The sequence below is a fragment of the Cavia porcellus genome, unplaced genomic scaffold, assembly GCF_034190915.1.
Source record: "Cavia porcellus strain 051 isolate PalLab524CR breed Dunkin Hartley unplaced genomic scaffold, mCavPor4.1 scaffold_28, whole genome shotgun sequence".
Taxonomy (NCBI): Eukaryota; Metazoa; Chordata; class Mammalia; order Rodentia; family Caviidae; genus Cavia; species Cavia porcellus.
Window position 1 is genome coordinate 9,142,725 of NW_026947511.1, and position 123,613 is coordinate 9,266,337.

Genomic DNA, 123,613 nt, shown 5'->3' on the forward strand with positions numbered 1-123,613 from the left:
GTATGTATTTTACCATAATGGATCATTTTCATCATCCATGCACCCATAAACTGATGACTCGCTTTTGACTTCACCCAAAACTTGCAAATCTGGCTTTTCATCAGAAAAATCAAAAGAAAATTATTTATTTGTTTATCTATTTATTTTTTAACAAATCCTGTAGTGACGTGGGTCTCCTGGACCGTCTGTGATACTCAGGTAAACATACATAAAACCAGCTGGATGGAGAACAGCATGGGTAAAAATTCCATTTTGCCACTCTTGCACTAGTGTACACAGCATACCCTTCCTCACACTAACTGGGTAAACAGATAGATTCCTTTCTGCGTCCTTCAGGGAAAGACATTCACAGGTACAGCAGGCTACTATCATGCTAAAGTGTAAATTTACAGCAGAAAAGTCAGGGATGGGGCCACTGGGCCGGCCCAGTGTTGCATTCCCATGAAAAGAAAGGGGAACTTCAGTTTCTGTGCTGTGAAATAGGATTGAATGGCAGGTACCCTTTTTGACAGCTATCCCTGAAAGAGTCCTATTCCTTCCCAAGATCTTGTTTTTGACCCTTTGGAGAAAAGTTCTTTTTGAGCACACCAGACCTGCTCTGTTTGCAGAGGTCAGGGCAGTGCGGGCTGCTCCTGGGACGAGTCCAGCAGTCCCTCCGAAGCGGCTCGGTGGGCAGCCGGCCTGCTGCGTTACATAACGGCGAGGCGTCCTGCCTGCCGGAGCCCCTCACCCAGCCGAACCCCAGCAGTGGCGCGAGAATCCCGCGGATAAGTGCCCTCGGACTGCAGGGCAGCGTCCCTTGTGGACCTGGCGGGACCGAGCTAGCCCCGGCTTTCCCAGACAAGCAGCTGGACGGTCCCACGCCGCCGTCCTGCCCTGCGCTTCCCGGCGGCCCAGGCCGAGCTCGCCGGCGCCTCCCGCCGTTGCTCCCGCCCCTCGGCAGCGCGGACCTCCGCGCCCGGGCCAGAGGAGGGGCCGGCGGGGACGCGGCTCCCGGAGTCCGGGGACATGTCTGCGCGCCTCCGCCAGCAGGGCTGCCGCGGTCCCGGCGAGGTGAGGACTGCGGGCCGGGCCGGGGGGCGGGGGCGGACGAGCCTCGCGCGGGGGTCCGGCTGGGCCGAGGCTCGGTGCGGGCTGCGGAGCCCGAGAGCTGGGTCCCCTGCAGCCGTCTGGGGTGCAGGCTTGCCGGGAGCCCAGCGTGCGATGCCGGAGCCCGGGCTGGGAAACTCTGGGCTCGCGCTCTTCCCGCGCTCCAACTTGCTTAAGCGGAGGGCGCGGTGGCTGGTGGACGCTGTCACCCTTTGAGGCCGGACCGGGGCTTAGATCTGGGCTTGGAGTGGCGCAGGACCTGGAGGTTCGCGGCTCCCTCTGCGCGTCCAATCCGTGCCTGTTCCGGGACCCTCACCGGGCCACCCGGCAAGCTTGCTGGTTTAGGAGAGACAGGTGCCCACTCTGTTGTGTCCACTGCAGTCGTTTTGGGGCAGGTGGCAAGAGAAGAGCTGTTCTGATCTCGGGTCCTGTGGTTACCAAATGCAGGTTTCCAGATTTTTCTTGGATTCCGTTGCATTTTAAATGACAGTAATATTTATTCCTCCAGTGTGATCTATTATAAACACACCAGCATTCACGGTTTTTAATGGATTAAATTTAATATCAATATTACATCTTGCCACTATGAAAAGCAGTGAAAACTTTATTGCAAACTCACCACACAGCGTTCTAAATCAAACACTTCCATTTTAAAGGACTTCTAATTAGTTTCCTCTCAATGATTCTTAGTTGAGAACTGGTCATTCCCAGGGCCTGCTAGCTTGGCCCAGAAAAAAAAAAAAAAATCTGCAGGCTTGCTAAATTCAGAAACACACTGTCTCTCCAGGTATCCAAGCCGCCTGATTTTTAAAATCGTCAGCTGCCCCTCTGCCTAATGTGTCTAGTGGCCAAAGACATGCAGGACAAGGGCTAATAATATTGGTGCCTCTAAAGTGTTGAACCTGTGTCTGCTGCAGAGAGGAAGAATGGGAAAAGAATATTGAGTGACTGGCCTTGATCACCTACAATTACAGTATCTTAGCCACAAAAAGTATTTTAGAGACTGATAGCCACCAGATTCAGACCCGGTTCAGGGATCCAGGCCTTCTCATTCCCACGTAGGTCAGTGTACATAGCATTCTGAACAAAAATCGTTTGACCAAAGTCACTTAGTCATAATTTTCTTGTCTTTGTTTGTTTGCTTGTTTGATTTTGTTCTGAGACAAGGTCTTACTGTGTAGTGCAGGCTGGCCTTGAACTTGCATATGTAGTCCAGGCTGGCCTCAAACTCTCAGAGATCCTCCTGCCTCAGCTTTCAGAGTGCTGGAATTACAGGCATGCGCCACCATGCCCAGCCATCTTTTTATAACTGAGGGACTTCTGAAATAGATGAGACAGGTCAATTTAGTGAAATTCCCTTTGTAGTATAACTAAAAATTAGCAATCCTTATTTACATGTGGCCTTAGAGCTGGCTTGAGAAACATGGCCTATTGGAGCACCATTCATTTGTGTTTATCACTTCAGCTGTCATAGAAGTCATGGCTTGCAATTAACACTGACTTGCATTGCACTACACTGCATATTTTAAAAATTTAATTCAATTTAACATATATTAATTGAGTATCTCCTAATGTTGAGTGCTTTGCTGTGTATTTTAGATGTGTCAGTGAACAAAACAAAGATTTTTGATCTGTAAAGCTCCAGTTACAGTTATTTCTGACAGTTTTCCAGGTCTTTGTTAGGCAGACAGAAGAGACTGTCAGTTTCTCCTAAAGAATGAAAATAAACAGAAATGTTCCAGTCTGTTTTGTTTCTGATTCTATGAATTGGTTGCTCCTACAGTCATGGGAAACCAACAAATGAAATACACAGATGAAGTTGCTTTGAGTTTTATGAACCTTCTATGGTATGAATAATAGTTCCCACCTTTGTTTAAAGTATGTTTTTTTTGGAATCCATTTCCTTTATTGCAACAACATCACTGTGGTGATTTAAACTTTAATGAAGCATGGAATGATTAGTTTTTTCAAAAGTGTCAGGCTGCTGTGTTAATACTGGAGCCTGTAAGATGTAGCTAGTCTTTTACTTATGAAGATAGTGTTGTTTTTATTTTACTCACTTTATACTCCCCTCACCCCACTCTCCTTCATAATCGTGGGGTACGGAGGGGTTGTGACTTATTGGTGCACCTGTCTCCTTGGTAGTTCTTTCTTTAAATCAGAAATTCCAGTTTTAAGCACTGCCTGATTCTCTCAATTGCATTTTCCTCAAAACAGCATGATTTGCAAGTTCAGGCATGTTTGTTGTTTTTAACAAAGACTTATCAAAATGAACTTGGCAGTTTTTGGTTGAATACAGCTAAATAACATTTCAGTGGTTTTTTCTTTTTTATTGTTGCTGTTGTTGTTTTCATTTTTATTTATATATCCTTTATCTACCCAATTGCTTTACTTTTAAGAATCAAAAAATTAAAATCTGCTTTCTTAGGAGTACATTTTTAGTATATCTAAAAACTCATCCATTCAAGTGGTATAATTTAATAAAAAAAAACCATATTCACAGTTGAAGAGATAGAGAGATTTCATTATGTAGACCCTGTCTCTGTTTTCAAATTGTTTGCTATCAAAGGACATCTGAAAGTGTTATTATCTAACTGTGTCCTATTTAAATGTGTTCTCTGCTCAGCACATAGAAAAAACCTCACAATTTCTGAAGACTGCTAAGCACCCAGGTAGTTAATGATTTTCTTCATTTGTTAACCTCTTTGGCCCATCAGATTCGCATCCCTTTCTTTTTTCTTGATGATAAAGTGAGGTCCTCTAGCCAAGTAGGAAGTTTTATGTCAAGTATTTAACACACTATGTCATTAATTGGTTGATTTAATAAACATTTCCTGCTTTTCCATGGTTTGTGTAAAGGCGATACTTTGAGCCCCTCTTTTCCGTGCGAATGGTAATAGAGGCTATAAAGAGACAGAAGGAGCTTGCACCCAGACGTAAGAGAAACCATTTCTCTCCCTTTTCTTCTTTACCTTTCTCTTCTTTATCCTTCCCTTTTGAGGTTTTGTTTGTATTAGCCAAGCTGTATCACAGAACTACATCCCCGTCTGCTCTTGCTTCTTTTTGAGAACTGATGGAAGGTTTCCTTTTAGGAGCCTGTTGAGGCTGTGTTGGGTTGTATAACAGACAATCACTTCTGGACCTGTTAATACTGAGGTAGTAGAGTGCTGGCTAACAAGAAAGCAGCTCACTGAGCTAACCAATGTTCTTGTTCCCCCATGGAATACATACTGAGCACAGAGATCATTGTAGCAGTAGCTATCATGTAATAAATTGCTATATTTTGTTCTTTCTGGCTTCAGTGCACATTTGCTGTGGTGTTTGGTTCTGGTCTTGATACTGTAATTTTGCAATTTAATTAAATATCATATAACCAATTTAATGTGAGTGCCAACACAGAATGCTATTTCTATGAAAACTAAGTTGATTTCCATATGGGCCCACAATACTATAATGAAATACTTCAGACGATTACCTTGTAAAGAGAAAAAATTTATTTTGGCTCAAGGCTTTGGCGATTCCAGTTCAAGACTAAGCAGACCCATTGCTTTGTGTCTGTGTAGCAGTGATGAGAATGCGTGGCTGAAAACATTCACTGCATGGCTGGGGAGTAAAAACAGACAGAAGGAGGATGTGTGGGGTCTCACAGCTCCCTTAAAAGTGTGACCCTAGTTACCCAGGGTCACAGGGTACAAGTGTGTACCACCACACCTGGCGTGGACACTTGTGTTTTAACACATGGAACTTTAGAGAGAAATTCAATACTAAATTATGGCAAGCAGCCATTAAAATAAGACATGTTTATGAACGAGCTACCAATTTAATGAAATTGATGAACCTTGAAAATATAAGGTGAAAAAAGTTAGATACACAGGATCACATATAAGAAGTATGATTCCACTAACTTGAGATGTTCAGGAGAAGCAAATCCAGAGACAATTTGAGTGCTGGTCTCCAGGAGATGAGATGGGGGAGCAAGGAGTGACTGATAACGGTGCAGAGCTGCTTTTCGGGATGATGGCCATGTTCTGGAATTAGGTCATGGTGATGGCTGCAGAATATTGTGAATATACTAAAAGTCACTCAAGACTTGCTCTTCTTTAGAATTGATTACATCAGTGAAGTTTGTTACATGATTTTATCTCAATTTATAAAAAAAGAATGCAAAGCTTAAAAGAGCAACATGAACAAATAATTTACTACTTAGATGTAGAATAGACAGATATAACGTGTTGTAAAAATACAGCAAAAACATCTGAGTGTTTTTTGCACTAAGGTATTTTACATGCTTCTTAAATACCCTGGCCCACTTCAAATACAAGCAAGCAACATGAGCATGGTTTAGCCAAAAAGTACAACACAGAACTCAATATCCAAAGATTGGTGAATGCATTTATACTTATTTATGTGACTAGTGGGGATATAAAATTTTTGAAGTATATTGTGTCAATTTTTTGAGTCTGTTCCTAGTGACTTTTAATTGCTGCTGTTGAGAAACCCCCCCCCCCATTAAGTGTTTCAGTTTCTGAGCGCTCCTAACATGTCTTGAAAATAGATTATCTTTTTACTGGGATAAAATTCTTATTTATGAGCCTCTTATAAATATGGAATTAATGATTTAAGATTATACTTTTCGAGTTTCTAAATCATCATAAAAATTAGCCATCCTTTCCCCCCAAGCTCTGTGTTGTGACTGCTTCATTCATGTATCTTACTGGAGTAGCTAAATAAAATGTTAGCTATACTAAAACTTTAAATTCATCATCCAGAACATTTATAGACTATAATTTTTCAAAATACTCCTGAGAACAATTCATCATTTTATGGTTTATTTGACATATTACAAACTAAGACCATAATTACTTATTTGAGGGGCAGCTAGTATTATTTTTGTAACTCTGCTATGTTTGATGAAATACTTTCCATGAAAATGAGCTCATATTTATCTATTGAAACCAGCTGTATTTCCTGAAATAGCAATTTCAGCTCTCTGAATCTGTTACTGCAAAACAACCATATGATGACCCATGAAAGAACAATCCAAGAAACAAAAATGGGTACTCACATCAAGTAAAATCTCCTCTGAGGAAAAAAGTTGCTTCTTCAGTCTGATATGGGTCAGTGAGAGAACAACAAAACTATATTAATTTTCATAATTAGGTTATTATGTATAGGATTAATTGAAGTTCACAGGTATAACTGATATCAAAAAGATATGGGTTGTTCAGAATGATACCCGACAATTTTATAGCAATAAATCAATCAATTCAGGACTTTTTATCAATGGTTCTCAACATTGGCTACACATTAAAATCATCCAAGGAAGAAAAAAAAGAATACTAATACCAAGGTCTTATGCTAAAACATTCCATTTCACCAGCTACTTGAAAACATGAATTTGAGCCCAACCTGGTCACCTGAGTGACTCAGAGAGTTCTTGTCACAAAATGAAAAATAAAAAAGGCTGATGATACATCTCAGTGTAAAGTCTGTGGGTTCAGTTCCCCCGCATTGTGGTAGATACTGGAAAGAAAAGAAAAAGAAAAAAGAAAATTAAAGAAAAGATCTAATTCAGTAGGTCTGGGATAGGGTTAGGGCATCTATTATTTTTAAAGTTCCTTTGTAAAGTATATATGAAGCCAGGTTTAAGAACTATAAATTTATAAAACACTCCATAAGTTTGGACGCATTTAGAAAACAATGTTGAAGCGAATATTTGTAATAGTATCTTTTTAATGTGTTTGCTGAGAATAATTTAATCATCCCTTCCTCCTCTTCATTTTTATATTTTGTTTATTTTGGGTTTGATTTGTTTTTTTAGGTATTTGTCTATACAGTACTCATTTAGTGTATGGAAAGTTTTCTCCAATGGTTGAATGAAGTTTCACTGATTTTATTCCCTATAAAGTTCATTAAGCTTTTTGTATGTCAGAACAATCAAAGCAACCGTATTAATTAATCTGCTTTGTATAGCAATAACAAAATACCTGGAAATAAGTACTTTGTAAAAAGAAGAGTTTTTTATAATTTTAAAACAAAGCAAAAAAAAAGACAGAAAACAATGGTCCAGGATTTCAAATCAACATAGGAGAAGATTAACAGTGGTTACTATATTGTGTATTGTTATCTTCAAAATAGATGCTCAGATTACAAGATACAGGAATAAAAAATGATTGACCAATGAAAGCACAAACCATTCTTTTGAAGAACTAACAGGGATTAGTGCTATGATTATCTTGCATATATAATCTATTCCCTTCTTTCTTTTCTCTTTCCCCCCATCCCAGTTGTTCTTTCCTTTTGAGTAATTTCTTCCTCTTTCACTTTCACAAAATCTATTACACATTTTGGGTCTTATTTATTCTTTCAATTTTTTACACTAAGGAGACTATGATGTTTACACATGTGAGTCTGATTTATTTCACTTACGAGTAGTGTCTCAAGTTGCATCCATTTATCTACAGAAGCCTTGAGCTTGTCCTTCATAGCTGAGTAGAGCTCCATTATATAAAAAGATCATACTTTTTAATCCATTCATCAATTGATGCATAAAAGGTTGTTTTCAGGATTAAGATATTACTAAATGTGCTGCTATAAACGTAGATGTGCAAATATAGCTGTAGTATGATGTTTTTAATTCTTGAGGGAAGATGCCCAGAAAGAGAATAGCTGGATTGAATGGGACCTCCAATCCTAGTTTTTTGAGTAATTTCCAAAGTAATTTTTATAATGCTTGCACAAGTCTACACTCCCACCAGTAGTGGAGAAAGTTTCCTCTCCCCCTCCCCCCGCCCCTCGAGCATTTGTTATTGGTTGATTTCTTGATGAGAGCCATTCTTTTTTTTTTTTAATTTTATTTAAAAGGAAAAAGAGAAAAACACAAAATATAACAAAGTGGTGTAAGGATATACATAATACAGAACTACAAAAAACAACAACAACAAAAACAACAAAAAACCAGTAAGAAATCACCTGTTAATAGATTACATATTATCATCTTAGAAATAGTTGCTCAAATCACAGTATCGAAGAATACAAAGTGGACATTCAAACAGAGAGACTGCAAACAGCTGTGTTCAATGATCCAAAAACATTACTATAGGCAGCTATTTAACACCCCTAAACACATTTGCTGTTATATCCGTTAGAGCTCTTTTTTTTTTCCCCTCTCTTTTTTACAACAAAATTTAAACATTTTGGATTTTATTACTCCTTAGTTCTTATTACTTTTTGGGGGGGGGAGAGAATAAAGTCAAATATGGTAAAACAAAGCTGTCAGTCAAAACCAAGGATAGACATAGCACATGATGTAAAACAGAGTACAAGGTTATCAACAGTGGTTATCAACAATGTGTCCTGTTTCCTTAAAAAGAATTGTCTATCTCACTAGATATTATAAAGTTGAACAAAACAGTAGAGAACAAGACCAATAAAACTTAGGCATTGTAAACATTACAGGGCTTCCAAAGGAGACAATAGTCAAGCCAGAATGGGCTTCTTAGTGAATCTTATTGCCTTCAAAGTAGTTGCCTATACCCGATGAGAGCCATTCTTTCTGGAGTGAAATGGAATGTCTGTTGTTTTCATTTGCATTGCTCGAATGATCCGTGATGGTGAATATTTTTTCATATATTTATTTGCCATTTGTATTTCTTTATCTGAGAAGTGCATATTCATCTCAGCTGCCCATTTTTGGATTGGATCTTTGAATTTGAGGCGTCTGATTTTTTTCAATTCTTTATATGTTCTGGATATTGTCTGAGGGACAGTTGGCTAAAATGTTTTTCCCATTCTGTGGGTTGTCTTTTCACTCTGCTGGTGATTTCTTTTGATGTGCAAATTGTTTTAATTAGATGAGATCCCAGGTGCTGATTCTTTGAAACACTTCCCATGCAGTTTGAGTTTTGTTCATGATCTCTCTGCCTGCCCCATGTCTTAAAGATTTCTACCTCCCTTTTCTTCCAGTAGATTTAGTGTTTCTGTTTTAATATTTAGGTATTTGATCCATTTTGACTTTATTTTAGTGCACGGTGATAGACACGGGTCTAGTTTTAGTCTTTGGTATGCGGAAAGCCAGTTTTACCAGCACCACTTATTAAAGAGGCTGTCTTTCTTTCATATTTTGCCCCTTTGTAAAAGAGAAGATGACTGAATGTTTGTAGTTGTGTCTGCTTGTTCTACTCTGTCCCACTGATCCTCAGGTCTGTTTTTTGCCACTATCATACTGATTTTTTTTGTTTGTTTGTTTGTTTTTCCTTTTTATCCCGACCAGGGATCGAACTCACGACTGCCTGCTTGCAAGGCAGGCACTTATGCCACTGAGCTAAATCCCCAACCCCTTATCATATTGATTTTTATCATTGTACCTTTGTAATACAATTTCAAGTCAGGGGGGCTGGGGATTTAGCTCAACGGCATAAGTGCCTGACTTGCAAGCAGGCAGTCGTGAGTTCAATCCCTGGTCGGGATAAAAAGGAAAAAGACAAAAAAAAAAAAAAAAAACCACAAAAAATTTCAAGTCAGGGTTGGTGATGCCCCTTGCCTCGCCTTTGTTGCCCAACATTGCCTTTTCTATTATAGGTCTTCTGTTTCCAAATAAATTTTAGGAATGTTTTCTCTAGATCTGTGAGATATGTTAAAGATATTTCAATTGGGATTGCATTAAATCTGTATAACTTTTGCGAGCGTGGCCATTTTCACAATGCTGGTTCTTCCTATCCTTGAGCAAGGAATATCTTTTCATTTTCTGATATCTAAGAGGAGAGATTTATTTATCTCACAGATTTGGAAACTAAATGGTCAAGATCAGGCAGCAGCATGTGTTCGGCCTCTGGTAAGCCACCCCCTCCCCACTGGGGGTTCCACTGAATCTTAGTTGATGGCCTCATGGTGGGAGCCTAGACAGGAGTGAGAGCGCTTATGGAGAGACTGCTAGAGAAAGATTCAGAGGTCTTCTTTGACAACAAAGGGTTTCCTTGCCCCTGGGACTCACTCTGGTGGAGAAAATGTGAGGAAGTGATTGACATAGAACCTAAAAAAGATTGACTACTAGTAGTGGGCTACTTAGAACTGAATTTACATTTGATATTTTTTCTTATTTTATTTTTAATACTGACAAACATTCTTAGTGTTGTCAACTAACTTTCCCAAGGCATGTTTTATTTATTAGTTTTTGTATTAAAAAGTGGCATCTTTGTGGATGTTAATTGGTACTTTTTGAACCGTGTTTTTGCAAATTTATGGGTGTTTCAAGGAGCCCTTTCAGAGCTATTTCAGTATGTGGGGGCAACGAGTAGAGAGAGAGGAGGTGTCCACTCTCCAGGTTAGGGCTTTTTACTGTTGGTCCCTATGCAATGTGAGCATGTCTGCTATTCTTGATTTTGCATGTTGGTTTCCAAGTAAGACTTAATCTGAATGAAGGATTTCTTGGTTAAAATAAGTTTGTCATATGTGGCCACATGTTTTTTAAGTTTCTCCTCTTCTCCTGCTGAGTCTGGTTTATGTCTTTGCAACTGCTAATGGTTTCTAGCTACTGTGGTGTATCTGTGCTGAAAAAGCACAGGGAACTTTGGCCTTATTAGCTCTATAATTTGGTACTTGTGGGGAGAACAAGCCAAGTGAGCGGGGAGATGTTGGAAGCAAGAAATATAGATTGAGAATAAGCAGAGACTCAAGTTATACATCTTCTGTAGAAGGTTTACAGAGAGAGGCAAACTGGGTCCAAGAGAAAATTCTGGGGAACAGATATGCTGGGTCAGTTACGCTGCTCTGTATTCACCTTGACACAATGTATTGCTAGCTAGTCAGTGAGGTTCACTTTCCATATTTTAATTGTGTATTTTCCCATATGAGCTTGTGCACCGTGAGAAGAGTTGGAGCACAAGTGTTCGTGGGTGAGACAGGTGGCGGCTGGGGTTAGGGCAAAGTGTAGAGGGGCTTAGTAGACTGTCCATCCTGCATATATCTTTAGAGTCTCTTCTATATGCATATTGAGAGTATAAAGTTTAATGAGTACCTAGTGAATTTAGCAATTCAGGCAGCTATTATAATTTTTTAACATAAAATGATTTATGAAGAAATACTGTGGTTTCTGGATTTTCAAAATCCAGACCCTAATCTGGTGTCTCAGTTCTCCCTTGTGGAGGTGGAACGGAGTCTGCTGGTCCTGGCTGTGTCATCCTGAGTGCCTGGGGCTAAGTTTCCTTTCCACCTGGACCTATCACCTACTGAATTTTGCTGATCCAGTCCACACCCTCAGTGCTAACCAACTGTTTGCCAGTTTAAGTCATGCAGATCACAGGCAACAATTTATTAACTTAATTTAAAAACTCATTAACACTCTCAGAAAAAGCCAAAGTTCTCAGATAAAGAATAAATAAATGCACATAAATAAAGTGCCTATTTGCAGTATTTCCCTTGTAGGTAGGGCGTTACTTAATAGTTGCTTAGTAGTCAGTGATTAAGTCCTCCACATTTAAAAATTTTTTTTATTTCTTTAGACTTATTTCTCTATCTTCTCCACTCAAAAACAGGACATAAAGGTCAGACAACCTCATCTTCTAATTTTATTAAAGATGATAGTTTCACTAAAATTACAAATGATGCTGAGTAGCAGATGATCACAGATTTTCCTCTCACACTTTTCCTGGCATATTCTGCTTTCTTTCTAAAATCTTAATTGACTTAGTTGGCTGTAAGTACAGGCTGTATTAAGGTAATGTGCCAGCTTACTTTTAATGGTTTTAAGCAGAAGATGAAAGATTAGATTAGATGAAAATGGACTTATTGACCTGTAAAACTTCTAATAAAAAATGCCTTGGTTAAAAAATGGTAACAAGGGGCTGGAGATTTAGCTCAGCGGCATAAGTGCCTGCCTTGCAAGCAGGCAGTCATGAGTTCGATCCCCGGTACGGATAAAAAGGAAAAAGAAAAAAAAAAATGGTAACAAAACTCAATGAATTTATCTCTGCACCAAGCAAATGTTTACAGAGAGTCCTCACTGTCTCCTTACTTAGAGGCTTTTCACCTCGCAGGGAGGACATATTTGTGTACAAAAATCACTACAGTAATGGGAGACCCCTAAGTGAGTACTTGTGAAACGAGTTCAGATACAGAGATATTTATGGCTCGTATGGCTGCCTAGGTTTGTTAAACCACTAAAGACATGTGGCGATTCATAATGACATTCTGGGTAGTGGGTGTAAGATGTACAAAGGCACTGAGGTGGAGCGATGCATTGTGGTTGAAAGTACTCCTGGTTCTCCGTGGTGGTGCCACAGAGCTGACAGGAGGGGATGTAGCAGAGATCCGGCATAGGCAGGATGGCAAACCATTTAGAGACCAAGTGCCCCCATTGCAACCTTAACCCCATTTATTTATTGCACAGTGCTGGTGATGCAATTAAACCTAAATGTTGAGATTTTTAACTAAGAAAAAGCAACCCTATATTAACATCTTTTGTTTTAAAAGAAAAATACAATTATAAAGCTTTCAGTCATACAAACAACTTTTTATTGAAAGGAAAAAGTCTGCATTTGGCCTGCTTTTGCACAATTAGTGTGATCTTTGCTGTTGTATGCCTGCTAATAATTGTCAAACCTCAGCTCACACTTTTGTTAGTTTGAGAGCAATACATGCAGCACTCAGGTCATCTGTTAGTCTGTGTCTTTGATCAGATTTGATATAATTTAGAGCTGAAAACAGCTGCCCACAAGCATAGGACAACCGAAACAAAGTGAGAAAAGCAATGCCAAGTGTTTTCACTGATTTAAAATTACTTGGCAGAGGATTCCATGCTTTAAGGATTTCACTTTCAGAACGGCCAATTACGTTCTCCTTTGTTTTCCATTCACACTCTGTCTTCTCCTGTGCTGCATGCAGGTCATAGAACTTGTTTCTCCAGGTAGAGCTCTCTTGAAATTCCAATGGCTCCCTTTTCAGATTTCCAAAATCTACCCTGTATAGGCAGGAATGTTCAAGTTCTCAAAATTTGATTTTATCTGGAAAAATCAGAAAACAGAGTTGTCTCCATTTTGTGGAACTATAAAAATCTGTTACTAAAATTTTTCTTTGTGATTGCTACAATACTAGAAAATTCTTTGTAGGTTTCCTGATGACTTGTGGGATTGTCCACAAATGTTGTAGAATATTCTAAATGCATTTTAGGATTTAGAAAAATATTTCAACTACCCGCTTTAAGTTTCGGGGTGACTTGGTTTGTGTGCTAACAGAAAGAGCTCTGCATGCTTACTGTAGCACACGTGCCATAGCTTTGCCACCACTGGGCTAGAGCATTTAGCTTCTTGTGCATTTTGCAAGGGACTTTCATTTTTGCTTTGGTAACTTTGGGTGAAGAGTTGGGTGTCAATGGGGTTTGATGATAAAATTAGCTTTTATTCCAAACAACCTGGAATGAAGCTTGACGAAAGGCTCCAGAGGGCAACTAGTGAAGTGATACAGTTGGGAAATATGGTTAATAGATTATAGTAAGACTGGTTTTTATATTTGTATTCTTGGTGCTGGGTGCCCAGTTATGGCAGGTGGTAGAGATTTCTGGCAGGAAGTTTGATGTTCTGGGTAAGAAAGTCACAATATGAACACGAACTGCTAGTGGGGTCACTTGAAATCACATGTCTGGATATAATTATATAGGGGAGAGTGAAAGAGTTATACAGTGTGTCAAAGAAATAACAGGAGAATGTGACAGAACTTTGCTCGGGGCATATCTTGGTCATCGCACCTTTGGTTTTTACACCGTAATTATGCAGCTGTGGGTTGGCCTTTTTCCTGGGGCCAACTGTGAAGTCAGGAACTGTCTTATTCATGTCAGCATCACTGTACAAATTCTGAGCACTGTTCTAAGTCCATGTCATGTCTGTCATAGTGTACAAATGGTGCATGCAAGTCATAGAATTTGTCATGACATTTGAGTGGCACTTCAACTATTCCTGTTTAATTGACCCCAGCAGCCAGCATGGAACTTACTATAATTTCAATATGGTTTGCTTCCTCAGCAGCACGTGCTGAAATTTAATCCCCATTATGATATCTAAAGAGGTGGGAACATACGAGAGTGTTGGGGTGACTTGGACTCTCCCTTCATGAATAGATTAATCTCTTCAAGCAATTAATAAGTTAACAACTGAATGGTTATCTTAAGAGTTGATCTCCTAAAAGCAGCCTTTTGAGTGGGTCTCTTCCATGTTTCCTGTCTCCTACCACACAATGCTCTGTACTCTCAGAACTCCTAACTAGAAGGCCATTGCTAGATGTAGCCCCTTGAGGTTGAGCTGGAACTGTGAATCCAAATAAACCTGCTTTCTTTATAACTTATTCAGTGTTACTAGCAACAGAAAATTAACTTAGACAGTATCTGCAATGTGGTGTTTGTCAAAAAAATGACACCATATATCCTGAATGGGCAGATAAAGAGTCTAGCACAAGAAATTAAGGAGCAGGGTTTTGCAGGGAAGAAGGATAAATAGGAGAGACTTCCGTCATGGAAATTGTCCCCAAATCATGAAAGACAGAGGTGAACAGTGCTACAAGATGGCCAAGCAATGAAGGATGGCAGAGTAACTGCTGGAAATGAGGTGCCAAAAACCAGACTGGGTAGTTTGTGAGGGAGACAGAGGCCAGACTGCGTTCCACTACAGTGCAAGGGAGAAGAGGGTGATGAGAGAGTGTAGACAGGTCCTTAGGAGGTGGAATCTGTCAGAAGAAGGTAACTGGTTATACCCGGGAAGGATGATGAAACCCTGGGGACTTTTCCTCCGGGTTCTTTTCCTTCTGTTCCCATCTCATGTCCCTCCCATTCTCCCTCTGCTTTAAGGAAACATTTGAAGAAGTGTACAGGCTAAGGAGAGCCCTTGAAAAAGTCTTATTCAAGATGTAGAAAAGAGTAGTGCACACTTGTAATCTGAGTACTCTTGGGAGGCTGAGGCATGAAAATTACAAATTCAAGCCCGCTTTGGGTAACAGTGTTTTAGCAAGACCCACATCCAGATGTGGAGTTCTGTCTCAGAATAAGAAAAATAAAAATAAAAATAAAAAGGGCTAGGAATACAGCTCAGTATGAAAGGCTTAAGTTCAATTCTCAATACTCTGAAAACAAAAAAGAAAGGAAGACGTCGTAATTGAAGAGAGAACTTATTTTATAATATTTTATAAAGCCTTGAGACAGGAGAAAAGAGGTAAGGATGGGTATGAAGGTGAGTAAATGAGACGAATAAGAGGAAGGAAAGGAAATGGAAGAAAATCTCAAAGAACTCAAGTCTCTCTACAAAATACTAACTAACACGTTTTGACCACTTTCTATGTTCTGAGCATTCTTAAAATTATTTTACATGTGTAACTCACTACATTCCTGTGACAACCCTGTAAAGAAAAAATTACTATCCTAGTGAAAAACTGAAATGACTGAAACACAGAGAGGTTAAGCAGTTCTCCTGAAGCGAACAGCTACTAAGTGGTAGAATCAGGACACCAAGCTGGTGCCATCCTTCTGTCACACTGACAATGTTGTGCTCATGGAATACTGAAGTACAGCACACTGCTGCTGGATCATGTCCAGCAATGAGTAACCTACAAGGTTGGCAGATTTCTCTGAGCAAAATCTACCTTACCAGTTATGACTGTGGAAATACTGAGATCTTTGGATTGCTGCAGAAGGTTTGGTAGCTTGGGTTGACCGTGCCAGCAGTAGAACAAGTGAAGGATAAATCATGAGATCTGGCTTCTTGGGAGAAGAAAAAGGGAGAGAGCCAGCTAAAAGGATGGGAATCAGGGCAGCAGTAAGACATTTGAGGCACAAGAAGGTTGAAAGGCAAGTGTAATGGAAGTTCAAGAGTTGGAGATTTGTAGAAGAGAGAAAGTCGGGATTAGAGAAGGACCCTTAATTCTCACAAAAATCCTAGATTTCACAAGTGAGGGCTGGTGCACAATACAATCAGTGGGTGTTGAGGTTTGGGGCATGCGTGGCAGTAATGGATTGTGGGTAAATCATATGAAACATGAAGATGTCAGAGGTGAGCCTGTGATTGTGGAAATGATGGACAGATACTCACTGAGAATCTAAATTTTAGCAAGCCTCTACCCTAATGGGTTTAGTTATAGGGAAAGATACAAAAGGTGAGCTGGTATTTAACATACAAAAAAGTACTTAATGGCCTCAGTAAAACACTTCAAGGAACCATTAAATCACTTACATTTTGCACTGTAGTTTTTAAAAAAAGAACTTGAAATATGAGTTGGCAAAGCAGCACATTCAACAGGTAACTTTGAATGCTTTAGCCGAATCACCTTTATTAATTAGGAGGAAAAAACTATGTCCTTTGGCAAAATCTCCTCTTTATTCCACCATGACTGTTTCTTTCCTTCTGATAACTTGCAAGATAGCAAGCTATGGAAAGAGAGAGGCAGCTGAAGACAGTCGGACTTCCAGATGGGGTTAGAGATCATGGGAGAGGAACTGGAAGCCAGTAAAACTCAGTGTGGAGCCCTCTGCCTCTGTAGTTAGCTGTGTGATTGGAAACCAGCAAATAGGTACGGCCTTTGTAACTGTACATACGATTATCTGCTCTCTTCTGCCCATGTAGCATTTGAAGAAATCAGAATTAGATCTCATGTGAACTTAGACAGGCCTGCATCTGAAGATATGGAGCTACCACATAGGAATAGAATATGTACCCTAGATCTGACACATCATGGCATGGACAGAAAATGCATCAGATGTGTTGTCTGGAAATGTAAGAGCAGAAGCTTCAACTTGAATGGGTTTCTAGGATAAGGAAAATAATTTCTTTACAGAGCAGGCAGTCTAGAAGCAGAATGTCTAGACTCTGCCTTTGCTTCTCTCTGATTTTCTTTCCTCCCTTCTGCCATATGTTGATGTCATTCTTAACTGGACTCTCCTCGTGGCTGAAAGATGACTATGACAGTTGGAAGGGTCATATTAAGATGGGAAACATCAAGTGGATGGAGAGAGGTCACATGTTCATGTCTCCTTGGCAGTGAGGAGACCTTTGCTAGAAGATCACAGAGACTTGTAAAGAATTCAGGTCTTAGAGAAAGGAGTAAAGGGTATCTCCTTTCCCTACCTCCGCCCAAGCCTACAGCTTGCATTTCAAACAATTTGATGTGTGTGCCTCCAGCCCCTTTACCAACACATTTAGATCACCTAAGCAAGCCACTATACCTCCCTTTTAGACAGGAAGAACAAATGTTGGAGGCAGGAGTATCTTGTCTGCTCCAGGGACTTCCTTCCTGAATGAGGTTTATGGCATGCAGCCCTCTGGGCACCAGCATACCCCAAATTTAGCACCAAGAGAGGAGAGCCAGAGGACCTGGTAGACCCCCTTTTCAGGGAAGGAGAGCTATTTGTGCCTTCTAATATTTTTCCTGCTCTGCTTTTACTTTCTAACCAGAGACCAAGGCCAATAAAGAGATTTTTGGAGAGATCCAGGACTGCCTCGCTGTCATCTCTGTTTGCCCCAAAGTCTGTCCTTGTTTGTACCCAGTTACTCTTGCATAAGAGAAGTGAAGGTGCCCTGATTCTGCGGGTCTATTATTTGAGTCACTTGGAGCAAGTTACGTCAATGGTTAGAAGTCGAGTCTTGGTTTTCTCCAACCTTAAGGTGCATTTGTTTTTCCTTATCGTATTAAGGTTTCTGAAATAAGGTGTGAGTGGCATTAAGTATATATCTCCTAAGAGGATAATTTTTAAAAATTAATTTCTCCTTTTGTTTTTTGGAAAGTTGTTAGTAAGCCAGTGAAGTAACTTTGCAAGTTAGAACTGTGGGAATGTGATAATCAGTTTCCTGAGGTATCATTTGGACCGTGGAGATTGCATGATAGCCTGATCTGTGAACTGTAAAAGTGCTGTAGAAATACAAGAGGTCTGAAAACTGTCAGCTGTCTGATCACATCTTAAAGATGCAAACAAAGGAACTTCTTGACCTAAAAAGTTATGAGAATCTTCCACAGAGTTGTAATCTGAGTTGTGTGAATGTGTTTTCCTTTTCTCCTTCTGTCTTTCTCCCCTTTCCACACCCCTCGGTTTTTTTCTGTGCTAGGGATCAAACCCAGGGCCAGGCCCATGTAGGCAAGTGCTCTACCACTGAGATACACCTCGGACCCTGGGAATGTACATTTCTCTTCTGTTTCCCACCCTGTAAGACTCAGTAAGCTATTTTCACTTCAAATGAAACAAGCAAACAAACAAATATAGTTCATAAACACTGAAAGGGTTTTGTTTTGTCTTTTTGGTACAGGGTCTTGCCATGAAGTTCAAGTGGCCTTGAGCTCACTGTGTAGCCCAGGCTGGTCTCAAACTTAAAAGAATCTTCCTACCTCGGCCTCCCAAGTGCTGGGATTACAGGCATGTGTCACCACACCTGGCATTGGAAGTTTTTGAATTAAGCCTCGGCAAGATTTGTTTTCTTCTTGTAATTCAGTGGATTTTTGACCCTTGCTGGAATTATCAGGATAGTCCCAAAGCTCTTATTTTTTTTCCCAAAGCTCTTATTAACCTAAACACAATGTCAATGAAAATGAATTGGAATGTTCCATGGTAGCTGGGCTAATGCCATTTTGTTTCTGGTCACCATTTTGCCTCCTGAGCTCTCCTGTCTATCCCTCCCAATTTTCATTCTGTTGAGACCTGCAACCCCAGGAGAACTTTCTCCAGGTGACCTCTTTTCAAAAACCCCTTTTCTGACTAAGGTTGTACCTAGTCCTTACCTACACCACCAACATTTGGACCAAGGTGATGGTCTCGTTTTTTCCTCAGACCTAGAAATGAGCCTCTGTATAATGTTTAACCACCGTATCCTAAGGGCTGACATTCTGAACTCTGTGTTGGGTGTCTGCCACTGATGAATAAAACTTGCTTGCTTCTGTGCTCTTTGAGTGTCTCTTGTGATTTTGCTACATCAGAGAAAGGAGGTGTTGCAAGTAAAGTTGAGCACTAGGATGTCATTGGGTACCCACAGTATGCCAAGCAACACGGATGGATCCAAATCAATTATTCAGATACCTCATTTCTGTCTAAGCAGGGTCCAAGGAAGATAGCGAAAGGAACAAAGTCTAGGACTGCCTAAAAATTCTCTCTCAGCTAATTCCAGTGATTTGTCCTAATTACAAGTCTGAAGAAATTCAGAATCTGGAAGGAAATTTGGTAAGCAAAGGATGCTAATCAAATAACCCCATGGAAACAAAATCACAGAGAGATTGTTTATATTCTCCTGACAAATCTCATCAGCTGTGTAGTGTTCATTTGCAGGTTAATGTTCTATCACAGCTACAAAGTCAGGAGTCTCCAGAGGCTTAAGCATGAGGTAGCTGAGTCCCAGTGTCATTGGAAAGGGGACTGCACCCAATGGGGACCATGTCAAGGCTCTGTCACCTGTCAGTGGGTATTTTGCTTCTGTCCTTAGTTCTGGGGTTCACCAGCAGAGAGGACTACAGTCTCCGCCCTTCTGGAGTTAATATTCTCATTGCTACTGCTTTAAACAAAAATTAAGCCAGAATTATCTCTATTGTCTTAAAAATAATTACAATAAACTTATCTTTAGAAAAAGACTGAATGCATCAGACATACTGGTATGTTCCTGGGAATAAATTGACCAGATTTTGATTTTGTTAGTGTTTAGATCTTTTTCACATAGAGAATACTTCTGGATAAACATGTTTACTATAATTGTAAGTAGAGATAGTTTATTTTTAACATTCTGTTTGGTCTTAGTTTTCCAAATAACCATAATTATAAAATGTTATTGGTTGTACAGGGCACCACCTGGTTTATTTAATTCTAGTTTTACTGTTCAAATGAAAATAAGACTTCATCATAAAAATTTCCATTTCTCCTGTTGTGGTACTGACTGTGAAAATTACATCACTCATTGAAATTGCTACCAAACCCCTAACAGATACCTTTATATCTCTATAACTTCCAATGGTCACTGTTAGGTCCAAATATCTGAGTAATTGTTTGTTTCCTGAAACTTGTATATTTAAGCCTTAACTGCTTTCAAAAGTCAAAATTGCAAAAAATTTCATTCCAGGATCTTATTTAGCTTTACTTATGTGAGTCTAGAATCAGGCAATACCTCATTTCATGAAATGGAATATTTATTCTGATAAACCAAGCAGTGGAGGTTGGTTTTAGACAGAAAAATGTCAAAGAAAGTAGAAAAAGAACACAACGTAGATTGGTCCTTGCTATGACTTGTGTATAGCTTCCCTCCGCCGGCCCACGAAGTCCTACATGGAGCTTTCCAGAGGTGGCTGGATCTGCACTGTGTTAATCTGGGGTTAAGTGTGTGATGATTGGAGCAAAGGTGTGTAATTACTGAGTTAGTCCACTGAGTGGTTTGGCATAGCTCTGGGTGTGGATAATGGGGAGAACCACCCCGAGTGTGAGTACACCCCCACCCTAAAGATGTGTAGCCTGGATAAAACAGAAGAGACAGAAAGACGGACGCTGCTGTCCTTGCTTGCTGCTGCTGCTGCCTTCCGCCCGCCATGAACTGTTTCTCCTCTCTGATGTGCCTCTGCCATGCCAGCCCATTATAGACTGAAAACTGTAAACTATGAGTCAAAAATAAGCATTGCCTCCCTTTACTTTGAGGGTCAGTTATTTTGTCTCAGCAACAAGAAAAGTAAGTCAGACATTTTGAAGTTACTGTTGTAAAGGTTAAAGCTGAGAGGACTTGTTTATCACCGCAGCTAACATTGGCTTGTTTGAGGATTTGCCTGCCTTCTCTCAATTTCTTGGAAAGTCAGATAAACAGCTTTTGGCTTGATGGCGGAACTTTAGTGTGAGCGACTCCATTGGTTTGCTTTGTTGGGCCTAGTGCAGAAGCTCAGTTCAAGTCAATGACCTCTTACAAAATTTATTTAGCTCTGCCAATAGGATGATATTAGAAATATTTACACCACCATGAGGGCAGTGGGAGGTGACTAGGATTATGAGAGGCCATAAAGGTCACATTTCCAAATGAGATTAGTACAAGAACAAGAAAGACGTGTCTCTCCACTGAGCAAGTGCATGCACAAAGCACACTAAAGTAGGGTAGTTCCAAAAGCTTACTTTAGAACTTCCATCTAGCTACACAGTTCTGTGTCGCGTGGTTCCTCCAGGGTGACCTGGGTGATTTCTAGTGTGTCCTGGTCCAGTCAGCTCCCTTCTGAGTGCTCAGGGCCTCTTGTATTTTCAGTATTGTCTTGAGTGACACTCAGTTAGAAAACTAACTTTTCTTCCTCCATAGTTCATTTCAAAGCATACCGGCATTTTTACAAATGTCAAATCTTCACCATTAGGCATTATATTTGTTACTGATTAGTAGTACATTGCAGATTTAAGAGGTTGATAAACATTTTTAATGGTGAGAAAATGTGACCAGATTTTTTTCACTTAGAATAATGTCTTCAGTTTCACTTACATGGTAGCATGTACCACCCTTCCTCTTAAGGCTGCATAATCTTCCATTATGTAGCCAAATGTAACACATTTTATTTATCTATTTATCTCTCAATGGAACTTCGGGATGTTTCCACTTTTTTGACATTATGAATAATATCATCACAAATATAGCTATACAGATATCTGTTTGAACCCTAGCTTTTGATTATTTTGGGTATATACTTGAAGGAAAGTTGCTAAATCATACAATAATTCTTTTTCATAATCTGAGGGACAACTATAGGATTTTATAATACTGCCAGCAATGAAAAAAGCCTTAGACTTCTCCACATCCTGGCCAGCACTTGTTGTTTTCTAAGTTTTTTTCTTTTCTTTTCTTTTTTTTCTGTACCAGGAATCAGACTCAGGATCTTGTGTTTGCCAAGCAGGCGCTATACCACTGAGCCCTATTTTCTGAGTTTTTGTAATGGTCAGTATAATGTACATGAAGTCAAACTTGTTTTAAAAGTAGTAGTCTTCTCCGAAGTATTTCCTCCAAATAAAAATAGTGCATATTTGGGTGAAAAAATAAAGATGATTTTTATTGTCCTTTTTTTTTGGTACGGGGAATCAAACTCATGACCTTTTGCTTGCCAGGCAGGTGTTTAGGCCATTGAGCTAAATCCCTGCCCCCCCTTTCTTTCTCTGTGTGTGTGTGTGTACATGTGCACATGTGCATTTTATCTGCCAAGTTTATTTCATAGAGCACACATTTACACAGAGCTTTAACAGTGTTTCAACACACACCATAGGTTCAGAAAAACATCAGAACCTCAGTTTTTTAATGTGATTGTCTCTACCTTCTATGTGAAAGCTAGTGTATAAAAAGTTTTGAAACTTAAGGCAACCTGCCCTAATCTATAACAAAGATAAGTACTTGAAGTAGCAAAAAACAAAAGATTAGAAAGAATAGTTGTCTCCTTTTACGAATCCAGGACTGGTAGCCAAAAGGAGTAATTGGTTTACTTCAAATTCTGTGATTCAACACCATGAAACTCATTAGTGTTAGGACAAGGAACTCGCATTCAAGTTTCATGGAATCATATATCTGGTGTGTGTGTGTGTGTGTGTGTGTGTGTGTGTGTGTAAGTGTACTTACGTGTGTGCACATGCGTGTGCTTCTCATGGGGACTGGAGAGTGAGGCTGCCCCCGTCCTGCCTTGCAGCTCGTGCCAAGAGGACATCACGATCTTTTTGCTCCACTGCCTCTTTTTTCTGTCTGAAGTGTGTGTAACACACACAATGCAAAGTATCCAAAACCCAGAGTCCAGGTGCTTCGCTTTGGAGGTTAGCAGCACCTCCTGTTTGCTCTGGCTGTGCAGCCTGCACATGGACTTCATGCTTCTCGATCTGGGACGGACACCCCAGCCCTATTCGGTGTGCTAAGGTCATCCTCGGGCGCTGCAGCTGCAGGGCTTGCCTCTGCTCGCTGAAGCAGAACCAGGGCCTCTAGCAGTGAATCAGTCTTCAGAAACACAGTCAGGTTCCAGCATGTGCCCTTCGAATGCCCTGGCCTGCCTGCCTCCCTATCTCGTTTTTAGCACAAGAAAATCTCCTGTTAGGGTTTGTCCACTCGCTGAGGTCTGGGCTGGTCACCTTAATTAATTACAACTGGAAGGGGAGGGTATTTTCTTCCTATTTTGTAAATTTGTAGTCTATAATTTTCCACAGAATTTTAATGCTTATAACATTTGTCTTAGCTTTAATATCAGTTAATAGTCCATATGTACCAATTTATAAAAGGTAGAAGAAATCTTTTTATGGAGCCATTATTACTTTTGTAAAAATAAAGGGTACTCAGCTTATAATAATGCATTTTACATTTTTCTTTGTTTAGGTACTGGAGACTGAAAGCTTAGAAAGTGTGTAGTGTGTGTGTGCGTGTGTGTGTGTGTGTGTGTGTGTGTGTGTTAGAAAACTTGATGAACCAGGAAACAGGTAAGGAGGAAAGACACAAGTTAAGACCTCTTTAATAAATCCTTGAGAGATTCTCCATGTAAGACTGACTGCTTCAGTCAGTTATCAGAGACCTTCAGTGCAGATGTTTTTTTTTTTTTTTTGTTTTGACATGATGATGCTGGCTGCTTGACTGGAGGGCCAAGATTTTGAAGAGAGAGGAAAGAAAACTGTTAGCACTGTCCGCACTTGAGCTGTTAGGACTCAGGCTGGTTGTGTGCAGATATGGGGAACAGCAGTGAAACCCTGTGACTCACTAGGGAGCCTGTCATTGTGGAAGGAGTTGAAGCTGTGATGAATTGTGCACTGGGTAATTCCATTTACTAATCACTTCACAGCTGAGTAAGACACTGCCTTTTCTTTTTTTCTAAACATTGCTTCTCCAGGTTTTGTGTCCTAGCAATAGGGACACTGAACTGTGCAGAAGGCATAAAGAATTCAGTAGAAATTGTAGTTTGGGTTTTGATCTTTTTTCAGGCTAAGACTGTTTGACTTTTATGATGCTTGGCAGTGGCAGCAGGCCGCAGCTCTGATTCAGCCATAAAGGGTAGAAAATCCCTAGTCCACAGTGGACTGTGCCACCTGAGTTTGGAGGATATTTTATGTTGTAGTTTTGCACCTCATTATGTCTGCCTTGTGTGTACATGGTGTATTACATGCTTAGTTATAAAATAGACTTTTTGCTACCTGATTTTTCCCAATTATAGGTAGCATAAGTGTTCTGAGTATGTTGCAGATAGTCTGGGCTAAGCAATCATGTGTACTAGGTTTTTGACTCAATATTTTCTTTCACACCGACCCCTTACCTCCTTTCCAGTGCTGGGGGTCACATTCAGGGCCTCATGCATGTTGGGTGAGCACTGTATCACTGAGCTATATTTCTAATCCCTGACTTCTATTTTAAACTTTGGGTGAGGTTATTCAGAGGTGTGTAGACTCATTGTAAGTAAAGAAGTGCCCCACACTCTGAACATGGCCACCTCTGTTCACCCACCTGATCCCATGGTCGTCTTCAGGTCATTACCTGTAACTTATCTATTCATGTTTCCTCTATTTAGGTACAATTGTTTTTTCAGTTCTAAACACTGTTTCTTAAGAAATTTATTTTTATTAGTACATGTTTGTAGCACATAACGATTTCGTTCTCAGTGGTGAACAGTGGATCTTAATTGGAGATCCTCAGGCTTCATGTCTTACTGGATTTTCTATTCCCACAGTGTGAAATCACTTTACATTTCATCTGTTTCATCATGGTGTGTGTCTACATGGTGAATGGAAAGAGCCTTCACGAGAGATGTCTTTGGTAGATTAACAAGATTTTGTAGGGGCATGTTATAATTCTTACTGGTATTGGAATGGAACCTACTGATTTCTTTTGGCAAAGTGAGTCATGTCCTACTTTTTTTCAAGTAAAACAGGACTGCACCTATGTAATTATGCTAATCAAGGACCTGCCATTTAAGTGAGATGCATTTAGTATAAAGGGAAAATAATGCAAAAAAAGAAAAGATAGAAACCAGTTACATGAGGCAAAAATGTTTTGAGTTTATTTATTTGTTTATTTAGTCTTTTTGAGACAGGGTCTTGCTATGCAGTTCAGGCTGGCCTTGAGCTCACTTTGTAGCCCAGGCTGGTCTCAAACTTGCAATGATCCATCTGTCTCAGCCTTCCGAGTGCTGGGATTGCAGGTGTGCACCACCACACCTAGCTTATAATTTAATATGATTTATTAGATGCAAAGAAAGCACTGTGTTATCTCCATTGTTTCCTGTTGTGTTTTAATGATGTGGATCTGCTTTCAAGAACATTGATGGGACAGAGATGAGTTAAGTTCTCGTCTGTGTGACATAGTGCTTGTTTTCAGTCAGGAACCATCTGATCCTGACCTCAGCTTTAACGTTCACTGTGGTTCCTCATCTTTTCAGTCTTTGGTGATGAGACAAAAGACAACAAACTGCTAGCTTCTTTGGACAGATGGAGGCCTAGAAGGTATGAAGTCCAGAAATTCTTGATCCTTTGCCAGCTGAATATTTATAAGTATCACGAGGCCTCAGCCCATGGAAGCCAATATGATTTGGCAGCTGGAACCTTAAATGCATGTCCCTTAAGGAAGTGGTATTGATTTTAGTAAAGTATGGCCCATGTGTGGTCAAGATGACTGATATGTACTTGCTTCTGTGATCCTAAGGAACCAAGGTACTTGACACATTTTTGATAGATCTCGACTATGTGTTTCTAAAGTGCTGCAAACTTCTAGCCAAGCTGCTGAGTTCTGCTCAGGATCATTACCTATCAGCTGGTGAATGCAGGAGGCTCTAATTGCCAGTTCTATCAGGAGTGTTTGCATGAGCCTTGTTTTTGACTGAATTCCAGCAACAGATGGTCATCATGGCATATATTACCTACATTCCCCTGAGACAGGAGTTTAGGTTATTGTGAACCTGGGTAGTATGAAAAGCCAACCTAGATAAATGAAAAGCAACACAGTAACATTCAAGTTGTCTTCAATTCATTTTAACTTTCAAGAAACATTTATGAGGAACGCTTTTGTATGTTAGGAATATTCTAGGTGCTTGGAATCCCACAGAAAATAAGATAGACAAAAATCCCTCGTTTAGGGGTTTTATATTTTCATAGTGAAGACAGATAATACATGAATAATGAGACAACTTGAATAATGGGAACTGTAGCATCAAATAAATTTTTAAAAGCCTAATTTAACAAAAGTTAGTATGGAACTTGGGACAGAGGCATCATGAAATAGTTATGGTGGGAAGAGAGCTTAGAGACATTTGAGCTGAGATCTGATTGACAGGAAGGAGCCAGCTATGTGCAGACTAGGGGAGAATGTGCCAGGCAGGAAAGAGCATGTGCAAAAGGGCTGAGGCGGTTTGAGTTTGGCATTTTCTGAGACCAGCAGGAGGGCCTGGGAAGCTGGCCCCTTATGTCCCATGGGAAGAGTGATAGGAAGTAATGTTTGAAGACTTGAAGCCAGTCAGATCCTGTATCGCATTGTGGGCCGTAGAATGTGAGATGTTCTCAGGGAAATATGGAAAGCATTCGAGAGTTTTAAGTAGGGAGTGATGTGGTCTGATGAATAGTGCTGTAAATTACTACACATTATATCTGTGGTCCAATTAAAAAACCCTCCAGAATGTGTCACTATACTTGTGAGAATATTATTGGGTTTATAATAGGCTACACATTTAATTTTGTAGAAAATACCAAGAGCACTTGCCTAGCTTTCGTGAAACTCCTGGTTCACCCCCAGTATTGTCCCTCCAAAAAAAAGCTTAACAAAACTCCTTTCCATCAGCTTTACTTTTTAGTCCCATCCTACATTTGCTGACTTTGGAATTTCTTTAGAAGTTCTGTTCCTCCATTCCTGGGTCTTTTGGAGGTTCTGTAAGTTAGTTTGCTGGTTATCATCTATCTCCTTTATCTGTTGGATTAGATTTTTAGCATTCTCTGTTTTGCTAATTCAGATATCATCTATTCATTTATTTGTTAGCTTCCAAAGCTTGGTTAACATCTTTTGTCTACTGTCATCTTTTCTCTCTTTTTAAAAAATTCATTGTGGCTTATTTCTTTTTATTTCTTTACTATCCATGGGATTTTATGGGGAAGCAGAGATAAACATGTGTAAGTCTGCTTTATTAAGTTAGAAACTGAATGTATCACAAGGTATCTAAGTAATTCTTCCCTAATGGAAACTCATTCTAATGTTATGCAGTTACAAATAATTCTCATGTACTCTTATGCAAACATATCTAAGCATTATATGACAAATTTCTCAACATGGAACCCTTGGGTCAGAAACGAAGTATGTTTAAAACTTTTGATGGCTATTACCAACACTTAAATTTGAACTAATTAATATTCATATCAACATTGTATATGAGGTAGAACACATTTTTGTTAGTGTACTAGCCACATGTCTTCAGTGATGCTGGACAAAAGATTTATTTGATTGATTTAAAACACTTCCTCTACTGATAATCTTTGTTGATTTTCATACTAGATAACTGAAAAATGGTACTAAGCACTATTATATTGTAGTTCTCCAAGAAAAAATGTAACATGTAAGTAACTAACAGTATAGCAACAGAAATGTAACCAATATAATTACATAGATTTGTCTTTTTACTTTGTTCTTGTCGCTTAGAATTCTTCAGTTTCATAGGCTACCAAAATTTTCAGCATTAGAGGAACCGTGATTTTATTATAATCTGCTTTTACTAGATTACTTTAGTGGGAACTTTCATTTTCTGCTTTATGTTTATACACTCATTCTCTAGATCACCTTGTTTCTGATATGACTGCTGGCCTTTCTGGTTATCTGAGTGTTTGTGTTAAAAGGACAAAAACACATTTTCTTAGACCCATGAAATACTAGAAAAATAACTATGTGAGATGGAGAGCCTGCTAAAGAACTGGAAAAATCTGAGACTGGGAATTTGACAGTTTAGAGTTTACATTAGCTCAGCTACGTATTACTGCTGATGTTGGGTGACCATATAAGCTTTGAGCCTTTTTTTGGGGAGGGGCTATGGGGGATCGAACTCATGACCTGGCACTTGCCAGGCAGATGCTTATACCACTGTGCCAAATCCCTGGCCCCTGAGCCATATCTTTAAGGTAAGAGTAATAAGGCCTTTAAAATAGTTGCATCTTTGATGTGTAAACTACAGAAATCAAACAGTATAACAAAAATAAAAAAGCAAATTCATTTATTCACTTAACAGAGAACCTCAAGGACGAAATTTACCTAGCATATATTTAAACTATCAAGTGTATATATTTATAATTAATACTTTAAATAAGTGCATATATTTAAACAATATCAAGAATGTATAATTCTATCTCTCACCTAATCTTTCCTGGGTTGACTTGGTGAAGACACAAATGGCCACCAGCAGCCCAGTGCTTGAATTCTGTGACTTGGGAACTTCATGCAAAGCAGGAACATCTTCTCAGGCATCCCCAAAAGTGTCCAGGGCTGAGTCTTATCTCATCTGGTGTGGTTCATACATCTCTCAGAGCCATTGTCTGTAATTGTCCAGTCCTCTCCAGGAGAAATGGGTTCAAGGTAAACAAAAATGGGTGAGTTGCCCACAGTAAAAGTGAGGTGCTGTTGTCCAGAGGAAAGGGCCTGGGTGCTGGGCAGAGAAAGGCAAGAAGTAACTCCTGATTTTTTCAGCTTGCCTCTCTTGACTGGGCCAGGGCTGAAATACACATTTGTAAGTATAAACTCATGGTGCTATACAACAAATGTATGTTTGTTCTTTCTTTTTATTATGTGGATCCTTCATTATGACTGAGTAAAATAGGTTTCCCCAAATAAATTATTTACAGTTAATCTTTGCAGTTCCTTTTGGGCATGAATGAATCATCCCAATTCTTATTTCTAAAACTTCTCTTATAATATGTAATGTAAAGGAAATTTTCGAGGAAAGATAATAGTAACTTTTAGAAAATAATATATATTATTGTGTTTATCCAGTCTTGTTTAACATGCCTTGGCCAATGAAATCATGATAGATTATCATACCTTGATGTGTACAGTGATAGCCAGTTAAGATATGCATAACTTTAGAACATTGTGTGTATCACACCATAAACAAAAGAAACCAGCAGAATGACCTGGATAGCTCTTCAGGGTCTGAGAGCATCTTCCAAGTATTCCTTCGTCCTCTGGGCAGCCTATTTTGATATTATATATAACTTTTCTTGCATCTAATAATGTTTAAACTGGTGCTACCTTTGGAAGTAACTTTCGTAATGTTAAGGATCTCTTGTAAAAGCGAAACTCCCTTTTCCATGTGTAATGTATCAGGAAAGCTTCATTTGCAGAGGGTAACAAACTGCACCTTTGTGGTCTACTTTTCATGTGAAGTGTGTTAAGAAGGGAGTAACTTCCCCTGTCTCTTTAGGAAAACAGAGCTTCCTGCTCTTTCAGGTAACAGACAGCTCTGTTTCCACTTCCAACATGTCCTGAATTTAGCAATTTGATTATGTAACCTAAGCAAATCGTGCACACAGAATCTCATATCAGCTCTTCACTTCTCCCCCAGCAGGGCCCCTGTGAAGCTGGCTGTTGGTAGGGGGACAGCAAAGCAAGGTCCTTCCCTCTTTCCAGCCTGCATTAATTTTTAAAAACTCCTTTAGGGCTGACTTAGTTGGAGCAGGGATTAGGAAAACAGAACATACTCTTCCTTAGTGTGTATACTTGTTGACTTTCTCTCTATTGGGTAATTTCAAGTTTTGCTTTGCTGCTTGGGACCCTTCTTTGCTTATCCCTTGTAGGCAAAACGCTGTGAGGACTGTAGTATATCTCTTTTGGGTGATTTCAACTGCATCAGCTCCTCGTTGCTTGGTGTGTTACGGTCTCCGTTGGAAAACTGTTCCCTCTTCAGGAGGCTGGTATGGACTGAATGACTCCAGGAAGGTCTTACCAACAAGGCCTGGACATGGACCATGGGATTCTTCACAGATGCTGTGAGGGATGAGGAGGGAGAGCAGGGAACATGTGTTATATGAAGTGAAATCTATAATTGGTCTTCATCCCCTAAAACACTTGGAGTCTCCTACAGACTAAGAGGGACGAGAACACATTTTTCTGTAACAGAAAGTGTGTTCCTAAGTCCTTGTTAGCGTTCTTACAGGCACAGAATTAATTCAGAAAGGAAAGGAACGTTCTGTGGGAGCTGGAGGACTTTGCTGCCAAGCTCCACTGTGACAGTTTTGACTCTTCTGGAATTCTTAGGTCTTTCTTGATTTTTTAAATGACAGCATTGCTGATGGTCTGGATGGGGAAAATATATTTTTTGTGTATATTTCTCCTTGATAATGATTAGCATTACATTGACTTTTTTGATTATAGAAGGACATTTGAAGCCAGCCTAGGCAATATAGTAGGAAGACAGTGCTCAAAAGAAAGAAAAATTACGTAGAGCATGAAATATGTATTACATATACCTATATATCTGTAGATATATGTTATTATTCACTTAAAAGTAGCCACTTTAAGGATTTTTTTAGGTCAAGATATCATTGATCACAATTTTTTGAGTATTTTACTTTATTTTATATTTTTTTGCAGTGATGGGCCAGACCCAGGGGCCTCATATGTGTTAGGCAGTGTTCTACCACTTAACTATACCTCTGACTCCATGAGGCTCAATCTTCTTAAAACAATATTAAACCTTTACCATAGGTTGATACATTGTGTCAACTTGAGAAGTTTAGAAGTTTAACTGAGAGACTCAGCAGGGAGCCAGGGTTCTCACTGTGTAAATACCTTCATCTTGTGCAAAGGAGGGCAAGGAGATTTTGTGAGTGCACAACCACAAGGGAACGGGGCTGTGTACAGTATAAGGAGGAGAAGAGGCTTGCTTTCTCCTTTTTTTTCTGGCTGCTACCCTGAAATGTTGCCCCAAGGCCATGCCACACTTCTTTGGAGCCAGTTGATTATTGACTGAAACCTCCAAAAACTGTAAGATAAGAAAAGCTTCTCTTCCCTAATTTTGGGAGTCAGGTATTTTGCCTTAGCAACTAGAGAAAAATAACCAAGACACATAGTCTTCCAGATAGCCTTAGTAAATAGCCATTCTCTGAGAAGTTGAATGTGATTTTTGGGAAACAAACTAACCAGTAATCACTGGGAACTGAATCTGATGGATAATATTGATTATCATATTAGGCAAAGCTTTTGAGGTCAGAATAGTATGTCTATAAAATGTTTTTCATGTTTAATTCCACTTTTGATAGTGGGTTTTAAAAACAATTTAAGAGTAATCTCAAACAACAGTAATGCTATTAAACTGTGCCCATATCTCTAGAGATTACTGTTTGAAAGTAAAAAGTACAGAAAGTATAAAAAGAAAATGCTCAAATGCTCTTCCTTTCCTCACAAAGCTGTCTTTCCTGAGGCAGTACCATAGCTACCCCCGGCTTGTCACACAAGTCCTTCAACTTATGTTGATAATTGTGCAGAACAATACTCTCAGCCAGATCTCAGTATCTTTGTGTATACTTTATCTCACTTCACTATGAGCTCTCTCTGTCCCAAATAACACCAATCCCTTTTAAAGGTATGTGTAGCTTTGTGCAGTGACATTAGCATAGCCAATGAGATTTATCCAAGTTGTGATTATTGCTAATTGAAAACTTTTCCCAATACTCTGTCATGACGACTTGAAATAAGTCGGCATTGGCAATTTTTAACAGTTTCTTTGGAGACTGAGAGAAATAAAAATAAAGTGTGAGTGTTTTCCTTTGGGAAGCCTCCAAAATTACTCAAAGAGCATCTGTCTATAGGCTTCTAAGCCATCATTTGGTGGGAAACTGTCGCCATTGTTGGTTTCTTGCTGCTATTATCCCAGGCACAGTTAATGTTGTCACCCTACATATTAAAGCCTCACAGAGCCTCTTACAGTAATAGCCTATCAATCTGTGGATGAGGGAGTGTGGTTCCTAAGTTCTTAACAGCATTTCTGCAGGTACAGAATTAATTCATGACATTCTTCCATGGGACTGTGGCCTGGGCTGCCAAGCTCCAGTGACAGTGAAGAGTTCACTGTCAGATCCTCTTTCAGCCGTGGTGCATGTGACTCTCTTAGCACTGGTCCACAAATATGTGCTTAAAAAATTGTAGCTGCTGATATGGTGCAATCACTTTATAGTATTAAAGCGTTGGCTTTTTTTTCCAGTCAAATCATTTCAGACGTTTTCTTTAAACACCCAGTTAATCACTCAGATGTTATTTCACCTTAAAAGAGCCTTTTTACTTTGTCACAAGATGGTCAGTTCATCCAGAGGAATCTGACCTTTTGTGTAGCCTCTTAGGAACCCATGGCTTCCTTCCCAGTCACTTGCAAAAGGATTCCCCGCGGTGAGCCACCAGCCTTTTGAAGACATCCATTGGTGGGGAAGGGGTACATGGCTCATCCTGTAGTTTCAGATTTCATTCATGAATGTTTTTCGATTTTAGGAATTGAGTCAATTCACAGAACCACGGAACAGTAGATACAGCTATGTTCTGAAACATGGTTCATCTACTGTTTGCTCATCTGTGCCCTGTTAACTATGAGTGCAATGTGTTCCTCAAAGAATCACAGTTATTTTTATTACAAAATGAATGTGAGGAGAAAAAAAATAAAGTACCAGGGAGGTCCTGGCTCTATACTATTTCTTTCTTTGTATCCTTTATTTTTAGATTTATTTCTATCACATGTCGGTCACATAATTTACTTATGAATTTGACTCCTGTATTTTTCTTTTTCACTTTATTTTTACTTAGCATTACATAACAGGTGTGCTGCCTAGTACACTGTACAACCTTCTTTCAGAGGGCATTTTTTCCATCATTTAGAAAAATGACCCTTTAACAAGTATTTGCCACACCCTTTCTTAAAATGGTAATGATCACCTCCAGAGATGCACCTTTTTTATCCAATTACATTGATGTGCATGGTGGGCACCGCTTTTTCAATAGTGATCTGTGGACATAGGCCATGGCCACTTTGGAGAAAAGCAAGCATGCGTCCATGATGATGAATCCAGAGAACCATATCTTGGCATGGTTACCTAGCTGGAAACTCAGCTCTGGTCCCCTTAAAGGCTTCATTCATCCTCATTCTAAATTTAATGATGGTTATATGAACCCTAAATCTCCTTTTCTGACTGAGGTAAGGAGGGAATCCATTTCTCAGTCTTTGCATATCCCCCTCCCTCCTTCTTTTCTTACTAAAAATGTAAGTAAGTAACTCACAGGAGCTTTTAGCATATAACCCATATCTTAAGAGTGAGGCATTGAGTTTGCTGCCCACCAGCCTTGTAAGACATGAGTCAATTCCAGAGTACAGAGTTGGGAACTCATTTGTTCCTGACCTAAGAACTAGTAACTGACTAGTAACTATTTTGGCTGATTGCCCTGATTCTGGAGTCGTTTGCTTCTGCTTTGGTTTATTTCACATTTTGTAAAATGATGCTTAAGTAAAAATACTTTTTTTTTTGGCTGGGTTCCTGTTTTTTCTTAATTTTAAAGAGAATAAAACAAAACAATCTAGTGAAAGTGTTTTTCTCAGTAAGCATATTTGCTCATCGGGCATTCTTTGCCCTGACTTATTTTTTCCTGTTACTTAGACTGTTCTTCGTCTTTCTGTTTCTACACATCGTTCTTAAAAGCATCCTCATCAAAAGTTTTTATAGATCACGTGAAGAGACAGGGCACTGCACAGAGATGGTTTGCCTGGGAAGCCTGTACTCCTGAAGGTTCTCTCCTTCTGTCTTTTCAAAGAGTAAGTTAATCTTGAACACCCACAGATATGCAAGTTGGAATTACAATAGAATATTCTGATGAATCTTTTAAAAACATTTCTACTTAAACACCACGGTAGCCATTGATGATTTCCTGTCATTTTGATTCAAAAGCCAGAAATACTTTTATTCTTGGTTTTGACTGGTTTTAGTCTGTTTTCAATTATTTGATCCCAATATATATGAAGATATGGACAACTATTTTGAAGAAAACAAGAGACATTATGGTAGCCATTATTGATTTCCTAGTGTCTGTTTTGAAAGCCCTTAAGGGCTTTCCTGTTACTTAGACTGTTCATCTTTCTGTTCATCTTTCTGACTTAGACTGTTCATCTTTCTGTTTCTTCACATCCTTCTCGGACTATGTGTGTTGACTCTGCTTGCATTCTCATCCTGGCCTCCTGAAGTGCTCCCCCAACCCCGCGTCAACTATTTGTGGCTGTCAGCAACACAAATGCAGTAAGCTGATGGTAGGAAAAGGGTAAATTTTGTGGAATTATTCATGAATAGGAAGAACACAGTCCCTGAAATACCTCCGAAGGTCTAGGTAAGAAAAGGCTGGTAGATAGTATAGCAGCTGGAGCTGGGACCTGGGGAGCCACTGGAATCAGTAAAGTCACCCTTCATTCCGTCCTTTCTTTAGGTGTCATGTGGTTTCTTGCTATGGATCTGTATCAGAGTTTCTTGAATGTCACTGTTGCCATTTTTGACCAGATATTTCTTTTCCTTTTCAAGATGTCCTGTGCATTGTAGGATACTTAGCAGCCTCCCTGGCCTCTGCTCATGAGCTGGCAGTAATATATCCCACAAGAAAAGGGGTCTCTAGACTTTGTTAAATGTCCTTAGAGGAAGTGAGTTTCCTTGGTTGGTTGGAAACTAGTGGTACATATAAAACTGCTTTATTCTCCTGTTCTTGGTTACTCTGTGTGTATGGGAGAAAATGGCTTCCAGCCCTGTCTCACCTCTCCACTCTTGGTTAAGTGTTCCATTTCCCAATTCCAACTCCAAAGACAGGATCACAGGATTTGATTGTCTCTGGGTTAGTTCCTTGGGAAGAGGTATCGACTCTGTTCCCTCATGAAGCACAAACATGGTGTCAAATCCTCTCCTCCAGAGCAGTAATCATCCTGTGGAGCTCATTTTTCCCTGCAACTCAGTTTATTCTCTGGTAAACACCTGTAGTGGTTGGTTGATTGATTGTATCAACTTGAGACACTTAGAAGCTTAACTAAATGGGTTTAGTAACTCTATATCCTAGAAGACCCACCCTGGGCTGACTCATCACTTGGAGGTATAAAAGGGAGGTATAAAAAGGAGGAAGGATGAATGCATTGCATTCTTTGGAGAAGCTCCAGTCTTTGCCTTTGGTTTGGAGCTTGTCTCCTGGCTTCCAGTGTAGAATCTTCGGCTTTCCAGCATAGATTCTTCAGCCTTCTATTGTAGAGCCTTCAGCCTTCTGTCGCAGACCCATCAGCCTGCTGGTGTGGACTTGCACGAGACTCTAGGGTGAACTCCAGACCTTGGATTGAATCCTTCGGCCTCCAGCATGTAGCCACCCTCTGCACGCTTCCTCATCCGACTCTGTTGCTGACGGGAGTAAGCCAATCTTGCCATTTCTTATATATTGTATGTCTCATGTTAATCTGTTTTCTCTATAAAACCCTAATACAACACCTATTATTTCTAATTAATCTAAAATTGTCTGGGAAAAAAACATTTAAAGAAGCATTTGCTTCTTATTCAGATTATGTTGTGCCAGAAACCAGTAGAGCTGTGGAATTGGTACAGAACTGTGGTTGAAAGCACAGGCTTTGGAGCCAGGCTGCCTGGTTTTGCTCTCACTGGATCGTGTGTTGACTGTGGTGTGGGAAGATTATCTGATCCCTTTTCCTAGCTTTTTCATCTCATCTGTAAAATCTGACAGCAATGGTAACACCAGTAATAGTAACAGTTTACACTGTGCATAACTTACCATATGTGCCAGGCATTGACTAGTAAAAGTTTGAAACTTTTACTAGAAATCTATAGGACTAGGGTTTTTGCTTTGGTAGGTAGAGCAGCATTTGTCATCCTCTGTTAGGGTCTGAGTAAATACCTTGTAGTCAAGAACCAATGAGTCTACAATAAAGCATAAAAATATTCTACTAAAAGAGAAACATACAATCTCTAAGTAGTTTCGGTCTTGATACTAAACGAATACAGGCCTATGTATAGAAATATGGTTTTAAAGTTTCTTGAAATTGAACACTTGCATATTTATCTGTATTTTACAGGTGAGGACAACATGCTCAGTGAACTTATTTGACCAAGATTACACAGTTAAAAGTGCAGAAGCTGGGGTCTAAATGCAGGCACTTTGATGTCACAGGCCACACTCTTGGACACAATGATACTTCACTCATGAGGGTTTCTGGGAGAACTAACTGAGCTCACATGAGTAGAAAGTATGAAAAGCAGGGCAGAGAACCTCGTGAATGCTATTTTAGCATTAATTATTATCACGATTTTCTGCATCCTAAGCAGTTACTGTGATTTATAATTCTAAGGGTTGATGGTGCAGTGATGCATTCAGTTCACTAAAGCAGCGCTCCCAACATCTCTAGGGGAGGCTCACCGCAGTGTCATCATCTTTCTAAGCCACGTGGGAGTTAATCATGTAGCTGTGACAGGCTCTAATGACTCTGGGCTGTGACCAATGGGGCTCTGCCCAGCTTCCCCTGGAGTTGAGAGCACATGTTGTGGACTGAATATTTGTGTCCCCCAAGTTCATATGTTAAGTTTTAACTCTCAATGTGAAACGGAGGCTCTAAGGAAGTAAATAAAGTTAAACACACTCATAAATATGGTCCCTGAATTGATAGAATTAGTATCCTTATCTTAGCTTGTTTTCTGTTGCCAAAAACCTCAATATTCTCTCTAATCAAGTCACTGTTTGATCTAGTATCTGGTAAAAGTTTAATTTAGTGAAGATTTTTTTTGTTGCTTTTGTTTTTGTAGTGCTGGGGTTCAGACCCAGGGCTTTGTATAGGCAAGCACTCTACCCCTGAGCTACACCCCCATGTTTCAGTTAACCAATTTTGAGTACTTATTACTTGCTACTGCACTAAGCACCACAAGTGTGTAATCACTTTTTAATTTAGAAAACTATCGAAAGGAACAAATGAAGATGGAAAATGTATCTGCTGTTATTATTAGTAAGAAATAAATATTTATTAATATATGAACATTTTAATATAGGTCAGATGATTTTCCATGTATTTTGCCAATTAATTATAATTATAGCCCTGTTAAGAAGGAACCATTAAACTGCATGTACATGGCAGCAGAAGTTTAGAAAACTGATTGTTAAGTTAAAGTCATATAGCTGGTAACGGAGTGGAGTTTCCAAGGTGGACATGTCTGATCCCATGCCACAGGGGCCATTCCATGTGCTTAGAAGTGTAATACAGTATTTGTATTTATAGCAGTTTCAAAGTCCTCAAAAGCAGCTTTCTAACTGAGGGGGATGAACTCTTAAAATTAAAGTGGAGTGTTCTCTCAGAGGAATGTGAGTTTCTTTTTAAAAATTTTTCAGAGCCACATTATATTACTATTTATAGCTGCATAATGGCCTAAGGGTCTCTTGTAAACCTTTCTCAGAGAAATGCCTTTTCAGAACATTTTCTCACCCAGCACCCAGAAGTTGTGTAAATGCCTCTACATGAAGTCTTTGAGTAGGGAATAGTGACAAATTCCTGGGCAGGGAAGAGACTGATCAGTTTTTTGCAGTTCATGAACTTCGATTCCATCAGACAATTTTTCTCCCACACTATTCTGATACAAAAAATTCTAACAGTTATAGGATATTAAAATTTTAGATTCTTTGTCCCTTCTGTCAGACTCAAGGAGACTACATGTAACAATATCAACAGTATTATTAATAACTAACGTATATCTGAACACATGTTGTGGGCAGCCCGGTCCGGTGCTTTGTGATAGGGCTACCTCATTTAAGTTTTCACGAGTTTATGAGGTAGGAATTGGGGCTTGGCAGGATCAATAAGAACATTTGCTTTTCCCTAAGCTTGTAACCAATTTAAAGGTAAGACACCTGTCAAATAGATGAAGATTAAAATGCTAATTTAAATGCTAATAATACTGACAATTAGGAAATGAGGTGTAGAATTACCAACAAAATAGGGATGCGATACTTGGCCCATGTAAAAGATAGACTCCCCTAGGTTGCAGTTGATGGCAGCCTTTAAACAACCACTAATCCCTCTGGAAGAAGCAATTGCTGAGAGGACAAGTACTATATTTACAGGCAGATCTAGCAGGAAACAAAAAGGAGAGAAAGATTAATGTGAGGATGTGCATGTGCTTCTGCCAGTGAATCAGATCTTCTTGAGGAAAGGAAAAAGGTGGAGAAATCAGCTCTGCTGCAGTATTTCCCACACAGCATCATAGGAAAGGAAGTCTCTGTCCCCAGCTGTAAGTACCTAATCTACAGATTAGGAAACTGATGCACTGAAATACTAAATAAACGAGCTCACTAGTGTAGAGAAATACAAATACAAATAAGGTCACTGTGTAAGTCTGTGGTAGAGTCTAGATTTAATAAAGCAGGCTAGAACACATGTAGGCAATAGAAAATTTAGAAAGGAAGACAGATGCAAGAGGAATTCAAGGAAATGATGAGGGCCGGGGATTTAGCTCAGCTGTATAGCACCTGCTTGGCAAGCATGAGGTTATGAGTTTGATCCCCAGTAGAAAAATAAAAATAAAAAATAAAAAATGAGAGTTGGAATTTCTTGTTATGGGATTTGGAAAGCTATCAGAATGACTCAATGTTTTCTAATATCTCTAGCTCAATCTAATAAAAATATTTCCAAGCATGAATAGTCATTTTTGGACATGTGAATTCCAAGTACTCTATAGTCTAATGAAAATTTGAATCTGTAATTGGGGAGAATGATCAGAAGTAGAGATTATGATTTTAGACTTACTTATTCAGAGGTGATAGCTGGCTGAAGTGTTTGAGTCTGAGCACAGAAAGTGGAGAGCTGTTACAGAATGAGTTACACTAATGAGTTTTTGAAATGTTGGGAGATGTAGTCAGGAGTTGTGAGAACACTTAGAATCAGGACACAGAATTTATAACATTATTTTATGATGGTCACCCAGAGTTAACACAAGAAAATGCAGGAAATCTATCCACAACACCAAAGACATAGAATATTTAGCCAAGGGCCTGAATCCCACAGCAATGTCCCGCATGAGTCCAGATAAAGACCCACAGCTCATGACAGTGCCTCCCACAAGTTCAGCTGGAGATCTAGAGCCCACAAGAAGGACTCAATGCCAGTATCTTTCATGGATCCGTGCTGGGAAGGCCCAAAGGTCAGCAGTGGAAGCTAGGAAGTCTATGCCAGCAGAGTGAAGGAGTTGTGCTGGTAGGTTGAAGGTTCTACACTGGAGCCGATAAGTCATGCTTATAATAAAGACCAGGGCTGCCCTGAAAAGCACCACAGCCATCATCAGCAACATGAAGGTCCAGAGCTTCTCCAATGATAAGCACAGACAAGTACATGCCAGAAAGCCAGCATGATGAGTTTATCCTGGAGATTAAGCGGCACACATCTTCCCCTCCAGAGCCAGGAAATGATGCTCAATGTAAGGACCAGAGCTCCCCCAAAGTGAACTACAGCCACTCTCACCAACAAAGTCCTGAGCTCTTCTGATGACAGTGGTTGAACTCACATTGGGGAAGCTAGTCATGACGAGCTCCTCCAGGAGACCCAACAGCTCAAACAGCAACACTTAGAGAAACCCACAACACCTAGCTTCTCCTTTTCCATGTCTCTTTTATGCTGGTAACTTTCCTCAGGTGGAACATCTACACTCAGCACTATGCTGATTTAATTCAGCTGTCGTTAAGTTGACCACCCGTTTTTAATCCATAACAGGAGGCCCAAGTTTGTAACCTTCAGAGACTGGATCTAGTTTAAAGACAAGGTCTAGCATGGCTCACGACTTGCCCATGGTCCTAGTCAGTGCTGACAAATCTGTGGATGACATTGGTGTGCAGGTACTCCCATTAGCCCTCCTAGGTTCACTGGTCATCCCATTTCTACCTTTTCATTGCTCAGGGAAGCTGGATTCCCACTTTGTGCAGCACCCTTTCGCCTTACCCCCAGGACTCTAAAATAAGATGTGTGATGTTAGCTGGTGCGTTATTTCCTTGGCCCTTATGCCTTGGATCCTCTCACCTGGTTGCCTCCTTTAACCACAACTTCATTTAGAGCAACTCTCCAGGGTTCTCCCAAATGCTTTCTCCACTTGCTTTCTTGCCTAGCTAGGATATTACTATCCCCCATGGGCTTCAGATCCCTTTATAACAAATTAGCTCTGCTTGTACCTTTGTCTCTGTTGAAGTCTCTGCTGTTTCCTAGTTCCTACTGGACCTTGAATAATAACTACTATTGCTGACTAATGGCATAGTTTAAAATGTGTAGATTGTGTTGTCCGTATGCAAAAATGTTGGGGACTAGTTCCAAAGCCTTTGTTAAGTGTTCTTCAGATTTCTGTATCTCAAACTAAAAGGAGGTAGAATGAGTTAGTCATAACAGTTAAATAAAACTATCAAGACAGAAACAAGAATGACCACTCACATTCTAAAAGAATTTTTGTAAAATCATTTCTAAATCCTTCCTCATGGATGAAATTCAGGTTCTCAGTCTTGTAAAAAGAGTACACTACATTCTCAGCCTTGATAGCACCTTGTCCTTTGTGTGACCTGCTGTGGCTCAAGCAGTGAGCAGAGTCTACAGAATGCAAAAATAAACATCCCTAGGGGTTGTGGAATTTGATGGCCTGTGTAATGTGGGGCAGGAAGTGGGCTGTGTGCCAGGCTCTGCAGGTGAGCCTTCCTGCATCCCACACTTGTTTTTTAGCCACTCTGCAAAAGCAAGAAGCCAGGGCAAACCTGCCAGTAGAGTTTGACCTGGGGTTCTTGGTTTGGCTTGGTCTGGACTCAGGGTCTGGATATGCCCCTGTGATCCAAGTTCAGTGTCTTCAGTAGGAGCTGTGTGATCCCCATGCTGGGTAAGCTGGTCACAGTGGAAAAAAAGGACAAGGAAAAGATAGATGCTTTATTGCTCTCATTCCTCAAGCTTTTTGTACTCTCCCCCTTTGATTCGAGACAATGTTCAGAACCAGGGAGGTGGGGAAGTTCATTCACAAAGTATTTACTGAGTACCTATTCTTGGAAGAGAATGAGATGCTGAGAGAAAGCCATGCGTGGAACTCTGGGGATTCCCTGCTCGTGGGGAGTGGAAGCTTTCAGTGCAGATAGAGTCTCTTCTGCTGACACTCTATTTCCCACACTAGTTCTCCGTAGTGCTTCATGATGGGCTAAACTCTAGCCAACAGAAACGGTTGTCTCATTGTCCATCTGTTCCCAGCCCTAATTCACCAGCGTGGCAGAGCACAGTTATGAGCACAGGATGAGGACAGTGTGAAAGAGTCAGGCTGCACTGTTCTCAATAATAGATTTTCTGTCGACTAGCAGGACTCTGTGAAATGGGTCTCAAACCCCAGGATCTCCACAAAGCCAAGAATTCTCAGATATAACATAATTTGACACAATAATTGCATATTCTCTAAAAGTGCAAGCTTAAAAAGTTCTACAAGGCTACTGAGTTAGATCCAAAAATTTAATCATTGAACCACATAAATATTGAACATCAATTTCATAGGAGGTATTGTGCTGGGTGCTGAGATACTTGGTGGTACGTTATATATCATTATCTCAAAGAGAGCTGCATGTCAGGCCTGTGGTTTACTTTATATGTAATTTCAAGTAAGAGAAGCCGAACTCTGTTACTGCAGAAAATGGTGATTGGGAGAAAGTTTCTGGTTCTGAACTGCACTGTCAACAAATCAGCATTTTTCTGATGTTGTCTGGAATCCCCGGCGTTGTGGATCAGCAGCTGAAAGGGAGGGAAAAATTTTGGTTTTTACTCTTCTGTGAACTAGGTTATGTACTTGTTCATTCTTTTCTGTAGACTAAATACCATATAAATCACTTTGCTGTTTATTCTGGGTTTTATGTAAAGTATTCCTGTGCTCAAAATATCACATACAGTGTAGAAATATGCTTGCAGGTTCCTTAGCAAAGGTCAGCTTTTCAGTTTAGTGTGCAAAGGTCCCTGACCGACATCCAAAAATCTCTAGTTGAAGTCAATAATTATTTACTCCCCTGCTAACAGGGTCTGTTTGAGGACTGAGCAGAAAGAAGAAGAAAGGAAAAGGAAAAGAATCATTAGTCTTTCTTTACCTAAGAACAATATTTCATTTCATAACCCATGTGCAATGTCATTGAGTAACAAAAATAAATAAATCCATACACAGTTGAAGGCATTCCTAAGACTCAGAAACACAAAAGTGACCAAAAACAATTTAGTGTTTGAGCCAGAGGTTTTGTAAAGCGGAGGAGAGAAAGGGATTTTTATAATTTCCTTTCATTTCAATCCTTTTTGGAATCTGAATTTGCCCCCAGGATAGAAATTTGTAAAGCTACCAGTTGGAATACTTTGCTATGCTGCCATAAAAGTTTTACAGACAAGTATTGAAGTTCTCTCAAAGCACACTTTGAAAACTGCCCTTTAATATTCTTTGGTATATATGGCCCCTCTGTGTTTTCTAGTCACAGGCCAAGGTGTTCAATGGCATCTTGAATCTTGCATTAAGATTCAACTCTTAGTAAGAAGGTGTAATAAACAACATAAGTGACTGGAGGCAAGTTACCTTTGTCTGTGACAACACTTAGCAAATATATGACAAGCACTGTTCTGGGTGCTGGAAACCCAGTCTAGAGAACACAGGAGCTATAACTTCTTCCATGAAGTACTTCAGAGGCCAGTAGAGAGAAAAGAGTATGCAGTCTTTAAAAGCACAAACTTTGAAGAAAAACTGAGTCATGGTGCGGCTTATTTCATGGCTGAGTCATGGTGCAGCTTATTTCATCTGTAAAATGAGGGTTATAAAATTCTCTTATGCAGGTTAAATGGAAATATATATACTACAGTTTATATCTAATGTCCCTCCAGTGCCTCATGTGCTCGTAGGTGGGGTTTGGGGAAGTGATTGGGTCACGGGAGCATTGGTACTCATTGATGGATTGGGCCAATGATGAATTGTAGCTAAATGTGACATTGGGAGGTGATCTGGTTGGAGCAGATGTCACCTGGAAGGATATATTCTCCTCCTCTTTTAATCACCCTCTGCTTCCCGCTGCCATGCCCTGAGGTGTTTCTCTTCTCTGCTGTGCCATCCTGTTTTGAAACCAGCCAACTATGAAGTGAAACCTTTGCAAACTGTGACCCAAAGTAAATCTGTCCTTTCTTAGACTGTGGGTGTTGGGTATTTTGTCGAAGCAATGAAGAAGCTAAGACATGCCCTGTAATGGTTTGGATCTGATACATCATCTAAAAGCTCTAATTGGAGGCCTGGTCCCCAGTAAAGCAGTATTCAAAGGTGAGATTTAAAGGGGTGACTGGATCTTGAGGGCTCTCCATCAGTAGATACATTTATGGCTTTATGGTGGAAACTTGAGGTGAGGCCTCATTGGAAGAAGTAGGTGACTGAGGGATATTCTGAAGGGTGTTTTGTTCCTAAACTTTATTCCTGGCTACTGTGCTTTTCTGTGTGCTTACTGCCAAGATGCTCAGAGCCCAGACACAGCGGAGTCAAGTGACCCTGGACTCAAATCTCTGAAGCCATGAGGTAAAGTAATCTTACCTTCTTTTAAATTGTTTTTCTCAGGTATTTTGTCAAAGCAACAGGAGGCTGACTAACACATGCCCCTAAATGATAATATAGGGGCATAATATAGGTGATAATATTATTTTGTGGCTTTTTCTCTGGCTCATAGGTTGAATCCTTGAGTCTTCAGAGACGGCAAATACTTCCATATGAGATGCCATGCTCCAGTGTGCTACACTTAGAAACAAGTGGATGATGTTAAGCACTCTTTATCTTCTGGCTATAATAGCTGACTTGATTGCTTTATGTCTAAAGACATAAAGATTGCTTTAGTCATTTTCAAGTTACTGAGTGCCATTTTCAAGTTACTGACTGCTATTCATGTTTTTGTTTCTTACGACTTCAGTTGGTTTTCCCTAGCAAGGCAGAACTGACTTCATTCATTTATTAGTTCATACTTGTCATTAAGGTCTTATCTGCATTACACTGTGTGTGGTATGGGTGTGTGTTTTGCAGTTTGGGAGTGGTGAGGACAATGGAGGAAAAAGAGATGCCCGAAGATGGTTTCTGTCCTGTAGGGTTGAACAGTCTAGTGGTAGACAGACAGGTGAGGGGACAACAACTGTGTGCACTTGCTGGCATGTGCAGAGTGACAGCAGGATACTTGTTTTGAGGGATGGAGGCAATCTGAAACAAGAGCGATAGATACATTAGGTTGAGAAGCCAAGAAGGGAGGAATTTGAACGTGAAACAAACAGCATGCAAAAAATATAAAATTTGACTTTTTCAGCGAATAGCAGGAAATTTGATAGCATGGTGGGAGTGGACAAGATGAGCTGAGTTTGAGGTTGATACTTGGCAAAGAAATGGTCATATATCTGGATTGCACATGGCTTTTGCTGAGAACTCTGAAGAGCAGGCAGTCCTTAGCGGCACAGAGCATAGGTGAGGACACTGAATTTCTGTGGTTAGAAATATGTCCCTGCTTCCTTCCTGCTGCAGATACAGGACTGAGTGCCTACATGGAAGACCTCCAGAAGGGATGCCTGTGTGCTGCAAATGGGAGGCCCTGCAAGCAGACCATCTCCCTGTGGCGATGACAGTACAGTCCATGTGAAAATATTATAATTTATTTTTTGCAGTAATAAATCTAAACTCCTTCATAAGCCTCCATTTTAATTGAAGTTCATTTTGCCATTTGTGCCCTACCTGAGAACCACTGTCTCTTAATTGTGAGGATTTTTTCCGGTGTTTTTTTTTTTTCCAGCAGCTTTAGAGTTTTTGCTGTTTATGTTTATATCTGCTACCTATTCTACTTTTTGTCTATGGTGTCATATAAGACTCAAGATTCATTTCCCCATATGAATTAATGTATAAGCCTCTATCTGGATTCTACTCTGCTGAACTAATTTGCAAATAACTAATTGTCTTGATTGCTTTTATTTTAGATGAAGTATTGAAATCACTTAAAGTAAGTCCTCCACCTTTATTCTTTCTTTTAAAATTTATTTTGACTTTTCTAGGCCCTTTGAATTCTCATATACATTTCAAATTCATTTTTGATTTTTCCATTTTCTATTAAAAAGAGACTACTGGAATTCTGGTTAAGATTTTATTGAAACTGTCAACTTGGGTTGATGTGCCATTTTTCACACCTTTTAATCCATGAATCTGGTCTGCCTCTGACTCTCTGTCCCTCTGTCTCTTTGTGTTTTCTCTCTCTACCTGTTAGAGCTTTTAAATTTCTCTCAGGACGAGGCATGTGTGACCGCACACACCTGTAATTCCCCTACTTGAGAGTCTGAGGCAGTAGGATTGCTGCAAATTCAAGGCCACTGTTTGCTTCATAGTGTGTGCTCAACCAACCTGAACTAGCTTTTTTTTTTTTTAATCTTTTTCGTTTTTACCGGTACCGGGGATTGAACTCACGACTGCCTTCTTGCAAGGCAGGCACTTATGCCGCTGAGCTAAATCCCCAGCCCCCAGCCTGAACTAGTTAAAAAGACTCTGTCTCAAAGCAAACAAAATACCTTGTAAATTTCCTCTCAGCACTGCTTTGTTTAGCCTAGATGTAATGATACATTATGTTAAATTTATTCTGAGTTTGTCATATTTTGAATTACTGGAATTTTAAGATTCCTATTGGTACATCACGTGGTAGCTCATGCCTATACTTACAACTCTGTGGGGCTTGAAGGCCAGCCTAGGTAAGTAAGGCCTTCTCTCAGGATGAAATAGGGGCTGGGGTTGTGGCTCAGTGGCAGAATGTTTGCTTAGCATGTGGTGCCCTGACCCTGGGTTCAAACCCCAATACCACACAAGCACACAGAATCTAGTTTCTAATGTTATCAAAGTATATAGAAGTACAATTGACTATAAAAGAAAAACTCTTAAACTCTAATCTATGACAGGTTCTGGTTTTCAAAATAAACCATTAAGAAATGAATAGATGAACCACAGAATGGGAGAAAATATTTGCAATACATATAGTTACAAAGATTTATATCTATAATCTATAAAGATTTGTTATACTTCAATAACAAAAAGACAGAGAATCTAGCAAATATGGGCACAGTATTTGAATAGATACTTCATAATGTATTTATGAATAATTAATAATTCTGTAGGTGGTTAACACTATTAGCTATCAGGAAAGTACACACTAAAACTGCAATTAGATACCATCATCCAGTCACTCAAATGGCTGAATTTAAACACACTGTCAATGATACCAAGTATTGTTGAGGCTGAGGAACAATTGGAACATTATTACCAGGTATATCACCCAATCACTTTAAAAAACAGCTTAGTAACATCTTCTGAAGTTAAAGATACACTTTCCATGTGATTCAACAAGTGCATTCCTAGATGTTTACTCAGGAAAATAAAACATGTCTACAAAAGATCTTGTACCCAAATGTTCACAGAATGTTTATTCCTAATGGTGAAAAACTGGAAACAATCTTATGTCCATCAACAGATAAATGAGTGAATAAATTGTATCATAACCATGAAACAGACTACTACTCAACCACAGAAAAGAGTCAACTAAAAATTCGTATAACAAAGCAGAGGAATCTGAACACATCATGAGGAGCTAGAGGCCTAGCTCAGGGTGGAATGTGAGTGTCTGCCTCCTGTGGGTGAGGCCGTGGGCACAACCCCTAGAGCGTGTGCACACACACAGTCACGAGAAAAGCAAAGCAAAACAGCTCATGGAGTGTGATCCCATGTTTGTGGAATTCTTGAGAGGAAGAAGTAATCTATTTTGGAAGAAAACATCAATGATAGCCAGATGCTGGGTGAATATTGGCTACCGTGGAACATGAATGAGAGTTCTGAGGTGATGACAGTGTTCTGTGTCTTGATCATAGTCCCCATGATATGAGTGTGTATGTTTTTCAAGTGTATTGAAATATAGACTTAGAACAAGTATATCTTATGTAAATGATCCTTCAATTTTAAAAGTTTCTATCTTTACAAGTTACATCTTTCTTAGCTCAGTTTTTTGGCATATTTTTAAGCCATGTCCATGGTCATTTTTCTTGTAAGGGATCGTTTCTCCCCTTCTTTGGTTTATCTCTAATGTGTCCAGTTTAGGGGGCAATGCATGTGTCCTCATGGTGACAATGGATGAAGTAGTAATTGTACAAGTCCCTGGTTTTTCTCTAAGGTTTTGACAGCCCTGAATGAATTTTCTGGAGTATTGGTCAAGCCTGCTGGTCTCCTGAGCCTTATTAGAAAGGGAAACTCATATTGCTGGTGCCTGGCTTCTGTCCTCATTATGTACTGTGCCAAATTGCCTTCTGCTGGTGGAATCTCTGGTTCACACTCTAGGAACAGGGCTGAGAGAAATCTCCAGGCTTTCTTCTTACAGCTCCAAAAGATCAGCTGCCATTTCCACTTAGCGTACTTGTCATAGAATCACCCTTCTCTCTGCAACAGCCCTGGGTGTTATCTCTTCTTTCCCTTCTGTGTCTCCACCGAGAACATGGAGAATGTGGACCACTGCTGTGTTGCGTGGGAGGTGAGGGCCAGTAGGCCCTGCCACTGGCTTTCTCTCTGCCTGGACCTGATGTCTGATGAAGCTGTGTCTTCCCGTTGTAACCCATGATCTCCTAGTGTACCTTTCTCCTCACTCTAGGTCGCTGAGGGGAGCTCACTCCTTTGTGCCACTTGGCTGTGTCTAGCCAAGACTCAGGGAGAAAAACTCTTGTCTCTGAGAAATTATGTGCTCATCACTCCTTTAAAACAGCAGTGCCTAACATTTGGCACCACTGGTTTTGTGGAAGACAGTTTTCCACAAATTGGGAGTGTATAAGGGGCGTACTTTAAGGATTAGATTGTCGTAAGGAATGGAACGTGGGCCTCTCAGATGTGCAGGTCACAGTGGGGTTTGGATTCCTATGAGAATGTGAGGCCACCATAGACTTGACTAGGTAGAGCTTGGGGGGAGCATTTTTGGTGGCTTGCTGACCAACTCACCTCCTGCTTTACAGCCTCTCTTAACAGGCCACTGATTGTGAAGTCTGCCTAGAGGGTTGGGGACCCCTGCTTTAAAACACTTTCCCTTTCCTCCCTGGGTGGGCTTCCGTTTCCCCTTTCTGTGTGATGGGAGCTTTCCCTGGTTCTTCTTCCCCAAATGTATTTATCCTGTGAGGGAACTGTCCTCTCATTTCCTACATCAGTGAGCTCCTTAATTTAGCTTCAGTGACAGAAGAAATGGAGAGAGCTAGTTTACCAGAAAAAGGACACCACACCAGAGGCTACTTCAAAAATACTACCTGTAGTACAGGAAACTTCTAGAAATTTGGGGGTAGGGCTCAACTTCCATGATTCTTGAATAATAAAAAATAAAGTCAATTAAAATTACTGATTTATATAGTAGGAAACACACTTAGTAGCAGAGACATCAGTAATCCTCTGCTCTGCTTTTATAAATTAGGAAATAGTGGTGGAGCGGAAGTGATTCATGTAGGATCATGCCATGAAATAAGGAGTGATTATAATATATGATGAATATTTAAATTAAAAATTTTAATACAAAAAATATGCATTGCCACTAGTTCCTCTCAATTCCTTCCCCTTGCTTCCATCACACTTACCCCATGCTTGTTACCACACGCTGAAGCACTTCCTGAAGTCCTCCTTTGGGTCCTGAGAATGTGTGATCAAAAAGAAAAACCATGAATGCTGCTGCCAAGCGCCATCAGATGGAAGGATGGGCCTGTAAAAACACTGCTCCGTGAGTTCGGGCTCTCCCAAAGCCCAGGGGACCAGAAAGGTAGACATTCTGAATTGATTTAGGACTAAGCCCTCCAGAGCGCAATTATGAATGGGGCCTTCCAGGACTACTTTAGAAAGTAACATGAATGATGGTTAAGTGTGGCCACGACAAGCAAAAGTACTTTGCAGGAGACTAACAGCACTGTGTCTGTTACTGTAATAATTCTTCTGAATGTAAAGACTACATTTTTATCACTCCTTATAGTCATACTTGGACCCAGCTGTTGATTTGCCACTCTTAATGTGGCTTCAAACTAATTTATGAAGGAGAAGGACTGTGAGAAGTTAAGGCCCTGGGAGCAGGAAGGAAAGATCAGGGGAAGCCAGAGTTGGAGCTTTCCACAGCAGGCAGGCCAGTGCTACTCTTCCCTTCTACCGAGGTGTTTTCTGGCTGATGTAAGAAATGTGTAAATTTTCTACTGATAAGCAGTATCACCTCATGAACCATCACTGAGGGTGACCTTAAAAAATTACCCTACAAATGTGATGTTTTATGGGAAAGTTACTGTCAAGAATTCTTTGCAAGTGATCTTTTAACACAAGGAGGATACAGTGAAATTGAGAGTACCACTGAACTTGCACTGTAGGAGACAGTCTTAAAAGGACACATTTTTTTTTCTGAAGCCAGAATGCAACTGCATTTTAGTTGTTGGTATCAAAATACAATAAGTTGGAGACTAGTTAGTAGAATGAAGAATTGCCTGTTGGTAAACGCTTTCTTTGCTTATCATTATATGTATATAAGTAGGGATAACAGTTATAGGTATAAATAATAAAAATAAACTGTACTGTTGTATTTGTCTAATGTCAGACAGGTTAACTATTTACAAGATTCTCAGTTTAATGTTCTGGGGGATGGTAGGCTACCGCAAAGTCACTAGCAATCTAGGTTTCTCATGCCTAACTTGCACATTTCTACTGCAGGCTTATAAATCTAATAAACCATCCATTATGACCGAAACTCACATCCACTATTTTGTGAGCAGCAGTTAACAGAAATGCCAGTAATATTTTGAAATCTCAAAGGCAGATGAATAGGTGTGTCACCTAAAGTCAGAGTTACTTACCCCTAGGTATTCAGATACAGTATGGTCAGGGGACTCTCTCCATTTCTCTGAGCTTCAGTTTCACCATTGTGAAAGGGCAGAAGTAACCTTTACTTCTGAAATTTATGAAGATTAAAATAATCCATGAGTAATGGTGAATAGTTCTTGCATACAAATGTTTCAAAGAGAGCTTTTCCCCATCCTGGAGTCCTGTGTGGATGTGCTTTGTTCTGTCCTGTACCCAGGTTGATTCTGACTTATAATAGACCTTTGTTCATTATACTGTCACTACACCAATATTGCATTTATTACTTATAGTTTAATTCAGGTTTATGCACTTGTATTTTTTGAGATTTTCTCATAAATCTATTAGAGTGGGAACACTAAAGAGAGAATGCTCAGCTAAAACAAATGAAAAAGGAATCATCTGAGTTTAGCAGAAGCAAAGTGAAAATTACTGATAGTATTTTCAAAAGTAATGAACTGTATTTGTTCAAGGCTTGTTGCTTAGTATGCTCTTCCTGAAAAACCACCTGATTTTCAACGTGCATTATTAATAGATGATACAGTTGTTTTAAGTCCTGGAGAAACCATACAAAAGAGATTTTTGTGTTCACAATTGTACTACAGGAGTAGACCTGGAATATCTTTCACAGAAAAAAACTATGTAGCAATATTTAATATAGTTTGGAGATGAATAATAACTTAATAAACTAAAATATTGAATAGTCTTTATAGTTTTCTCGACAGTTACCAGTGTACAGGAGCTTCTTCACAAGATATGCATATCTTCAATCTTCTTGCTTTAATATTGTGTTATGTTTTACTTATTAGAATATTATCTTCTGGTTATAAAGGGCTAAATACTATTTATTTAATGTGTCATAATGGTAGAACTATGCATTCTGTTGCATTTATTTAAGGGATCACAGTTCTCTAAACACTGCCCATTTGGGTGAGCCTTTAGGTTGTTACTATACTATAATTATCCATGATATAGCTATTATTTTTTTTCTACAGTGTTTGGCTTCTGTTAAATTATTTTTTAAGGATCATTTTGCAGAAATGGGATTGTATTCAGTGAATGTGAATAACTTTCTAGTTTTAAATTTTAACCACTCACATTATATTATTATGATATTTTGGCATAATATGCTCCCCTCTACCTGACGGAAAATAAAGTATCAAATCCAGTAATGAACTGAAGCCTCCAAAACTGTGAGCCAAAGTAAATATTTTTCTCTTTATAAATTGAATACCTCTGGTATTTGTTGCAGAAACAGAAAGCTGACTAACAGTGGTTGGAGGCAGTAACTCACATGTGAGATCTGATAAGGGTTGATGTAAATAATTCCTGAGGAGAGGGACAGATTGTTCAGCCTAGGTTTCCACCTAGGATTCTGGTAAGAGATTGCACTCTTCAGCAAAAAATCAAAACAAAATAACAAATTCCAGAACAAAAGCATCAGATAAGAAACTAAGGAAATATTTGGAATCATGTCTAAACACCCTAGAACAGGAGCCCACAAACTTTCTCTGTCAAAGTGCAGGTAATAAATATTTCAGGCTTTGTGGGCAACATGCTCTTTGTTTCAAGTATTCAAGCTACCAAGGACAAATGAAAAGAATGTAGCTGTGTTTCAGTGGAATTTTATTAACCAAAAGAGGCAGTGTCCATATTTTACCTGAGGGGTGTAGCTTGCCTATCCCAACCCTAAAAGGTGAATTACATTGCTGAAAATGTAGCAAGCTAGTTAATTTGAGAGCTCACAATCGATGTTTACATTCTTTATCAGTTTTCTGTCTTTAATTAATATTTCTTAGAAATATTTACTGTATACACTTTAAGTTACCTTGAGGTTGCATCAGTATGCACACAATTGTTTAATAACTGATTGTCTTGAGAGATATAAAAGCTTTGATGTATAGTTTGCCAGTTTATGGTTTCTATAGTGTAAGTGCATCTACTATGGCCACCAGTATAACTGAACAACCAAGAGAAATGGCAAGCATTTGGAGCTGGCCTTAGCACACTGTTGTCAGAGGATCTGTTTGGCTTACTTTGGGAGAAGGAATTAAGATGTCCTGTCCCTATAATGAACATAAACATTATGCACCACAAATATATGCTAATAAATAAAAATATTTAAAAATAAAGTAAAAAAAGGAAGTCATAAAGTAGTATCATTAAAAGCAAACAAACGTCTCTAACAGGTTAGAAAGTGAGGCTCCAGGTTGGCTGATTAGTAGATCAATGAAGTCACTAAGCTCCTAGGTTCTTTTCATTGTCTATCATGCAGTCTTCAGCTCGCTGACTTTGTTCTCAGGCAAGCCTCCTTCATGTGACCAATGAGATACTGTCCTTTTAGATATAATGTCCAGATCTGAAATGTCTACAAGAAGAAGAGAGGCTAGCTTTTTCCTGAAAGATATCTCCTCATAGCTCATTGGATAGAGTTCCTTCACATCCCATCCCTCACCACTCCCTGACAAAGGATAGGAGGGAACAATCACAGCCCGTTCCTTAAAGCAGTGTCCACTGGAAAGAGATGATAGGCACCTCACTGAAACCAGCGGAGGACGTGTGAAATCTGCTGCAAGAAGCAGTATATCTGTAAGTATGGAATCTTTTTAAATTTGAGGGAATAGAGTAGTAGACTGCTAAAACTGCTTATTCATAACATAAAGATATGTGTTCGAGGGACCAATCCTGAGGCGCCAGGGTGGCGGTGACTCCTTTGGGAGACTGGGCTTACTCTGAAATTAGAGATACTTCTACAACCAAGAAGTCAGTAATCTATGTACTTTTTTTTTTTATGGACATGTTTTTTAGGAAATAGAAATAGTACCGTTTAAAGTCGCATTAGCTGTATCAGCAATTCATGTCATCTGTTGAGTGAGAATTTGTGTAAGATTTGACAACAATATTTATGAATTTATACCACATAATGAGGAAATGTGGTGGCAGGTGGTGTATGACATTCATTAGAAGTGGCCTTGCCATCACACGAAGGTTCATATACCATTTTAGTGGCTGACCAGTATTAATAATAGTTGAGCACACTACTTAATTTTTCTAGCCAAAGCTACTTTCCCTATAAAACAGGGTAATACTACCTACATTCAACAGTTGTTTTGAGGTTAAATGAGATACTCTCTTTAATGTCACTTAATGGCAGGTTGGCCTGTGGAAAGTTCTCTATAAATGGTATCTCTATATTGTTGTTTGAACTATGCTTCCAAATCAGCGTTTTGACTATTTTTCAGTGCCTAGGCCAGTGATAATGATGTTATAATGTCCAATAATAACATTTTTACGAAACTTTTTTATCAGCATATGTTTGTATTACAGAATAATTACATTCATTATGGGAAATAGGTACATGTACATAACAGCTCAATTCTTTTTAAAATGTTTTCGTTGTCACTATCAGATTTATTTATTTTATATGAGTTTATCAAGATAATTATCATAAGCACAGATTAAAAACCAGGCTAACTGAACAAAACATAAACCACATAAAACAGTTTTATTAAAGCAATGTGCAATTTTAGATACATTGACTATTCTGGATTATAAATTTTTTTCTAACTTTTTTCCTGCTGCCTTTTTTTCACTTTATATATTGGGTTTTTCATGTAAAAGAAACTGTAAGGTGTTTAAGCTTGTATGTTTGATTTACTTCACTTAACATTGTGATCTTAAAGTCTGCCCATTTTCCTACAGTAATAATTTTTATTTTATCAACTAATATCTAGCATTTATATCAATACTGGTTTTCCAGTACTTGTGATGAATTTGTAATCTTCAGTTGTCTGCTGCTTCCTTTGTCCCCAAGTCTGAGGATGGCTGATAAGATGAGGAGCGAGATCACAGCTTGATAGAGCGTGGGGATCACTGTTGCCGTGTTACCCTCGCTGATATTTCCTCTCTGAACCGATAGGCACCCAGGTCCAGAGCTTCAATCTTGTAAAATCTACTGCAAGTCATTTTCTTAAGAGAACTCTATTCCTAAACACACAGCTCATTAGTTAGTTTGGTTTACCTGCAAGTTACACAGTATATGGTAGCAATAGTATATGTTCACCAAATAGTACACATTTTGTTGTACTTCAAATGATATTTAATTTCATTAGTGTTCAGATTTCTTCTGGTAATCCTTATAAAATTGTATCAACAACTGGACTATTGTCTAGAAGAAAAAGTATTAACCAAAACTCTTATTTTGCCCCTTAAAAATGAGTCATTAACTGTAAGTAGGAAGGCTATTTAACATACTGAGGAATACCTTAAGAAACAATTTATCTTGCAATTTCTAGGGCACCAGAATCAAGTCCTAATATCGCACGGTCGTTGGCTGACAGCCTCACACACCTGGAATCTGTGTTAGCTAGACTGCTTTACCTGGAGGGGCAACCAAGGAAGGAACTGCTTCTAACCTCACTTGAGATATAGGAGAAAAAAAAGCCCCTTGAGTTTACCTTTTTTTTTTTTTTTCTTTTTTCCTACTTTTAAAAGAATTCATGTTTTCAAAACATACTAAATATATTCATTGGTGGGGAACTGGTACAAGTACATGCTAGGCCTTGATACTTTTTTTCCTTGTCGATTAGGGGCTGCGCTTGGTTCCCAAAGGCTGCCCACAGTCCTCTGGCCCTCGGCGTGGGCAGCGTGCACCGTGACTCTTTCCTTAAGCCCCATGGGAGAGTGCGAGAAGCAGGACTGTGTCTCAATAACTTGATGTGATCATGGGAGTCGTGGCCTATCACTTGTGCTGTTTTGTTGGTTAGAATCAAGGCACAGGTCACACCCACATTTGGATACAAATAGTCATATTAATAGGACACTAATGATCAATTCTAGCCAAGTTAAAAATCTATCTTTGGACATAACAATAAAATATAAATATGCCCATATGTTTGGTTTTAGATGGCCAGTAACCTGTGTGCCAGGTAGCATTCTATGCCAGTCTTGAATGCTAACAGGAAGACACGAGCAGCAGACTTGTCCAGGATCATAACTTGCTGTTGGAATAACTTGGAAAAGAAGAAACAAATAAAAACCATGGCAAAAGTAAATAGAGCTGGGCCCGCCTCCCCACCGGATGGAGGCTGGGGCTGGATGATCGTGGCTGGCTGTTTCCTTGTTACCATCTGCACCCGGGCCGTCACCAGGTAGGTGGGACTTTCTTCTTGATTTGTTAAGATGATCTGGCTTCTCCTGTTTTGTGAAAAAGTGTGTGTGTGTGTGTAACTTTGGTTTTTGTTATTAATTTATTGATACATTTTAGGTATACATAATGACTACATTTACTGTAGGGAATTTGTACCTGTACACAATGTAACTGAATTCCTCCCCCCCCATTCCCCTTCCCTCCCTTCAATCTCTTTTTCTCTCCTTATTTACAAAAGCTTTGTTTCCATTTTCCCTGTTTTCTCATCATTTTTTTTTCTTTTCTCTTCCTTCCTTTCCTCCAAGCCCCTCCCCAGTTCCCCTTTCCATTTAAACTTATCGTATGGGTTTTTGTCCTTGGATTTGATAATATGCTGTTATATTAATTGATTTGTATATGTTGAACCATGCCTGCATCCCTGGAATGAATCCTACTTGGTTATGGTATATAGTCTTCTTGATGATTTGCTGTATTGTTTGCTAGTAACTTCTTGAGGATTTTTGCATCTATGTCCAGTAAGGAGATTGCCCTGTAGTTCTCTTTCTTGGTTGGGTCCTTTTTTCTTTTCTTTTTTTTATCAGGGTAATGCTTTCTTCAGGAATGATCTTGAGAATATTACTTCTCTTTCAATTTCATTAGAGACTTTGAGAAATACTGGTATTAAGTCTTCTCTAAATTTCTTGCAGAATTCAGCAGAGAATCTGGCAGATCCTGGACTTTCTTTTGTTGTTAATTTTTTTTTTTTCTAGTAATGGGGATGAATTCAGGACCTCACTTGCCAGGCAGGTGTTTACACTGCTAAGCAAATCCCTGGCTCTGCTGGCAGATTTTTAATTACACTTTCAATTTCATTAAGAAATATTAGTTTATTTAGAACTATTATATCTTGATTCAGCTTTGGTAATTCTTTATATCTAAGAACCTATCCATTCTACATTTTCCATCCTTCTAGAATATAATTCTCAAAGTGAATAATGATGATCTTCTGGATTTCTGCAGCATCTATTGTGACTTCACTGTTTTAATTCCTAACTGCATGGGTTTATTTTTCAATTTAAAACTTTTAAGAACCAACTATTTGATTCATTGCTTTTTTGTATTGCTTTTGTAGTCTGAATTGCATAATTTCTGTTTTGATCTTAATAAGTTCCTCCCTTGTATGAGCTTTGAACTTGAGTCGATCTTTTTTTAGAAGCTTGAGTTTCAACATTAAGTAGTTTATTTGCGTTTGCTCTGTTTTCCTGATATGGGTATTTACTGCTGTAAATTTTCCTCAATGGCCTGCTTTCATTGTGCCCCATAAAGTGTGGTATGTTGTATTGGCATTATTGTTTAATTGTAGAAACTGTCTAATTTCCACTTTAATTTCATGTATTATCCATTGATTGTTCAGTACAGTGTTAATTTCCATGTGTTTATGAAGTTCTTTTGGTTTCTTTTACCACAAATTTCCAATTTCATTGCATTATGTCTGATAATATGCGTGAGATAATTTCAATTCCTTTTCATTTACTTAAGCATGTCCTATGAACTAGCATATGATATATTTTGGAAAATGTCTCATGCAGCTCAGAAGAATGTGTATTCTAATGTTATGGGGTGGAACACTGTAGACATGTACTAAATCCATTTGTTCACAAGTTTGGTTCAGTTCTAATATTTTGTTGTTGATTTTTTTGTCTAATTGATCTATGTATTTGTGACAGGGAGTTACTGAGGTCCCCCATTAAAATTGCATTAGTGCTTATTTGATTTTCCATGTCCATTAATATTTGTTTTATATAGTTGGGTGCACTGGTATTTGGTGCACATATATTTACAATTGTTATGTCTTCCTCTTTTTTATATTATTCTTTTTACAGGAGTTTTGTTTTCCATCCTTTGACTTTCAGTGTATGAATTTCTTTTTGAATTAAATTTGTTTCTTGCATGGAGCATATTGTTGGGTCTTGCTTCTTGATCCATCTTGTCACTCTGTTTCTTTTGATGGGTGAATTGAGACCATTAACATTGATGATTATAATTGATATGTACTGACTTACCCTTGTCATGGTATTTTCCCATTGTTGGATTCTCTTCTTTTTTCCCCCCTCTCTTATTTAATTGTTTGCCTTGCCTAGTGGATTCATCCTACCAGGGTTCATGGAGTTGAAAGCTTTATTGTCTCTTCCTACAATGTCCTCCAGAATGGCTATTTTTGTATTCACAAATTTCCTCAGGTGTTCTTTGTCATGGAAGTATCTTATTTCTCCATCAATTCTGAAAGATAGTTTTGTGGGGTCCACCAATCTGGTTGGAGGTTGTTTTCCATAAGGTTTGAAATACTTCACTCCAAGCTCTTCTTGACTTATGTTGAGAAGTCACCCATGATTCTGATGGGCTTTCTTTTACAGGTAATTTGTTTCTTTTCCCTAACAGCTTTTAATATTATAGTCTTGTGCTGAATTTCTGGAATCTTGCCTATTATATGCCTTGTTGTAGTTTTTTTGATTATGGCTAATTGGAATTTTATATGCCTTACTTATCTGATATCAAAGTCTGTTTTCCTGCCAGAGAATTTTCTGCAATGATGTCTGTGTACACATTTTTATGTCATTTACATTATCCCTTGCTTTTTCATGAACTCTAATCAATCTTATGTTATACTTATCTGCATCACCTAGCAGCTGCTGCATTGTTTTTGTGTGATTTCTTACTATTTTTAAGAAACCTTTTTTTGTGATTGTTAACTGTCATCCTATCTTCTGTATCTAAGACCCATCCTCATATTGGCTCATTCTGCTGCATGAACTTTCAATTGGAATTTTTAATCTCCTGGATATTTTTGAATCTGTTTTATGGATTCCATTTCTTTCCTATGTTAGGCATTCATGCTTCAGATCTTTCACCAAATCTAAGGGAGGATCTTTTTCTGCTGCTCATCACTATGTCATCTTCCCAGAAGTCTTGTTTATTTCCTTTGACTATTCAGATACCTTTTCCTTTGCAAATTCTGATACTTAAGTAGTAGTTTCTACTAATATCAGCTATGTGTTCAGATGTTTAGGAATGGTATTTTTAGACCAAATGTAGTGGCTATTCCAGCCATTTGCTTTTATATGCAAAGTTCTAGAAGATGTAAAAGAATATGATATACATTACTTTTTATCCTCCATTTCCTCTATCATTAACATGAGATATTTGAACCTATCACATATGGAATAAGTGGGAACTATACCAATTTGTTCATTAGAGGAAAAAATTCTTCCACGGTATTTTCTGTAGATAATTGAGGATTTGTATCAGTGAGACTAATTTACTGATGGTCTTTCATGCTCATCAGTATGCTGTGTGACTTGTCTTGTTTGGCAGGATATCAATTCTCAATTTTCTTTCAATAACCTTTGGGATAGTCAACAGATCCTATGATTACTACCAGGGGCTAAAAGTTTTTAAATTGTGGATTTAAGTTTCAATGTCAGTTTAAGTAAAATCAATTCTGTTATTTTAAGAACACAAAAGTAACAATTCCTGTTTTTATTAGTATGTTTGATATACATAATATTTACATTCATTTTGGACAATTAGTAATACAAATATAGTATTTCGATCATTTTAACCTCTTTCCCTAGCACTTCCATTTCTCTGTTTCCTTAGATCCATTTCTGCATCTCTAAAATGTCTACGTCTTTATTTTGTTTTATTTATTTATTTTTTGTTTTTTGAGACAGGTCTCGCTATGCAGTTCAGGCTGGCTTTCAGCTCACTTTGTAGCCCAGGTTGGTCTCAAACTTGCAGTGGTCCTCCTGTCTCAGCCTCCTGAGTGTTGGGATTACAGGCATGTGCTACCATGTTTGGCTTTACCTCTTTATTGCTTACCAACTTTTTTTTTCTCTTTAAATTATTATATTTTGGGATGTTCATATAAGAAAAATCTATTTAATTATGTGTGTGATTTATTTCACTTAACATTATAGTCTCAACATTAATCCATTTTTCTCTAAATTACTGTTGTTCTTTGTGGCTGAGTAATATTACATTGTGTCTTGATTGATGGACATCTAGGCTGTTTCATACTTCTGATTATCTCCTACTTAACACTTGACTGGATATGACTAATCTAGTCAGTTAAGAAAGCTAGTAAGCAGAAAACAAAGCAAGATTTTAAAATCATCACAAGTGGGCTGGAGATTTAGCTCAGCACTATAAGCACCTGCCTGGCAAGCGTGAGGTTATGAGTTTAATCCCCATACCAAAATAAATAAAATAAAATAATCACAAGATACAAACATAGGCACACTGACATTAAGTTCTCCAAAAGAAAATATTATGTTCCCTAAAATATCTGATTATCTGGGACATTTTTCCCCTAGATCTTCTGTTTTCTTCTTACATCTCAAGCTGCTGCATCTGCCTCTTGCTGATTCTTTCTCTCAGCCTGTATCACACTGAGCCTCTTTACCTCTTACTTTCTCTCCTTCTAGTCACATGCTCCCATGGAAGCTCTGCCACCCCATCTTCCCCTTCTTGTTCACATTCAGAGTTCTTGAAGCTGTTTTTCAACTATTTTTGCTTCCTTATATTTCAGTCACTTCCTCTGCCCATCCTAATCCTTCCTTCACCTGTTTCTTCCCTCCTTACATGATATTTATGAGCGCCTGTTAGTTAACAAGTACTATGCTAGACCTCTGAGATTCAGTGTGAAATAAGACAGATATCCTGCCACAAAGGTGCAGTCTAGTGCAGAGGGAGTTGCCACACAGTGTGGCTGATATCCATCTTGTAGTAGGAATGCTTCAATCCCAGTCTTAGGTTCTCGAGGGGAATTAGGGACAACTTCCTAGAGAAATGGACTTTTGGGGCTGAGACTAAAATAAAGAAGATTGCTGAGAGAACAACTTGGAACAGGTGAAAAATTAAAAGTGAAAAAATCATTGGTGGAGTGTTTCAAGAAGTAGAAAGCTCACTTCTACTGTGTGTAGAAGGTCCTGAAGGCAGCTGAATTCAGAAAGACCACCAGTAAGGAGACTTGGGGCTACAGTCCAGGGAAAAGGTGTGGCATGAATTGTGGTTGATAAGGGGGATGGGGATATGTGGAGGAATACAAGAGCTGTCTTATATGAGGCCGAATAAGTAGAAGCTGGTGATTGACTCAACTCATGGCATTTAATCAGCAGGTTTTGGTTTCCAGGAGATAGTTGACAATGTGTGGAATATTCTTCAGCGATGCTGCTAAACATCCGATAATGAACAGGATAATCTCTGCAACAAAGAATATTCTAACCCAGAATGTTAGAAGTGCTTCTTCTGAGAAACCTTGAGCTAAGGATAACTAAACTATTTAGATAGTAATGCTATGTCTAAGCCATCTTTATTTATTTAACTGAACATCTGGTGGTTAGGAGAAAATAATAGACTTTTTTTCAGAGTACTGTAATTTTCAATGTATAGATCTTTTATGTCTTTTATTAGATTGATTCTGAAGTATTTCACTTTTTGGATGCTGTTGTGCAGGGTGTGGTTTCCCTAATTTCTCTCTCAGTGAGTTTTTGTGTACAGGAATGCTATTGATTTTTTGAGTGCTGACTTTATATCCAGCTTTTCTACTGAATTTGATAATTAATTCTAGAACTCATTCAGTGGAGTTTTTGGGGTCTTCTATGTAAGTGTCATGTAATCTGTAAATAATGATAGCTTAACTTCTTTCTTTCCTATCCTTTTTCCTTTTATTTCTCATTTAATTGCTGTAGCTAGTATTTTCAGAACTATATTGAATAGGAGTGGTGATAGTGGACACCTTTGTCTGGTTCCTTATTTTAGATTGCAAGCTTGCAGTTTTCGTCCATTTAGTATCATATTGGCTATTGGTTTGTCATAGATGGCTTTTATTAGATTGAGACAAAGACTATGCATTCCAGTTTTCACTGTAGGGCTCTTATTGTGAATGAGTGTTGGACTCTGTCAAAAGCTTTTTTCTGCATCTAATGGGATGATTGTGTAATTTTTGTCTTTGACTCTGTTGATATGGTGTATTATGTTTATTGACTTGCATATATTCAACCATCCCTGCATTCCTGGGATGACTCTCACTTGGTCATGGTATGTAATCTTGAAGATTTCCTCTACTCTGTTTGCTAGTATCTTATGGAGGATCTTTGCATCTATGTTCATTGAGGTGATTGGCCTATAGTTTTCTTTTTTGATTAAGTCTTTCTCTGATTTTAGTATCAAAATAATATTGGCCTCTAGGAATGAGTTAGGGGGAACTGCTTCTCTTTCAATTTCATTAAAGAGTTGAGGAGCATTGGCATTAAGCACTCTCTAAATTTCTTATAGAGTTCAACTGTAGTCCATCAGAACCTGGGCTTTTTTTTGTTGGTAAATTTTTAATTACATTTCCAATTTAATTAACTTGTACTGGGTTATTCAATATTTTTATGTTGTCTTGATTCAGCTTTGGTAATTCATGTTTCTTTGAATCTGTCCATTTCTTCTGTGTTTTCTATTCTATGAGAGTACAGATTTTCAAAGTAGGTATTGATCTTCTGAATTTCCACAAGATCTGTAGTGATTTCACCATCTTTACTACTTATCACATGAATTTGAGTATTTTCTTTCCTTTTTTTGGTAACGTTGTCTAGGGGTTATCAACTTTATTTATTCTTTCAAAAACCCCACACTTTGATTCACTAATTCTCTGTTTTTTTTGTTTTGATTTGGTTTGGCTTTTTGGTCTCAATTGCATCAGTTTCTGTTCTTATCCTTGTAATTTACTCCTTTGTATGAGCTTTGGACTTCACTTGGGTTTTTTGTTTGTTTGTTTCTAAAATCTTGAGTTGCAGCATTTGGTTTATTTGTACTCATTTTGTTCTCCTGTTTTGAGATTCAGTATTATAAATTTCCCTCTTAAGACTGCTTTCATTGCATCCTACAAGCTCTAATAAGTTGTTTGATTGCACATGTTGTTTGATTTCTTCTTTAATTTTGTCTGTGACTTGTTGGTTATTCAGGAGGTTGTTATTTTTCATGTGTTTATGGATTTTTTGCTGTTTCTTTTTCTATTAATTTCCAGTTTTATTACATTATGGTCAATTAATATGCATGGATAATTTCAATTCCTTTGAATTTACTTAATGAAGCATGTTTTATGGGTTAGTATATGGTCTATTTTAGAGAATGTCCCATGTGCAGCTGAGTATAATCTATATTCTGATGCTGTTGGGTGGAACATTCTATAAACACTGAGTCCATTTGTTCATAAGTTTGGTTCAGTTCTGTTATTTTTTTGCTGATGCTTATATTTAGTTGATCTATCTCTTTGTGGCAATATTAAATTCTTCATTACAATTGTGTTAATGGTTATTTGATTTTTCATGTTATTAATATTTATCTTACATAGTTGGGTGCTCCTGTATTAGGTGCATATATATTTACAATTGTTATCTCTTCCTCTTGAAGTTTTCCCCTAACAAGTGTATAGTGACCTTCTTTATCTCTTTTGATCATTCTTGGCTTGAAGTTTACATTGTCTGCAAACAGAACGGCTACCCCTGCTTTTTTTTCTGAGTTCCTTGTTGCATGTAGTATTGTTTCCCATCCTTTGGCTTTTAGTCTTTGAATTTATTTTAAGTTAAAGGTGTTTTCTGTGTATAGCATAATGTTGGAGCTTGTTCCTTGATCCATTCTGCCAGTCTGTTTCTTGTGATTGGTGAATTGAGGCCATCCACATGTACAGTAATAACTGACACATATTGGCTTATCTTTGTCATGTTATTTTCCTGCTCTTAGTTCACTTGCATTTCCTCTCTGTTTAATTTCTTTAACTGCTTGTTGGTTTCTTTCTGTTGTTCTTGGAATTGTCATTTTTATCTCTGTCTATCTTTCAGTATCCTTTGTAGCATTAATGTGATTGTCATGAATTTCTTGTCTTGTTAGTGGAAGTATCTTATTTCTCCAATAATTTTGAAAGGTGGTTTTGCAAGGTACATCAATCTAGGTTGGAAGTTGTTTTCTTTCTGAGCTTGAAATACTTCATTGCAAGATATTCTTATTTTTGGGGGTTTGTGTTGAGAAATCTGCCATGATTCTGATGATCTTTCCTTTGTAGGTGATCTGTTTATTTTCTGTAACAGGTTTTGCTATTTTGTTCTTGTGCTGAATTTCTGATCTTGATTGTTATATGCCTGGACATAGATTTATTTTGGTTATGGATAACTGGAGTTCTATATGCTTCACTTATCTGTGTGTCAGATTCTTTTCCCATGCCTGAAAAACTTTCTTCTAGTAAATATTTCTTCTGCAAATATTTTTATATCATTTGTGTTGATTCCTACTTTTTTATCAACACCAATTATTCTTTTTCTTTGTGTCATGTTGTAGATGTTGAATTATTTCCTGATCTTTTGCTATTTTTAGGAAAATCTTTCCTTTCATGATTTCTAGTCACAAGCCTGTCTTCAAGGTTTGAAAAATCTGTCCTCAGTTTCATTCAAACAGCTTTGCCAGTTTTCACTGGAATTTTTAATATCCTGAATATCTGTTTGAATCTGTTTAATGCTTACCATTTCTTTCCTGTGTTGACTGTTCAATATTTCCAACATCTTCCTAGCATCGTGAACATTTTTACATTTACCTCTCCTCTAAATTTTCTGAGACATTCCTTTATAAATGTTGACAGTTCTTTTTTTTATCTGAGAACATTTCTGATCTTATTTTCTCTGTAGCCTCATGGATTTATTTTTTAATTTAGTTGCTATTATTTCCCAGAAATTTCAGGTGTGTGTCTTCCAATTTTCTTCTATATCAATATCTCATGGACTTCTTCTGAGTTGGTTGGAGGTCTGAAATTATATTTTGCTTTTTCATCTTGTCATTTTCTATTTCAAAAAATTTTATTTGGTTTTCTATGACGATCCTTTTGGGTTTTTGTAGTATATAACTATATCACTTGTATCAAGGATTCTCTAGGAAATGTCTGTTCTTCAGGGATGTTTTCTGTCTGCAGGAGATTCTTGGTTTGTGTCTAAGATCCTACCTCAGCTGGGCATAATGGCATACGCGTGTAATTCTAGCACTCAGGAGGCTAAGGCAGGAGGATTGTTGCAAGTTCAAGGCCAGCCTGGGCTACAAAGTGAATTCAAAGCCAGCTCAAACTGCATTGCAAGACCCTGTCTCAAAAAAGAAATTCTGCCTTCCCAATTAGTTAATAGTGGGGTGTTGGTTCAGTCACTGGTCCTTTGTTGTAGGGTTGTGGTAAGGTGATTACCCTAGAGTTTCCCAGTATTGTTATAGAAGGGAGAACAACTGATTACAATGGATATGACATCCTAGGTAGAGTAGTAAAATTCGCAATAGCAGTATCATTAAGCACAGTTTAGAAACTAACACACTGTGGTAATTACTGGTTTTGTACTGTAGACCATAGGAGGAGAATCTATAAGTATATAACAGAATCAACTGTAAATGAGTATTTGCGTGCAAAGTGTTTCCCCTTAGGAATTTTACCCTGAGGAAAGTGTATAAAACAGAGATAACTGGAAAGGCTATAGAAGGCAGGCTGGTGCACAAAGAATGATTGTGCAAGGTTTAGAAAACTAGATGAGGGGATAGAAAAGAAAGAATGAAATATTATTTGAGGAATTATCTGTACTTGGTCTCTGGGTTTGGGGGATGGGATTAGTCTTCTGTGGTTGGATATCTCCCCAGCCATTTAGAAAAGAGAGGAAAACAGAAAGAAAGAAAGAAAGAAAGAAAGAAAGAAAGAAAGAAAGAAAGAAAGAAAGAAAGAAAAAGAAAGAAAAAAAGAAAAGAAAAGAAGAAAGAGAGAAAAGGTAAAGAAGAAAAGATGAAAACATTGAGAGAAAGGGGCCAGTTACCAAGTTCTGGATCCGTCCTGAGTCGATTGCCAGTCCTGTGGAGGCCTCCGTCACCCTTTGGCTTGTATTAGTATTGTTGCTTCAGATTTTTTCACACTGCTGGTCTTGACTGTGAGTCCTGTGTGTATTAGTTGGGATCCTTCTGTGTCGCTGTCATTCCTTCTGGTCTCTGGACCTCAGTGGTGGCAGTAGCAAGGGGAGGGACGTTTCCCCTCTAGCACTGTTCACCTGGGTTCCTGCAGTGGCAGCAAGGCTGTGGGAGGGGTCTCTGTCCTTTGGTGTGGGCCACCTGGGTTCCCACAGTGACAGAGAGCTATCTTGCAAATTTGTTTCCAGATCTGTAGATACTGCTCAGCCGCATCATTTTTAATATTAGTATAAAGCTTTCCATTTTATTAACATTCTATAATTTAACAAATCCTTTATAGTTTGGTTAGTTACAATTCACAGCTCAGTTGCAATTCTCAGTAGATAGTTTTCTGGACTATATCCTTTTATGTGTAACTATTATTATCATCAACATCATATGAGTGTGACTTTTGTATAAATCCCAGGAGTGGAATTGTTTGTTTTTATAAATTGTCCTTTATTTTTCAAATCATAAGTTGTACAAACACCATTTAGAAGTTAGAACTATATTAACAGAATCCGAGGATGTGTAACAAACCATGTTTTTGACTTGCTGTGTTTTCCGTCAGTCCTTCTCTAGAGCAGTGAGTGGTCTTTGTGCCTTTCTGGCTTCAGCAGCCCCTCTTGTGAATCTTCTGAATGATTCAGACTGCCAGCTTCTGATTTCCCACGTATTGTGACCCAGTAATTAGAACTCTTAGACAGTGTGCAGCTGATTGAATAAAACTTTTAACTTCTGTTTCAGTTCACCTTTTGTATACAATATCTGCATTGTGTTTTTCAGATGTATCTCAATATTTTTTGTGGAGTTCCAGACATACTTTGGTCAGGATTATGCACAAACTGCGTGGATTCATTCCATTGTAGATTGTGTGACCATGCTCTGTGGTGAGTATTACAAGGATGGATGGTTATTGACTGTTCTTGAACTGTACCTGGCTATGACCTTTGCCAAGATCAAATAGCTTTCATTCTCATTTTTTTTAAATTAGCTAACACTATATGAAAAGATCAATCTACATAAAAATATAAATATTTATAAAAAGAAAAGAGCCAAACTTAACCAGTCTTAGAATTGATGATCTTTGCTGATGCTGGATCAAAGAGGTCATTAATGTACTGAAAAGGACATATACCACTTAGTTTTTCCTGATTTGGGGGGAGCCATAATATATGCTTGGTTCTGTCTTCCAAATGCTAATACTTCCTCATCCTCCAGTTACATAAACAATTGGATAGCACCAGGTTCCCTTTCTGTAGACTCTCGTTAAATGCCATCAGTATCATATCGCACCTCTAGTCTTAGATTCCCAGAGGATTCAAAATTTGGCTCATGGGTTTCATCTCTTCAAGCATAAATACTTGGAGAAGCATTGGGGGAGAATAAGATTGTATAATCAAGAGCTAAATATATTCACTGTAACTACATTTCCATCTAAAAATCTCAAAGTTGCTCTTTAGGGGACGGAATCAATGCTGCATCTATGTAGTAGAAGATGACAAACTCTGAGTGTTTTTTTTTTTTTTTTATAAATTTCAAATCAAAGTAACTAAATTGATGCCTTATAATGCTGGATTATGTTGGAACAATCTATCTGAAGCATAGACTCACGTAACTCTGTCATTCAGAGTGGCCTGAAGTATTTAGAAAACTTTAATCTCATCTCAGTTGCAAAGAGAAATTCTGTATTATTCAGTATCTCATAATAACTTCATCGGATTTTTAAATGCTATTGGATTTGGGGGTCTGGTAGCATTGTATCCAGGTTTTTGGTATCCAAAACTTAAGCAGGGCACTCAGTGAAGAGATCAAAGGCCTGATAAGGGCTCATACTGGATCTCTTACTGTGCTGGGATTATAGGAGGAACTGTAAATGGGGTTTCATGGGAGTCATGGCCCAGTCATGGCCCAGGTACCTGCCTCAGCCCGCCCCTTGGGAAGAAGAGTTCTGACCATACAAAGCTTTTAGAGAAAGTGTGTTGGCATTCAGAGGCCACTATGGGGTCAAACCTGTAATGCAAATGAGGTTGAATGCAGGCCAGGGTCATGTGCTTTTGGGTAGATGCATGTCTGGGGCCTTCAACGGTAATAGGGTGACCTTTATTAGTTTTCTGATATTTTGACATAATTATTTTTGCTTTGTCTGGTTTGATGCTTGTCCCATGACTTTCTGTGTACTGATTCCTAATTATTTTCAGAAAAAAATAAACATACTCAGGAATCAGTTGAGTTGTGCTGAAATGCATTTCTTTCTTGAGAGAAATTAGAGAGCAATTCTGGTACTGAAATCTGGCTCATGAGAAGGCTAAGTTGACTCTTTCAACTGATAAGGTTTGGAAGGATCAACAAATTGGGTTTTGTATCCCATTTTGGGTTTTATTTTTTCAACAATCAGTTGATTTTGAGGATCATGTTACTAGTCACAGTGCCTGTGTCATTATGCCAAGAGATTATATTTATCTTTCTCAGAGTATACTGTTGACTCCCTTACCTCACTGTCATCTTCTGAAAAAGGTTTATAATCCCCCAAATGAGGTAAATGGCTGTAAGTGACAAGTATGGCCACCATGACTCCATGAGACTTTGAACAGGCTCTTTTTAGAGCAGTAAAATAAAATTGAATACAGAAATGTGAGACCACTTGTACTCAGTTCCCCCATACTGCTTTCCAGGTCACGTAATATAAGAAAAAGTAGAGTTTAGAATATGGGACAAGAGACTATAGAATCACATCTGCAACACTTAATGTACAAAATATGCTGTAGACAAACCAGAGAAGTGAAAGGTATTCACTGAATTGGGTGTAAATGTTTTCATTGAGTTTGGTGTGTATCTTACTATTTTCCAGTAACTGCAGTAGTAGTATCCTTAAGAATTCAATAGGTCCTCAGGAGGTTGTTTAAGATAGATCTAGAAAGACAGTGGTAAAGGTACAGTAGAGCTGCATATACAGATACAGACACAGATAGGCACAGGCATAAACACAGATACAGACACAGATGTAGCTATGTCTCTAATATGTTAACAGATAGGAGACATGGAACTGATGACTGAGTTCATCATGTATACTGAGTTGCCCCCCAACTTCAGCCTAATCAATACAAAATGATTATATTATGCAGACACAAATATAATCACAGTTCTGACCTTGTTCGTAGAGTACTAATGTCAGCGTGACTTTTTTAGAAGAAAATTCACATGCCTTAACCCACTCTTGCAGCATGTCTGCCATTGTCTAGAGGACCCAAGGAGTGATGAAATAACAGGATGAAATAACTCTACACTCAGCATCGGTGACTTCACCTGTACTTGTGAACTTCAGCATGCCATATCACTTACTTTTTGTCTTTTTTAAATAAATCTTTTCTAAGCCTTAAGGTTAACACAATTTGGACACATTGGCAAGCTGCGAACAATGAACCAAGGAATGTGCCACCAGCAAAACATTTTTCTTAGATTTATCTGGGCTTTGGCTTTTCATCCACAGGAACTTCTGAAACCTGAAATCAGTGCCCAGTTGTGGAATTTTTCTATGAGCTCTCCCTCTGTGCTATCACACAGTGCCACTTTCTTTTCTACTAATTCACTGTTATCATTATTGTTAATGGCATATGATCAGTACTACATCAAGCATTCCTGTGCAAGTGACATGTAATTTAAATAGCTTCATAGAACATCAGAGAATTCCAGAATTATGACTGTAACAGAATCAATAATATTAAGTTAGAACACCTGAGTTCTAATTCAGTTCTGCATCTTATTCTGTATGGGACGAAATCACTTGTCTTTGGGCCTCAGTTTCAAAAGCTGTAAAATTGGAGGCATGGACCTGTTCCTTTACAGGTTGGTCTCTGCTCTCCAGTGTAACACCACAGCCTTTGCACAGCAAACTCAAGGCCTTTCTGCTGACCCTATTTATTATTGTTTTCGAAGCTCCGCTTGGGAGTGTTGTCAGTAACCATTTATCCTGCCAAGTGGGAATCATACTGGGTGGCTTGCTTGCATCTACTGGTTTCATCCTGGGCTCATTCGCCACCAGCCTGAAGCATCTCTACCTCACCCTGGGAGTTCTGACAGGTAAGAACACCGTGTACCTCCCATCTCACTGCACTTCATTCAGGTGTTGCCAAAGCACGTCAGTAGAGCAGTGAGTCATAAAATATTCGTTTTATTACGTGCGTAATCAGGCTGACTTAGTTTATATTGACTTACTGAGCAGCTGAACAGGATGGAAATGCTGCTGTACTAGCCTAATGAAAACACAGCACCACTTTAATTCAATCATATGATAAAAGTAACTGATGCCTTTCTCTTTGGCCAACTATCTGCATTCTGAAGAAGCAAGATACAAATTTTCAGCCATGGTCATTCTCTCAATATCTTTGCCAAGATATTAAAGTAGTATCTGTGATCATCCTGAGTTGCCCTTAGTTACAATAAATATCACTACCCAGTAAGTCAGAGCTTCCCATTTCAAAAAAAAAGATCTTGTTGTGAATACTTTTATATTACACATTCTCTCAAAGGAAGTATCTATTTAGGAGATCTCTTATTTCCTCAAAGGAAATATCATACTGAATCCCATGGAAAGAGAAGCAACATTGTGCATTCCATAAATCATGCTGAAGGAGACTGTTTAAGATTGAAATGGGGTTGGTTGTGAGGCTGGGGTAGCAGTTGATTCCTCACTTAAAAGGGCGTAGACAGTTGTACCCGTCTCCTGTCTGGGTGCTGTGCCATAGGATAGCCCAATCAGGCCAATGAAACATCTGACTAATAAAATTGTAAATCTGGCCCTGTCATCCAAAAATGGTACATCTACTTCTACTAATTTAAAGGGCCCAATAGCTGAGATGACCAGCTGTGAAAGTTTACCCAGTCCTAGTCTGGTTTTAACCCATATCCAGAACTCCAGGCAATGCTAGATTGTGGACCAGCCTGCACTGAAGGCAGAAATAGGACCTGACAGTGGTCCTTCTTTTCTTGCTGTGATACTCTAAACGCCCTGAGACTTCTTAACTTAAAAAGCATTAAAAGTGAAAATATGTAGAAAGTTTCTGGTCTGTCAACATTTTTCTCCTGATCTCAACAGATAATGTCATTGCTATGATCATGCATTCAATTGGGATGTTTTCAAACTCGATGGAATTTTTCTGGAACTTTCAACAAATCACATGTTATTTTAATCCAAATTCCTGAACAGTACAGATTTTGAATGTTGTGTCTTCACAGACAGTGAAGAATTGAGGCAGTTATTTGGATAATTTACACTACAAAAAGTGAAAGAGGGAAGGAGGGAGAAGTTTCTTACACAGATTTTCTAATAAATTCAGTTTAGTTGTCATAGTGATTTTTATGTTCTTTAATTTTATTTAAGAAGTCATATTTCTTTAAGGATATTCTTCCTAAAAAGAAAATCAAGTGTATTCTATATTTTTTTTGTTTGTGTATTACTGGTAAGGGAGTCTGTTTTCCAGTTTGGTATACAAAATGAGTTGAAAGGTTTTCAGTGAGGCTGAGTTCTCTTTAATCCAGATCTTCAGGGATCATTCCTCCCGCTGCCTGCGCATAGTGTACCAGCACTCACCAAGTTCTCTCCCCCTAGGTCTCGGATTTGCACTTTGCTATTCTCCAGCCATTGCCATGGTTGGCAAATATTTCCGCAGGCGCAAAGCCCTCGCTTATGGCATCGCCATGTCAGGGAGCGGCATCGGCACCTTCGTCCTGGCTCCTGTGGTTCAACTCCTTATCGAAGAGTTTTCCTGGCAGGGAGCGCTGCTCATTCTTGGGGGCTTCGTATTGAATCTCTGTGTTTGTGGTGCCTTGATGCGGCCTATTAATCTTAAAGAAGACCATTCAAGTCCAAAGCAGAACCATGCCTGCCGAACTCAGAAAGAGGACTGTAAGCGGACATCTCCCTATTCATCCTTGACCAAAGAATGGGCAAAGACCTGCCTTTGTTGCTCTTTGCAGCAGGAATATAACTTTTTACTCATGCCAGGATTTGTTGTGTTCGCCATCTCTGTTCTATTTATGGCTTACGGCTGTAGCCCTGTCTTTGTGCACTTGGTGCCTTATGCTTTAAGTGTCGGAGTGAGTCACCAGCAAGCTGCTTTTCTGATGTCTATACTTGGGGTGATTGACATTATTGGCAATATCACATTTGGATGGCTAACTGACAGAAGGTAAAAATCCATGAAAACACAGTCGTTCTCCAGGGGGGATTTTAAGCCTTGAGCTCTGGTCACCCTCTTGGTATGAGGAGTACCCATATTTGAAGAAGAGTAAGAAGCTTCAGTATCTGAAGGCAGTCGTTTACTGTTTTTTGTAAGTCAGGGCTGAACAAAGCTTCTTCTGTAAAGGAACAGACAGTGAACATTTTTGGCTTTGTAGGCCATATTATCTTTGTCACAAACACTGAACAATGCGATAGCACAAACATGACCACGAACAGTATATAAACAGATGCGTGTGATTGTGTGCTGATGAGACTTTATGCCCATGAAATCTGAATTTCTGTTGTGACATCTATGACATGCTATATTGTTCTTTTGATTTTTTCTCATTTTAAAATAGGAAAAACATTACTAGGTTGTAGGTTAAAGGAAAAGAGGTGGGTAGGCTGAACCTGAACATAATTTTCCTACTCTTACATTGATGGTGTAGGGTGGTAAGACTGTCTGAATTTCAGAAGCTAGTCAGGCATCGTGGCCCAATCCTGCAATACCGACTGCACAGGAGGATGAGGAAGTAGGACCGTAAGCTTGAGGCCGGCTTAGGCGACTTAACAAGACCTTGTATCAAAATAAAAGAAAAGTCAAAGGCCTGGGCATGTGGCTCAAAGATATTGTTCTCTTTTAGCATTTGTGAGGGTCTGGGAAATAAATAAATTGTTAGGATCTGAAAATAAATTGTAGATGCTAAGGATAACTACAAGTCCTGGTGGTAGATTTAACTGTATCGCAAGTCAAGTTAATTCTCAAGCAAGACAGCTTCTGACTGGGTCTCGTGGTTTGAGTTTCATTCAAACCACCCCAGAGATTGGCTGATAAGGAAAGAAGACTAGAATTCAGCTCAGATAAAGTGCTGATGTACAGTAATAACATTATCCATAGTCACAATATTGTAGGCTTAGAAACCAAGGTAATAGAGAAAGTCTACTAGGCAGTTTCTCCAGCAAAATCTCATCTGTTTGTATTGGAGAGTGCCAGTGATTCATATTGTCCTAAATGCACTCTTTATACTTGAGCTATGGACTGGCTATGATTTTGTGGCTTCTCACAAATTACGTCTTCGGTAATTAATCAAGATCTGGTTGGTGTTTTCTAGTGCAGTGAATATAACACTGAGGATTAATTCAACTGTTTTTTGAGGTGTCAATATAACTCCCAAGACCTTACACATGCTAAGCATGTGCTCGATCACTCAGCTACATCCATAAGCCCTCCATAAGTTTAATTAAAGAAGAAAGGAAGGAAAAACAAATCTGTCTGCATAATCTAGTACCTCAGTATGTGCAATATCTATTTACCTGTCAGCCTCATATCATTTTGTGAGGTTCAAACAAAGTCATTGGTAGAAAGATGTTTATAAACTACTAGAACGGATATTATGCAAAGTCATTGAAATAATTGGTATCATGGAGGGATGAGGAGTATTAATATAACACTTAGTCCTCATACAAGACTATCATCATCTCCAGGATTCACTTTAATGTCTTCATGTTTCATTTTCCTCTGTGTGTAACCACTTGTAGTATTGAGCATCTGTCACATGCTGGCTATGAATGAATAGCATATCTGAAAGCATCTAATCTGGGAGATGGTAGCTCGACAATATTAGTGTCTTAACACTCTGTATATTATTTCAAAAGTATCTTAAGGGCAACTTCCCATTTTATGGTGAGTTTGAAGTTACAGTTAGATTCTAGTGCATATATACTTTTTCTCTACACTTCCTAGAGAGATAAATTCTTGCATTTGCATTTACCAAAAGAAGGTAAGGAGACAATACAGATAATATACAAAGAAGTGATCTTAATAAATAACTCCAGTGCTTGCTGCTGCATGGCTCTGGTCAGATTCTCTCATGGAGCCTGTACAGCTTGCACACATTTTTGTTCTTCCAACCCGCAGGTGTCTGAAGAGTTACCGCTATATCTGCTACCTCTTTGCCGTGGGACTAGATGGGCTCTGCTATCTCTGCCTCCCAATGCTTCAGAGTTTCCCCTTGCTTGTGCCTTTCTCTTGTACCTTTGGCTACTTTGATGGAGCCTATGTGACCTTGATTCCAGTAGTGACTGCAGAAATAGTGGGAACCTCCTCTTTGTCATCAGCACTTGGTGTGGTGTATTTCCTGCATGCAGTGCCGTACCTGGTGAGCCCACCCATTGCAGGTAAGTTTTTGGGAAAAACATCAACTGCTTTTGTCAAAACAGTGAACCTGTGTATGGACGTAGGCACACACATGCACATGCACACACACACAGAGGAATTGGCAAGAAAGCTAGAGGAGTGTTGTAGTCAGGGGTTGCAAGGAGAACAATTATATACAGGACACAGAATTTAGAGAATTATTTTATGATAGTCACCTAGAGTTAAATACAAGAAAGTGTAGGAAATGTGTCCACAACACTAAAGAACTAGAAAATCCAGTCAAGGGCCTGGATCCCAGCAGTGTCCTGCGTGAGTCCAGTTGAAGACCTAGAGCACATGACAGTGCCTCCCATGAGTCCAACTGGTGGCCTGGAGCCCACAAGGACTCAGGCAAGTCTGTTTTATGAATTTGCACTAGAAAGCCCAAGGTCAGTGGCGGAAACTAGAAAGTCTATGCCAGCAGGGTGAAGGATCTGTGCCAGTAGGTTGAGGGTTCTGCAGTGGAGCCAAGAAGTGACATTCAAAGTAAGGACCAGAGCTTCCCTGAAAAGTACCACAACTAGCCTCAGTGACAGTGAAGTCTTGAGCTCCTCCAATGGTGAGAACAGCTGAGTATTTATCAGAAAGCCAGCATGATAGACTTCTCCTGAATATTAAAGAGCACACATCTTCCCCTCAAGAGCCATGAAGCAATGCTCACTGTTAGGACCACAGTTCCCCCAAAGAAACTGCACCCATCCTCACCACAAGGTCCCGAGCTCATCAGTGATAACAGCTGAGTTCATATCAGAGGAGCCAGCGTGACAAACTCTTCCAGGAGAACCAACAGCTTCAAACAACAACACCACTTAGAAGAACTGACAAGCTACTCTTCCTGTCCAGGTCTTTTTTATGCTGGCAACAGTCCTCAGATGGGCCATCCACACTCAGCATCACACTGATTCAGTTCAGATGGTGTTAAGCTGAACACTAGTTTTTAATCCATAACAGGGAGAGTGACAAAAGAAATGGAATGCAAGAACCATCAAAAAAGTTATGTTCTTGCCAGGCATTGTGGGGCACACCTGTAATTCCACCACTCTGGGAGGCTGAGGCAGGAGAATTGCCAAGTTCAAACCCAGCCTGGGTAATTTAGCAATTTAGTGAGACCTATCTCAAAAGAGTAACTAGATACAGATAGATAGATAGATAGACAGACAGACAGATAGGTAGAGATGTGGTTTGGATATACCTTAGTGTGAAGGCTGTACCCCAGTAACAAAACAAAAACCTAACAATGAACCATCATGTTCTTCCAAACTTCTTGTATAATCTTTTTTTTTTTTTTTCTTTCAATAAACTAGGAGCCTTAGCCTACCTGGCAAGGAAAAGGTCCCAAATTAGGTTCCGTTTCATATTAATGGGAGGGGGGGCAAAAGAATGGGGCAGCTGTTGAAACTTGTAAATAAGTAGAGCAGTTCAGAGGGAAGTCTGGTGAGTACAAGATTCCAGGCGGGGCGGCGGGTGGTGAGGGCAAAGTGAGAGCTGCTGAGTCCGGGGCCCTGGGGGCCAGGTGGAGCGGCCCCCCGTTCTTATTTACCATTTATTTTTACCAGTGTGGGTCACGTTAAGTTTTTATGCAAAGTGGTAATAGTAAAAAGTGTGTTTTAGAAAGTGTGATCTGCCAGTGAATCCGGTGATTTAGGACAGAGGTAGTTAGATGCTGCAGCAGAAATAGAAACGAACTCTGAAAAAGAGGAAAATTTGAAAACAAATCAAATGAATTTAGCATATCTGGGTGAAGGAGAGAAGGAAGTTAGAGAAGAGTTAGAAAATAATGTCATGGTTGAAATAAAGAAGGAAATTGAAGATAGTGCCTTTACTTGAAAAATAATGAATTTAAAGTTTAGTTATAGTAAGTCACATAATAAATGGGTGAAATTTCTCAACAAAGCACACTAGGGAGACATTAAATTTGGACATGAAGATTTGAAAGTCATCAGATAAAACTTTTAACATGTTTTATAAACTAAAATGCTATAGAAACTTAGAGCATGATCAAACCAAGAGTCTGACAGGTATTTATTGTGTATGTCAAGAAATTCAAATATTTACTGTTTTATCACTAGCATTTTGTTTAGTGCTAGCAATACAGCAGTGGCGAACTGGTCCAGATTTGTTTCTCTTTGGTAGAGTTTGTGGTCTAGACCGGTGTTTCCTGTAATGAGAGCCTGAGACCCCTAGACCCGTATCTCCAGGGCACTTGTTTAAAAGTGCAGATTTAAAAAAAAAAAAAAAAAGTACATATTTCTTGACCTTTCACCTATGATCTGAACTGTTTCAAATTTATTTTTTATTAATACACATCTGCAGTATGTAAAGTTTACATTTCTTATAGGCGGGTAACACTTCTTAATTCCTTTTTTTACCCTCCATCCATATTTTGATCCCCTTCCCATTTGAAAAAGCTCTGTCTCCCTACTTCCTGTTACTTATCCTTTATTTCGTTCTTTTTATATTTTGGGTTTCTCATATAAGAGAAACCGTTTAAGACCATGTGTCTGATTTATTGCAGTTAACATTATGGTCTCATGATGCATTCATTTTTCTGCAAATGATTTGGATTCATTTATCTTATGGCAAAGTAGTACTTTTCAGCTGGTTAGTTCTCTTGTAATGTTCAGGCACACTAAAGATTTAGAGTAACTAGTCCAGATTAGTACCCGCTGAATTAAATCCAGAGAGCGAATAAGGCCTCTAATAATGTACTGGTGAGAAATGATCCAAATATTTTCCTAAAAAGGGAAGCGGATTTCTTGAACAAAGCAGGTTCTGATATTAGCTGGTGTTATAAACAAGACAGTTTATGTTTATTTCCAAATTACAGCAAGTGCTGAGGAGCATACTAGGGAAATTGTGGCTGCTTAACTGCTGCAGGTAAAAATTCCTGATCAGTTTAAACTCCATGATGCTTATTGCCTCATTTTTAAAAACTATTCCAAAATGTTCCTATATCTTCCACTTATAACTAATTTTAGTGTTCACTAATTTTTAAGAACAATGCAGTACTTTTACATGTCACAAAACATACTGGGAAATTGGGATTCCCAGCATTTTTTTTCTCTATTTCTAACCTTCATATGGTAAATCAGACATAATGATCATGAATGGAATATAAAGAATTAAGATGGGCTGGGGATTTAGCTCAGCGGCATAAGCACCTGCCTTACAAGCGCAGTCGTGAGTTCGATCCCCAGTACCAAAAAAAAAAAAAAAAAAAGGAATCAAGATGTGAGTTCTTATTGAAAAGCTTCTCTTCTTTATTTTACCTTTTAAAATTACAGTTCAGGGGCCAGGAGTTTAGCTCAGTGGCACAAATGCTTGCCTGGCAAGCACATGAGTTTGATCCCTGGTACCAAAATAAAATAAAATAAAATAAAAGACAATTCACCACTTGGCCTCCATTTGGTACTATGGGAATATACTAGTAAATCAAACGATAACTAAAATGTTTGAGAGTAATTTGCAAGAAACTTTGTGGGACTTGTAACAATTTCTATGCCTTTTTGACTAGTGCAGTTGAGGGCGGTGAAAGCAGGAGCCATATACTTCTTTGGTAGAATTTTGGGAGGGGCCATAAAAGTAGAGTTTGGAGGAATTTTAAAAAGAATTTCTTTAAATCACAAAATAATTGTCTTCTAAGTACAATTTTATTACACTATTTCTCAGATATTCATGGCTTATGTTTTATATAGTGTATAATTTGATTTTCTTCAAAATCTAGAGTTGGGAAAAATATTGAAATTATTTGTTGCAATAAGAGATGAAGGAGAAAAACTCGTTACAGCTGTCTGTCCTTGGAAGCATGCAATTAGCACATCTATGATGACCCAAAGTTCTGATTTTCCAACTGGAAAGGGGATGATAGAAACCAGATCCAATTGAAAATTTAGATATTGCTGAAGCTTTTGTTACTTAAGATAGTACTTGGGGGCTGAGAATACTAATACCTTTTACATAATTATATTGTTTTTGACACCCTAGATAAATTATCTGAACTTTAATAATTTGAATGCTATTTACAGTCACAGGGCAGCCTAGCTTGGTGGTATACTCCTGTGATCCCAACACTTTTAGGAAGATTGAGGCAAGAGGAGGATAAGTTCGATCCTTTCTGGGCAATTTAGTGAGAGCCTGTCGCTAAGTAGACTGCCCCTACATTCAATCTCTGGTACTGAGAGGGAAAAAATCCTACAGGACACATTGTATGGTTACTAAGTACAAGACATTCTTCTAACAACTTTACTTAAATAACAATCATTTTATTTTGGAAGTTGCCCTTAAAAAGCATTTGTCATTTGGTACATGTTATTTCTAGGCAACTTGGTTATTGTCTCAAAAGTATAATACTTGCCCTAGCAGTCTGCTGTCAGTATGCTTACAGATTATTAGATTTGAGTATGGGTAAGTACAATAATTGGGTTTTCAACTCAACAATATAATTTTGCTATTGTTTGTTGCAGGATGGCTGGTGGATACAACGAACAGCTACACTGCAGCCTTCCTTCTCTGTGGGTTTTCCATGATATTTAGTTCTGTGTTGCTTGCCCTGGCTAGATTTGTAAAGAGGATAAAAAAACCCCAGCTGCAGTTGCTTGCCAAAGAATCTGATCCCAAGCCGCAGCAATGGACCAATGGATCAGTGGCTTATTCTGTAACAAGAGAATTAGATCAGAAGGATGAAGGATTTGTGGCCGCAGCAGGGCCTGGTAACAACCTCACATGACCAACGGCCTTGAGCCTGTGAATTTTCAGGACTGAGGGAGGTGGGACCAATTCTTCATGTTTCTGAAGCATTTTATTTTGGCAGAAGTTCTGCTTTTCAAGGAAATTATTACTGTTGTTTTGTTAACATATTTATATGGGAAAAATAGCAAATAATAAAGAGTGCTGGACTAGCCTGGAGTTTCCTCTTTGGGGATTTGTACTCACAATAGACTTTGGTCTTCTGGGCAGTGGAGCATTGCTCCATTGAGAATATAAGGACATGGTTGATTTAATGAGTTGTACTTAGTGGAACTGGGCAGCAGCTTGTCCTCCCAAAGTCTACTCTTCGAGCCACTTTCCTCCACCCAAAAGCAAACAGAAACATTGGCATGCAGGGTTGCTTTCTCCATTCTGTTTGCAGTCAGTCTGGATATAGTGGTACAAGGTGAGGATTCTAGTCTTTTTCATGGCAGAGTTTCTCATTAGAGTGGTTAAGGAATACTTGAGATTTTTCCAAAAGTAATGGTTAATACAGAAAGAGACTTTTCTCCTTGTATCATCTAACCAACCTTTGCCTTTGCCAATGGCTAGATATCGCTTGGAGAGTCCAACAAATTACATGGCTGGAATGGATCTTAATGGGTGGCGGGTAAGATATTCTACTTGAAATAGTCCACTTGAAATGGAAAGCTCTTTTTCTTGGATTGTTTCCCCGCACTCATGTCTATCACTATTGCATAGTTACTCTGCAATTTAGCGGAGCACATTCAGCTGCAGGAACACCTCTCCAACTTTACTGAAATGTTGGTAATACCAATACTCTCGTGTTGTTTTCTCTTCCCCCAGAAACCTCTTATCTGAAGTGCAGACATGGTCCTATTGGGAACTAACAGTGTTGACAGCATTCCAGTTGGACAAGGATTAAATCCTTGAATCAGCAGATCGGTGGTGAGAGATTCTTTGCAGATCAGACATTAGGTTCATCATCACTCCCAAAAAGGTCTTGGGAGTTCTACCTGAAAAATACCATCTTGGAGATACCCTAAAACTGAGATTCTTTTCTCTCAGTATTCATGCTTGTTCCAACACATACTGCCCTTCATCTTTTTATGGACAATAATTAGAAACACAACTCACTGACTTAGTTTTTCATACTCCAGGACCCCATTTCTCTATGGTTAGGGTTCATTTCTGAGTTTTCAGTTTGAAGAGAGAGAGAGCAAGGAAAGAAAAGAGAAAGGCCAGGTCTGCCAGGCTTCTTGAAACCGTTTCAAATCCATAGAATGTTAATCTTGAATCTCAGATCATCTCACACATGCAAATAGGCGCAATTTATGGAGTTAAAAGGAGGATTTTACTTATCTAAGAATTTCAAACCCTAGCCTCCAGGAAATATTTTGAACCTAATAGCCATTTAATGTACTGAATCCCTAGAGATCTTACAGGTGCCATGCCAGAGAGGCTGGGAGGAAAAACAGAACGGTCCTGGGTTGGCTAAAGAATTCTCATTTAATAAAGAAATGATCTCCTAACAATCACATGTTAATGTTAATCCATTGCTTTCTAAATGAAATACTGACTTGATTTGATGAGAGAAAATCATAGTATTTGTAGGTTGTTTTTCAAAGACAGATTTGAATGTTATCTGTTTATCTATTTTGAGAATTAGTTTTTACACATTGCAACCTTAAAAAAAAGGAAAATATATGTGAAAAATCAAAGTTAAAATGAAGTTATATAGATTTGGAATAGTGCTTTACCTTAAATATCATTTCTTGAATCTTTAAGCATAAAGATTTTTTGAAGTATAGTTACAAATATTCTTATACATAGTTTTTCATAATGATGATCACAGTAATGATCTGCAATATAATTTCTTTAAAGTATTGTATTTATGAAAATGAGCAAAGTGATGAGAGGTTTTAAAGATTTTATTAAAACACAAGAGATATTTTAACTTTTTACATGCATAAATTTCCATTGTGCTTTCTCTCTTGGAGCAGCATTTTCAGAAAACTAGTAAGAAAAATGCAGGTCTTAGAGCCTACAATTTTGCCATTTACACAGAATTTTGCTGTTAATGTTTCATGTGCTTATACTGTTTGTTACAAAACTGAATTTGTGGAAATTGTGTCCTTTATGGGATCAAGACAAAGCTGTGGTAGAATGAGACTATATCTTAAATATTTTTTATACCACTGTAAATTTACCTTGGAACCTACTGGGTAGAAAAGCAGAATAAACGTCCTTACTACTGCAGACAGTGTGTACAATTGAGCCGTTTGTTCAGATTATAATTTCACTAATAAATCCGATATGTATGCTAATATTGTCCCTGCTACTTCAAAATCAAAATAAAGTGAGGTTATAGTTACGTGTTTGGGGCCATTTTTGTCTTGAACAAGGATTCTGGAGAGGATGATGTGTGAACCTGTCTAGAGTATATTGAGATGTCCTGGGATGATTTTACAAAACCTTTACTGAGTATGTCTTGTGTGCTACTGTGCTACGCACTTCGTATGTGTTGTCGTGTTTAATCTTTATTTTATATTATCACGAGCCACCAAGTCACACAGCTCAGTAGTCATGCACACTCCGTGACCTGAGTGTGAACCCTGTAAAACTGGGCTGCTATGGGATGAAGGCACCTGGGAAGGGCGTGGGATGCATACCTTGTCCTTAGAGTCTGACCTTTCAAAGTCTATCAGCAATGCTTTCCCAGTCAGGAGTTACTTTTGAACTAACTTTGCCCACGCCAGGGTGTTCTTGATCCTTACTATCCTGATTCCTGTAGGTCTAATTCTGAAATTGTTTATTGAAAGGAAATAGTGTTCTTTCAGTATAGACATCTGAATCTCTCATCTCACTTTTCAAAGTTCGGGTCTTTTAAAAATTTTTTTAACTCCACCAAACAGTAGATTTTTAAATAATTGTTACAAAAACAGCCATCAGTGACAGATGACTGTAATTTTACCCCCACAGGAAAGTTTAAAAATATTTGGTGGGGGCATGGGAAAATATTAAGTATTAACAAAAAGACTGATATTTAAGACAAAATATTTTATTGTGGAACTTTTCAAACATGCCTGGAAGTTCAAAGAATAAACTGAACTTAATGTACCCATCCCGCAGCATCTACAATTAACCGACCCATTATCTTGAAGCAATTTGAAAGGATTAATGTGACACATTTTCCTTCAGCTATGGAGGGGTAATTGAACTTGGGAAAACTAACCTGCTAACATTACCAGGAGCCATGGGTAGTTAGGGTAGCTTCTGTAACGAGCCAGGTCATTTACCAAGTGGATCAAGGCCCCTTTTTGCTGTCTCAGTTGGAGCTGCAGATTGAGACCTCCTCCTCCTCGCTTCTGCCCCTTTGTGCAATCTGAGCTTTAGGGCTGTGTTCAAAAGCACATTGAAGGCCATCCTTAAACTCATTAATGTTCTTCATTGTTTAAAAGTCAGAGATCTTTTTTAGGGGTTTGGAACCTAGATTTTGCCTAAAATTAAAATACCTTATTCTTGAGGCTGAAATTGACATTAAAAGTGTTAAAGTTAGCATTTTAAATTCAGTCCTTAAAATTTTTTTTTTCCTTATGAAAGTATTTCTTTTGTGATGATCATTTAGGTCTTTTCCCCCTGAAAAATATTCTGGTAGAACAGCTGGAGACCCTGATCCTGGACTGGTCATTATTCCTGAAGAGCTGGTTTTTGCAACTGGGCCCAGAGGAAGGTCTCCGTGTGGGTCATAGTGGGGAAAAGCCTAGAAGTAAGAAAGAGGGAGGTGGGCGGCCTCTTTGTTCCAGGAGACACCCAAGGCCCCTGGGTCTCTAAATTTGCCAGTCTCTACCCAAGAAGAGATGGAAGACTTCAGATATATGATTAAGTTTTTAAAGTTCAGTCAGGGAAGAACATGTTTCTCAAAACCACAGTGCTTACAGGTCTGGTATAAGCGTTCACACTGGGACAGGACTTGGGAGATTGTACCAGGGGACGCTCCTCTCTGTTGGACACGCTTCCCTGAAAACTCTAAGCACCAAGCCTCCCCTCTGCCCTCACTGTGGGGCCTTTGATCTGCTGCAGACTCACTTCTCCTTCCCGAGTCAGTGGGCTTCATAGAGACCGTCTTTAATGACCTCACCTGTCTAAGTCACACATTCTCACACCTGCATTACTTGCATAGCACCCTCTTCCTTTCCTGCAAAGAACCTAACGATAATTACTCATTTGTGTATTTAAAATTTCATCTCCCCACCCCTAAACCTCAAATTTTTGAGGATAAGAATCATGTTGACTTAATCAGTGTCACATAATAGACACTCAGCAGATAATTTGGTGAATGAATAAGTGGATGAGAACTAATGAAGATGAACTTAAAAGCTGCTAAAAGGAATTGTGACACAAAGGTGAGTGGGGGCCAGGTTTGTGTGAAGTTGCTCTTAATAAACAGGCTATATTATTCCAAATTCAGTAAGTCTTGGCAGAATGCCTTTGAGGGGTGTTGTTGAACACTCTGGGGCAGGTTTGGGAAAAGGAAGGAAAGGGGTGAAGAGAATAGTGGGCAGAAAGTTATGATATAAAGATATTATGTAACCACAGTCTTCAGTTTAAGCCCTCACTGTAGAAATGATTCTACAGTGTTCAACTAAGTCAAAAGATAAAATAGCTCCGCTTTGTACAAATGAGTAGAAGCCTGGGGAAGGGGCACAGCTCACAGAGAACCTCCACATCAGAAAAGGTGGGTCACACCCCCACACTTCAGGGTGTTGTCCATAAGCAGCACCTGGGGCCTTCTAGGTGAACTGCCAGGCTTGGTCAGGTAGATGCCTTTAACTGGAGTTGTTTCCAGCCCCATGTTTGGCTTCTAAAGAAGAGTCCTACTGAGAACTGGCATGCTGGCAGGAGTTTTAAAGAGATGGGACGAGGAGTTAACCAACCAAATATTTATTAAACACCTTACTGGAATTTGACATGAACACACACAGTGCCCACTTCATGATGTCAAAGTTTACTGCTTAGTTGGTAAAGTGAATCTGACTCTTACTTTGTCCTGGATGAGATCGCTGGAAAGTCATCAAACACTGATCTGAGCTTAAGGGTGCAGCGCTCTGGGTCAGGAGAGGAAGAATTGTCCGCTGGAAAAATGCAAAGCTGGTCCCAAGAATCCTAAAATGGGGCTGGGAGTAGGCATCAGCCCCAACGCTCTTCACGATTGCAGTTGGGAGTGGAACCTAGGGTGTGGGGCAGCCACTGTGTGCCATGATCTGAGGTGGCAGCAGGCAGTGCTCCCGGCCAGTGTAGAACCAGGGACGAGCTGGGGAAGTGTAAACAGGGCTGGAATTTGAGGGGTTGCTGGATTATGGGGCTTGTATTTGGTTTCTCTAAATCAAAAGAAGGAATTTTCAGAACAAGGGTTATCCTTCAGTACTCACCTTTCAAATCTCAAAAGGAAACATTTGTAAACTTTCTTTTCTCTACAGCTTGGAAAACAGAAAAGTAGTTTTAGACTGAGATGTTATGCAGCACTGCCATCTGCTGGAACTAATGATTGCAAGAGGTTGCAGCTGTCCTAGTAAGTAATAGAAAAATAAAAGAGAACAGAGAGACAGAGACAGAGACAGAGAGAGAGAGAGAGAGAGAGAGAGAGAGAGAGAGAGAGAGAGAGAAGTGGTTGAGGGTCTTCTCTCCTTTCCCTGCTTTTCTCTCCTCCCTACATTCCTTCCTCTCTTCCCTCTCCCTCTGTACCCCCACTTTCTGAAATATAGGGAGTATCTGATATTAAGTTGCACATTCTTCTATTTCCTGAAACCCTCTCAAGAAAGGAATTTATATGTAAATGACCTGTGAATCAGTCTTAATTTTGGTGTTTGTTTATATTGTTCTCTGTTCTGGGGAGACTTCGGGAATTGACCTGGTTCCTAAAAGGGAAAACATCTGGAAGGCATGATTGAACCAAGTTAACATAACTGAATTAGGAGCTCAGAGCCGCTTTTCAAAGTCTGTCTTGGCTGCTGAAGGCAGACTCAGGAAATGTTAATTGTATAGCGTTTCCTCAAACCTCTCAAGTAGGTTGCTTCTTTCTTGAGGAATTTACTGTGAGAGAGAAGCTCCTGCTTTAGAGCAAATCCCTTGATTCTTGCATTATTCTCTCCATACATTCCAGAAACATTTTAATGCAAGAGTCAAAACTGAGTAGTTTTCTTTCATTTTCCCTTCTGGGGAGCATTGGGGCTTTGTGTCAAATTGCTGGTCACCTGCGATTGCAGCATGTTAGAGTCAGTGCGGTTCTCTAGAATCTCTCAGTCTGAGAGAAGAGTTGCTCCTGCCTGCCAACATTTTTCACCCCATAGTTTAAGAGTATTTAGAAAATGTTATAGAGCGGGTAAGTAGTGGATTCTAGAATCAGGCATCCAAGGTTTAAATCCCTTTCTTCTCACTAGGTAAATGATCTTGGGTTTATTTAATGGCAATAAATTCTGAAGTACTCATTTAAAAAGGAAATTGTAAAAATGCCTATTTAGAGAGGTTTCATAAGGATAGTATAAGCTTACTATATCTCCTACACTTAGAGAGCAGCTGGCAGAATTAACTGTGACTCTTAAACTCGCAGTGCATAGTACATTTAGCGTCTAATCCATGCTAGTTGTTGAGTTTTCTGTGTTTTCCCAGAAGGTTGGCATTTCCAGAATTTACAGAGCTTCACAAATTCTTTGGTTACTGGGCTGAGTTGTTACCATCAAAGGCACTGAGAATCCTAGTTCATCTCATTATGGAGGAACCTCTCAATTTAGAGTAGTCATGGCATTTCTGTACATATTTTTGGCAGATACTAGTTTTTCTTCTCTTAAAGTGAAAGACAACAAAAGTTTTAGTGAACTAACTTGTCTGAGTAAATCTGACACTGCCAGAGAAGCAGGTTACTGTGGTTGGGGTATGTTATGATGTAGATTCAGACTGTACCCCCCCAAACTCTCACGTTCTCAGCAAGGGCTTTTAGAAGGTAATTGGCTCATAAGGACACTATACCCATCAGTACGTCGATCCACGGATGAATCCGTAGTTGAATGTGCTGTTGGAGCTGGGTTCTGGTCTAAAGAAGTGGTTCACTAGAGGTAACCTGCAGGATGTATCTCCCTCTTGGGCTTCTCACTTCTGCCTCACATATCCCATGATGTGAGACTCAAAGGCTCCATGCATTCCTGAAAACTAGTAATACAGCTCCAAAAGATCCTAAAAGTTTAGTATTGTTATAGTTATTATTCTAATAAGTATATAGTTGTAGAGTAACTACAGAGTGACGCTATAGTTATAGTAACTCTACAGTAATAGAGTGACTTAGAAAGCAAAAGGCAGTGAGACAGGGCTAGGTCCTGGAAACACCCAGAGCAGAAGCCCAGACACCTTGCAACTATGGGAGAGACAAACACCTCCTGCTATTTGCCAAGCCTCGACACAAAAGATCCAGCAAATGCATCCATATCCTAAGGACTGATATTTAAATAGTTCTCTATCATCATGAGGAAATCAGCAATCACCATTCAAACCCCCAGGGAAGAGTGGCTGATTTCTAAGAATGCCCATTTTCTACTTGACTGGCTTCCCCACTGGTCCCCAATGTAATCGATTTTAATTGAACAATTAATCTTATTGATAACCACAGTTCTGTCCCACCTTATGCCCATCTGCCTTGTATCTCCTTAAACCTGTCTCACGCCCTGATTTTACTCTATAAAAGTCCCTAGAAAAGAAAGAGTTCCCTGGCAACCTGCTCAGGACCCCTTCTGTCTCTCTCAGACAGAAGCTTTCTTTCTCTCAATAAACATATTCCGTTCTTAACCTCCATTGTTCTTAAAATTCATTCTTCAATTTTAGAGAACACAAACTTGTACCGGACATAAAATGTTGGGAATTTCATTGCCCTATATCAGTATCATATGCAATACTTAGTGGTATTTTTCATAACTGGACTGTAAGGTACTGGACCATGGACGAGATCCTATAGCCCACAATGGTACACTGTGTAGGGTGAGATGCATGGTAGTGCTAACTCTGACTCCTGCATGTAACACTCAGTAAGTGAAACTGAAACTGCTATGAATAAGATATTGTATGTGCTTGTGTAAAGAACATATAAAAAGTTGTTTTATTATACAAATTATATTACGTGTTATATATGCAGCCCAAGACAATTTGCACTTAGTGCAGCCCAGGAAAGCCAAAAGGGTGGACACCCATGGTATAGATCAGCTGAAATGAAGCACTAAATACAACCAAGAAGCAAAATACTTTGAAAAAACCAACTACTCCAGTACAAGATGTAAAAGATGTCCTTCAAAATGGCCTGGGTGAAAAATCTTAAGCACAAAAATAAGTACCAAATGGATATTTTGATTTTGGTTATATTAATGGAAGTATTGCTCATTGAAAAAAGAAGGAATCACTCTACAAACATTCTAAACCTCACTTTGGATGTTGCATTAAATCGGGATAAACAGCTCAGCAGCATAAAGGCTTGCCACGCAAGTACAAGGTCATGAGTTCAATTGCTGATAAAAACAAATTAGGATGAACATAATTTGGAAAGATTCACAGTGACTCTAATGAGGAGGAGACAGGAAAGTCCAGTGGGCAAAGACTGAATGGCAATGCAATATTTAATTTAAAAGGTGTCTCACAGGACAGAGGACACAGTCGTCTTCAAATAAGTTAAGATCGATAAGGTCAACATTTGGGTTTTGGCTCTGTGGAATCATTTTACTTCCGATAATACTGCAAGATACATATTTGGCCAACCCATTCCTCTGGAACACAGCAGTGCCCCTGGATTATTAAACATGTCAGTCATTAGTTTCCCATTTCTGCTTGGGTAATTCTGAGCTAGATTGTTTGCCATCTGAAGTCTTAGTTCTAACTAATACACAAATCACCTTTTAAAAGGAGACCTCTGAAGTCCCCCAAAACAAACAGACTAAAATGTGTTAATACTGACTAAAAAGTCTTCAGTTAAAGGGAAGGAATTTATAAGAATAAGAGCTAGGGGATGGGGGTTTAGCTCAGCAGCATAAACACCTGCCTTGCAAGCAGGCGGTCGTGAGTTCAATCCCCGGTACCGATAAAAATGAAAAACACACACACACACACACACACACACACAAAAAAAAAAAAAAAAAAAAAAAAAGAGCTATCTAAAGATGAACTGATTAATGGAAATAATTCTAGCTTCAAACTGATAAAGATCTCTTTAAACCTCAAGTCTATGAAATTGTCTCTAAACAGTTAAATATTTTAGAATGGCAAGCACAATTAGTGTTTGCTTTGTTTTGGTTTGGTTTTTTTGTAGCAGGAATTCAACTCACAACCTGGCACCTGCTAGCCAGGTGCTTCACTACTGAACTATCCCAGCCCTAGTGATAAAGTTTAAAATTACTATGGATATTTATTTTTGTTAATAAGCCTGTATTTTCATATATTGGTCCCATATGTTTAGTATAATTTCTTATACATTTCAATGTGTTAATGGTTAGTGAATTCAGTAGGCCTTAAAGCTTATCATTGTTTTAAATAAAAGGCTTAAAGTTGTCTCTTTAGTTTAATAGTATGACTGTATTTTACTGTACAGGAAGGACCTACTTGTTAATTGCTGTACACTAGCAAAAAGAGCTTCTTTATGTTTGTGTTATGCCTAAGTTATATGACCAAAGTCCCTATAACCTGCCCTGCACTGTTCTGTATGCATTTTTTCCCCTCTGGGTGACCTAATTGATATGTTAATAATACTCCTCTCTGTAAAGAATTGTAAATCCCTGGGAACCTGACCTAATTGATATGTTAACCATTGCTGCCCTCTACAAATAACAGACGTTGTGCTAAAATAAATTGACAAAGGATTGTTAATTCCTGCTAGACTTCTCTGTCCTCTGCAAAGGGAAACAAAGGTTTTCCTTATTCCTTAGCAGATTTCCTGATCCCTGCCCATAACCCCTTACTTTGTAAACTGTGCTTCCTACAAAAAGTCTGGAAAGTTTTGAGGGAGACACACAGCTTTTGCAAACTCCAACTGCACTGTGTCACTGGGCCCAGGATAAAATAAATCAGCGCTGCTTTTTTCAAAAAAACATGTCTTGCCCCATTTTTGGACTCGAGGTGGGGGACTCTGGGGGGCTCATTTGTGGATTACAAGAGTAATATGGCATTTATTTCATTATTATCAGTGAGCAAAATGACCAGCATTTGCGAGGAAACATCCTAAAATATTTAAAAGGCACAATATCAACCTAAAGATCATTCTCCTTCCTAGAGAGATAAACAAATGAGCAACTATTTAAGTAAAAATAAAAATGACTTAAAAATTTAACGCAGCAGATACATTGCATTGTATATGTGCTGGGAGCCACTGAAGCTGGAAATTGAACACACATGCAAGGTTGCTGCATGGCTGGGGCAAGATAAGAATGGCTGAGGATACCTGGCTCCAACTCCAATTAACTAAATAAAGAATGTAGCTGCAGGCACCTCACCGCTGTAGTGAAATGCAACACGGAGATCTTCTTCTAAGATGCTTTTCCTTGTTAACATAATTATTATTTGCAAAGTCGTTGAACCACTCCCAAGGTCTGTTCACTTTCCTGCATTATTTCAAAAAAAAAAAAAATGAAAACAGGCTGGGCAGAGGCATTTCTTGTCTTAGCCACCAGAGTCTCTGAACTCTGCAGAGGATTTTGATCCTCCTGGAGCCCTAAAATCATACCACTTACCTCACTTACTTTAAGCCTTTGCAGTACACTCATTTGGGATATTGGAGAGCTAGGCCAGGTCCCCGATAAATGTTGCCTTGAAAAAGGACCTGAAATCCTGGGACTAGGAATTTTAGCCTGAATGAGGAAGTCCACCCTGAGCGGGAAGTCTGATATGGAAAGCCTGGATAAGGATGAAGTCTTCACAGGATGAAAAACCTGGCAGGGAACACTGCGAAGAGAGGAAGAACAAGGGTGAGAGTGAGTCTTTCTGCTGTGAATAAGCTTTTTTATCCAGGAGTAAAAATAGGTCCAGGGATATAACTCAGTGACACAAGTGCCTGCCTAGCAAGCACGAGGTCCTCAGTTTGTTTTCTAGAAACAACCACAAAAACAAGCAAAAACTTTCAGCTGAGGAGCAAAGGTATTAAGGGCCTTTCCAAAGCCTACTTATGAGAGAGTTAACTAGTTGACTCCCTAGCTGCCACCCCCCGAGCTATGAAACAGAGCAGGAAGGAATGTCTTACTCCTTAACTCCCTCAGAGATACTAGAACAGGACAGAAAGGAATGCTCCTGCTAGTCATTAACCACAAGATGTTCTGTTTCAGCAAAGATAAGTAAAAGAATGTTCTGTTTAAACAAGACCGAGTTGTACCTGGCACTCTGAGATCAGGCCAGGACCCTCAGTCTCCATGGTTACTCAGCCCCAGACCCCTCGAATCAGCCTCTGCCAAGTCCTGCGCCATTCAAAATTAACCAATTCAATCTGCTTCTGTAAACCTGCTTGCTTCCCGCTTGTGCCCTTAAAAACCCTGCACAAATTCCCCTCGGTGCCCTCCGCACTCGTTTGCCTGGGGGACCCCATGCGCATGGAAATAAACTTTTGTGCCTCACCAAGAGCTGAGTCCTTGGGGTCTTCTTCCCTGCGATGTTGGCCCTTACACTTAAACACTCAGGGGTTTATGTGCCAAAGAAAGACCTAGCAATTGATAGAACTGTGGGGGCAGGAGGGGCGCGGCTGAAAAGATAAGAAGTATAAAATATAAATAACCTTTATTTTGGGAATGCGGGGAGAGACACCCCTGACCCCCTGGATGTGGCATCTCCAACCCGGGGCCAGCGATCTCTCCCTGGAACACGTGGAGAGAGGCACATAAGTAGCCTCTGCTTGGGGTGGAACCTAAGGGGGGCATTAGGGATGCACAGGGACCCCATTGGTCTCTGTTTGGCGCCTGGGGCAGATTCCTAAGGGGAGGGGGAGATAGGAGCTCCTTGGCTTTACCGGCTATAGTATCTGGCCTGGGCCAAAACCCTGTCAGCAATAATGTTAAAAGCGGTAACCAAATACAATCCATGGTTTCCTTAGACAGGCACTATAGATATTGATAATTGGGGATGAGTTGGAAAAAATCTTAAAGGCACGTAGCCCAGGAAAAATCATTTCTCTTGAGATGTTCTCAGTTTGGAACCCAGTTCATTCAGTTGTGAGTCTGGTAGAGAGCCCCAGGCACAGCTTCTGATTCAGACACTGACTGCAGCAGGAAGAAACAGAGGGCCTGGGACACTCCTCATTTGCATGCAGCAGGGGAGAGGAGTGAACAGGGAGTGAAGACACACAGGCTGGAGAGAAGCCAAAGGGACAAACAGGCTTAAGAGAATTCAGAGGGAAAATCTGTTCACAAGAATCCAAATAGGGGAAAAAGTATCATTTTACCAGCTGTTAGGCATGGGACAAAAACATTTTAAAGAATCACAATGTATACGGAACTCTTTGTTGTACTGAATCTAGTATTTACTCTTCTTCTGTGGAGTTTGATTAAGAAGTGTCTGGATGATTATGGACTTATTGGGATGGCCACCAGGAAACTGGCTTGGAGCAATATTTTAAAATCAAGTCCCAAGCAGGAGAGGGAACCTGGAGCTTGGCCCAGACAGTGGAGGTGAAGAAACAATGTTGCTTGTTTGAAATCAAGGTTATGATTCAATCTACTGAAAACACTGTTCAAGTCTCCCTAGATTCCTGCAATATTCAATTGGTTATTCTTCTCTTGAAAAAAAATGGAAAATCTATAAATAAAGAAAGGATACCTAAGGATTTTGGATTTTCTGATACTTATTGGGCTCAACAGATTAAGCAAGATCACCTTCAACTAAAATTGATAATTAAAGAAAAAGCATTTAAAGGGCTTTTAGAAACAGGAACAAATGCTCCAGTTATTGCCCAGTGCCATCAACCTGTGGCCCGCGGCCTCTGGGTGTGACAACTATAGCTGTACAGGTGTGAGCGATGTTTCTCACCCTGGTAAAAGTGCTCAAGTGATTCAACCTGGAAGGATGCAAAGAGTGCCTTTAACTGACTTGCTTTTGATCAATTTTATCATCAATTTAGAATTGCACCCACAAGTGTGTGGAGGAAAAATCTTTCAATGGGTGAGAGAATCCTCCCTAGATTTGATTGCTAGCCATAAAGGTCTGAAACCATTTCACGATTTTGCCTCTAAAAGTACGTATAAATAAATGGCAAAAGGCACAGAGCACTTTCCCTCGGCCTGGCCCGGCCTGGCCTGTGAGGCAGGATCAGCACTGCGGAGCTGGGGTTTGCAGCCCTGCCTCCCATGTGCTGAGGAGTGAACACTAGGGCCTGCCAAGCCTTTCAGTGGCTGGCCTGCTACTGGCAGCACTGCAGCCCTGGGCCCGGGGCCAGAAAGGCGGGACATGGTTTCGGGGAGGTGGGACAGGGCTCTGGCCTGCCCAAGCCATGTCAGTTTTTCCCATCACCTGCGAGCAACAACATCAAGGCCCCCAGGCCAGAGCAGGGGCACAACCCATATGTAGTGATGGCAGGAGAGAGCCCAAGGTGTCGAAATACCAAGTTTTATTTTTTTTTTTTTCTTTATAGCTTACCACAAAAATTCCTTATAATCTTCAGGTCTAAAAATAGTTAACATGCTCACAATTTAAATTTCAAAAAACAAAAGGGAAAGTTCATCTCATAATAATTTTATTTGGCAGTATATGACATTTAAAATCTTTAAATTCTAATGAAGATGTAACTACTGCAGCAGAAAGATAATATAATCAAATAAAAGCTTAAAAATATCCATTGGAAAGATCTTCATACTGGACAATAAAAGCACCAGTCCAGTGCTAATGTGGGGTTGAGGGTGAATTTTTTTTTCCCCCAGAGAATGTGAAATGGCCTATGGGGTGCCAGAACACTGTTTGGTTGTATCATGGATCCAAGCACCTCTCAAGAAGCTGACAGTCAATCTATGACAGTGATGCCTCAGAAACTACACAACTGACAGGAAAGGATGAAACTAAAATCAACCTTAATTGACCCAGGATGTCCAGGAGATACAACCAATGAAAGGGTTTTGGCCCAGGCCAGCCAGTAAAGCCAAGGAGCTCTATCTCCCCCACCCCTAGGAATCTACTTCTGGCACCAAACAAAGACCAATGGGCTCCCTGTGCATCCCTAATGCCCCCCTTAGGTTCCACCCCAGGCCCAGGCTACTTATGTGCCTCACTCCGCGTGTTTCATGGAGAGATCGCCGGCCCCGGGGTGGAGATGCCACGCCCCGGGGTGTCGGGGGTGTCTCTCCCCGCATTCTCAAAATAAAGGTCATTTATATTTCATACTTCTTATCTTTTCAGCCGCCGCTGGTCCCCCATAGTTCTATCAACCAAAAACAAAATCAATGGTCTAAAGACGTGATGAATATATAAAAATAACCAAATGGAATTTTTAATGAAAGAGACATACAAGTTATTAGTATTCTTAAGATAAAATGCAGAAGTATATGTTAATTATATATAAGATTTGTCTTTATTAAATCCTTTTATACAACATTCTTGCTAATTGGCCTATAACAAATCTGATTAGTCAACTTATAGTATAAATTCTAAATTTGTAAAAAAATAGTGTAATCCAATTTGGCTAAAAACACATTTGAATGCTCTCTGATCTGTAAAATATTTGTCAGTCTGTACATCTGTTGTCTGTTTGTCCAGTCTGCTTGTAAGCAGTACTTGGGAGTCAAATGAACTAGTGCATGGACCTGAATGCACAAGAGAACCCAATCGCCATGGAGTACCTGAGAAATGCCCTGAGGGCATTGGGTGCTGGGGGTGAACAGGTGTTCCAATGCTGAGAACACGGGGTTTAAGGGGGCATGATACAAATATATAAATAGCCCTGAGGAACTTAGAGAGTCTCACAGACCCCAACAAACCATGTGCTTGATTCTGTGTTTGTCTGAATCAGTACAGATCGTCTATGAAATCGTCCATCCATGTTTGTCTGTAAACCTCAGTTGGCATTGCAGTATACCTTTTGAAGTTATACTTTTCTACAGGAGGTTCAAAGCCAAATTAAGATGAGACCTGTGAACAACTGTACCTTTTACTTTGAGCTCAATAGTTTTTCTTTTTTCCTTTTTATTTTGCATTTTTGGATTATTTGACCAAAGGTTTTGATGCATTATTTACAAAGCATACTTTCACTTGGATTGCCAGCTGGTCCAAATGACACAAAGACTGGATATATAAATGCAATACATATTTTTCTTTATTATTAACTCAATAATCTCTCATTGTTTAAAAATTAATGGGCTAAATGTTATGATTGTTTTTTTTTCATAAATCATCAAAAAAGATTATTAAGATGCATAAACAAAGTCTCTTGGGGTTGAGATTGTTGGACAGGACTCTGAATGATAAATAAGAAATCAACTGCCTGGTAACATTTGTAGCCAGTTCTCGTTTATTGATTGGAGGCCCCAGTGATCTTCATAGTCTTATGGAAATACCTTGACAAAGTTAGACAAAATATATTATTGTAATATGTTCACATTGGTCATCAAAAAATAAAACAGTAAGTTTATTGATTTTAAAATGTCTGTGCAAAGGTTTCATATGGCTATGACAGATTGTTATTAACCTTGTGGTATATTAATGTATTCATGCAGAGATTTGTGGTCAAACCAAAAATTCAGATAGTTACAAAAGTGTCATAACTGTCAAGCGGTAATGTTGTATATGGTTTGCTTTCTAATTTTCTATGTAAAATATGTAACTATTAATATTCTATAGGTATCTAAATGTTAAAATATCCATGGATAATAGAAAATAAGTTTCATTTAATATTCTAATGTGTTTCATATTTAGCTAAGATAGCAATGTTAAACTTACTGCCTCTAATACACTGTATTGTTATCAATATTTTCTTCTGGATGTTCAACAGCTGAAGTTAGAGACCAAAAATTAGAGAGACAGATAGGCTAAGAGGATACTCAATATTTTGGTCCCAGCCCTTCAAGGCCAATGAGGACCCAAGACATAAAAGAACCTCTGCTTGGATCATCCATAGATACTCAGTGAATCCCTGGCATTTTTTTTTTTTTTTTTTTTTGTCTTTCTCATTTTTATCGGTACCAGGGATCGAACTCATGACCGCCTGCTTGCAAGGCAGGTGCTTATGCCGCTGAGCTAAACCCCCAGCCCTGAATCCCTGGCATTTTGATCAAGATTATCAGACCACGGAGGAAAGTGATCTTTGATGAATGGTGTGCTTAAGGAGAGCCACTAGGAGAAAAAATTTCCCAAGTTTTTATGCAAAGCAACTTGGTCAAGCAATGGCCTTGACCCATCCTGATGGTTAACACTGAGTGTAGAGCCAAGAGATGCTATGTATGATTCCAAGGCAATTCCTGAGGAGACCTGACTGACCTTAGTAGATGGCAAGAAACTGATTGTATTTAATACAGGTCTCATCTTAACTTGGCCTTGAACTTTCTGTGGCATATAACTTCAAAAGGTCTAACTTCAAAATGTCTAATACAATGCCATAATAAAATGTTAGCTTTAAAAGAAGATTAAATCACTAACACCTCTGACAATTGCTGGCTACACTGGTAACTGATTATTATGATAGATTGAAGGGCTGAATAGGATTTAAATTATGAGAGTTCTCCTAACACAGGCTCTTGCATGATTGGGGCAATGGCCGAGGATATCGGGTTGCAACTCCAATAACTAAATAAAGACTGTAGCCACAGGCATTTCACTCCTGTAGTGAAATGCAACATGGAGATCTCCTAGGATAGTTCTTGTTAACATACTTTATTACTTGCACAGTCCTTGAACCACTCTCAAGGTCTGTTCAGTTTCCAGTGTTATTTGAAAAAAATGATAAATACAGGCTATTTAGAGACATCCCCTGTGTTAGCCCCCAGAGTCTCCAAACTCTGCAGAGGGTTTTGATCCTCCTGGAGCCCTAAAATCACAATCTTATCTCATTTATTTTAAGCCTTCACTGTACACTTGTTTGGGAGATTGGGGATATAGGCCAGGTCCTATATCCTAGTATCCTAATATGCATAGAAAAAATATGTGGAAGGATACATATCAAAGAGATCACCTTAGGGGTATAATACTGGGGTAAGGAGGAGTGAGTGGATGAGTATACAGAAGTTTTACAATGAGAATTCATTATTTTTATTTTAAAAACCAAATCATATTTGAATTTTTTGGGCGGTACAAGGGATTTAACTCAGGGCCTTTGCACTGAGCTACATCCCCAGTCTACTTCTTATTTTTTGTTTTGATACAGGACCTTGCTGGTCACCAAGTTTCCCAGGCTAGGTCTGAGCTTCCCATCTTCTTGCCTCAGCTTCTTAGGATGCAGGATAACATGCCTGCAACACCATGCCTTGCAAAGTTTTCAGACAAAAATAATAAGTAAAATACACAGTAATTTTAAGAACTAAAATGCAAAAGTGAAGAATAAAGTCCACATGGCACACTTCTCCATTAGCACAGTGGTAGTATATAATTGTGTGGTCTGTTGTCAAAGTTACCACATCAGAGAAGCCATACCTCAGCCTCCTGAATTAAAAAGTTCCTTGGTATAAGAGCCCTCAAAAATGGTCCCTCAAGGCAGATACTAAAACTAAAATAAAAGTAAAGCTTAACTATTCCTGGAGGATGTACAGGAAAAAATGACAATCTGACTGAAAACTTTATAGACAAAAGAAAAAACTTCACAGAAGTCACTTTGGAAAACTAAAGCAGTTTGTCAAAGGTCAGGAACTAGAGGTAAGAGAACTCCCGAAGTGACACTGAGCAGAATTTCAAGTTAACTAATTGGCTTTCTATGTTTATCTGTAAGTCTGACCGAGGCCAAGGCCCCTTGCCTGGCAACGGGAGCTGACTCATAGTAAGTGAACCTCTATGAATCACTGGTCCTGGCTGAGGCCTGTAGTGGCCTGTGAGACCAGAGATGCCTCAAAGGGCAAGATGAGGCCACAGCTGAGGACACCTTGGCTCCAGCACTAATTAAGTACATAAACAGTGCAGCTGAAGCGATTCAGTCCTACAGTTTCCTACCATAAATGTCATTCTGGAGATAAGATGTTTCTCCTAAATTGGCATAATTTACCACTTGGAGAAGACTTTCAAGTGACTCCCTAGGTCCTTCTTATTGGCTACACTTTCCTCATTTCCCCGCTCTTTATTTGGACCTAATAATAAAAATGGGTTGTCTGGAGAAGTCTTTGTCTTAGCCCTCAGTGTCTCAAATTCAGCTAAAGGGTATTGATCCTTCTGGAGCCCTAAAATCATACCACTTGTCTCATTTTATTTAAGTCTTTACCACACACTTGTTTGGGAGATTGGGGATCGAGGTCAGGACCCAATACTGAACCAATGCTAATATACAAAAATCTTGGTAATCTAGTGATATAATTTAGGAACGTCGATTTTACTCTGTTTATGAATTCTGTCGACTTTTTTTTATTTTAAAGAGGATAAAACAAAACATAATGGAACAGAATAAAGCAGATCAGAAGAAAGCAATGCAAGTGACACAGGATTTCAAAGCAAGACAACAGGAGATCAACAGTGGCTATCATAATGTCTCTTCTTTTCTTCAAAATATTTGTCCATATCTTCACACACAAATTCCATCAACTTCTTAATCTTTTTATCTCAATGATTGTAATTTTAAAAATACTGCAATTTTAATTGAAAGGAGTACAATTTAATCTAGAGCCAGCATTGGTTTTTCTAGTAAAAAAACACAGTAAAGCAAGGTTAATGCCTATTATTCTTTTTTTCATAATTTTGAACTACTTCATGAAGATTTTGGAAGACTTCTCATGGATTGCCTAAGTTTTGTATCATTTAGAATTTGAGAAAAATCTTTTTTTCTCCTGTCCTAATTTGACTCCAGAAATGGCTTTTTACTATTAATTTGTGTAACAAAGAGGATTCTTTAGGTGAATTATCAAGTTGACAGTTAAATATACTTGTCAAAGTCAAAACAGCTATAACTGAAATATTCGAATCTTCTGCAAACTACATAGTTAAGAGCTTAAATCATTTTATGGAGGATTATATTCACTTTATAGATAATATGTAAAATCTGAAAAAAATTAATAAGAAAAATATTGTAAATAGCCAAGATAAAAGGTATAATGGTATAAACTCATGCTGATCATACCATTTTCAAAATTACAACAGCTAGATTGCTGTTTCTCAATGGATTATATTTTAACTAAAGAGAAGAGAGCAAACAGCAAAATATTTGTCACAATGTATAAAAATATTCAGCTTGATACCTGATAAACAATAACTATTGAGAAATATTGGGTTTGTAATGAACCATGGATTAAAACAACAAAAATATGAGGACCTAAAATGAAGGGAAAAACTGAGAACTAATTTCCTAGAGTATATATTTAGATAGAAAGTTGAAGCTCACGGAGAGCAGTAAGGAACTCTTCATTTTCAGGCTCTATCTCTTGGGCTCTCTCATAGTACTCAATAGCTTGCCTCTTTTTTCCCTCCAGCTTACAAATAAATCCCAGAGCACTTAAACTCTGCACATCAAAAGCATTAAGAGAGAGTCTCTTGGTAGCCAATTTTTCCAGAATACCTATCAGTTTGGTATGTAAGGATGACTTATCTGTGAACTTTAAAGCTTCTACATAATGGTGGATGGCAGTACTCTCTGATTTACAGTGAAATTCCTGAAAGCGGCCATACTGGTAATGGACCTCATGTTTGTGAATATCAATTATGTTCTCCAGATGAAGGGCTTTCTGGAAAATGTCTTCAGCATTGTGATTCTGGTTTCCCTCCACATACATTTGGGCGAGGCCCAGGTAAGCAAATGTAAACATAGAGTCTTTTTCCACAGCTGCTTTGAAATGAGATATAGCAGATGCAATCAACTGATTGATCTTCTCTTTATCTTGTCCTTCAGGTCTTTTGCGTATCATCTTCTTGATTCGAATCATTTGTGCCTTGTAGCAAAGTCCCATTTGGTGATGCAGGAAAGCACAATTTGGTGTCATCTGCAAGGCTTTCTCTAGAAGTTTAAAAGCTTTGCCATAGCAATGTTTTCTCCTATAGAATTTGGCTGCATCACGGAGGACATGAGGGTGGCATGGCATCTGGTCTAGGATTTCTTCAATATACTTTTCTCCTTCATCTCCTGCATTTACATCTTGAAGCTTGAGTGCCAGCAAAGCCTTAACGTAGGTATCATTCGGGTTCAAGGTAACAGCCTTCCTCAGAGGTCTCAGGGAAAAGCTCTTACTAGGTCCTTCTTTGTCAATATCATCCAGCCGATACACTGTGATGGCATAGCCGATGTTAAATTCCGGGTTGTCAGGTTCCACTTCCAGAGCTTTCTTAAAAGCTGCTTTAGCCTTGTGGTAATACTTTCCTCCAAATTTCAAGAATGCCCATCCTTTCTCACAGTCAATCTCAGGAAGCTCCAACTTGTACTTAGAAGAAGTGGACCATTTCTCACAGGCAAGCCTTACCTTGTCCACAAACTTCCGAGCTTTTTCAAGCTCGCCCATGTGATAAAACATCCAGGCATAGTTTCCCCACGTGACCAGACTTCGAACTTCCCTCTTGTCTGAGTGCTCCCTCTGGATTACTTCTTCTGCTTGTTCCAAGCACTTTAGAGCATCTTCATGTTGACCTTTCAGGTATTTCACATAGGCCAACAAATTACTAAAAGTAAGTCTGGATTCTGTGGTAAGAAATTCAAGCTGTAGTATAATTGAATCTTCTACATTAAGCAGATCGATGTCTTCCTTAAGTAAATTCCATGTAAAGTGGCACTCTAACTCTAACAAAACGGCCTTCAAGGAGTCCTTAGGAATTTCACTGTAAAAGATAAAATTGCTTTGTTAACTTTTGAAGAAATTAAAAAATTTTTCAAAACTTAAATACTGTGCTTTACATATCAATCAATAAGATCTCTTATTTGATTTTGAAGTACTAGGCTCCCATGGCTTTATGCTAGAGATTTTTTATGTAAGTTATAATCTCAGAAATAATTCATTTAAATTTTTATTATTTATAGCAAAACCAGTTCTAGAAAGATAAGAGGACTCTCCATGTAACAGGTTGCCTATTTCCTTTAGGCAGTCATTAACTCTTGAAAATTAGGAATAATATGTAAACATATATTCCACAATTAATGCAAAAATTCTATTTTTATAGTTTGAGTAGTGAAGGAAAAGAGTGAAAAAGAAAAAAAAATGAAAAAATGCACCAGAGGGTATAGAGAAGTCAAAAAAATGTATTGTTTTTGCAGAAAAAGAAAGAAAGAGCACCTCCCCTCCCTGGTAATCAGTGGGTGGCAGTGTGGCAGACTGCGGCCCTTCCAGGGGGAGAACCAGCAGTGTCTCCTGAGATCCGCGCCATGTTGGAACTTAGAACTCTGGGAAGGCAAGCCAGCACCTCCCCTCCCTGGTAAGCGGAGGCAGGGTGGCAGACTGCGGCCCTTCCAGGGGGAGAACCAGCAGTGTCTCCTGAGATCCACACCATGTTGGAACTTAGGACGCTGTGAAACCAAACAACCAGCCTGCCTCCCTGCTAAGCAATAGTGAACCTACTGATGCACAGCCTAGAGTCAAATATCCCACTTACCGCCCATTAGCAAATGGGAACCAGAAATCTGATGGTCTCCTGGGAGGTTGACCATAGCAAATAAGGGGGACTTCCCTTCAACCATCTCTTTGAAGGCAAATATGTTTATTACTGTTTTGCTCTTTTCTGATTAATGGTACTGCTCTATTCAATATTCTGTTTTGATAAGTTCTATAGTGTTCTATATTTCATCTCAAGTTGATATACGTGATTGAAAGAACAACTATTATAAAGATAACAAAATATACTGTGATACCTATTACTGTTATCCCAGTAACCTGCTGTGAAGTTCTGTACCAATTTCACTATACGATGTTAGTTGGCTTCATTCTGTCTTGTTCTGTTGTATACTTTCAAAATAAAATTAAAAAAAAAAAGAAAAGAAAAGAAAAAAGGAAGAAAGGCAGCAAACACATTCCACAGAGACAAAAAGCACAGAAACAGACAGTAATCCATATTCCAAGCAGAGGAAAGAATTTGTTTGAGATAGGTAAGAGCAACAAAGATTGAAGTAATGATAGGGAAAGAAAAAGGAAGCTTTAGGGGTTTTTATGAGTTTTTTGTCCTTTGAGACCATGGGTAACAATAAAGGCTAATTATCAACTCATCCTTGTCTTCCAGAAATATTTGTTGAATGCTCTTTGTAAAAGACACAGTGTCATCTCTGCAGAGCTCACTAGAGATACGGTTTCTGAACCCAGGGTGATGAGAGGGAAGACAGGAATAGAAATAGGTTTTCATTACTGAGGGCCTTTGTGTACAAGATCTGAATAACCAGAGCAACACAACTCTGAATAAGATACAGTTGTCTATACAAATTTATAAGGAAAGAATTCCATGAATCTTATATTATTTTAAGGAAGCAGTCAATTACAACTCAGTGCTTTCAAAGTGTCCCATGGAAGTGAGTTAAGAAGTGCGTATACTCCAGGCCTGTGGACATCCACGGCTTGTACTTGTCAGCTGTAGGCAGCAAAAAACCAGGATCCCATCTTGTGGTTTTCTTCATCGGATCTACCTGTCGTGCCACTCTCAGTTCATCCAGTTTGAGAGGAAGCAACACGACTCTCACCCCAGTTCTGTGGGAAGCCAGATATAACCTATTCAGATAGTCTAAATAAAATCTAACTTGGCCCAAACGGGACTTTGGTGGAACTCAGTCTAAAAAAAATTAAGCTGGTAAATATCAGCTTACAGTTGTTGATAGCAGTCCTTCCAAATCTTTGGGGAAAGGCTGCCTGAGAAACAGTCTAACGTGGAGTACAGACCACCCTTTCAAGAAACGTAACTATGACAGGAGTAGAGAAATATAACTATCGCTGGAGGAAGAGCTGTTTTCCTAGTGTAAAGCACTATCTTCTCCTTGACCTGGGGCAAAAAGATGGTCTCTGATTCCATTCGTGGCTCTGTATAATCTGACCTCCAAATATTACCAGTAAACTTCTGAAAAAGTAACCAGACTATGAAACTCTTCTGCTTAAATAAACTCTGTGCCTAATCTGCCAATGGCTTTCTGACACTCTTCACTATGAATCCAGGCCTTGTTATGTGCCACAGCTCCCTAGAAGAGCTGGCCTTGTCTGTGTGTCCAATGTGACCTTCTGTTCTCCCACTCATTCACTACAAGTTAGGCACACTGACCTTTCTCCTGGCTCCAGCACATAGAGTCATGGGGATTTTTCATCTATTCTTACTCTCTCTGATACGTTCGGCTAACAATTGTTGTGACCAGGTCTCCTGTAACTCAGCTCAAATATTCCTAATAGGCTGCCAATGACAGAACTACCTAAAATAGCCATCTCCAGTATGGTTCTCTCTCTTACTTCATTATACTGTGCTTTTTTATTTTCCTGATAGTTCTTATGACTTTCTGGATTATATTACTTAAACTTCTGCTGTCTGTATACTCCATTAAAATACAAACACCATGAAAACAATAACCTAGTTCTGATTTTATTTTTTCATCTCTGTGTTTGCCAGGCACACACAGAAGCTCTATAAGTATTAGTTGAATAAATCCAGTGTATGCTGTCAGCTACCAATATGTCCAGCCCAGACAAAGAATAAAAAGCACATGAACTGGCAAGTGCAACATCCTGAGTTCAATTCCCAGTACCAAAAAAAGTACATCAATTCTATATGAGAGAATTTCTGCCAGTCTCACCATACCAGATGATGGTATTGGAGATGACCTGGGTGGATCCCCTTGAATGCAGGCCAACTGCTTCAGCAGTAGGTGAAACCAAACCCTGTCTCCATGTGTTAATATGAACAGAGCTGGCTATGCTCTTTCTTTCTGCCTTTAACTGGCTCTAAGCAATGCAAATAAGCCTAGCTAAGGAACTGATATGTAATCCTTGAGGGTACCCAGCTTCCTGTTTCCTGGTATTGTTCCCTATAAACAGTTAAGCACAGCAGGATGACAGAGGAACAAAGCACCAAAAACGTCAACTGGGTTGAACTACAAGATAAAAGACTAAGACTTCCCAGGGCACAAAAGTTTGCATACCAGAAACTGAAGCCATAGCTTCCTAAATCATGCAAATGCAACCTCAATCAAGTTATGCGGATTGGTCTTTCTGCATACTCTTCTCCCTGCATTTTGCAGAAGTGCCTGCTCGCCACCTGGCCAGCTCAGCTCACACTGCTCATGTAATTCCAGCCAATCTCATGGTCACTTATCCTTGAGCCACTTTCTTCTTCACAAGATAATAAATTCTGGGTGAGGCTTTGGATCAGGGTCTTTGTTCTGTGTATTGCACTCAGAACCATTGGCTGCCTGTAACTTTGAATGCATCTCAGTGTCTTTATTTTTGCCATGCGTTGCACTGGGGGTAGTAGATTAACTCACTGGGTTTCCAATAACGTTTCAACAGGATTACAAATATAAAATTTCTCAAGCCATAAAGAGGACAAGAAAACAGATTACAATATTTGACACTCAACCTGACCAGAACTGGATCATGTTACTTACCTTTTGTTTTCTATATCCTCCATTAAATCTAAGCCCCATGGAAATAGTGACCCTGTTCTGATTTTATTTTTTCATCTCTCTGTATGCGAGATACATACAGAAGCTCCATAAGTAAATATTAGTTGAATGAATAAAAATTATATATACGGTCAGCTACTGATATGCCCAACTCAGGGGCATAGGCCTCACATAAAAAGCACATGAACTGGCAAGTACCATGTCTTGAGTTCAATTTGCAGTACTAAAAAAAAAAGTACATAAATTCCACATGAGGAATTTCTGCCAGTCCCACCCTACCAGATGATGACTCCGAAATTTTCTCCCAGGTCAGTAGTCCCTATCCAGCTTGTTTTATATACTGACTTGCACTCTGGCTCTGTGTGTGGATTCTGAAAAATAATAAAAATAATTTCAGATAATTTCACATCCTTTTCATATTTATCCTTTCATTGTATCAATACCAGAGAATGATTTAAAGAGTGCTTCAAATGAAATGCCATAAAACAAAAGTAACTACTTTGAACAATATGACAGTGAATTAAAGTTAAAACACCTTCATGGAGAAAGCTGACTGTGAGTTGATACATGTTTAACTCTCTCCCTCCTCCTTCTTTTTCTAGATTATAATGCTGCATGAAGTTTGGGTAAAATGTTTTCCTGTTCATCTTATAACTTTTATTATTTGTAAAGTCCTGTCAACTCTTGATTAAACAAATGAATTAAACATGTCAGTGTATATGAAGCTAGAATTTTATTTGCTACAAATGTGCTCAGCAAGCAGTTTTCTACTCACAGCAGTCACATTCCTTCCCCACCTCACACAGTGTTTTGTTTCACTGTTTTCTGAAAATAACTAATGAGAAATGGTTCAAAAACTACATCATTACCGTGAACTACATAACACATGCCTCTAAAAGCAGCAAACAGACTAAATACTAATGCAAAGCAAATAAAAAGTGCAAGTGGTGGAGTTTTCAACACCTAGTGATCACTTCCCGAAGCTTTCTCCAAGTGAGGAGCCAGGCTCAGGGACTGCCCCTAGTACTGCTCGGCTTCCTTTGTTTTCTCTTTCAGTCTGTGGACAAACTCCAGGAAGCTCAGGCCTTCCATGTCAGATGCATTTCTCTGAAGTTTCCTTAAAGCCAATTTCTCCAAAGAATTAATACTTTTATCTCTTATGAATGATGGCTCTTCTGTTCGTGTTAATTTTAAATAATGCCTCCTTGTACCAGTGTCTGATTTCTTTTGATATTCCTGAAATTTGCCATAGTAGAAATGTCCCTTTTATGGAATGTTTTTGTACCGATCCCTGATACCAAAAAATGGTATATAAATGGAGAATGTCCTAAAAAGGTTGGTTCAACATACCATCAACCAGAAGGAAGGAAAAAATTATGCTTGTTGGGATTTATGCAGAGGAGTGACTGACAGAATTTAACATTCTTTTCTAAAAATACTCAATGGATGACTAATGGAAAGCAACCTCCTCAAAGCAATGAAAACCACATAAGGAAAGCCTCCACTGGAATCATCCTCAATAGTAGGAGACTATTCCACAGAAGCTGTTAAAGTTAACAAGCAAATTCAAAGGATCCAAAATTAAGACTCAGTTGTTGTTCTATACATGTATAATAAATGATATGAAAGGAAGATTACGGAAGTACTCCCCTATGAGAAGATAATGAAACATCTAGGAATAAACTTAACCAAGTAGGCAAAGGCACGGATACTGAAAACTAGAGATTTTGCTGGGAGAAAGAAGACTCCTATTAACAGAAAAACATCTCTTGTTCATAGATTGGGAACTTAATATTATGAAAATATCAGTGCTACCTAAAATGGATCACAGATACAATGTGATCCCTAGACAAATCTCAACAACTTGTTTTTGCAGAAATGGAAATTTTCATCCTGAAATTTATATGGAATTTTAAAGAATCTCAAATTGCCAACCCAATACTGAGTATGAAGAATAAAATTGGACTTCTCACATTTCCTGGTTTAACAAAACTACAGTAATCAAAACAGTATAGTACTTGCATAAAGACCATGTTATGTGAAAGTGACAGAGACATATAGGTCAATGAAAGATAATGGCAATGTGGACCAATGGAAGTGCTTCTCAAAGTAAACCCTACAACATATTCCTATATTAATCCATTTGGGCTATTAGCACAACATAGTACATGCTGGCTGACCTAAAGAACAGAAGCTTATTTCCTCACAGCTCTGGAACCTAGAAGTTCCAGTTAAATGTCCAGGCCAATATGGTTTCTAGTAATTGCTTCCTCAATTGCAGATGGCCACCTGTCTCTAATATCCTCACATGGTCTTTCTTCCCAGGCTCTTCAACATGGATGACACTGGTGCCTCTTCATTTTCTGCAAGGAGATCAGTCCTACACAAGTCAAATCCCATTCCTTCATCTGCACTAAACCTTTATTCCTTTTACACTGTCTACAGATAATGTCATATTCGGAATTGGAGTTTTAAACTATGACTATGTGAGGTGACCTAATTCAGTGCACAACTACACTGAAGTGATTTTTGCCATTTCAACAAGTGATACGAGATAATGGAAAACTGGGGCTGGGGATTTAGCTATGTAGCACAAGTGCCTACTCAGCAAGCGCGAGGTCATGAGTTCAATCTCCAGTACAAAAAATAATTAGGGAAACCAGACATACAAGAATGAAGGTGGCACCTTAGCTTGTACTGTATACAACGATCAACTCAAAATGGACCAGAAATTGAAATGGAAGGCCTAAAGCTACAGGAGTTATAGAAGAAGGGATAAGGAAAAATGTAACATCATATTTGATGTATTCTTGGTTATGATGCCAAATTAATAGGCAACAATTTTACAAAGAAATAAGTTGTACTTTATCAAAATGAATAGTTTTTGTGCCTCCTAGGATACTAAAAACAGTGATAAGGCAACTCTCAGGATTAAATAAAATATTTAGTCATACATTGATATGGGATGTATATATAGAATGCATAAAAAGTCCTACAACTCATCAACAAAACTGTCAAACAATGCAATTAAAAGATTACAAAGAACTTGAGTGAATAATTTCCAAACAACCATCACAGGACCTGCACACCTATAAAAGTATGCTCAACATCAATTAGTGTTAGACAAAGGCAAACCACAGCCACAGTGCAGGTAGATGAGGTGGTGCATGCATATAATCCCATTGGCTTGTGGGGCCAAGACAGAAAGATTGAAAGTTGGAGGCCAGCCCATGTGAGCCAGTCTCGAACTAAACTAAATGGGCTGGATAAGTATCCCAGTGGTAGAATTTGAGAAATTATGGGTTCAAACCCTACTATGGTAAAAAATGAAGCGGAACCAAAAAAATCAATCCACCACCCACCACATACGAAAAACTAATCAAAACCACAACACAGTGACAGGGAACCAAGGTATCATTTTCACCCACAGAGTTGATAATAATAATGAAAAAATAGAAAATAAACCAGATACAGTAGTACAAAGGTGTGTTCCTTGCACTGTAGGAGACTGAGGGAGGACGATCACAAGTTCAAGTTCCGTACGAGCAATTTAGCAAACTATGTCTCAAAAACAAGTAAATAAACAAACAACATAAAAAGGGTTGGGGATATAGCTCAGTGGTAGAGTGCTACAACTGGATTCAATTCCCAGAACGGCACACAAACAAACAAAAAGAGGAAAAGAGTAAGAGACTCTTGTCAAGGGTGTTGAAGAAGCAGAACTCAAACACAGTGCTGGTAGGAGTGCACAATGGTAGAGCTGCGGAAGAAGGGAGTTTGGTGTTCTCTCAACAAATCAAAAGCAGAGTTACTGCATGAGACACACCTAAGCACGTGATCCTGGGTCTACGCCACATTGGCACAGATGCTCAAACTAATGTAAAACAGGTGCTCACGCAAATGCTGGTACACGGGTGTTCGCTGGTGCACTGTGGCCATCACACATGTTGAGCATTAATGAATGGACAAGTAAAGCAGAGCATAGTCACCAAGTGGAACATTGTTCAGCCATGAAAAATGAGGTGCTGATACATGTTGCAACATAGATAAATCTTAAAATCATCATGCTGAATGAAAGAAGCCAGCACAAAAGGACCCTTCGCAACTCCTTTTTCTCATTTGCTCTTTCTTAAAGCAGCACTTTCATGAGACTTTAGTGCACTTAATCTCATACAAGATTACAGTGAGCCCTTCATGGGACAGTTCCTTAACCTGGTGATCAACTTCATGCTTAAGTGTCCCCTTCATCACCAGATTTCCCTCTTACAGACATCTGTTCATGTGGACAGACTTCTAGTGGCTCTCGTCTGCCTTGTCCAGTTATTTCACAGCCCAGTATCCACTATCTAGAGACTCAGCCAGGAAGGAAAGAAAGTGCAGGTGTGTCTGTTAGGTGGGATGTGGAGGTAGCCCTTCCAGCAACGCTAAAATCCCTACCGCCGTTGATTACTTACAGAACCCAGAGAGAAAAGTGCAAAGTACCTCGCAGAAGAATTTAAGGAGCATGGGTATTGAGAGTGGAAAGCAAGCAAGAAAGAGACACAGCTGGGGGCCAATCCCCCACCCTATCACATAGGTAGGTTTTCTGCAGAGTTCTAATTGGTGGACAATAGCAAGCTGGTTGGAGTTCCACTGAGTCATGGTATCATGGAGAGGTGGTCACTGTGATATGTGCCCTGTCTATGTATGAGTGGGGCCAGTGCGGTAAGTCCAGTCATGTGTGCATCTAGCTGACCCAAGGGAAGGCGGTCACAGGGTGTTGTTGGGGGTGCTGGGTCCATCACACTGAGGGACTGGGAAGAGATGAAGAACTAGAAGCTGTGTCTAGGGGTGGCACTTTCTTTTTGTAGGAGAGACAGCAGCTCAGACAAAAATGGTAGGAAAGGCAGTGAAGTGGGATTTCATTCCAGCCACAAACTGAATGCTTTCATTTATAGAAAATGACCACAATGGGCAAAATCAGAGTCACCCAGAGCAGATGGAGGTTGCTGATAGCAGAGTGGAGAGGTAAGTAGATTGGCACTTAAGAAGCACAGAAGTCAAGGGACCTTTAGAGCAGCTATATACTGTGTGGTTCAATTACTTCAGTTATCAGTGAGAACTTCTTACATGAAAGAAAGTACAGCACAGGCCTGCAACTGAGAATTTTCTAATTGGTCTTTTCTAATTTTTCCCAGTGAACATTTCCAATGCAATATCAACTAATTATTTTATCTGATGGTATTGGGAATTATATGACCTATATTCAGTAGAGATTACACACAAATGACCATGGTAAGCCTTTTAAGTAAGGACAATTCGAATGCTCCCAAACAGAGTTTTACAGCCAGGACGCATGGGAAAGAGAATGTTAAGGATTTGTAGGGGGCCAAAGGAAGAGGTAATCTGCTAGTTTTCAGCCCTGTCAGAACTTCATCAGAGTCCAGCAGTCAGAGAGTGAGATCAGTCAGATAAAGTTGTGTATGCCTATAGTCTCAGTACCCAGGAGGGTGAGGCAGGCAGGCAGATTGCAAGATCAGGCTCAGTCTGGGCAATTTAGCTACTTAGCAAGACACTTTCTTAAAATAGAACATTACAAAAGGACTGGGTTTGTGGCTTAAGGTGAAAATCCTGGCTTCAATCCAGGATATTACCAAATACACACAAACACACACAAAAACCTAAATAGCAGCAACAGCAGAAGCAACAACCATAACAACAACAACAGAAACTGTGAAAATAAACAACAGGAGGGCCATGAATTTCTCTGCATTTTGGAAAGGTCCAAATGCAGCTCAAATAGCCAGGGGGACCCTGCTTTTCCCACACAAAGCAGAGAGCAAAAGAGATGTGTCTTTCCACAAGAGATGTCCTTCCTTTGCTTAGAGGGGCAGAGTAAGCCTAGCAGAAAGGAGTCTCTGAAACTGGGGTTGTTTTTTTTTTTTCCATTCCTGTGATACTTTCCTCTTCTTTGAGCTGTAGCATAAAAGAAGAAAAATGAAAATGCTAAGAAATGAAATGCAGCACCTTATCTGAGCACTTGAATTATTTGCATTCGCACACATTCCTTCCATAAGCAAACACCCAAAAAGAAGAGGTCGGAAACTTAACATGACTAAGCAGAAACATGCAGGATACAATGTTAGACACTTTTTCCCACGCCTTAGAAGTGCTGGCAGAGGGGCAAGAAATCATACCTCATGGCTGCTGTGAATAAGGCCACAGTTCTGCAGCGTTTCAGCAGGAGGTCTGCAGAGGCTGGCTAGTCTATCTTGCGAATTTTCAGATAAAGGGAAACCCAAGGGCTTATATCAGCTACTAATGATGCAGACTGGGGGTGTGTCTTCGCAGTCAGAATCAAGAAACTGAAACTAGAAAATGAGTTAAGCAGATCAGTAGCTGCTTAGGAAAGTGAAACTTAAGCAGAGATGCCTTCTTTGCAGTCTTTGGAGAACTGCCTGAGGAGAGTCTGGAAAGTCTGGAAAATGTTTTGATGTGGGAATTCCTTTCTGCTTGAGTGGATGAAGCTCTGGAACTAGGAGATGTTACTTAGTGTACAGTGCCTTGAGCCTAGAGACAAGGACTGTGAAAATGGCTGTGAGAAAGCGAAAAAAATCACGCCTTCCTTTCTTCAGGTCCAGTTTCCTATCTAGAACCAGAGTATATTCAGGTTATAGGATAAAGTTCTATGAACTTTGGAATGATAGTTTTTAACCCAACTGCTTTTATTCTCTGAGAAGGTGCCTAACTATGCTATATTTTTCAATAAATAGTCAGTGGCAAAAGGCCTCTGGTAACCTTTTACTTATCCACAGGAACAGAGAAAGCTAGTGAAGCTAGCATGTAAGATGTGACAATTTGGATCTGTTCCCGAGTCCCTAAATTCTCAGGAGTTGAACGCTTAGTGCCCAGCTGGTGACGCTGTTAGTCAGCCTAAGATTCTTTTCATAGATTCAGATGGAAATCATAAATCAGCAAAGTGAAGCTCTGCTAGCGGTCCTGAAGTTACCAGATGATACCAGATAATTTTGGATGCCAACAGCTGACACAGCCAGCTACTGATCACTACCACTGCTGGCCACCACTGTTTGGTGCTGGTTTACGTTGGACCACAAAGTCAGCTCTGCCAGATACTGGTTTCTGCCATTGCCAGTTACAGTCTTCAGGTGCCAGCTTATGCTGAACACTGTAGGTCTGCTGTGCTGGGTGTTGGTCTCTGCTACTGCTGACCACTGCCATCCAGTGCTGGTCTCTATGGCTGATCTTCATTGGCTGCTGGTCTCTGGAGCTCTGCAGTGTTAATTCTTAGAATTTATCGTGCTTTAAAAAAAACACCCCAAAACCAAAAACCAATCACACTGTAAATACAACTAAGGATAAGATTTGCAGGGTTTTTGGAGCCCCTACAACCTGAGCAATACTTCACGAGCATGTTTATAGCACCACCAAACTGAGTTTTTAACAGGGCTTGTGCTGTAGCTCAGAGGTGTCAGTACACCAGAAGGAGCCCTCCTCATAGGCTAACCCTAAAGTACAGGGAGTGGTACTTACAGAGCAGCTGCAGGCCTGTGACTGTTGCATACTTCAGTATACCCTCAGCTGTCATGGTGGTGACCCAGTGAAGGCGCAGGGCTGAAACCAAGCAATCTTCTGGGAGGCTCGCTGTGGGGACTGGGTATGTGAACAGTGGAATCAGGTCCCTCCATTCCTGATCTTAGCCAGGCAAGGGTGTGTCGATGTCCGCTCCCGGCCGGCAGGAAGGACACACGACAAAGTCTGGTAGTGGACAACCTTTTTTTTTTATTTTCCTTCTCCGTACAGCCTGCCCTGGGTTCTCCCAGCTGAAGCCTCCTCTGGTCCGCTCCCCGCGGCTCCTTTTGTGCTTCAGTCTGCCCCAAAGCCTCTACCGGTCCGCTCTCCGCGGCTCCTTTTGGGCTTTTACTTCTGGGCTTCTACCTGGCTTCTTCTTCCGCCCAGGGGTGGCACCGGTATATATACGGGTATAGTGTCCAATCATGTTAAAGTAAGCAAGGCAAGCTGATTGGCTAACATCATCAGTTGCCAGGCAGACTATATTGTTGAGCGGGTTGTTTACGCGGTAAGCAGGAAACTAACATATTCGATGGGAGGGGTAATCTACCTCAGGCTTTGCTCTTTACCACAGGCCGCACGTCCGCCGCGCAAGGCGAGCTATCACAGACGCGGCTCCCAACATCTCCCCCTATTTTATTTTTTATGAATGTGCGCATCGTAGCCCTTCCTGGACTGGGTGCAGAGGCTTATGCCCTATGTGTAGGCCCACCGTAGGTCCTTGGCTTAGACCCTGGTTGGCCATGCCATGGTCTGCCAAGGCCCTGAGGCCCTCGTCCTTTTTCTAGGGCCAGGCACAAACTGGACGGAACCTGGATGCACACAAGCTTGCACTCATTTCCTCTCCGTAAAGAAATCCCCTCGGAGAGAAATTTAGACCTGGGCAGCATCTAACAGTCCAGCGGCTTACGTGCAGGATGGGGTAGGGCCTGGCTTAGGTCGAGTCGTGCTGGGGAGGCACGCTCTTACCCGTCATTGACTCACCTACCCTGCTGTGTATTGTCACCTTATGGAGGAGAATGAGGGATGCCCGCCATATCTAGACTCGGTCGTGGGCCAATTGAGCAAGCCATGCATATGCCTGAGGATCTTTTTGTCCATTTCGGGCTACCGCTATTTTTATTCATCTTATTGGTTGGTCTGTGATGGATCTCCAGTAGGGCAGGTCTGATCTTCAGTCGAGGGCTTTGTTGCCCGTGTCAGTCTCTCCGGTATCCACAGTGGTTCTCGTCCCGGTTCCTGTGGGAAAACACAAACCGCGCCTCGGTTCCAGCTGACCACTGGATCCGGGCCCATCCATTGTCATGCCATAGATAACCGCGCCTTTGGAGGCAGGCCTTGGCTTACTCCCCCTTTTTGTTTTTTATTTTTAATTTTTATCTTTTTTTTTTTTTTTTTTTTATTGGTACCAGGGATCGAACTGGCGATTGCCTGCTTACAAGGCAGGCGCTTATGCCGCTAAGCTAAATCCCCAGCTCCCATTTCCTCGACCGGCGTTTTTCTCAGCCTGCTCGGCAGAGAACTCTGTGTACCAGGCTCACCAATCCAGGTAACTACCCGAGGGCAGACACGCCTTTGCCAGCTGAATCCAGTCCGCGGGGGTGAGGGGCCCAGAAGACAGATTCTCCAGCATGGCAATGGTGTAAGGCGCAGTCGGCCCAAAGGTTGTAACTGCATTTTTAAGTTTTCTAATCTGCTTTATCTCAAAAGGCTCCCATATATTGCGTCCCTGGCCCATAGCTACTTGTACAGGAAATATCCCGTAGGGGCCACTATCTATCCCAGGTGGATGTACCTCATGAGACAAGCGTCCCCCCTGCCAAAGCCGCCTGTAAAAATACCGACCCGCCGGCGGCGGAGCATAAGACAGCGGCCGTGATTGGGCGGAAAATGGGGGCCCGTGCATCACTTTCTGTTCTGGCGAAAGGGGAGAGAGCTCCCAGGCGGCCGCCTCGTGGCGAGGAATCGCCTCCGGAAACGGCCCCCAAGGTGGGGCGGAAGGCTTCGCCTCCCTCTCGCGCCGGGGAGCGCTTAGGAGCTCTCTACTCCTCCGCAGATCAGGTTGAGCAGAGCGCAATTCGCGGGGCAACGCTGGAAAAGAACCCTGCGACTCCTTATTGAGCGACTTAGGCTCCTGACAGCCGGTCTCTTTGGCCTCCTTGCCATTTAACTTTTCCTCGTCCTCGGAGTCAGACGACTCCGAGGCTAGAGCCCCGTCCTCCTCCTTAGCATCCTTGTTCCCCTTGACGGACCCCTCTCGGGAGCTCCCTGACTGGGCCTGCTCAGATACCCTGCGTACTTTTGTAAGCTCTTGAGAGCTTTCTCCACAACCACCCTCGCTCTTAGTGTTGCTACCTAACATGTTTCCCATCTTTTAATATGTTACTCACCGCGTGAGGCCCAAGGAATCCGCCACTTACGCGTGAGCCTGAGGGGAGTCTAAAAGCCCTGTAGGTGCGCGCCACCCAGAGCCCAGGCTTATCCCCAACTCACCTGTCTCGCAGCTCTGTACTGGAGCGTTGTCCACTTCCACGTCTCGGGGATGATCAGTCCCCGTACGGGCTTCCAAATGTCGATGTCCGCTCCCGGCCGGCAGGAAGGACACACGACAAAGTCTGGTAGTGGACAACCTTTTTTTTTTATTTTCCTTCTCCGTACAGCCTGCCCTGGGTTCTCCCAGCTGAAGCCTCCTCTGGTCCGCTCCCCGCGGCTCCTTTTGTGCTTCAGTCTGCCCCAAAGCCTCTACCGGTCCGCTCTCCGCGGCTCCTTTTGGGCTTTTACTTCTGGGCTTCTACCTGGCTTCTTCTTCCGCCCAGGGGTGGCACCGGTATATATACGGGTATAGTGTCCAATCATGTTAAAGTAAGCAAGGCAAGCTGATTGGCTAACATCATCAGTTGCCAGGCAGACTATATTGTTGAGCGGGTTGTTTACGCGGTAAGCAGGAAACTAACATATTTGATGGGAGGGGTAATCTACCTCAGGCTTTGCTCTTTACCACAGGCTGCACGTCCGCCGCGCAAGGCGAGCTATCACAGACGCGGCTCCCAACAAGGGTGCATCCTTCCTTTTCCAAAAGGCAGTGGTTGCATGTGAAGCAGTGAGTGTAAGGGAGAGGCCCCATGCAGATAGCTGAGCTGCTGCAGTGGAGTGGAGGCCAGTGGCTGGCCACTAGAGAGCCACAGAAACCACTGGAGAGCCAGGGAGGCCAACGAAGCAAGTTTTCCCAGTGCATTGGAGATGGGCAAAAGGACCTGAGAAGGAGGGTCGTAACAGCCACTGGCCAAACCATCTCTCCTTCTAGCCAGCAGGAAAACCAGGAGAATCAGGTACTGCTCCTCTGTCTCAGTATAAAGGGGAGGCGCTGGAAACTTCAGGAGGTATTTTATAGGCTAGTTGTTATTATTATTCTGTAAGCTAATCCTTTCCTGCCCCCTCCCATTTCCTCTCCTCCTTTCTCCCTCTCTTTATTACTTGTCTTTGCTGTCAGGAGATGAGCAACCTCACTTCTGCCTCACACTGCTGCTGGTACGATGTTCTGCATAGGACTAAACACAAAGGAGCCGGGTAAACACAGCCTGAATCCTCTGAAATCATGAAACAAAATAAATCTCAATTCTTCTAATTCAATCTGCTCAGGTATTTTGTCTCTGTGAAGGAAAATTGGCTAATAAGTTGAATTTGCAAAGGGAGCCAGTAGGACTAGTGACGTTTTACTTATTTTTGGTATTTTCAATGCTCTTTTAGTGAGAGAGGATGACATGATGCCCCAGAAGTGATTCACAAAGATACCCAAGATCATCACAGTCGTAGAGACCTTTTAGTATCATGATAACCCACTGCCTGTCCTGTCTCCTCTTGCCCATAGTTGGTGGTAACCAGTCAGGAAGGGCACTTGTGCTGAGTGTGGGATAAGTTGGTATCTTTTGAGCCTTGTTTCTCCTCAGTGTTCACGGAAAATGGCCCCACTACTGAAACATGTGGTAAAGTGATGATTCCACAGAAAGTAAACTTACCCCAGTCATAGTTAATTGTCAGAGCCCCCCACCTTTTGTTTTTTCTTTTTCTTTTTCTTTCTTTTTTTTTTTTTTTTTTGCTACAGGGGATCAAACTCATGACCTAGCACTTGCCAGGCAGGTGCTTGTGCTGCAGAGCTAAATTCCTGGCCTAAAGAGTGCCTTTTTTTGAGAGGAGACTATCAAATTTGCTTTACTGAAAAGCTGAATCTGGGCATGCTGAACCATCCAACCATTCGTATGTATATTTGGTGGCCATTGTTAGCCATCTTTTTTCTTATGACCTGAAAATTAACAAAAGAACCACAAGAAAATTCACAGAAAATAGTGTCAAGCTGTTAAACTGAGACAAAGAGAGAATTAGCAATAAGAAATGAAGCTTCCCCAAGGTGATTTCTGTTCACTGTTGTGCTGTGAAGAGTCAAGGGGCAGGGGCTGGGGATTTAGCTGGGGCTGGGGATTTAGCTCAGCAGCATAAACGCCTGCCTTGCAAGCAGGCAGTCGTGAGTTCGATCCCAGGTACCCATAAAAACGAAAAAGACAAAAAAAAAAGGGAGGGGGGCAAAGACTAAGTGCAGTGTTTGATGGGTCTCTAAGTAAGTGCTGAGGGACATGAAACCAAATGGCCGGTACTCTGCCCTGGACAACAGGTGTTTGTAGAACTTCAGAAACCCAGCAACTTGCCAGCATTTGGAAGCAAAGCTGCTTTGGACCCTAACGAGGAGTATCAGCCCACAGCTGCCTCCCATGAAGGGTGCTGTCTAGTGTCTGGATAACTGCACAGAAGAAGGACAGCTGAAATGTCTGGGTGTTCCCCAGTGCCCATCTCTTTGTGCGGGGAATCTGCTATCACAGAGAAAGTGTTCTTTTAATTCAGCACTGAGCATTTTGGGTGTTACTTTGGTTGTAAGGTTCACAGAAGCAGTCAACCTGGTTGAGAAATGAAGGCGTTCAGTTCAAAGTTGATAATCTGTTGTAACCATATATAAAAAAACTCCCTCATAAGTCTCCCCAGAGGCAAGAGAAAAATCAAAGGTAACTCTAAGAGCAGAACAGGATGTCTTTCTAATCTACACTTGCTTGTTTGCAGGATAACTGGCTTGTTTGTAGGATAACTTGCTTGTTTGCAGGATGTGCCTTCCCCTGAGGATGTTTGCCTAATCTAAACTTGCTTGTTAGCCCAACCCTTACCTGAACCTTGCCTTTCCCGAGAAATGTAACCGCTGTGTTCCTGTTCTGTAGTGCGCCAAGAAAATGCCCCCTGCATGGTGAGGCCAGCAGATGTTTGCGGTTTTACAGGATAAAAATCCTGCCTTTTAGCTGTTAGGTGCGCAGTCTTCCGTATTGGCTACTGGAGGCTGCGTCACCAGGCCTGTGCTTTAATAATTTTTTTCTTTCCAAATTATTTTCTCTGGCTCCTTCATACCTCGGGAAGCGGACCACCACAAATCCAAGTTTGGCCTGTTAACATCCTGAGGGACTGAAATGAAGCCATCTTTAAATGCTGACCTCCCTCTCCAATGACACAGTTTCAAGGAACTCATCTCTCTCTTAATGTACAAGAACACAAGAAAAGGCATGTAATTTGGGATGTTTATTATTATTTGGAATGACGCTGAGCCATTTCAGCTGCAATATCTCAAGCATTCAATAGCAGTTCATTAAGGAAGGTATATAAGCCATTATTTTTAGTCTAAAATGTGTTATTAGCATACTGTAAACCATGCACAGTAGAGCTGTGACTTGGTACCTACTGAAAAGCTTATTTCTGTGCCTTTTCCATCTTTTTATTGGTAATATGGATTAATGAGTTTAATTTGGCAAATTAGTACACCCACGTATCATAGTTTGATCATTTGCACTCAGCTCTCACCCCTTCTCCCCACCCTCCCTCTTACTCTCATACTGAGGGGTGGACTGTACATAACATATTTTAATTACACTCATCTTCCCATTACTCTCCTTTATCTTCTGCCCTCTCACCCTTATTCTTTTTTACTTTTTTAATAATTGTCTTCCTTCCACTATCTTATCTTTTTTAGATTCTGTATATTAGGAAAATGATGTGATATTTATCTTCTTGGGTCGTCTTTATTTTGCTAAACATGATGACTGCAAGATCCATACATTTCATGTAAATGACAGAATTTTGTTCTTCTCTATAACAGAATAATACTCCAATACCACCTTTTCTTTATCTGTCCATTTCTTCATAGGCATATATCCTGGCTCCATATCTTGGCTACTGTGTGACTCACGTGCTGCAATAAACAGGGTTATACAGGTATTGCCTATAGTAAACTGTCTTTAATTGACTTGGATATATCAAATGCACGGTAGCTGGACTAAACAGTAGTTCACAGGTGTTTGAGGACCATCCACACTGACATCCATGGTGTCTGCACTAATTTACATTCACACCAGCAAGGCAGAAAGGTTCCCATTCCCTGTTGTCTTGTCAGCATTTATGTTTTGTATTCTTTATGATAACAATTCCATCTCCGTCATGAGATTGATGCTGAAGATAGTTTTGATTGCTCTCATGATTTAAACTGTTAAAAAATTCTATATATTTATTGGCTATTTGTACTTTTTAAGATGTGTCTGTTCAATTTATTTTCCCATTGGTTGACTGGACTATCTTTAGTGTTAAGTTTTTTTAGTTTTTTTTTTATATTCTAGGTATTAAAACTATGTCAAGAGAGTAGTTGGTAAAGATTTTTTCCTATTCTGTATGCTCTCTTCATTCTTTGTTTTATTGCTGTGCAGGAAAATTTTAATTTGATGTTAGTTCCATTTTCTTGCTATTAGAATCCTCTTGAGGAAGTCTGCCTGAGTGTATGGTTTCCAATTGTTCCGCTAAATTTTCTCTTAGCAGTTTCAATCTTTGAGGTCTCAGATCTAGGACTGAGCTCCACTTTTAGTTGACCTTTGTATAGGGTAAGAGAGAAAGATCTAGTTTCAGTGTTCTACAAGTGGATATCCAGTTTTCCCAGCACTATTTGTTAAAGATGCTGTCTTTTCTCCAATGTATATTTTTAGCTCCTTTTTCCAGAAGCAGATCATGATAGTTATATGTATTTGTGTCCTCTATTCTGTTTCATTGTTCTGAATCTATTTTGTTCCATTGTTTGGATCTACTTTTGTGCCGGTACCACGCTGTTTTTGTTAGTCTAGCTTTGTAGTATAGTTTGAAATTGGGTATTGTGATGTCTCCAGCCTTGTGCTTTTTAATCAGTATTGTTTTGCCTTTTCTGAATATTTTTTGTTTCCATAAAGTTTCTTGGATTTTTTTTCCTAATTTTGTGAAGCATGTTATTGGTATTTTGATGGGGTTTGCATTGAGCATGTAGATGGTTTATGTTATAATAGGTATTTTGACAATATTTATTCTTTCAACCCATGAACTTGAAAGGACTTTTCATTTTCTGGTGTCTTCAATTTTCATTATAGATGTCTTTCACCTCTTTGGCTACATGGATCGTAAGGTATTTTAATGTTCTGAAGCTATTATAAACAGAATTGTTTCCCAATTTCCTTTTCAGCTGATTGATTACTGGTATATAGAAAAATTATGGAGCATTTTATATGGGTTTTATAACCTGATACTTTGTTGAATTCATTTATCAGCTCTAACAGATCTTGGTGGGGCCTTCAGGGTTTTCTTTGTATAGAATCGTATCATCTGCATTAGAGATAATTTGACTTCTTCCTTTACATTTGTACCACTTTTTTTCTTTCTCTTTCCTAATCAATATAGTTAAAACTTCAAAAACTACACTGAACAGGCATGTTGAAAAAGGACGCTCTTTTTTGTTCCTGATTTGAGAGGAGCTACTTTACATTTTCTCCACTGTGAATGATTTTGGCTGTGGGTTTGTGAAAAATTGCCTTGATTATACTGAGGAATGATTCTTCAATACCTAGTTTCTGTAGGGATTTTTTTAATGAAAGGATATTGAATTTTATTGTAGGCATCAGTTGAGAGGATGAAAGATTATGTAATTTCTTTTATCCTCGCTTCTATCTCTGTGGTGAAATTTTTATTGGTTTGTGTATGTTGAATACCTGCAATGAAACCAACTTGACCATATCTTGAGTGTACCATTGAATTTAGCTTACAAGTATTTTATTAAGGTTTTTTAAAAAATCTATGTTCATCAAAAATATTGGTCTATAGTTTTTTGTTGTGTGATGATGGCAGGGGTGGTGGTGGTGGCATCTTCATCTGGTTTTAATGAATACAGTGAGTTTCGAAGTGTTCCTTCCCTTTCTGTTTCCCAAGGAGCATAGCAATAGTTCTCTTTAAAGGTTTGGTAAAATTCAACTGTAAATCCATCTTGTTAGGAAATTATTACTCGTTAGGAGTAATAATTTTGTTACGAAATTATTTCCATCTTTGTTAGGAAATTATTACTCGTTGCTTCTTATCAGTCTGCTTAGGTTTTTTACATCCTCCTCATTCCATTTTGGTAGGTTTTGCCTAGAAATTTAATCACTTATTCTACATACTCCAGCTTATTAGAGGTAGTCCCTAGTAATCCTCTGGATTTCAATGGTGTCTTTGTAACAACATCTATTTCATCTCTAACTGTATTGACTAGGGTCTTCTCTCTCTTTGGCTTCATTAGTTTGTCTAAGGGCTTAAGAATCTTCTTTATGTTTTAAAAGAATGCTCTTTTATTTATCTTGTTTATTTCTCTTCTAGCCTTTGTCTTATTAATTTCACCTGTGAACTTAATTATTTCTTTTCTTATGTTGAATTTTGTTTTAGTTTGTTCTTTTTCTAAGATCTTGAAGAAAATGATTAGGTTGTTTTTTTATTATTTAGCTTTTGCTCACGTTTTCAAGGTAGGCAATCACAGCCATAAATTCCCTCTTAGAACTGCCTTTTCTATATCTCAGAGATTCTGGGATGTTGTAATTCCATTTTCATTTGATTCTAGAAATTTTTAGAATTCCCTCTATTTCTGCGATTACTTGCTGATTGGTCCAACATGAACTGTTTGATCTGTACACGTCTATACAGTTTCTGTTGTATCCTGTTGATTTCTTATTTCAGTTTGTTATGTTAAGATGCAAGAATTTATGTCAAATTGTTTTATTTATTAAAGCTTGCTTTATGTGCTGAAATATGATCCATGTTAGCCTTTAGTGTTTCTGTTGAGAAGTCTGATGTTATCCTGATAGATCTGCCCCATAACTAACTGACTTGGTGTTTCTCCCCTGAAGCTTTCAGCATTCCGTCTTTGTTCTATATGCTTGTTATTTTAACTATAATGTGATGTGGGGAGCTTGTTTTCTGATCATACCTGTTTGCTATTCTAAATGCTTTCTATACCTTGATGTCAATATCTTTGTCCAGATTTGAGAAGTTTTCTGTTACTGTTGTATTTATTTCTATGCCTTTAGTTTGTATCATGTTTCCTTCATCTACACCAGTAGATTCATTAAGTTTGGTCTTTTAACTATGTCCAGAACTCATATTGTTTTTCCATTACTTTTTCTTTATTAATTTCTTCACGTACTAAACCCTTAGCTTTACTTTTAAGTCCTGAAATTTCTATCTACTATACGGTTTTACTTACTGGTGAGAATTTTCTATTGATTTGTGCTTTTCAGTTCTATAATTGCTTTGCATTTTGCAGAAACTCTTTGTTGAATTGTTCCTTCATATCCTGCATTGCTTTCCTTAATTCATTCAAATCAATATTTGTATCATTTTTGAAGCCATTAATCCTTCCATCTTGCTTTTTCTATTATTGGTTCCTGGCTGCCATGAGGTAAGCAGACTCCACTGCCTCACACTCTGGATATAACGGTATTCAGCCTCTTTTCAAGTCTAAAAGGGTTGGAGCTAGCTAACCTCTAAAGTGTGAGCCATAGTAAATCTTCCCTCTTCTAAGTGACTTTTCTGAGGTATTTTGGTCCTATGAAGAAAAAGCTAACACTTCAGTCCTTTAAACCCAGTAAGTCATTGTTTAATGACAATATTTTTATAGTCTCAATTCTCCCTCTCAATCTCAATCCTCCCAAAGACAATCTGAATGCCTAGAAGAGATTCTCACACCTACATAAAATCATCACATTCATGTAAAGATTTTGGGTGTCATATCGATCTTCCTCTCCTATCTCAATTGGCCCATGTAATCTTCTAAATTCATAGCAAAAGGACAAGAACACATTTTTGCTGAATCTGGATGGTAGACACAGATTGGAATCATCACTTGTATTGACTTGTGCTCTGCTTGTGCCAAACTTCTGGAAGTTGCCTCTGCTGATACAAGTGGTAAAGGGATGATTCTCCAGAAACTCTCACAAAGTAGTTTACCCCAACCAGTCCACAAATTAAGTCACCCCAGCCAGTCAATAAGGTAATTCACCCTAGCCAGTTGATCATTGGAGAACCCCTATCAGAGAAACTATCAGATCTGTTTCCCTGGAAAGCTGAACTAGAGTTGCTGGCTTTGTCTCATATATATTTGAGTATATTATTAGCCATTGTTTCCCACGTGTCCTCAAAATAATAAAACACAGGAATTTTTTTCACAAACTGGAAAGAATGTCAAGTTCCTGGGCTGAGAGAAAATCATGACAGAAGAAAGAAATTTCTGAAGATGCCTTTTATCCACGGCTGTCTGGTCAAGAATCAAGGGTGAAGGTCCAAGTGCAGAATTCTGAGTTTCCCAGGTGAGGGGTTGCCAGCAGCTGTGTATCTGAAGCTGCAGAATCCAGCATTGGGAACCACTGCTGTCCCATATCCTAACGGGGCATATCACCCCATTGTTGCCTTACGTGGGGGGCTGGTGTGTGGCATCCGGATGAGTACACGGAAGAAGGAGAACTGAGGAACCCGGTTCTGTCTCCAGGTGGCTGTCTCTGTGTGTAGGGATCTGCCTTGCACACAACATAGTCCTTCCAGTGAAGTCACAAGCATTTGGGTTGTTACCTGTAGTGTCAAATTGACAGATAACAACCAACATAGTAATGAAGGCAAAGAACCAAGGTGTTGGCTTCAAAAATAATGTATCAAAGATTGACCTGTTAGTCTGAGTGGCCTGATGTGACACCTGAAGAACCAAGTTATGCTCACACTGTCTTGTGTCTCCCTAAAAACTGCTGTCAGCGAGTGTTGCAGTAATTTCCTTATCCCCATTAAGACCAGATTCAGAAAATACTTACAGTTGCCTTCCATCCCACCCTGACACTTATTATCTGAGCAGAAGAGATGAATAAGGGAATACAAACAAATTGTGTATTTTTGTTAGATCATGTTTGTCTCTGAGGCTCCATCTAGCTCCAGAAATAATCATTGATAAGCTAGTTTCAATTTCTCTTTGACAATCACGTGTTCCCCTTCTCCTTCTTTCCGTGTAAGGGATAGAACTCAGCTGCAGCTTACCTTGCCCATTTTTGAGATTTGCACTTTGAGTACAGACTCCCCTTTAACCACATTAATACATTTCAGTGTGCGCATTTGCTTCCATTAATTAGTCCATTGCTAGTTTATTTCACTGACTAAAATTGTTTAATTTTCAGGGGAAAATGCATAGTTGAAAACTTTCATAGAGCATAGAGACCAAAACATAGGAAAGGGTTCTAATCCTTGGACATGTGGGTAGGAGGTTATAGCCAAGTGCAACAGTGGGAAAAGAAAACCATCTATTGTCCCAGCAGGCCCCTCATTTTGATTCAAATTCTTTTATGCTATTTTGTTATGTTTGATACTATTGTACATGAGGGTATGCTCAACTATTTCAAAGAAAGAGACATTATGGTAGCGACTGTTAATATCCAGTTGTCTTGTGGTGAAGTGCTGTGTTGCTTACATTGTTCTGTTCTGATCTGCTTTATTCTGTCCTCTTTTGCCTTAATCTCTTTAAGATAAAATTTTTAAAAAACAAAAGCAAATTCTCATTCAAACTCAACAATAGGTAGTGGAATCACCAGCTTCATATACATCTTGACATAGTCAGAAATCTATATATGAGTAAAAATTCCCAAAGTAATGAGACAGAGATAATTGTGGTTTTAGAAAAATGTTTTGGCTGTATCTAAAATTAGTAAAATAAAAATGATATACTCTGTATTTTAAGAACAAGTGTATCTAAAATTAGTAAAATAAAAATGATATACTCTCTGTATTTTAAGGACAAAGGTCATGGTATCATCTTACAAATTCACATACAAGAGGTTTCTGCTTGAACTAAAGAATTTTATATCTGTGTATTTCCCTCTAAGCTGAATATCTTTTTCCTAAGTGATACCACCTTCTTTATTCATGGAATCTATTCTAAAATACACTGACAAATCGAATAATGCATTCAACAGATTTTTTGCTGAGTGCAGGTTAGAAATTTTTCTCTGTGTTCTTTTCCATAAAATATATTGCATTACAAATCTAAACTGACATGGGCGTATTAAAAATCCCTGGGATTTTCCTCTGATTTTATCCTACATCTGATGTACATTTGTATTTATTTATCTTAGTCTGATATACTGTACATTTTGGATATTTGTATTCGTCTTTCTTATCCAAATGTTTGATTATGTAACAAATCAAACAGAAAACTCAAGGAATTTTATATCAAACATACCTAGCCTATACAATTTTAATTTTACTATATTTGTTACATATGTATTCATTAATTCATTTCTACCCATCATTGTTTCACAGTCTTTGCTGCTCCATAAAAGGCAATCAATATACATAATCCAAAAAACCCCACCATACATAGGCGATTGGCTTATGTACTAAGAACATGTATTACTAAAAACATAAACTATAAACATTATAGCAAGAGATTTCTATTTGCTCCAATAAATGTTATCAATGGACCGTCTATACAGCTTTACAATATTATTTCTTTTTTCAATGTATGTTTGATAACATTTCTTAAAAGGCAATTTTATGTCTATTGGATTAAAAAACCCAAATGGAAATTATTAGGAGCCACTGTCTGGCAATTCATGTACTAATAACAATAATAATCATTATTTGCTATTGTTCTGCATAATGCCTTCTTATTTCTATAGAAAGTTCCTCATTCTAACTTTTGTTTCAAAGGTTCATTGTAAATAAAAAAATATGTATTTGATAAAATATTGACATGGTTCCAAAGCCAAATATGCAGAAATCTAGCCTTTATTATCCCTATTGTTTTTCTA

At 39.4% G+C, this 123,613-nt stretch overlaps 2 protein-coding genes and 1 non-coding gene across 6 annotated transcripts; 2 read left to right on the plus strand and 1 right to left on the minus strand.

Annotated features, from left to right (window-relative positions):
* Nucleotides 1–912: 912 nt before the first annotated feature.
* Slc16a12 (solute carrier family 16 member 12) lies at nt 913–80,555 on the plus strand. Of its 4 annotated transcripts, XM_013156857.3 has the most exons (8): nt 1,228–4,025; nt 52,272–52,516; nt 54,833–55,077; nt 65,844–65,947; nt 68,994–69,137; nt 70,666–71,245; nt 73,196–73,455; nt 77,938–80,555. In XM_013156857.3, the coding sequence occupies exons 3-8, from the start codon at nt 54,866–54,868 to the stop codon at nt 78,198–78,200; spliced, it is 1,563 nt and encodes a 520-aa protein (XP_013012311.1). In that variant the 5' UTR covers nt 1,228–4,025; nt 52,272–52,516; nt 54,833–54,865; the 3' UTR covers nt 78,201–80,555. The 4 variants fall into 4 exon arrangements, with proteins under 4 accessions (XP_003473602.2, XP_013012311.1, XP_063095550.1 ...); XM_003473554.5 differs by lacking the exons at nt 1,228–4,025; nt 52,272–52,516 and adding an exon at nt 913–1,053; XM_063239480.1 differs by lacking the exon at nt 52,272–52,516.
* Nucleotides 31,608–31,747, plus strand: LOC111758008 (U4 spliceosomal RNA). Its single transcript, XR_002792253.1, has one exon. It is a non-coding gene; the product is annotated as a U4 spliceosomal RNA (small nuclear RNA).
* A 13,102-nt stretch (nt 80,556–93,657) lies between the features above and the next one.
* On the minus strand, nt 93,658–109,195 carry Ifit5 (interferon induced protein with tetratricopeptide repeats 5). The gene is made up of 2 exons (XM_003473553.5): nt 109,037–109,195; nt 93,658–99,100 (listed from the first exon to the last, which is right to left on the minus strand). The coding sequence occupies exons 1-2, from the start codon at nt 109,039–109,041 to the stop codon at nt 97,657–97,659; spliced, it is 1,449 nt and encodes a 482-aa protein (XP_003473601.3). The 5' UTR covers nt 109,042–109,195; the 3' UTR covers nt 93,658–97,656.
* Between the last annotated feature and the right edge of the window lie 14,418 nt (nt 109,196–123,613).

What these genes read in the sequence shown, in the direction of transcription:
- Slc16a12 (XM_003473554.5), top strand. Translation starts at nt 54,866, where the DNA reads ATGCCAGTCTTGAATGCTAACAGGAAGACACGAGCAGCAGACTTGTCC. An exon ending in TGCACCCGGGCCGTCACCAG is followed by an intron (nt 55,078 to 65,843) that starts GTAGGTGGGACT and finishes TGTGTTTTTCAG; the next exon opens with ATGTATCTCAATATTTTTTG. An exon ending in TTGTGTGACCATGCTCTGTG is followed by an intron (nt 65,948 to 68,993) that starts GTGAGTATTACA and finishes TTGTTTTCGAAG; the next exon opens with CTCCGCTTGGGAGTGTTGTC.